Source organism: Sphaerodactylus townsendi, linkage group LG05 (assembly GCF_021028975.2).
Source record: "Sphaerodactylus townsendi isolate TG3544 linkage group LG05, MPM_Stown_v2.3, whole genome shotgun sequence".
Lineage (NCBI taxonomy): Eukaryota > Metazoa > Chordata > Lepidosauria > Squamata > Sphaerodactylidae > Sphaerodactylus > Sphaerodactylus townsendi.
This window is the reverse complement of record NC_059429.1, coordinates 45,004,063-45,148,241: the sequence shown is the minus strand read 5'-3', so window position 1 is coordinate 45,148,241 and position 144,179 is coordinate 45,004,063. Positions and strand designations below refer to the sequence as shown.

Genomic DNA, 144,179 nt, shown 5'->3' with positions numbered 1-144,179 from the left:
TCAACAGCTGTATTCCACAGTGGCAATTATAATCTGTTCAACAGTGTGCAATAGATGCGACACCTAAGAATTAACACCCAACATGTATTTGAGCTCCAGCCAGCATGAAGAAAAAGATTATCACGGCACAGTACAGATTATTTTAAATTTAACTGTTTCTGGAATGAAGTTCTTCTTTCACTGAAAGTATCATAATTCATCAATAAGATAAAACGAGCAGATAATGTAAATGAAATTTAATTGCATCACTTTGGGATGGATGGTACCTCCAAGATAAAATTACAGAATGCTCAAATACGCAAAGCATACAGCAAATCGTTGTACTGGAAATGCAAAACAGCCAGGAACATTCAGAATATTGTCACTTGCTGCCAGTCTGTAATGTTTAGAAGCGTTTGATGTTACCCTTCTAGATCTGTATGACTTCAAAATATAGGTGTGGAGCTGCACACTGGACTGCAACCACAAGTAAAGAAGTTTTCTACTTGTTCCAACTAGAACTAGAAGCTTTCTCCTTGCCATGTTTTCATTTCACTAGAAGAGATCATGGATGTGAAGAAAGCATATCTTCTGAGGTAGGAAGGCTGCATCCTAGGGCTGATGCATTGCAGGCTCAAATGTAACAATCTTACCCGCGGTCCAGCGGAAGAACGCAGGACGTAGACGAGCCCGGAGATAACATCTGGTGGAGATCGCCAGCAGCGGGGGAGAGACGGAGGAGTCCGGTGTTCTCTAGCGAAGTCTCCGCCTGGCCGGCCCCTGGCACCTTTGTGTTACTCTATCGGGCGGGTAGGGAGGGGGGGACTGGGGGGAGTTCTGGGAGAAGCGGGGAGAGTCCGAGGGAAGATCATCATGCGTGATGCATGGAGTCTCATCTGGCTACTCGCGGCGAGAGGGTTTTACGCTGCGTCTGAGCGCCTAATCCTCCACCTGGGGGCAAAGACCATTGTCCCTAAGCTCGGTGATTGGAGCCCCAGACAGTTCATGACCCACGTGGACTCATGGGGGGGATGATGGGAGTAGGGGAGTGCGATGCGACCCGGCAAGGCCGCCTTAGAGTCCGCTTGAAGCGTCCCAACGTTCTACTACGGCACTGCTGGGTCGGCGGTGCACTACTATATCTCCCTCCTTTTTTTACATTTAGAAAGGCCGGGGGGTCAAAACACTAAGCTAAGGCGATTTAAAGGGACGCTTTGTCTCCTCCGCCCGTTTGTAGTCAGAAGATTGGCCGAGCTAGCTTGTGCAACATATAGAGCACTTGGATTGGCGGGAGTAAGGGAAATCTGCAGGGTTTCTTGCGTTTACACACGCTACAGGCAATATTAGAACCACGCATTGAATCCAAACAAGATCCGATAACAAGGCACATGAAATTAAACCAATGCAGATCTGTACAATAGCACTTTTAACCATCTCTCCCGGCAAGCCAGCTCCAGAGGGCTGACCACGGCAATGGGGCAAAACATCATACTTCAGGTTAGGGATACAACTTCTTACGGCAGCTCCACGCACTTTCATGTGGATCAACTGAGAATTATCAGAAGTAGATTAAAACAACACATATTATGTACATTCTCACAACCTTGCGTGATGTAACAGCAACAAATAATCAATAAGCTGCTTACGATTGTCTAGGGTGCGGCTTGGACGAAACTCCTGCTGCTCGGGAGGCCAGGGCATCGGGCAGATGGAGGTAGAGTTGATGGACTTTCAGAGGCCACGGTGGAGCCGAGCCCCAATAGTCTTAGCATTGTAGGAGGCGAGTCGGGGACTCCCACTAGGGAAGTTCGCGAGGGAGACTTAACTCCACGCTTGAGGAGGAGGAGGCGCACTCGCCGCTCCGGCCAAGAGGGGTCCCGAAAGGCAGAGGCGGAGCGGGCGGCGGCGGGCGTAAGGCCCGGGCTCCGGGGGGTGGGAGCACTGGGAGTGGTTACAATGGTGAGGCTGACTGAGGCAGCTCAAAGAGAGTTCCGGCAGGGTTTCGAGAGGCGGGAATGTAGTTAAAAGCACGATCCTCTCCCAAGCGGAGTCCAAGTCCAGCCCCGGGGAGCAGGGATGTTTCCGGGCTCGAACACGGGGAACGTCTCCATGTGTGTGCAGTTCCAACTGGCCGAGGAGCCGACGCACGATGGCCCGAATTCGTTCCTCCCGCTCGGGTTAAAGGCGCTTGCCGGGTGATGCGGGCGCCCAGAGTGTTGGACCCCGTGGTTAGCTGCACCCGTCTCCAGCCCGACAAGGGAAGAGCCAGCCGGGAGGGTTTGGGCAGCGGGTCCCCCAGTCGGCGCATAGCAGAATATCCCATTGGACAGGCACGCCAAGCGGGCTCAGCCCAGACTCCGCTTAGGAAGTCTCCGGAGTGCTTTGCAGGCGAGGGAGCAGGCAGAGTGGGCTCGCTTGAGCTCCCGACTCCTAGAGTACCTGGCCCAGGCAGAAAGATGAGGCGCTATAGCCGTGACAGCAAACTGCTCCCAGATGTTGGTCTGGTGAAAGCTTGCCAGGGGGTAAGTGGCCGACCGCCATCGGCAGGGAGGCAGCAGAGCAGGCAAAAGGATGAGTGAGGTCGCTGAGTTGAGTGGTGATGATACATACAAAGAAGGCGGCACAGAGAGGGTTTTCGGGTGTCTCTCGGGTGGTCTTGCCAGCGCAGCAGCGCTGGGAGGAGTCTGGCTGCGGTGAGTGCAGCCGACGTCTCCCTCTATGGGTCATTACCGGATCTTTGAAGTTGGCGACTGGCGTTCCTGCTGGGATAAGCTGCATGGGGCGGGATCCTCCTAGAGAGATCGCGTTCCATCTCCGGGATGGGGTTGGTTTCCCTCCTGGGCGCCATTCCATGGGTTGGCCTGTCATGGCTAATGTCCGGAGGTCCCGCACGGGGAACCTTGTAGGAAGAGGGACTAGAAACACACCCCCCTTCCCAGGTTCAATGGGGGGCGGGAATCCCCGCCAAGCCTGGGTTCTAGAAGCCCGGATGGCCGGAGATTGGGATCGAAGTTAGTGTTTAAGATTTAATAATGGGAAGAGGAAGAAGGCTTGTTTTGGCAGCCTGTGAAGGTTGCTTTAATGTGCAACCCCTCCTGGGGGCCGGCCACACTCCTCTTTCTTTGGTTGAGTTTGACAGGGGAGGGCAGGAGGTAGAAGCTGACCCTGGGCATGGAATTGGCTTCAGAGCGCCATCAGAGGGCGCGTCCAAGGCGGGTCCAGGCTTCTCGAGGGGAGGGAACAGAAGTGAGGTCCTGGGGGGATTATGGGTATGCATGCTTAATCAGCAACACACAAAGGGGCTTTGGGAAGCACCTTTGGGGGGGATGGAGTGCATCGAGGGGAGATAAAGCAATCCAGGCAATTGGAGGCAAAAATTCCTCGCACAATAACAAAGGAGAAAGGGAAAGGGGGGGTTTCTTTGCAAAGGGAGCTGCACCTTACCCGTGACCTTGGTGGCTAATGCAGGAAGCTCGGATGGTGCTAAATTTTGTGATCCGAAGATTATCTTGATCAGTTGCGCCTCACCCGAGACCGCTCCTATATGGGGCGGCCCTGCGATGGCCAAGGGCCGGAATAGAGTCCAGAAAACCCGAGGAGGGCAACATTTTTGGGTGCCCAGAAGCCGTTTATGCCGGCAGTGCCCCAGGCCCCATTGCGCGGGCATCCTCTGCTTTCTTAGGGCCTGTCACAGTGCTACAGTGTCAGGATTCTGCGGGGCCCAGATTCTAATCCAGGGAGGGCCAAAGTCCCAGCTAATTCTCGGCCCTCCCGCCTCTCACTGGCTCTAAAAACAGCAAGAGGGAGGGAGAGGGAAACAGGCTCTTCCTGTGGAAATTAGGAGGTAAACTTCCCGGAGGCACGATTGGAATCAATGATCCGTGGCGACTTTATCCCATCCCAGACCAGAGTCGTTTTTAACTTGACTCCATGAGGGGTCTCTTCCCAGAGATTGACATGGGATGTTCAGAACGGCTAAGGCGGACTGTGAGCTACCGCTCAGCCGGAAGTCCGGGGCTGTTGAGCCGTGAGCCGAGGCCCGGATGCTTTCCGCTCAAGGGTTTGTCTCCCCCCCACCACCCCCAGATGTCGCGGGAGAAGCCTCGGTGCGGCCACTGCTTCGAGGCCACCTGCAAACTGCTCTGATGGCCGGTAACATCAGCGCCGGTGTCCACTGTGGCCCTTTGAACTTACGGCTATCCTTCTGGCGAAGCTCCAGATATGGGCGTGGAGCTCCCGATAAGGTGTCTCCACCACCGCTCGCGGCGGTGGGTGTAGCAGGCTGCGCCCATGTTGGCTGCTGGGGCTCATTATTAGTCTTTATTGGAGTGCGGCAGCGGGCAGCACATGGGGGCAAGAAGAATTCAACTGCTGGCGACAGCTGGCTCCGGGCGGGCAGCTCCCTGTGGGATGTTTTGTCCAGACCTGGAGGTGGGATGGGGTCTCCGCAGTGCGTGGAGTGTTCGACCACTCCGGGGATCGGCGAAGGCCCTGTTCAGCGGCAAGAGGCGCTTTTGGCAGCAATCTGCGCCCAATTGTCCCGGGTAGGGATGGGCACCGTGCGCCAAGTACTGGGCGAAGGGGCGACCAAGAACCTGGGAAGGCTTAAAGGAGATGGGCTGGGTGCATGGCGAAGCCCGAGATGCCACTGCAGAGGGGTGGGTTTTGCTTGCAGGGGGAGCCTTGGCGTTTGGGTCTGCTCTAGTGGTACTCTCCTCCCCTTGGTCCTGAGAGCTTGGGAGGCGCCCGAAGGCGGGGAAGTTTCCAGCATCGGGAAAGATCGCTTTCTCCAATGGAAGCCCTTCTGGCAAGCCGCGTCAAGGGCACCCGGGGTTTTAGGTGGCGCTTCTCCTCCCTGGGGAGGACCCTCCTCCGCATCGGGGTTGTAGGCCCCCCCACCGGGCCTCGCCCTACACTCTTCGCCGGGAACTGTCCGGGAGTCACGCCGAGCTAAAGCAGAAGTCATCTGAGGCCGTCATCCCCGCCGGGTGGGAGAGTGCGCTGCGGGCGGTGGGAGAGCTAGCTTGGTGGCCGCGGAGGACCCAATGTCCTGGGCAAGCCTTTAAGCATGTCGGCCAGTTCAGGATTTTTTTTGCACTGTAGGCCCGCTGGATTGCCCCCCCAGGCTGGCACTCCATGGAAGCGTTCTCCCTTTGGCGAGGCGCATGAGGAGCTCGCTTTGGGCCTCCTCGCTATCTACCTGCCTTGAGCTTCCTGGAGCCTGTTCACAAATTCAGCATAGGGCTCTTGCGGGGGTTTTGCGGATGGAGGAGAAACTCTGGGTTGGCTGGCGGCATTGGGGACTTTGATAAATGCCTTATAGGATGCACTCCAGAGGCTTAATCGCGTGGCCTCTGTGCAGGCCAATCTGATCGTTGGGATTGGCAAAAGCATCGGGCTTGCAACAGCTGGCGGCGTAGGCTACCGGCCAGAGGTGGCTGCTCTGTTGACGCATTGCTGGCGGAACTCACTCTTCCCAGACCACAAATGCGCGGGGCTCAGGAGCATCGCGAAAGGTGGTTTTCCAGTCATCTGGAACCATTAGGTGGTTCCTTACATGGCTTGAAAGTACGCCTCCTGTCGAGGGGCTAGTGATCACTCCGCCCCGTGATTGCTTTGGTGGAGCTCCGGTAAGGGGATATTATAGCTCAGGGGTTGCACTCACAACCCGCTTTAACTATGCCATCCTCCCCGTATCTGTGAAGTGGATGGGGCACAAATGCAAGAATATCGGCGCATCGTCTTCCGTCAGGTTCTTCAGATCGGCTAATACGCTTCATGAGTTTTCTTGCAGAAAACCCGCGCCATTGCGGCTCGGACGGAGGTGCAGTGGTTTCGGAAAAATGAAGCGGAGCAGTAGCGTAGCCGGAGCCAGCGGAGAGTTTGAAATGGGTGAAGGAGCGAGGGGCAGCTATAATAGCGTCCAATTTAGTGGATAGAGAAAATTCGGGGTTGGAAATTGAAGGTGAAAGATCGAAGGAGGCGGCTCTACAGCAAGGGGAGCCATAGGTCTGCGGGTGGCTGATGGCCATGCATAAAACATTGTCTCCGTCGCCAGTAGCAGCTACATCGCCAGCTGGAGGCTCTGTAAGAGGCGCCCGATGTTTCCCAGTCCTTAAGATTCAATGTCCCCCCCTCTGGGTACCATGGACACTGAGCTTCAATCTCGGAACCACTGGCAGCCCTTCTCTTTACTGGGACTCCTGCCGCGATTTCTGCTAACGCTAGTTCACAATCGTGCTTGTCATAAGCTCCTGCTTTTTGCAAGCTCCCATACTCACCGGTGTTCCGCCGGACGAGAGAGTGTCCTAGGACGCTGTTCTGGATGCTACTGATCCAGGAGGACAGGCGATACCGAACGGTGGTCCCCTGGATGGCGCTCGATCCAGCTGACTCGTGGTCAGCGGCCCTTCCCCAGGCGACGGTGAGCAGGGTGGAGGTTCGTACTCCTGGTTTCGCACCAGCTTGTAGCTTCGACTCCACTGCCGCGTGAAGAACGACGGTGACGCGGAGATAACATCTGGTGGAGACCGCCAGCGCAGCGGAGACCGGAGGTCCGTGTTCCTAGCGAAGTCTCCCGCCCGCCGGTTCCTGCACCTTTATTGTTAATGGGTCAGCGGTAGGAGGGGGGACTGGGGGAGTTCCGGGAGAGCGGGAGGTCGGGAGATCATCATGTGATGCATGATCTCATCTGGCCTACGTCTGAGAGGTGAGCTGCATCGCTGTCTGAGCCTAATCCTCACCTGGGGGCAAGACCATTGTCCCTGCGCCCGGTGATTGAGCCAGACAGTTCATGACCCGTGACTCATGGGGGGATGAGGAGTGGGGGTGCGATGCGACCGGCAAGGCCGCAGGTCCGTTGGCGTCCCAACGTTCTACTACGGCACTGCTGGGTCGGCGGTGCACTACTACAGCTCAATCCCTGTCATGTTCAGTTAAATATTACGAAATACCCCTCTGTCTGAGAAATGGGAGGGTAGTGTGTTAACTGAGCCAGTGGTCTGTCTCAATATAAGACATACTGATTGGTAAGGTCTGTGCATTGGAGGGGGTTCTCCCATGCTATTGAACTTTCATTGATGGACACTGTGAAGAGCCTAGTCCTATTACACCAGTTCTATTATTAGAGAAGCATGTAGCTGCAATAGCTCCAAGTGCTTTCTATAAATATAGCTGGCCCATAAGCTTTCCCTGTATTTGGAGACTTTTGAGAGTGCTGTGATGGTGGAGAGGGGAGTAGTGATGGCTCCAGGGGGAATCCTGGTCTTCCTCTCTTGTTTGTTAATTTGGCCATCTGTGGGGGAGGAGTAAACTAGTAGAGGAAGTGGCAACTACCAAGTTCACTTTCTCACCCACCCCACCCTCTGCTCTATCATCTCCTTGTTTGCCCCCCTCCCCACACACACACACACTGTTCTACTGGTGTTCTCATTTATCTCCCTGTGGGTTCCTGCTCTCCCTGGTCACCTGTAGCAATGTCATTTTCCCTTCATCTCCTCCCACACAAGGCTGCTGTAAATGATTAAAAATTGACAGGGGCAATGGCCATGAAAACCATGATTTTATCTCCTCTCCATTTTAAAAAAAGTTTTCATATTTTTCTGCAAACCCCAAGTTTTCAGAAATGGGGGGGGGGGTGTACATGACCCCCTCTGTGGATTTAAGTATCTACAGATGGGGCAATGTTGAGAAGTAAATATGCCGATGTGACAGCCTACTTCTTATGAACTGGCTGCAGGAATATATACCGTAGCTATGTTATTGTAGAAGAGGAGGAGGATTTTGGATTTATACCCCACCTTTCTCTCTTATAAAGAGTTTCAAAGCAGCTTACAAATTTCTCCCCTTCTTCTCCCCACAAGAGATACCTGGTGAGACTTGTGGGACTGAATGAGTTCTTAGAGAACTGTGACTTGCCCAGGGTCACCCAGAAGACTTCAGATATAGGAGCAGGGGAACAAATCCAGTTCACCTGCTGTTAATCACTACACCACACTGGCACTCTAAAACTATATGTTATACTGACTACCTACTGGTTTGTGAATCCAAGTTAAGCTATGGTGCTTACCTTTAAAACACTTCTTGACCTGCTGCTCACATACCCCAAGGACTATTTCTCCTGGTATGAAACCTTGTGGCTACCAACAATGACTGCCTATCTGTAGGCTTTTTCAGATATCTGTTCCAACATTATGAAGCAGCATTTCACAAACATTAGAAAACCATATGCACTCTGTAGCTTTGGAGGAGTTGTAAGATTTAACTTTATAGAGTGAGTTTTGACGTGAAGAATCTATTTTTAAGGGCAACAGCTTGGAATTTATAAAATGTATTACTGACAGCTATTTTAATAGGTATTTTTATGCAGCCCGAGAGACGGAGCGCTCAGCAGGCAAGGAGGAGGGAAGGAGGAGGAGGGGGAGTGATCTGGAGATTTTGCACCCCCCACATGACCTCCTTGTGCGGCTCATGGGACAGACCGCCCCAGATGTCCCCGTGGGAGCTTCACCACTGTTTTTATGTCTTAAGAAACATTGGTCTTGTTATTGTTGGGTAATTTTCTGAGACAACGAATGGTTTATTAATGTTTCTATAAATATCAATTTCCTATTGGTTGTGCCAGCACAGAAGGACTATATCAGTGTTTGCCTGAGAGGATACGTTGGTTTCTTCCTCTGAACACTGTCCCTGAAAAGCTACCATTGCTTCTTAGCAGACCTGCAAAGTGTTTTCCCCATACAGCTGAGATATAGCAGAGAATGCTGATATCTCTGCTTTATCATTCCCTCTTACCCCACTAACATATTTTGTTTAAATATTTTTCCCATCGTAGTTGATATTTTCAAGGACTTGTTTTCTTTCCTGCTCTTGAACTTGGAACATCTCTGTAAATAAACTCTTTGCTTCCTTTCACATCCCAACGGGGCCGTGTGATAGCTCAAGGGAAAGGATTACTTTTTACAAAATTCTTCTATTCTTAAATTGAAAGCAAAGAGTTTTAAATAGGCTGCAGAGAATGAATGTTGTAAGAAACGAGGAGGCCCAAGATGATTCATCATGCCAGTTTGATGTTTGATGTCATTCAAATTTTCTGAAAATATATTATTCTCTTGATGTGAAATAGTGAAATATCAACCATCTGCAGTGTCATGTTGTATTAGTTCAGTATTTTCATTGCTGTCTGAGAGAAGTAACTAAAAGCCCTCCCACCTGTTTAAACCTTACACTAATACAACAACAGCCTGATTTTAAGTGGTAAAAAAGGTTGGCCATAGCCTTTTATTAACATATTGGTTCAAGGTAAACAGAAGCGTAAGGCGTAAGGCACAGCATGGGGGGCTGATCTGTGTGCTGGGCAGCCCAAGTCCTATCCCCCAGCATCCTAAATTTTCCTCCAGCCCATCTGCTGAGGAAAATGCCACGCTTTGGAGTAGCTATGAGAGATTCCAGATGGGCAGTTGCCACTCCCTGAAGACTCCTCTTGCTGCCGGGGGGGGGGCATATAAGTCCACATCTGGGCATGTAAACCAATGGCTTGTTCTACCCCAAACCTCTTAAGGAGGTTCCTTAAAGCGGGTATCTCACCCGCTGTCCTCCACCTATAGATCAGTCCCCCATGCGCAACCTGCCAAAGAGATGTAAACCAGCTCCCACCAAACGCTTCCTAAACCTTGAGCCAATCACACAATTCACCCCGTATGCTATGAAGGCAACAAGCTGAGTACAACTATGCACTCTTTGGGCTGAAAAGGCACCCAGGATCGGATCTTGCAGAGCAAATGTCCTTGGGCAATTTTCAGCAAACGGAGGCAGGAAGAATTCCTTCAACAGCACAATGTTGAGTGCAAGCTGAGGAGGAAACTGACCAGAGAACTCAATGGCTGGGCGTGAAAAAGCCTCTTTGCTCCTCTGACGCCTGTGCTGTCTGGAACAAACGTGAGAGGCAGCTTTTTCTCAAGACACCCCCAGGACATCTTATTTTGGGTGTGCAGAGTAAAAAGAAGGTGCCTCTTTCCAAGACATCCCCCAGACATCTTCTTTGTGCTATGTGGAGCAGATCGGGCAGTGGTGCATATCATGCCTTGCAAAGAAGGGCTAGAGTATATGGTATTTTGATCCCTCGATTCTGTTAGTCTACTGGCTTTCGTGGATGAAGTGAATTGTCTAGATACTTTCCAAACTGGGTTTAAGCCTGGCAATGGGACTAAAACAGCCTTGGTCGCCCTGGTGCAGCATGACTCAGCTGATTCTCCTGGATCTTGCAGTGGCTTTTGATACTATCAGTCATGGTGTCCTTCTGCAACACTTTTCTGGACTGGGATTCAAAGGCACCATTATGTGATTGTGGTCCTTCCTGGAAAATTATCTTCAGAAGGTGGTGCAGAAGGATTAATACTCAGCTCCTTGGCCCAAGGGATTCTGTAAGGTTACATATATGCTCTTTAACGTCTACATGAAATTGCTGGGTGAGATCATCCAGAAATTTGGACCAAGTTGTCACCAGTATACAGATGACACTCAACTCTATCTTGCACTTCCAGCTGATCGCAGGGAGGCTGTAGAAACCTTAAACTGGAGCCTGTAAGCCATTTTGGAGTGGATGTAGACTAATAAACTGAAGCTTAATTCCAACAGGTCAGAAGTGGTACTGCTGAGCAAACTGTCTCTCCCAGGATTTAAGGTGTCACCCATTTTGGATGGGGTTGCATTCCCTTTGAAGGAATCAGTCCATAATCTTGGGGTGCTTTTGAAACTGGCCCTTCTGCTGAATAACAGGCGATACCTGTGGCCAGAAGTGACTTTCACCAGTTTTAAATGGTTAGCCAGCTGCGGCCTTCCTTGTGCAGAAAAGATTCGGCCATTGTAATACATGTCTTGATTACATCTAGGTTAGAATACTACAATGCACTCTACATAGGGCTGCCCTTGAGAAGTGTTCAGCAATGTCAATTGGTACAGAATACTGTCACCAGGATGTTGACTGGAGTGGGTCGTTGGGACCTTATCACTTCAATCTTGGTTCACCTGCACTGCTCCCAATTTATTTCTAGACACAGTTTAAGGTTGATGTTGACCTTTAAAATCCTACATAGATTGGGGCCGACATTGCTGAAGGTCCATCTACTCATTTATGGACCCACCCAACCACTACAGTAATATTTGGAGGTGCTGCTTTAGGTGCCCTGCCTTTGGATATTAGATTGGTGGCAACTGTGGAGATGCTTTCTCTGTTCTGGCACCAAAGCTCTGGATCTATTTTCCCCAAAGAGATTTGTTTGTTCCCTTTTGTTGCCATCTTCTGCCAGTGAGTGAAGCCATTTTTGTTTGGCATTCCCTCAGTGATCCCTTTTCCTGACAATGTTTTGTTATTTTTATTTCATTGCATGTATTTTAGCTCTCGTTTGATTTGATCTGTGTTTTTTGGGAGGTGGGTTGATGGTTTTAAATGTGATTATGTGATTTTTATGATGGGTGTTTCAGTTTGTTAGCCTCCTTGGTGGCCTGCATAAGGGCACAAAGGCGTGATATAAGTTTTATAAAATAAATAATGCCTCATGATATTCTATACTTCTCTAAAATAATTTGCCCTGCCCTGCTTCTTTGAAAATATTTAACAATAGGTTATATTTTCCTTTTCCTACTGATAGCAACAAAAGGAATCTGCTGTATGTTAGCTCTCAACTGCCTTTTTCTAAATTCCACACTGCATTGCACGTGCTCTGTAATCCAATTTACATTTGAAAAGAAATATATGAGGAGTTAATTGGCATGGGGAAAGGAGTCAGCAGGCTGATGGAGTCATTGGCAAGGGGAGAAAGCACCCACTCTTTCCATTACCTCAGCATATGTGCATCCCTGGAGCCAAGGATCATGGTGAGAGGGAGTGATAGGAAGATATTTCATTGCAGAGAAGTGTCTTCCATTCTTTATGGATATGTCTAACAGCACCCTACAAAACATTCAGCAAGACAGCATCCAGCATGCAGGCAGCTCCAATTAAGCATTATGCTAAGCATGCTACCGAAATAGAGATAAAATAGAAGATATGTTAAAGTGTAACTATCTTGGAAGTTGGTCAGTATAAAATGTATGCTCACTGATTCCTTGTGTGAAGCATGTAAACTTTCTCTGTAACATGATGCCCATTTTCTTATTCCCAGAACAGAGGACTGGGCCTAAATCCTCTATTGAAACATGTAGACCATTAGTTGCTCAGAAAAGCTTAAAATGTCCTTTGTATGGCTGCAGATTTGTCACAGAGCAACAACAGATGTGTAAAAAAGGCTGTGTGCATGGGTGTAATTGTGTATTTGCATTTCTATGTGAATCCTGGCTGATGGGAAATGCAATTCATGGTCAAAGATATGTGAGACCCCAGCATTTTTAAAATTCAAAGGCTTTCTTTCCTTTTAATATAATACTAAATCTGCTAACAATGAGACAGATCAATGAGTCAGAAGATAGTAAGACTAGATCCACATATCACTGGACATATTATAATTGCAATCATTTACCTCTTGGATTTTCCTGTCCACACAAAATCCAGGGGGTCAGTGGTCTTCAAGTTTTTCAGAGCAAGACCCATTTGACACTGTTGTAGTGTCTATCACACTGTGGGGCAAGACCACTCATCTTTTGCCTCACTTAATTGTTGCTGCCACCACTGAGTAAAATCCAGCCCCTCTCTTGCTCAAGGGTTGCCCAAAACCCAGCTCACAGGGTTGTCACTCAGCAGCATGCCAGGAGGCCAGGCATGTGGGTGAGGACTTGTGCAGACTCTCTTAAGTTAAACTTTATTTCTGCAAGGCACAAACTGAAGGTATTGCAAAGGACAGAATCTGGGTGCTCCAAGGAAAATAAACAAAAAGACAGCTGCCAATGAAAGCACTTCCAATCTATGTTATATCTGATTTTTGGCAGTTGCCGGATGCCCCCATCATTCTTTTCTACCACCCTTCATGGTGGAACATGTGCTCAACTACAGACCCAAAACTCTTTCTCCAGAGTTTCTGCCTTCTCTTGCCAAACAAAGTAACGGCTCCCCTTTTCAGACCCCATTCCATGTATGCTCTGGGGCTTTCAGCCAATCTGGGCACCAAGCCTTTGGGCACCAGCCTGCCAAATCTGGACCCTCCAATCAAGAGGTGTTAATGCATCAAAGGGGTGGATTGTTATCCCTCTCAGTTTGAAAAGGATGGTGTATCTGGCATCTTCTCCCCAGTCACAGTAGTCACCTTGTTGCCTTCCATCACTATAGCTGTCAAGGGATAGAGCCAGTGAAGCACACGTGTCCTTCTCTCACTAGCACACAATGGTTTTAAACTGCTATTGTCTGGGAGCTGCAGATGGTTAGATGGGAGAATTTGTGAAAAATTTAGGTAATAGGGGCAATTTTTGCTATTGCAAGATCAATTGTCATACATTGTTTAGTTGAAAAACACTATAATTTGTATAGTTCTCTGGGCATGTAACTGCTTCTTTAGCTTTAAAAAGTATTTTAAGACATATCACTTTCTACAAGAGTTAAACTACAATAAGTAGTCCATCCAGTTTTATCCTCCAAACAGGACTTCGGTTTCCCCATTGTAACCAATTGTTACAAATCTTGCTATGCAAAATGGAGTTGTTATTTTCACATCAGGATGTCCCCACTCACTCCATGACTGCTTAACTTGAATTTGACACAAAGCATAACAAATTATATTGCCAAGGTAATTAGGCATAATGCTACTTCAGCCTGAAGGGAAGCCAAACAAACATGTCATAATTGTCTCCCAGAGGTGAATGAAACAGGCCTAAAGGGATGTAAAGGATGTCTTGATGATGTTGCTAAGAAACAGTTCAAAGCACTTTCAAAATGGAGACATCATTAAGAAGCCATTCTTATTGAACTAGCAAAAGGAAAATGGGAGTGAGAGGTAAGCGTAATGCAGCAGAAAGATAGGCAAAGCAAATAAGAGCCAACATCAGGATCTCTGTTTTCTAAAGAATAAAAGTGTGTGTGTGTGTGTGTGTGTGTGTGAGAGAGAGAGAGAGAGAGAGAGAGAGAGAGAGAGAGAGTGAGTTAGGGACAATAGCCTCTATCCAATAACATATTCCAAAAACTTAAGAGCACTTATGTTAGTGGGAAGTATAAGAAGGTAAAGATGTTCACTGATTCTTTCCTCCCCACTTTGTAGATCTTAACTTTTCCTGCTGAGTCAGTGATCCCTTACAAGGCACTTGTGGGCGCCATAGTGCCTGCTTCATTTCTTGGAGCTCACTTTGTTCTTCTCAAAGTGTCTATTTCCCAATGCAAAGAGCCAGTCCTGGTTTTCCTTCATCTCATTAGAGGAGGAGTTGCTTTTGAAGAGACCAGGAGGTATCAGCTTTGTGTCTACATGGAACACCCATTCAGGAACAACTGTTTCCAGTATAAGAGGATGCTTGACTTCTTGAGACCCACAATAGGAGGGTGCCACTCCTCTACCTATCATTTTGTGCTTGGTTCCAATCCCGCAGCTGCCATTTTGTTTGGTGCTCAGTATCTGTACTCATAATCTTAACAAGGTTGGGGACCCCTGACCTGTGCTGTTCCTAAGAGTCCTCTGACTTCCAGGAATAAAATTTCAGGAGACTTAAATGAGCGGCAAGGGAATGGGGATGGGAATGTCCAGATATGGCTGTCCTCTCTTTTAAAGGCTGCAAATATAATGCATATTAGCCAACCTAAATCTAAATTTACCTGTTTATTAATTTACATTATTTTGGTCTACCTTTTTCACAAGGACTCATGCAGATTATGTACAGTGGATCAGTACAATCAACAAAATGGGACATTCAGTAGCATTACATTCTTATGATACCTCAGCAACTGTTTATCTTAATTCAGTTGGCAAAATTAATATCCTAGTTGACACACTAATTTCTGAGCACCTTCAGCTGAATCCATGGATTATCCCAAAGTCATTGGAACAATCACAAACTAAGAGAAAAATCCATCAATCCATGCGTCACCCTATAGTATATTATATAGGCCAAACACAGTTGTGATTCTTTGATTGGAGAGGTCTTCTATTGTAAAATTCCATTTGAATAAGCATCAGAAAAATTGCCCCTGAACAGAATGTTTCTCTCAATATTGTTTGTTGCCAGTGTTTACAGCTCCTTGTGGTTAGATGTGTCCCATGAAATGCCCAGAATCAGGGTCTGAAATCTATTTTGTTCAAAGATGAAGGCTTTAATTGGGCCAAGCCAGGGTCAAAAATGTACTGAACTAACAACTGCGGGCCTATGTCCAGTTTGGCACTGAGCTACTAATTTGATCACAGAAGCAGTGCTGGCCATTTTGTTAATCTAAATCATCACCTGAAGTGTTAGCCTTGCAGTGGGAAAGGGTAGACAGGTAGACATGTCTTTTATCTTCTAGAAAACTAACAGCAACCATGCTGCTTCTCAGATCAAACTAACAGATCAATGCTATGGCTATAAAGTGAAAAAAAATTGTGGGGAAATCCAGTCACTGATGTCCCATGTCACTTATAATTTGGGCACTGAGCTACTTGTATACCAAATTACAGCTTTCCTCCTAACGTTGATGCATGCAAACTGTTTTAGTGTACATTTGTTCAAAAGAGACATACATAGACTTATAACAGGGTTGAAAGGCCGGCATTTTTTGTGAACAAGAAATGATTCTATTGGTTTCAGTTTTAAATTATGGGAAGCAGCCTGAATCATCCAGTTTTGCCTGGGCAGGTCAGAGTTTGGGAGCTAAGCAGGGCTGGTCACAGTCAGTGCTCGAATGGGAGACCCCTGGGATTGCTGCAAAGATGGAGGCCATGGCAGTCTACCTCTGCTCACCTTTTGACAGGAAGACTCCAAGGATGGGGCTGCTATGAAAGAGTTGTGACTCAACAACAGCACATTCGTTTTCTTTTATTATGGGAAGACTATGCTGACATTATGAATTGCTTGATGTGCTGTTTCTCATTCCTTCGTCCCTGATCTAGGCCTCTGTTTACAAAGTCCACACATGCTTCTGAGTAATCTCTTCTTGTTTCAGTTTACTGTCCTGTATTCCTTTCAGAATTTAGTTTCCATGCCTTCTTTAATGATGAAATTGAATCAGGAATAAAGGGCAGCCACCATAATGACTGTTAATGTGCTCATCATCTGTTTACAAACCAGGCAGGTTTCTAACAACAATCTGATTTCTTCTTAGGCTTCTGTTTTTTATCGACAAGAAATGAAATGAAAGGATGTGCATTTGTTTTCCATTTTCTGACCTTTATTTGTCCTGAATTTTCAAAGGAGGCAATTTAGTGTGTCACAGACAATTGCTTATAATTTTGAAGACACTGACGAGACATATCATGGACTCACATGTAAAGGCAATGGGTTTAATGACTGATGCACTCCATTTATACAGTTGTGATCCTTTCAGATTAACACCTTTAAGCAAAAAGGACTGGATCCCATAGAAGGCATGGAAAGTTTTTTTCTGCCAGTAAAAAGACCGCAGAATCAGTATCCATAATAATAACAAACTGAATAAATTCAATGCTCATATCATACCCAATACTATAGAGAGATAGATACAGATTGGTAAATTATGCATCTGAAGAACCACAATGTAGATTATGGTCAAATCTATTGATTTCAGTGTGCAATCTCCTTGCCAGTTTGCATAAAAGTGGATGCAACATGGGCCATTTTTCTTGGCAACTATCTTTAACAGAATCAGGATCGTTGGTACCTTTTAATGAGCAGCTCTAAACAACTCAGCTGCAAATGACAATATTTGCTATTATAATGATCTGATATTGATCAGAAATTTTCAGAACTTGTTGTTTGTTCATAGCATGTGTAATTGCAAGACGAGAAACCCAGTAGTTTGCTTCTCCTGTTTTTCAGATCTCATTGCGCTGCTTTAATGCAAGTGTGACCAACAGAGAAGCAGTGGAGCCCTCTAGCGTCAGTTAGACTGATGCACACATCATCAGAAGGATAAATGCTTAACTTTAAAAGAACAGAGCAAAGTTCTCTGACAACAGAGAGAACAAAGTTCTCTGACAACACTTTCCAGCCAAATCATTTTTGTTGATTTTGTTGATTTAAAACTTTTCAGCTAAGTTTAAATATTTTATATTGCCTACTGTCTAAACAGACCCTTTCCTGTATAGCATTCCATATAATCAGCCTTGTATTTACAGGGAACCTTTTCATTACTTAAGCTGCTTCTACACAGAGTTATTTATCTGTTTTAGCGTTCAATATGGAGTGCTTGGGAAGGGAATACACACAATGCTGTAGCAACTGTGGTCAAGAACCCTTCCCTGTCATTCTTATGGTCTTTCCCAAACTTGCTTTTCTCCAGTCTTTTTGGGAAGAGATCAGTTCAAGCGCATTATCGTGCCATCTGGACAGACAGTACGTTTCCCAAAACCCTACCCACACCAGTGCCATTTCCCTTCAGTAGCCTCTCAAAACCACCATTTCCCTTGCTGTGACATTGGAGGGCTTTAAAAAAAAGTAATTGCTGTAGCATCACAATGTTCGAACACTATAAAATTGTAGCACAATAACATTTAAACAAACAAACAAACAAACCCCACAGGAGTGTGCAGAAAGCAGTTCTAAGAAAATGGTGGCTGATGGAGTAAACTATGCAGTAAACGGTCATGTAAAAGCTCCATTGTCAATGTTTCCGCATTTGCAGTAGCAGAGAATGAAAAACAGAGAATCCCTGTTGTGCAGATGCAGATTTAGAAACAGTTTTTCCTCTCTAGCAATGCCTCTTTTTTAAAGGAGCAAAAAAGCCTTCTCCTCCATCCTCTCACCCCACCATTTCACGCACTCATTCCAAGGTTAACTTTCTGAAGCAACACATTTATTTATTTATTTTTCAAACTTATATACCGCCCAACCCCTGAAGGGCTCTGGGCGATGAACAACATAAAAATTCAAATACAAATTAATCTCTAGATAATATAAATTAAAATGCTGAAAATTAATACATAACAATGCCCGCAAAATCCCTCTTAAACCCTCCCGAGAGGAGAAAAGAAAGGATGGGTCCTACAGATGATAATGGACCCTAATTCCATAAGAATGGAAGGGGGGGCACTTTCAGCGGCTGGACACTCCAAAAGCCCGGCGGAACAACTCCGTCTTGCAGGCCCTCCGGAAATCACCAAGATACCGCAGGGCCCGGACAGCTGGAGGAAGAGTGTTCCACCAGGCAGGGGCCAGGGCTGTAAAGGTCCTGGCCTGAGTGGAGGCATCCTTATTATGTTTGCTTAGTTCTTCAGCTAAAGAAGAAGAATCAGACAAATAAGTACCATAGAAATAGAGGAAAGTCACTGCTTTGCTTCATAGTAATAATGGCCTGAGTGGCTTGCTGCATTTTTAAAGTGCCTTTAAATTGTAGCCACCTCAAGGCAAGAGGTGTTCAGACACTCTGCATAGCAACCCTAGCCTTCTTTTATCACCTTTATCAAGTACTAACCAGAGCCAACGCTGCTTAGCTTCTGAGAACTAATGAGATTGGCCTAGCGTGGGCTACCCATGTCAAGGTGAATTAACCATCACAGACCTTTTATGCCCTTGTGGTCTGCCTCACATTCAGTGCATGTGCCCTTTTGGTTGGATTCTTGGTAATGCTCTCATTTTGGTCTCTTTATAAGTCACCCCGCTCTCAGATCAGAAAAGCTCTGGGGTTTCTGAAACCCAGCAAAGTGAGACTTTTCCTTCAGTTGGGAATCAGGGTGTGTTATGGTTCTTCAGGTTTTCCAGCTCCTCCCTTTCCAGCTCCTCCCTTTCCCTCCAGGACAGTGGTTCTCAACCTTCCTAATGCCATGACCCTTTAATACAGTTCCTCATGTTGTGGTGACCCCCAACCCTAACATTTATCCATTTTACAGATGGAGAACATTGATGCAGAGAGTCTTAGGCGACCCCTGTGAAAGGGTCGTTCGACCCCCAAAGGGGTCCCGACCCCCAGGTTGAGAACCACTGCTCCAGGACAACAAATCTTTCGGCAGGATCAAAAGGCTTTAAAAAAATTTTCGCACTGCATGTTCATTGATAATGCAACAGATCTGAGAAACTGACATCATTTATTGCATTATGAAAGACCCAAGCATGGTCACAAAAATGAAGCGGTGGGCGGGCAAAATGGCAGATTGAACTGGGAACACTTTGCAGCAGGAGACTTCCCCTGCAAACAGAAAACTGCGGCAGGGGGACCACACTGTGAAGCAAACAGCTGCACTGCAACAAGTGTATAAAAAGGCCCTCGTTGGAATGGACATTCAACCTCTCCTTGACTGTTCAGGCCTCTTCCTTGAATGTTCAGCTTTCATTTCTTTTTTTTTTAAAAAATAATTTTTTTAATCAATTTTTTATTTAGGGAGAAACAAGGGCAATCAAATTGGCAATATTTGAATCTTATTGTTCAGTTAGCAGAAAATGTATAGTTTCTGGCATTTCTGCAATGGATGGAAAAGTAATTGACAAACATTTGCCACTTAAATGTTCTTTATTGTGTTAAAATATTGAATACGTTCAGTTCTTTAAAACATCTTAGATTAGTGGTATGTATCGGTATTGATGTTCATGTTTTATTTATTTCTTACATTTTAATGCTGATTTTGTTTCTGGGAACTGAAAGCAGCTTAGAAGGGATTTCCAGAATTTCTTCCATGTTTTCCAGACTTGATTCATTTTAGTGAGGCTATTGTGTCATGTGCCATCACACCATATTTTGAGACCTGGCGATTTTGCCCAGTTTACATATATTGCCCAGTCATATATTTCTTGAGCTCATCATGACATATCTGGCCAAAGTTCTTAACCAACAAAAGATTTCCAAGTGTTTTTGTTGGTAGATTCTCCTCTGCAGGTGAATTTAGTATCAGGACTCCAGTAACTTGATTTCTGATGAGCAATAATAATCATGAAGATCAACCCATTATTTTGAGAAGGCTCTGAAGAAAGGGAGTACAAGCCAAATCTTACACCTAAGACAAATGGAATATTTTTTCTTAAGTCCTGTAGCTCCTAGTGGCCACACAGCATAACATTCTCAGACTGAATTGCTGGTGGAAGCTGGTTAAAGTCATCTCCTACTCTGAAACCACCACCACCACCACCCCACACACACTCACATACACACCAGCATCTGTTTGGATGCCAGCATAGATCCCCAGGTTTGGCCTCTGCAGAGCTGTGCAGTACCCAGACACCAGTGTGTAGTCGACCCACGTGGTCAGCGCAAGAACGAGACGAGACGCGGAGATAACATCTGGTGGAGATCGCCAGCAGCGGGAGACCGGAGGTCCGTGCTCCTGGCGAGTCTCCCGCATGCCGGTTCCTGGCACCTTTTATTGTTATTCCATCGGGGGCGTGTAGGAGGGAGGACCGGGGGGAGTTCCGGGAGAGCGGGAGGCGGGAGGTCGGGAGATCATCATGTGATGCATGATCTCACCTGGCTACGTGCGGAAAGGAGCGTAAGCGTCTGAGCCTAATCCTCACCTGGGGGCAAGACCATTGTCTCTGCGCCCGGTGATTGAGCCAGACAGTTCATGACCCGTGACTCATGGGGGGATGAGGAGTGAGGGTGCGGTGCGACCGGCAAGGCCGTAGGTCCGTTGGCGTCCCAACGTTCTACCACGGTGCTGCTGGGTCGGCAGTGCATTACTACATCTCCTCCTTTTTTACATTTTAGAAAAAGGGGGACCGAAATGTTAAGGGGCGATTTAAAGGGACGCTTGTCTCCTCCGCCGTCTGGTCAAGCTGACCAAGCTGCTTGTGTAACATTAGAACTTGGCTGCGGGGTAAGGGAAATTCGAGGGGCTTCTTACACACGTTACAGGCAATATTAGACACGCATTGAACGAAACAAGATCCGATAACGAGGCACACAATTAAACCAATGCAGAGCTGTACAATAGCACTCAACCATCCTCCCGGCAGCCAGCTCCAGAGGGCTGACCACCAATGGGGCAAAACATCATACTTCAGATTAGATACAACTTCTTGCAGCTCACGTACTTTCATGTGAATCAACTGGGAATTATCAGAAAGATTAAAACAACACATATTATGTACATTCTCACAACCTTGGTGATGCAATAACAACAAATAATCAATGGCGGCACGATTATCTAAAGTCGCTTGACGAAGTTCCTGCTGCTCGGAGGCCAGGGCATCCAGAGCAATGGAGGTGGAGTTGATGGACTTCGCAAGGGCACAGGCCAGCCGGCCAATAGTCTTGGTGTTACAGGAAACAAGTTCGGGGACTCCCACAAGGGAAGTTGCGAGGGAAACACACTCCGCCTTGGCTAGAGCCGCCGCGTCGCTCCGGCAAGGGGGGTCGAGGGGAAGGGCGGAGCGGTGGCTGTGCTTGGGCTTCCGGGGTGAAGCCTGAGGCAGAACGATGGTGAGGCGGTAGCAGAGAGTTCCGGCAGACACAGGCGGAAATGCAGCAACAACAAATAACATAACTTCTAAAATTAAGGCATGCAATAACTTCAGCAATAGTTGGTTCACAGTAAGCAATAAAACATGGCTAAACGATACATAGGCTGGATGATGTACGGAAGGAAGGCAACCCGTGGTTGCATAATTGTCCAATGCATGGCTCTTGCTGTTTGACTACCAAAGCTACAGAGCGATGGCGTTAGAGTCCATGGATTTCTCAAGAGCGTAGGGAGAGCTACTGATAGTCTTTAGCATTGCAGGTTCAGTGATTCTCACGAGCAAGGTTGTGAGAGAAGGCGTGTTCCAACAATATTCAAGCGGCTGAGAACAGCGGAGAGTTCCAAGGGTTAATCTATCAGGAATGTCCCTGGCTGCAACTCCAAGCTTCAGCCAGGGGGCGGCAGAGAGGGGGAGAGAATAGCGATTGTAGATGAGGAGCAGCAACACGCGGCATCAACCTCTGAGCCACAGCTGGCCCAGGCTGCCGTTCCCCCCAGGGGGGTGGCCCCAGCGGGGGCTGTGATCCTTGTGGAAGAATGGGTGTGCTGGCTCCAGAGAGATCCCTCCCATCTCGGCCCAGGCTGGGGGGCAATCGGGCCCTCTCGACAGGGCGGCGGGGTCGGATCCTCCAGGGAGGCCCCGCTCCATCTCCGGGATGGGGCTGGCCTGGCATGGCGAGCTGGACTCCTGTATGGAAGAGAAAAGACAAGCAACGCTTTTCCCCCAGGGGTTTTGCGTGCTGGCTGAGTTAATCCTTATAGATGACGATGGAAAGCCCGAGCCCTGAGTGGGGGGGGGGGGCAATTTTTTGATAGATAGAGAATAGAGAAGAGTACTTTGGATATGGTCTGCTGGATGAGACCTTGATTGGGTCGATAGGGGGGGGGAACTACTCCCCTTTCTTTCGTTTGTTTTGGCCAAGCTTTCGTTAGGCGCAGTTGGCCCATTCCGACAACGATCACTTGCAACATTCAAGGCGTTAAGAGATACAAGGCAGGGAATTGCCCGAAGGCTTAGGAGAAGGGAGAGGTCATATCCAGGTCGGATGTTTGTTTGTAAAACAATCCCAATCACCGTCTAAGGTGTGGGTTTTTTGCAAAGCAACTTGAACAATTCACAATTATAGTCATATCGTAATATAGCATCTATAGGAAAGATATAGAGAAGATGCAAAGAAAACAGTTCCTGGGCTTGAGGTTTGATCACAGGAGCAAATTGAGAGGGGTTTGCAAAAACCCTTTATCAGATCCTAGATCTAGAGGTGGGGTGCGTCAGCCCATTAGAAAGAGGGAGGGTGTGCAGAAAGGAAGGCAGGGGGGGGGGGGAAGGGTTTGGAAGTCAGCTCTACCTTCCCCTCCCGTAAGGGGACTTGGCCGGTTTGAGCTCGCTTCCTACCTTCACAGCGGAGGCTGTGTAAGATAGGTGTGGCTGAGAGACCCCCCTTGGCACTGTGACTAGCCAGGGAGCGCTCAGCAGAGAATGTGGGAGCATGAAAATGATTTTGGCTTCATATGTAAACTTGCGCCACGCCAATGTGGCAGTGTAGGCTCAGATGGACGAAGGAAAAGGTTCTCAAGGAGAGGTTTGAAGAAAAGTTTTGAAGGTTTAAACTAAGATGGAGGCGGCTTGAAGCAGGCCCCATCGGTATCCTGGGGAACACGCACGAGCTGTGTCCCGTTTAAGGCGGATGCTGTAATGGGCGAAGCCTTTCAAGGCATTGGCACACATAATCAGAAGGAGAAAAACTTTAATTGAAGCACAAGAGCATAGCTTAGAAGCAATGGAAAAATCCCCCCTATGAGGGGAAAACTTTAGGGGTCTCTTGAAAGGGGGCAAGACATACAGAACATACATAGGCATACAGAGCACATATAAAGTAACGAGGAGGATTGCAACTCTGATTTGAGATTTTGCTCTCTCTGAGGTGCTGACGATTTTGCTGCCACTGGAGCTTTGAGCTTAGGGCTTTGCACAGGCTCAGAGGCTATGAGATCTGGTTTGAACCTTACAGCTGGAGAGGGCCAAGGGGGCTTCTTCTTCACGAGGGACTTTTGGCTTAAGGCCATTGTGCGAGCATCTTCCCCTTTCCATGCCTCATTGTCCTGTAGATTGGCTATGGGGCATTCTGAGGAGGGTTCAAAACGGCAGTCCTCTTCCGTCAGCATTTCTTTCTGTTGCAATTCAGTGACTGTGGACTCTGCAGAGATTTTGAAATGCGTGCCATTCTGGGGCACTGGTGGAGGCATGGTGACTTTGGAAGTAGAAGGGGTTAGCAGAGCAGGAGGTATAGACGTAGGGGGGGAGCAAGCTGGCAAGACCAGCCCAATGGTCTCCGTGGGGATGGGATCACTATACTGAGCTGGGGCAGCGAAGATCTCATGGGGGAGCTCCGGGGGAGGGTTTGAGGTGCGGATCTTGGTTCCGGGCTGGGGAGATGCCCGGGCGCGGGCCTCCCCAGCGGGCATTGGGAGCGCCCGGTCTTAGACTTTCCTGGGGGTCTACGCCCTCTGGGGAGAGACCCTCCTCCGTCAGGGTTGTAGGCCCCCCCGCCGGGCAGCCTACAATTCCTCCGGAAATGTCCTGGCTTGCCGCAATTGAGACACTCGTCTCGGGGCTGTCTCACGGCAGCGGAGAGGGCGGCGGCTAGAAGGCTGGCTTGATGGGCGAAAGACCCGATATCCTGGCAAGCTTTGAGCATGTCGGCCAGCTCGGGGTTCCTTCCTAGGCCTGTGATCGCTTTGCGGCACTCAGCGGAGGCGTTCTCCTTGGCAAGGCGCTTAAGGAGTTCGCCCTGGACCTCCACGTTGTCAACCTGCCTCTTGAGGGCCTCCTGGAGCCTGTTCACAAACTCAGCATAGGGCTCTTGAGGCTTCTGCCGGGTGCTAGAAAAACTTTGGGTTGGCTGTCCGGTATTGGGGACTTTCAAAAACGCCTTGTAGGCGCATTCAGAGGCGACCGTAAGGGTGGCCACCAGCAGGACAATCTGATTGTTGGGGTTACTGAAGGCATCGAAGCCGTAAAGCTGTGCGGCGGTGTAGGCGCCGCCGGAGGCGGCTGCCCTGCTAAAGCATTGCTGGCGGAACTCGCTCTCCCAGATCACAAATTGTGCAGGGCTCAGGAGCATGCGGAAGGTGGTCTTCCAGTCGTCCGGAACCATTAAGTGATTCCTCGCGACCGCCTCTAGCATGCCTCTCACATAGGGGCTGGTGACTCCCACTTCCCGCATCGCTTTGCGGAGCTCAGTGAGGATGTTATAGTTTAAAGGGCGGTACTCGACAACCCGCCGAATGACGCCACCCTCCCCCTCAGTATCTGTGAAGTGGACGGGGCACAATGCAAGAATCTCGGCATCGTCTTCCGTTAGGGTTTCTTTCTTCTGCAGATCGTGGCTAATACGTTCTGCGAGAGTTTTGAAACCCGCGCCATTACGTGGCGCTGACGGAGGTGCAGTGGCTTCGGAAAATGAAGGCGGAGCAGGGGGAGGGGGCGGCTGAGCCGCGGGAGAGTTTGAAATGGGTGAAGGAGCAAGGGGGGCAGAAGGAGGACAGGCGTCCAATTTAGTGGATAGAGAAAATTCCGGGGTTGAAATTGAAGGTGAAAGATCGAAAGGAGGGCGGCCTACAGCAAGGGAGCCATAGGTCTGCAGGCTGATGGCGACAAAACATTGTCTCCACGTCAGTAGCAGCGACATCGGCGCGCGAGGCTCTGTGCGAAGAGTGCGCCCGATGTTTCCCAGTCCTTAAGATTCAATGTCCCCCCCTCTGGGTACCATGGACACTGAGCTTCAATCTCCTCAACCAATTTGCGCAGCTCCCTTCTCTTTACGGGGACCCTGCCGCATTTCGCTAACGCTTTCAGTTCGTCAACGTGCTTGTCATAAGCCCTGCTTTTGCAAGCTCCCATACTCACCGGTGTTCCGTCGGACGAGAGAGTGTCCTAGGACGCGTGTCTCTGGATGCGCCGATCCAGAGGACAGGCGATACCGAAACGGTGGTCCCTGGATGCGCCGATCCAGCGGACTTCGGTATCGCGGCCCTTCCCCAGGCGACGGTGAGCAGGGTGGAGGTTCGAGGATTCCCGGGTTTCGGCACCAGCTTGTAGTCGACCCACGTGGTCAGCGCAAGAACGAGACGAGACGCGGAGATAACATCTGGTGGAGATCGCCAGCAGCGGGAGACCGGAGGTCCGTGCTCCTGGCGAGTCTCCCGCATGCCGGTTCCTGGCACCTTTTATTGTTATTCCATCGGGGGCGTGTAGGAGGGAGGACCGGGGGGAGTTCCGGGAGAGCGGGAGGCGGGAGGTCGGGAGATCATCATGTGATGCATGATCTCACCTGGCTACGTGCGGAAAGGAGCGTAAGCGTCTGAGCCTAATCCTCACCTGGGGGCAAGACCATTGTCTCTGCGCCCGGTGATTGAGCCAGACAGTTCATGACCCGTGACTCATGGGGGGATGAGGAGTGAGGGTGCGGTGCGACCGGCAAGGCCGTAGGTCCGTTGGCGTCCCAACGTTCTACCACGGTGCTGCTGGGTCGGCAGTGCATTACTACACAGTGCATTTGCTGTTTTTGCGGGCATGTGTGCCTTTTACATTAGCAGAGAGGGCAGATGGGCTGGCAGGGCCCTCCACTGCTCCCAAATGCTGTTTTGCCCCCCACCATCTGGACTGGGTGGTTAGGGTAGCAATCAAGCTACAAAATTATGTAAATTGAGATTAAAATACTAAGATTTATATTTACATATTGGCAATTTTGGGTTGGGAAATTCTGGGAGCTCAGGAGAGTAGAGTCTGAGGAGGATTGGGTTTGGGGTGGGGAAAGAGTTCAGTGGGGTATAATTAGGCTTACCATAATTTCTTAGGCTCAAACCAGGAAAACCAACTGCCTGCCTGTGGATTCGCCCCTCCACTTGGGCAAGTGCCTTGGGGTGGGCAAATCCACCGGCATGGCCCTGTGCTGATCCCACCAGCAGATTTGCCCCCCCCCCACTTTGGATGGGGCCATAAAACTAATAACAGGCACATCGATTGGATTATTTTGCTAAGAGTGTGCTAAACAATTATTTGGTGCCACACTAAGTCAAAGCTTGAGAAAAATCCATAAATTCCTTTGTGCGCACATCAGATTTTAATGCTGTTGGACATTTAAAACTTTACTTCAAAAGTTATTCATGTAACATAGGTTACATGTATAAACAGGCACATTTACAGTCTGACATATGGAACGCAATGGAAGCTGTGTTAGTCTGTAGCAGTAAAAAGAGCAAAAGTCCAGTAACACCTCAAAGACTAAGGTGAATCATAGCTTAGTCCATCTCATGAATGCATTCTGAAGGTGCTATTCTGCAAATGACTAACAGCCACCATACCTCGAGAATTCTCTATGGTCTCTCCTGCTTGGTGGAATGACCTCCTGATGAGACCAGAAATGTTCAAGGAAGCACTTTTATAGAGAGGATTAGAACGACAACAAAAAGGGAAATATTTTACTGGATTATTCTACTCTTTTTAGCGCAAAACTCTCAGATTCTGTAATTTTGTTTTAAACACTTCTTGTTATATGTGTTATACTTGTCTTCAATGCATTGGTTTCCAGTTCTGTAAACTGCCTTGAGACTCATAAGAAAGGTAGACTATAAATGAAAAGAAAGGAGACAAAGATGGAAAAGGAAAAAGAAGGGGAAGACAGATTAAAAGTTAGAAAGACTGGGATGGATGGTATGGAAAAATGGCAGCTAAGGGGTCGACCAGGAAAGGAGTGTATGGGGAGAAATCGGTTGTTTTTTGCACGGTTTTAGGTCCACACTAGAAACTTTTATTTGGTATTATTCCACTTTATCTTTGCTTCTTCCAAAGAATCTTGGGAGCTGCAGTTTGGCCTTGAACCTCCAAAGGGTCTTTGCCTGGACTCAGCAGAATAAAAACAATTGATAGGAGGGGGAAACAAAGAAGATAATTAAAACTTGCTTCATAAGCTGTTGCCACAGTTATCAAAAGAGGCTGCAGGACAAAGCTCAGAGGTTTTAAGATGCAGTCATGGATTCTCTGGAAGAAGAAGGATCTGTGACATTGCAGAGAAGAACTGTAGGACACATCTGCACGGGGAAGAACTTGATAATACTGGGAACTGAAAGCAATGCCTGCAAGTAGCTGTAGCATCAATATGATCTGAGAAAAATTCCATTTATCCAACCATCACATCTTTTGAGGGGCAAATGTAGTAGGAAACTTCATAGCTAGGTATTTCCCAAAGCCATTAGGGAGTCATCACAGGTCTTGAAGAGACGTACACTTTAATAAGTGTGATCAACACCGCATTTGCCAAATTCAGAAGCCATACAAAGCAGCCACAATGAAACTCCACTTTGCCATCACGGGTATAAATGTGACATTGTCACCCCTCTCTTCTCACATGGGCTTGAAAACAAACTTCAATGGAAAATAAACTCCAGTTGCTTTTGGCATCTGACTATAGGTGCCTAGGCTACTTGGAGTTTGTTTGCTCCCACCCCAAGCTGGAATTCTACGCCAGGGATGAATCCTGGTTTAAATAGTTGTCTTCAATTTTTGCTTGAATTATACATCAATTTTGCTATTTTTAAAATTAGACACATTGGACAGCAGAGGGAGCTATATGAGGAGAAAGGATTCATGTTTGCTGAAGTCAGTTGAACATTTTAAAATAGTCATTTTAATATTAGCAAAACAATTGAATAGTACAATTTTAAAATATCTAGCACTTCAAAATAGCAGTATAAACTATAGGCAGCTATAATTTAATTAGATTAACCTTTCCCTGGTATTTTGAACAGTCACTTATAATAATCATTCCATTTGACTTCAGATGGACTACAACTCTATTTCTACATTATCTTAGTTCTGTTGGACGGTCTAGGATGGTGAGACCTGGGCCCCTTCCGCACACACAAAATAATGCTTTTTCAAACCACTTTCACAACTGTTTGCAAGTGGATTTTGCTATTCTGCACAGCTTAAAAGTGCACTGAAAGCAGTTTGAAAGTGCATTATTCTGCATGTGTGGAAGGAGCACTGGATTCCTTGAACATGATCTGAAGGAATACAGAACTGAATTTCTTGCTTTGTGTGACAGACTGCACAGTGAAATAGAGGCTTAAAAGTGCAAGTCAGTCAGTTGAACAAGATGCTATCACAGCAGAGTGGAGACAAGCCTCCTAGGAAAGGAAAATCACCCTGATTGGGTAAGCTGATCTGTGCTGTGATTGGTGGAACAACCAGCTGACTCAGAGGGAGGAAGTATCTCTCTGAGAGGATAAGCTTTGTACATTTTTTGGATTTGGATTCCTGTGAGTTAACATCAAATCCCTTAACTGCATGTGTTAAATATCTACTCTGAGGGGATTTCGGTCAGGGAGTGGATCTAACTTGAAATATACTAAGGGTCAGCATGTGCTGAAAGCAGAAAATACTTAACAAGAAAACTGGGAGTTTTATTTAGTGGTCAAGGCTGAAGGTGAAATAATAGTGAGACTTTCCACAGGCTACCATAAAAAAAGAGAAGGAAATATATCTTCTGAGTTTAGAAAAAGAATTCCTAAACCAGTTATACCTGGAATTATACTCGCAGGTAGATTCCCAGTCTGATTTATTAGTGTTCTTCTGTAGTTATCTCAGGAGAGAGATTTATATGAAGTGAGTGGCTAACAGAGTCAATGCTGTGGGTGTACTGTGTGAAAGGGTACCAGCCTGTTAGAACCCAAAGTCATCATGAATCCATTAGCTAGTAACATCTAATTGTATCATCTTAAGGTAAAGAATCTCTCACAACATCTAAGCAACTGAAGAAACCCATAAAGCTTGATTAAGAACTGTGCCTGTGCCAAAACTGATACTAGTATATAGTTAACTTTTGCCTGATGTCCACCCACTGAAATATCTCCTGATCCCATCAAGCTTGTTCAATAAATTTTACTTTTGTTTGTTCAACCTGCCTCAGTTCTCAATGTGTCTTGAAAAGGGGGATCTGCCAAAGGGAAAATAGGCTCCCTTCACAGTTCTGGAGTGCCTAAGGCTGAACAGACAAGCATAAAACACCTCACACACTACCATCAATGGAAAGTCCGGAAAACCTACCCAGCATAGTTAGGAGGTGACCTGAGTCTGCCAGAAATAGTTAGGAGGGTGAAGGGTTAGTGACAGTCTGATTGCCTTACATTGCATTCTGTAGGTTGCTTCTAACTCTAGCTGCCTTAATCACCATGTTTGAAATACGGAAGTACTTATGGGAGGCCTTTCCAAATATTTTGGCAAAGACCCATTCCCATTCCCTAGCAAGTTCTATGTTATAACAAAAGAGGAAATAGGAAGCTGCCATTGACTCTGTAGTTGCTAGAACTTAAGACAGCAACTCTGAGCAGGTCTACTCAAAATCCTAATCAGGTCTATTCAGTGGAGCTTACTCCCAAGAAATCATTCTCAGGATTGCACTTTAAACCATCTTCCTGTATAAAAGTTGTGCAGGATCTCAAAATGCTGAATATAAAATCTGGTATATAATTCCCAACAAATCAAAGCAAGGGCCTCTTCCAGCGTAGGTCACTGCAATCTCTCAGCTCAGTACTGTTGGAAACATATTAATAAAACTGCCAGGGTATCAATTTAGCCCCTCAAGCATTGTAATCTTCTGGAACTCCCTTCTACTCAAGAGGTATCAAACTATCACTAGGCAACAGCGTCAAGCAGCTCTCTGTTTGGGCTGGTTTTCAGAGGCAGCTCAGGTTAAATGTCATAGACATTTGGTTTTTATTGGATATCATTTTAATATTAAATGGCTGTTCTGCTTGTGTTTTGATTTAGTATTATCTGCTGAAGAAATGGGTAGGTTCCAAATGTTAATAAATCTTATCTGCGGCATTTTTATTCTGCCCTTTTCCCGAAGAGCTCAGATCAGTGTACATAATTCTCCCCTTCTCTGTTATATTTTTGCAACAACCCCTGAGGCTGTAGATTAGTTTGAGAGAATATGACTGGCCCAAGGTCATCTAGCAAGTTTAATGACCAAGTGGGCATTTGAACCTGGGTCTCCTCAGTCCTGCGTTCTAAACACTACACCACCCTGGCTTACTATGATTGCTGTGTTTGACAAGTAAGATTGGTAGATGGCATCCTCAAGCTTATAAGTAAAGACTTTTTCACTCTTAATGCACATTTAGATGTGTACCTAACATGGGCAGAGTGAATGTAATAAGCGGATTTGCAAAGGCATACATCCTATAAATATATATAGGAGGCAGGATTGCTGAACAGCATCTTGTTGTGCAGGCCTTTGGTTTTCCTCTGCATAATATGCAAAATGGCTCAGTGAATGGAAGCGCTCAAAACAAGACCAAAGGTTATATCTCACTTAGCTTACTTAATTTACAGATGGGGTAGCATTGGTTTGCTGCATCTATTATAACAAGCTTGGAGTTCCCTGTCTACGAGTTCCAGTGTTCCTAATACAGCATCTTTTTGTATCTCTATTGATTAGCCATTTGGGAAGCAGCTGGCCTGGCATGCTTTTTTTTGTTACCACTGCAGTCTTTTGGCAACTCTGCAACTTGCAAACAAGCATCTATTTTCTCCCCTTTGGGATCACCTGATAAAACAAGTTAGGATGTAGCTATCAAGCCCCAACACCACTCCAGCAAACGTCACTTCAAAGCATTGGGAGAACCAGACAGGGAGGTGGGAATCAATGTATCCCATATGAAAGAAGGATGAGTTACCTAGATGGCCCAGGCTAACCCAATCTTGTCAGATCTGGGAAACTAAGCAGGGATCCACCTGGTTTGTACTTGGATGGAAGACCACCAAGTAAGTGTACGGTTGCTACACAAAGCCAGGCACTGGCAAACCCCCTTTGAATTTCTCTTGACTTTAAATCCTTTGAGGTCACCATAAATTAACTGTGGCTTAATAGCACTTTCCACAACCACTATCAAAGACAGAAGCAGTTGGGCTGCATTTTAGCGAAGGCTCAGACCTGGTCTATGAGACAGGCGGTAGCACTGCTGGGTTGACAAAGACTATCCTGAAACAACTCTCTGAAATGCAAACTTATAATGCTTTAAAACAATCAATATTGTAAGAGAGATAATTTTGAATAATTGTTGACTAAGCAGGTTGTAAAATAACTGTGTTTTATGTATTTGAAATAGAAAATATCAGCCAGGATTTGATGCCTAAGATTGCCAGCTCTGGGTTGGGAAAATCCTGGAGATCAGGGTTGTGTGTGTATGTATGGTGCTTAAGAAGTGTGGAATTTGGCAAGGTGAAAGACCTTGGCAGGATAAAATGCAATAGATTAGCCATGCTGACCATGCTGGCAGGGGGAATCGTAGTCCATGAACATCTGGGGTGCCAGAGTTGGACACCCTTGGTCTATATACAAAGCAACTGTTTTCTCAAGAGCAACTGATCTCCATCATTTGGAAATCAGTTGTAATTCCAGGAGATCTCCAGGAGAATAGCAAGCCTAGCCTCAGAGCCTTTTATCTGGCTCTTCAGTGTGGTTTAAAAGGTTGCAAGAAGCTGAAATATTCCCAGTTGTATTATCACAACCTTCATTATGATTTTGTATGTAACATGTAAATGTCTATAGTTAGATATAACACAGTGTCTGGGCAAATGTGTGCGATCACTGAAAAGTTTTTGTTAGATGATGCCCGTCTCAATATGACATTTGTCCACATCAGTCAGGGTCAGTTTATGCAGCAAAATTTACTTCTGGCCATGGACTCTTCATTTTAAGAATAAAATAGCTTCCAACAGTAGGGAAGTTGGCCACTCTTGACTTAATATATTGATTTTTAAAATATATTCATCCAATAAATCTGTTATGCTGTGATTTACTTTATATTTACTACTACTGGAAAGAGAAGGACACTTTGGCAAAAAAAAAAGATTTTGGAGTGTGGATAAGTTGATTTCACGAAAGTCTTATCATTTCAGCTATCTTTTGAACAGAACAGTACTTGATTTTTTGATACCAGTTTGCCCTAACATGGATAGCCCCAGGCTAGCCTGATCCCATCAGATCTTGGAAGCTAAGCAGGCAAGTATTTCGATGGGAGACCTTCAAGGAATACCAGGGTTGTGATGCGAAGACAGCTATGGCAAACCACCTCCAAACGATTCTTGCCTTGAAAGAGATTGCTATAAGTCAGGTGTGATTTGACAGCAAAAAAAAAAAAGGGGGGGGGGGAACCACTTCTGAGAATTGTATTATTAGGCTAGCTTTCTGTACTCACATATATCTAAAGTTCCTTATCCTCCCTATTGCAGCTCTAAAAAGGATTGTTCTTTAATTGCTTTTATTGCTCAGTTGTAAACAAGTAATGTTGTAACTTCCTCCTTTCGAGAAACATCAATTTACGGGCTTTAAATTACTATAATTTAGCTTCTTAGACAGCGCAAAAAGAATGGCCAGCAGCCAGCACAATAGCAATTCATTCATGCTTGACCACTTTGTCTAACCCAAAGTGCAATCTATTCCTGGGCCTTACCCTTCAAACTCCCTCCACACACATTCGCAGCATCCTGGTTCTTTGGCAGGAAAGGTCAATCATAAATTGATTGCAGGACAATGCAAGATTTCAAGAAACAGTTCCACATTTCTCAGCAGAAATTATAGGATAGTTTCAATAAGGCAGCAAAAAAATGTCTTTGAATGTTCTTCTTCCTAACTGACAAAGCATATTTTATGTCCACCTGAACATTTTGTGTCCAGCAAGCAAAAGTTCTAGACACAGTAAAAATGTCCATTATGGAGTCTAGCAGAGAATTCTGATTTCATAGGTAGACAACGCAACAGCTACCCCCCCCCCCCCAATTCATATAGTGTAGTGGTTAGAGTGTCTGACTAGGCTCTGGAACAGCCAGGTTCTTGATACCTGTCTAGGATTTCAAAATCCAGTTGCTAGCAAGCAGCCAACTAAAATATTTTTTGGCTGGTTTTGGCTTCATAGATCATAGGTTGTGCACACCTGTGAAATATTAATAACCAGGCTAGTTGTCATTCAACAATAAACTTGGAGCCAATTTGACTAGTGGCTAATGAGGAGTAAAAACCTTTGAATGAAGAAATGTTTTGTATCTCCAGTTGCTGTCTTTCTTCTTGTTTCTCTGGCCCTAGACTCAGAAGTCACAGCATGCTTCTTGGACCTCTAAGGTAAAATAAGCATACATTTTCTAAAATATGATCACATCTTCATTAAGTACATGATTTACTTATGCTAATATCCATTCTCATTAATTTCACATGGGAGGGTTACCTTCTCACATCTGAAGAGAAACTAAGCTGAGTTTCTATAAATCAGTGTATTGAGCTGAACTAATAAATGGTATGATTTTATCTTGTGTTCTCATTTATTTATTTATTTAATTATCTGAATATGTAATTTTTATATCAATAAGGAATCCATGGTATAAAATAAGATGCTCTGTGTAGTCAGGACTATTTAATCTTTGATCCATTGTAACTCATTAAATTGTGCTTACTTATTCTTGTTATGTACAGAGTTAACTTGGAACTTTGGACTTCTACAGTCTCACAGCCATGGTTGTTCGATAACTTTACCTTCTAAGGATAATATCCCAGTAGTTCAATTTCTTTGTTTTTAAGGGGATATGTCTAATCAGATTGCTCAGTTAGATCTTGCTACTGTTCAACAACACGAAAGATGGTGTGTAGCGTAGGAGTTAGAATGTCATTCTAGGATCATTGAGACCCAGGCTCAATTCCTCTCACTCTAATGCCAAAGCTCACTTGGTGACTTTGAGCTAGGTACACATTATTAGCTTAATGTACTTAAATGAAGTAAGTAAATCATAAATGTACTTGAAGATGGGGAGGCAGATAAAAGGTAGGTAGGTTGGTGGTAGGAAGAAGATTAGAAAATAGGGAAAGGTTAAGATGTGGGATTTTCTAGGAAGAGGGAAATAGTGTGGGGAGGATAGAGTGGAAAGTAAGGTGCCCTTCGCAAGTCCTTGTGGGCATGGCATTTGCACTCAATAATGGTCATGACCCCTTCTGATCTATCCAATGACTTGTACTTAATAATCCTCAAGAGAAGAGATTAAGGGAAACCAGAGGATCCACACAGGATCCAGCACTGAAGAGGTCCCTGCTGACAATATTCTAGCAGAGCCAGAGGCCACTCTGCCTGAGTCTGCAAAGAAGATCTTGCCACCAGCCTTTGAAATAGCTACTAGGACCCAAGGGTCCAGAACCTTCTTAAGGCAACCTGACTGCAGAGAGCAGGAAAATAACGGTTATGGTTTTCAGAGTTAATAACAGCTGCCAGGGGAAGGGAAGTAGTGAAAGCTGAAGACAAGCAGATACAGATAGGTTGGCTGGTGGGTGAGAAGGAGAGAAGGAAGCAAGAAAAGGCTTTCAGGGAACGGACAGAGGTGATTGAGATGCCTCCTATAAGTCCTTGTATATCCCCCCCCTTGTATCGATCTAATGAAGCAATGGGGGAAGGAGAGAACCAATCTCCTTACTTCTATCATCTATTTTCTCTTACAAACTCAAGTTAAAAATGATCTGTTTTTCTATAGACCTTGTTGTTCATTCTGACAAAACGACAGTATCTCCTTTCTACAGCAAAGCCTGAAAAGCAGATTGATTCTTCATGGAAACAGAGCTTTTATTTCTCCAAACTCATCACTAAAAATAAAGTTGCATCTAATTGTGTTATTCCCTTATGCATATACAAAGGAAATCAGTTTCACTACAGTTTATGGATGGGCTGTCTACTGAGTCAAGGAATACAAAGAATATTTAGCATGGGTAAAAAATATTTAACATTGGTTTCAGTGACTTACATTCACTGAAAGTCACTGTAAATCATAATCAAAAGAGCAACAAAGATACAAAATCACCCTTAAGGATCTGTTCCCTTCCTATAAAAGTTCATGGGCAGCCCAATCCAGAGAGGGGTGGGTGGTAGAATGGTGGCTGGGGACGTCACTGTGGCAGCGTACCCGTGTCACCTCCAAAGGGGTTTCAAGAGGTGGAAGAAGAAAATCCCTCACCTGAAAAATCCCACTGGGAACACTGACTTACACTTTTGGGTGGTGTGAGTCAGGGCATTCCTGGGCAAAAGTCCTTTGGAAGCCGACTAAAGTTGGCTTGGTCCCTGGAATGCCACTCCCCTGCACCAGCAGAGGCCTGCCACTGCAGGGTTGAACTTCCAGGTTTCGGTGCTGAGGTAAGTCCCTCTGCACCAGCACCCGTACCACTGTGCTGTGGGCAGGCATGAACGAGGGTGTGATCAGACAAACCAGAGTCAAGGGGGAAACATGTGAAGTATACTCAACCAGTCCAGAGTCACGGCAGATAGCAAGCAAAGGCATGGTCAAAGAACTCCAGAGTCGAGGCACAGCCGGCAGGAGATCAGGTGGGCAGGCTGAGTCACAGGTCACGGAGAAGACCAGCCACATGGAGCTTACCAGGAAATTCACTTGTTGCACCCAGGCAGAGCCAAGCTCAAGGCGGGGTTTATATAGCAAGTCCTGGCTAATGAGTCTGAAATCCTGCAAGGAATCAGTCCTCCTCAGATGCAGATACCTCCATCTAGCAGAGTCTTCTGCCACACGTAGCAGCAATGCAAGCACTTCTCCTTTTACTCTGCAGTTGTAGCCTCTATTTTTGCCTCTTTCAAGCAACTAGCTTGTTCCTTTTCTGAGATTCCTGATGGCTCCCCCAGCAGCACAGCATCATGCTCTGCCTTAGCTTGCAGGGAGGGGCTTGGAGTTGACTCTGCTGCCTGCATTTCCCTGTGAGGAGCCAGCTCTGAACACAGTGTCTTCAAACTCTACATCAGACTCCTCAGTGCCCAGCACCTGGCTCATGACAACCACTTTGCATGGCATTGGTGACATGGGTGCTGGCAGTGGCACCACCCTTTTATCACTTCCACTGAGGCTTCAGTCCTCCCACCCCTGATTGCTCAGTTAGTTTGACTGAATAATAACTTATCTTGAAATGACTGTTAACCCAACAGTATTTGGCTTTTCTAGCCTCCTGTCTCCTGAGACTGCCTTTAGGTGTTAGTACCATATTGCCTAAAGAAATACAAGGCTGAGGTGTCAGAGGTCACTTTGGTGGCAGACACTTGCATTTTGGGAAGAAAGTGTTTAATGAAGCTAGATTTTTCTGTATGGGATATAGATTTTTCTATATTTGGATTAAAAGAGAGAGGAAAGATCCACAGGCAATGTTTTGATCTACTTGAATCAAATGTGATAAAAAATGTATCTACAGAATAGAAAAGCTTACCTTAGGAAACATCTGATAATGTCCACACCTGTAAAAATGGTGTCCCACGCGGTGGCAGGGCCGAGAGCGTAGGAGCGGGCGGCGGCCATTTTAAGTTAGGTGTTGCCGCTTATCCTCCCCCTTCCTTCCTCCCCGGCTGCTGTGTCAGCTGTTCGTTGGGCCGCTTGGGCGGTCAACTGCCAGGGAGAGGGCGTTTTGGACGGCAGGCTGCATGTCTTCGCAAACTCGCGGGCCGGCCTCTCGCCTCTGTGAAGCGGCCAGGGGGATTTTCGTCGGGTTGGAGCGGCGGCCATTTTGGCCTTGTTCTGCCGCTTACCCCCCCCCCCTCCAATTCAACAGGAGGAAAGGAAACTAGACAGCCTTCTTCACGAGAGCTGTTGGGCGGTGAAGAAAGGGAGCAAGGGCGGCAGCTTTACTTGCTCAGGGCCAATCTTGGCGGCGATCGTTTTACGGGCTGTTACTAGAACTCTGGCAGCCATTTGTGAGGAGGGCCCCCCCCCTTCAACAGCGGCGGCCATTTTAGCGGACTTTTAGATTAACTTTAAAACTGTTGTAGACCCCATTTTGTGAACGGGCAAGAAGGGACTTTAGACTAGCCCCGTTTTAGGGTATAGCAATTACAGCTATTCAAACAAAGTCACGGGCCAGTAATCCTGTAACATATGAAGCTTCCTTAATTTTAAACTGAAAAGTTTAGTGCCATGGGCACCAAAGCCGAATGTCATGAGAAAGAAAGGCAAGGAAAGGGGGGCCAAAACAGCACCCATCAAGGGTAAGTGGTGGAACAGGGGCAGAGCAGAGGGTTCCCACGCCAGGGGCCCTCCAGGAGTCCTGGGACAGAAATGCCACGCCCCGACAGAGGGAAATGGCTGCTTCTCTTAACATAACAGGAACGGATGCCTTCTCTTCCCAAGCGCAGGGGTGCTCTGGCACACCTGCAGCACTTCCACCATAATCCGGCCGGAAGCCATCCGGGCGGGAGAAGAGCCCGGCATGGAGGTGCTGGGGCCGGGGACCTCCAGGAGGCCCCTCCCTCGGCCTCCCTACGATTAGGACGGGGATGAATAGTCCCTCGCCAGTTCCCCTCATGCCTCCCTCATAGTCCCTCAGTGCTCATGCCTCCCTCATGGCCAAAGTGGGCTGCCCATATCCTGGAAACTCTCTGTTTTATGCCATATACTTATCCCATATTCTCCGTGATATGGGCATGAATGTTAACTCCCCGCTATGGGATGGCCAGGCCAACTCAACCCCTCCCTGGTTTTGGGCAATGGCCAGGGAGGTTTCATGGGGAACCAGCCCCCTTATTTTTTTGGCCTTCTCGGGTTCAAAGTTCTCTCGGGTAGTCAGCTTAGGGGAGCACTTGCGAGGCTCAGCAGAGCTTGGGTTCCCCTGCCACCAATTTTAGTGGGGACTCAGGTCCATCCAGAGCTTGCTGGTTACCAAAGCACCTCCCGGAGCGTGGCCTCCTTCGGGTGTCTGCCGCATCCAATAGTTCAGGGTCCAGAGTTGGCAACTGGGAGTAGTACACTCGCCTGTACCAGCGGGCAGTGGTGAAGCTGCAGCAGGCCCTGCCAGCCAGACTGCTGGGCCCAGAGCCGAACCCAGACGCAAGGGGAAAAAGGCCTCTACCGTGGTGCTAGATCTTCTCGGTGGTCCCCTAAACAAAGCTCATCCTCGTCTGGTGAGTCTACAGATGAGGATTCTGCCCAAGCGGCAGGAGATTGCTGGGAAAGAGGGGAAAAGGTGCCAGCTCTTCCCCTCTGGATTATTCAGAGGAGAGGAGAGAGGGAGCCTAGCAGTAGAAGGGACAGTGCTGGGAACTTAGGGGGGCTTCAGCCTTCACCTTTCGGCATGGGACCCTGGGGACCCCCCGGGCTCCCATTTGCTGAGAAAGTTAAGAAAACGTGCCCTGGATAGGTACTATGTGGATATCTTCACCCGGTTCTGCTGCCGGAAGAGGATCCAGAGGCCGACGGGTTCCTGTTAGGCTAAGAGGCGAAGAGAGCGCCCAGAAAGAGCAGAGCGTTCCTTCGAACCAACTGGCTGAAGGGGTTTCTGGCAGGTATGGCTCTAATAGAACCTGCTTACCCACTAAAGGGCCTGGCATCTGTCTGCTCACTGGGCCAATGTTTTGAGGCCGCGATCCCTATCAGGGGATGCGAGCTGCTATCAAGAATACGATGAGGCATTCCGCAAGAGTGCCTCCACATAGATCCTGGGCCTTGGAGTGGGGGGATCTAATACACGATCAGGCGTGGATGACAAATGTAATTAAAACTTCGTCATCTGGTGCTACTGCGCCAGCTGGGGGCTGAGGGGCCGAGGGAAAAAAAAAAAAGGTTTGGTCAGGCGGGACCCTCCCCGATTAACTTGCCGGGCCTTTAGCAAAACCTGTAAGAGGGAAAAATGTAGGTTCGAGCACAGCTGTTCCCGTTGTTTTGGGGTACACCAGAGTACAATGCCCGCAGCTGAACCGACCTCCCTTTCGGCGTGGCCGGAACCCTGGCTCCAGCAACTTTAAGAAGGACGGTGGCGGCCAGGGAGGATCATTCCCTGCCCAGAAGGCCCGCAAGTCCCCGGAGGTTCTGCCAGAGTCTCACCGTAGCCCGTCCCCGGTGCGTCAGTAAACCTTTATGCCACAATGGCTGGACCAGGTATCCGTGTCGGAAGACGCATTATACTCTAAAAGAGGGATTTCAATTTGGTTTTCAGCATCCCATTTTGGTAGGGAGCAGGAATTGGCAACTTCAGCTCCCAACTTAAAATCCGCAAAGAGGAATTGCCTGGCGTGGTAGCTGCCAAAATTTCAAAAGAATGCCTGGCAGGTAGAATCGCAGGCCCCTTCGTTGAGCCTCCGTTGCCCATCCTTAGGGTTTCCCCCATTGGGGTGCGTCCCTAAAAAAGACTCCCGAGGAGTATAGAGATGATACAACACTTGTCCTAATTCCTCAAGAGGGGATTCGGTGAACGACTTCCATCGACCCGGGCATCTGCTCTGTTCGGTATGCCACTTTGGATGAGGCAGTGAGCCTCATCTGGGAGTGCGGGAACAGCCAGCCTCGAGGTTAGCAAAATGTGACCATACAGTCGGGCTTTTCGGCTGCTGCCTATACACCCCAGGGACTTTGAACTCTTAGGTTTTTTCAATTTGAGGGACAGTGGTATGTCGATAAATGTATGCTCCATGGGATGCTCCATAGCTTGGCGGCAGCTTTGGAGAAATTTAGCACCTTCTTGGAATGGGCAATCCAGAGAATCGCATGCCATCAGCAGCAAAGAAGTTACTCATTATCTTGGACGCATTTTTTTTTTTTTTATTTGTAGGAGTGCAACCCGGCACTGATGACATTGTGCAGCCGATGTTGTGTCAGCATTTCAGGGACTTGGCGGCAGAGCTAGGAGTTCCTTTCGGCGGCCCGACAAGACTGAGAAGGGGCCTGTGATAACTTGCTTAACCTGCGCTTAGGAATTCAGTTAGGCCCACAATAGCAGGAACATCGTCCCTGCCCCTCGACAAGCTGACAGCGTTGCGCACACTGATTGAGTGAAATCTCTGCTAAAAAAGAAGTGCAGGCTGCGGGAAATACAGTCCCTGCTTGGGCACCTTTTTTTGCACTGCAGGGTTGTCTCCCCGGGAAGGGCTTTCTGTTCCCGGCCACCGCCAAGGTCCTTGGCGGGCTATTCAGTTCCCCATCATCACATCAGGGTAATACTTCTGGTCTTCGCCAAGACCTGAGGGGTATGGTTCACGTTTTCTGGAGCGTTTTAATGGAGTTTCCATTTTGGCTTAAGTTCCTTGGGAGCTGCAGGATAGTTTTCAAGTCCACACCGATGCAGCTTGGCTCCCGGGACAGGGCTTTGGTATTTATTTCAGGGGCCAGTGGTGTGCAGGGGAGTGGCCACCAGCGTCGGTCTCAGACCGAATTTTTTGAGGGACATGACTTTCCTGGAGTTGTTCCCTCTGGTGGCGGCGGTTCACATCTGGAAGAGGATGTGTTTCACGACTCCAGCCACAGTTAAAGTTCTGGTGTGACAACCAGGCTGTGGTCAGGGTGGTAAATCGGCAGTCCAGCCGGTCAGAGCGGTGATCGCGGCTAGTAAGGGAATTTGTAATGGTTTGCCTGATTAATAACATCTCCTTTAAAGCTGTTTTCTTGCCAGGTATAACTCAACAATATAGCTGGACCCGGCTTTGTCTCGGTCAAGTCAAGGTCAGCTCGCTTCATCACCTAGCTCCCCGAAGCCACCCAATGTTCCAGAGAGGTGTCCTGACCATCTGTGGCGTCTTGGAGGCAGTCAATAGCCGAAGGTGTCTTTGCAGTCACTGGCTCCAGCTACCTGTCCAGCTGGCATTATGAAGGGGCTAATTGAGCACCTTCTTTTGCTTTTGGCGGGCTTCCATCCGGGCGCAGCCTGTTCGACAAGGGTTTGCTAAGGATTTGGTGCGTCCGGTATTTGGTTGATTTGAGGGACGGTCGAATGGCTGCCAGGACTATTCAGGTCCATTTTGCGGCCATCTCCTTGTTCAGCCAGTCCTTGGGGATCACTCACCACTCCCGCTGCTTTGCCGCTAGAAGAGCAGTGGCTGGGGGGCTGCGGGCGTCCCCCAGACCGCCCGAAGATGATGTAGAGCGTCCCATCACCAAGGAGCTCCTGGGAACTTTACTTAACGCCACAGACTCAGTTTGTGACTCCTGCTTATGAGTCTACACTGTTCCAAGCCTTGTTTACCTTGGCTTTCTATGGGGGCCTTTTCGGTGTAGTGAGCTAGTGGCCCCATCCACCACATCATTGGCTCCTAAGGCTTTGCAAAGGACCGATGTGTCTATGGTCCGATGGGAACTTACTCATATGGTTGGCGGGGTCCAAGACCCTGACCAGCTGCGTCGGGGAACGAGAGTGACATTGGCCCCTCCCACCAGGGGGGCAATCTCCTGTCCGGGTGGCTCGCATAGCTTCGCGTTTTTAGCTGTCCGCCCTGAAGGGGCAGGGTCCCCTGTTTATCCACAGCCGGATGGAGCATCCGAGTGTCCAGATTTCCAATTCCACGGCTGTGTTTAGGTGCTAATGCTTACAATCTTTAGGTCTCCCTGCAGACCAGTTCGGTTCCCTCTGCTTTCGGATTGGGGCAGCTACCACTTGACCTCTCAAGAGGGACACTCTGCGACTGAAATTCGGAGGCTTTAGGTCAGCTGGAGATCTTTGGCTTATGCATTGTGGTTTGGTATGTCCGGCCTCACCTTTCTTTCCTTAACTTTGTTCTCTTTATAGTTCCGGTGGCCCGTCGTTACCCTGGATTTGGATGGTTGGCCACAGTATTGGTACTGGGCTGGGCGCTATCGCGAAGAAGGTCGGGCTGGGGACAACACCTTGGACTGGACACCTCCCTGGACATTCACTGGCCATGGCAGGCGAGGCATCGCGTGGTGGTCTTCTCTGCTCTTCGAAGTTCGCGGAACTCGGTGCTTCAAGTATGGCTTCCCAGACGCGAATAGTTCTTCAGCTGGGGGAAAATGATAATTCCGGCTTTCAAGGGAGTAGCATTGCAGAAACGCCATGAAGGAAGACTTGAAGTTGCTTCGTCGCGAGATGCGAAATCCAAGCTGCTCTATGGTCGTGCTTTGCTGGAGCGAGGAGTGACTTGGAGAGAACGCTGTGGCTCCGGCCGAGTTAAGCAAATTCAGGTCCAAGGTTTGTCGGTCCGCGAGCCCGGCTGGTACTCGAGCATGGGAGGGGATGGCCTTCCCCATGTTGATCCTGACCCATGCTCTGCCAGCATTGTTTTTGCCCGACGGAGTCCACTTTATCGGATTGGGGCCAGGACATCTGGTTGCCACGATGTCCGCCAGGCTCTCTGCTGGAGTGGCTTCATGGCCGCGCACTGAGCTTGCCCGAAATCCGTTCTGCTCTGTTGCAGTGACTTTAGCGGCACGCGACTGGAGCTGTGAAGACTTCTGGGCTGCTGGAAGCTGGGGCGGAGCTGTTGGATTGACAGCTTCGGTGGCGGTAGGGCATAAGAGCACATCCCCTATTTGGGGAAGGCAGTAAGCCTGCATGCCGGACCTTTCCCACCCTCGGGGGGCCCTCCATATGAGGAGTCCGTGGTGCGCGATAGAGCTCTCGAAAGCCAGCCTGGGGGCTGCGCTGAGAGCCTCGCTACCAACGGCAGGGAGGGTGTCACAAATTGGGTTTTGCGTCCATGTGGCAGCGCCCTAGTAACTTCCTGTTCCGTTCCCTTTCGGGGATGTGCCGGACAGGGGTTCTGGGTCCGAAGTGGCCTAGGGTCATGCTTTCTAATAGCCCCTATAACAACAGGTTATTAGCTGGCCGGTTTTGCTACCTGGGGGCCAGGATGTGCTCTGGTATGCTCGCCCAGCTTCAAAGTTTTGGTTATGTGTTAAATAAATTTTGGGCTGCGGCCGATTTCTATTCCAACAAGTTGTGTTAATGTTTTTGTGATTAAATGAGTCTCCACACATCCCCATGCAATGTAAGTGCTATTGTTCTGTAGCATTATAACAATCTGTCATTTTGTATCTTATTTCCATTTCACACTTTAATTCCTCTGAGCCAGCTTGGTGTAGTGGTTAAGAGTGGCAGACTCTAATCTGGAGAACCAGGTTTGATTCTCCTCTCCTCCACCTGAGTGGCTGTAAACTGGCAAATTGGATTTGTTTGCCCGCTCCTACACATGAAGCCTGCTAGGTGACCTTGGAGCCACAGTTCTCTCTGAACTCTCTCAGCCCCACCTACCTCACATGGTGTCTATTATGGGGAGAGGAAGGGATGGAGTTTGTGAGCCGCTTTGAGTCTCCTTACAGAAGATATAAATCCAAACTCTTCTTCTAAATTCCTTGTTTTTATTTAAAAAATAAAGTTCATTGCATAATGTAAAAGGCCTGGGCAGTTTTTGTCCAAATTGCATGGAAAGGAATGGAGTAGGGAAAGCAACAAGATGACTAAAAGAGTACTATTTTTTGTGTTGACATTACATTATTACAATAAGGATTTATTGTCATTTATCTGTTACAAATTTTAATAGAGCCATTATAAAACCAGGAAGAAGAACAATAAAAAGATTTGAAAGTCCCTAACATCCATGTCCCCAAGAGCCAATGTGCAGGCTTTCCCCACTTACCATTTGCGGTGCGCTACTCCCACTTACCATTTGCGGCGTGGGGCAGTCAGAAGGTGCCTTTCCTTCAGTGCCAAAAATGACGCGCGCTGAAGGGGCGGGAGAGCGGCAGTGTCGGGGTGGCTGCGTGGTTGCCACCCTTGCAAGTGGGGAGCGCCGCTGGACCCCGCGCTACTTTCCCGGAGTAGCATGCAGCAAATGGTAAGTGGGGAAAGCCCCGTGGAGTCATAGCAGATCAAGTATGGTAACACTAGAAAAAAGACAGTGGCAAAGTATGCAGAAACTACCCTGCATGTGGAAACCCCATCATTAATGCACATGCCTCTGTATCTCCAGCAGCAAAAAAAGGAATGTGTAAAATCCTAACCGTGTGGAAGTAGCTTTTGCGTCTGTAAAAGTAAAATCTCAGTTTAATTGTTTCCCCCTTGGATGCTTTACTGCCAGTTTTCTTTTTCCCTTATTTGTCTTCACTTGATAGTTCCCTGCTTTTTCATCCCCTGTTGATCCTTCACCAGCATGGCTCCTAAGTAGCAGAAACCAAACACAGCATGCTGAAGTCAGGGGGAAAAAATAAACTGCTGGACTTTCCCAGCTGGACAAAAATAATATGAATGAGATCTGAACAAGTGAAAAATATTGCAGTTGACTGGGCTTAAAAACAAAACAAAAAACTTTCCACCAAATCCATCAAAGTATTTCAAAAGGCCGAAATTAACAATTAATTGCTATAAAGGAAAGCAGAGTTACAAAAATGCTATTGCAGATGTTTTAAACAAGTGGTATAATTTTATTTACATTTCAGTAGCTAATTATTGCTTCTTGGAAGCGCCAAGGCTTTTAAATGGACAGTCAAACGTTAAGGATTCTCAGATGATATATAATATAGCCAGTTGTATGCTTAAAAAAAAAACTAAGAAGGACATGTGAACTTGTGTTGTTGCATTATGCTGTTTAGGGCTATTGGACCATCTAATTCAGTATGCTTACCCTGCTTGGCAGCTTCTTTCCAAGTTCTCATGCAGAGAAAAGTCTTATCTCTCACCGCTCCTTGCACAGGGCTGGAAAGGATTCTGACACGGAGTCCAGCCAAACATTACATATTCCAAACCTTTCAATTTGGGAAGGAGAAGGGATCTTACAGAATGATGAAGAGGAGACACAGGACTGAAGAAAGATGAAGGTTTTTCATCATTCTAGTCTTATATATATTTCCTCAGAAAAGATCAATAGCAGTAGTCTCCAAAGTGTGGTAAGGTGTGGGATAGGCAAAATCACACAGGCACCCCCCCCCCCAACAAATTCTACATGTTGGGCAAACAGGTTCTTCCTCAACATTTTGTTGTCCTCAGTGGCCACACTGCACAATCCAAGTGAGATCCCCTAAAACAGGGGTCTGCTACCTGTGGCTCTCCAGATGTTCATGGACTACAATTCCCTAAAACTTCTCGCCTTGTTGAGGATGGGGAAATGTGTCCTAAAAATAAAACTTTCCAGTGTCAGCAGTGGTAGCTGGTGTTTACCAAAGTGGCAGGTCAAAACTCTGCCCATGTCTCCAGCACTTTATCTCACCTCTCCTCTTAGCTAACGTCCCTGATGGGGCTTAGAACTGCTGAAAGTTAGGTAAAAACGGAAGAATGTGGGAGGGGTGAGTTAAAGGCCATGGAGAAATGAAACTCATGGGGCAGCCTGACACGGGGCCTCTCAGTAGAAAGAAGGGAGCATAGTGACCTGGACAGCAGATAGAAGTCTTAAAGTTTGTTGGCTAATTGGGATAAAGCACACCTGCTCTGAGATCATATCCCACCTGAACAGTACTAATTGGAACAGAAGGAGAGATTAATGGCTTGACTGTCATATCTCCTCCTTTGAAGCCTGGGTTAGTATTAGAGATAAAGGGAGCTAGCGAAAGGAATTCTTACCAAAATAGATAAGGGTTAGCAAGAAGAGGGTGTGGGATAATATGACCAAGTCTGTACGTTTACTTGACTCAACCCAATGAGCAAGAAGCGGGGAGGTATGTTTTTGTAACTATAAATTATGTTGCACAGGCGGCAGCGCTTCGAACCTCCTCCCTGTTGCTGACAGAGGAGAGTTCCCTCTTCTGCGCAGAATTGAAACAATAAACTCTGAACACTGAAGAAGCTTATGGATGGTTATTTGTGAGTAACCGGACAGAGCCTTAGCTCTGAGGGGGGGGGGGGGGCTGAGCCCTGTCCCTAACACTTTCATCTAAGTCCTTTCCTACACCCACCTTGCAGATTGTGAAAGCAGCTTATCAGTGGCATACCAGGCCTAAATGGCATGACCGGCTCCCCGCACCCCCACATGCCCCACTTATGGGAGCCAGAAGGGAGGGTGGGGCCCAGGGGGTGGCTCAGACGGGCGCCACAGTGGCAGACCAACTCCTGGGCCGGCTTGCCGATGCGGCCATGCCACCTGGGCCATTCACACCTGAACCTCCCCCCCCCTGCGCATGGGGGGGGGTTCAAGCAAATTTTAAAAACAAATGCAAAGGGGCTGAAGATTGTGATTGGGGGTGGGGGGCGGTGGTCAGGAAAGCCAGAGAATAAGCATAAAAATAAGTGTTCAGAAAGAATGGGGAGAGTAGATAAAGAAGGATGTTTACATTTATGCACAAGGCTTGAAAAGAAACAAGATTTACCCGGGGAGGGGAATGGATCAAAGGGGATGCAGTTTGGCTGGTAGAGGAATGATATATGATGCAGCCAGCTAACCTTTGCATAAGGTAAAGGAAGCAGCACTGAATATTCTGCCTCAGGAAACCCTTCCCCAGCCTGAATTCACCAACCCTTGGCATTTTCTGTGAACAAAAGTCCACTGATTATAAGCTCTACTGCTGCCTTGAAAGCTAACACAAAAAGAAACTGCCCTGTCAGCTAAGACAGAAGTCCATTGGTACCTTAAAGCCTGTGCGTGCGTATAAAGTGCCATCAAGTTAAAGCTGACTCACCTTAAAGCCTAAGAAGATTTACTCCAGCATGTTTTTTTGAGGTCACTGCTTCAGACTGGTAGCTACCCCTTCAGAACTGCCAGTTAAGAGACAAGCCAATTAACTTTCTCCACAGCCTACCCCTACGAAGACTCTCCTATCTTTACTGAGTAGTTGCTATACTTTTTGCCTCAGCCAAGAACACCAGTGGTTCTTGTCCCTAGTGTATGGGTACTGCTAGAGAGCTTTCCCTCCCAAAATCAACATAATATATTATGAGAAGGCCAAGCTTTTCTCAATCTTGTCAATGACCATTCTCCTCTAAAAGCCAGCTGTGGTTTGCTTTTGGGGGCAGAATTCGTGCACGCAGGTGTAGTAGGAAGTGGGTTTTGTACAGACATACAAAATGAGGAAGAAAGTTTTTTTAAACTAACTTTCTGATGTCATAGAGTGGCATGGAAACAGCTCATGTGGTGTGGTGATTAGTGGTGGACCACATCTGGGGGATCTGGGTTCAAATTCCTAGTCACCATGAAACTTATTGGAGGACCTTGGACTGATCAGACATTTTGTCTCACTGTAACTCACCTCACTGAGTTGTTACAGGAGCAAAAGGGGACAGGGGGTCATGTATACAACCTCTGACTTCTCAAGAGTATCTAAATAAGTAGGAACAACTAGCAATGGTTTAAATCAGGCTTTGTGCCTCTAACATCCATTGGGGTACTCACTTATCTGGCTTATACTGGTTGTTTATCTATCTTTGTATGCAGATAAGGATATATTGTCTAATTAAGGCCCTTTCTGCACAAGTGTATTGCCCCGTATCCATCCCACTGTTTTTTTCCCATGGAACTCCATACTTTTCCTTCGTTTTGGACTTTAACCAACCGCAGCACTTTACTTTTGTAGTTTTAAGAAAACACTTTTACTTATCCACAATGTTATTTTGCTTTTAAATGTTTCTTGAGTTATAAATCCCTTTGCAGTGTGATCATACTGATATGATCTTCCTTTCCTGCCCAAAAGCCTGGATGCTGTGACTGCCCTCCTGTGCAGTCACCCATCCTTCCCTTCTGCGCTTATTCCACCATTTTTCACATCCTTTACCCCACTCTTAATTGTTGTCATTTCATGTGTTTTAATTTTTTTCATGGGGGGCATTTTTTTTACGAGTCAGCAAAACTATGCAGCATCACTTGAGCGCATGAGGAGAAAAAACGCGAAAAAGTTATTCCAGCCTGGAAACAGTATTCAGAATCAGAGGAGGTGAGTGTGGACATACTTCAAGGAAAACGATGGCACCGAAAACAGCTTTAATTTGGGGGTAAGTGCAGTGTGTGAAAAAGGCCTAAAAGTGGGCCTATATATATACACATGTGTGTGTGTATATATATCATATCTATATATGTGTATATGTGTGTGTGTGTACACACACACACACACACACCCACACACCCACACACCCACACAACACCCACACACCCACACCCACACACACACACACTCTTTTTTTCTTTGCCATCAAGTCACATCTGAGTTATATTGACCCCTGGTGAGATTTTCAAGGCAAGAGACGTTCAGAAGTGGTCTGCCTGTCATCATGACCCTGGCATTCCTTGGAGGTCTCCCAACCCAAATACAGTGGAACCTCGGTTTTCATTGCCTTTGGTTTTCATTGGTTTCGGTTTTCATCTATTTTTTTCAGTGAAAAATTTGTCTCGGTTTTCATCGATTTGCAGTAAGGTGCAGGGGTTTGTTGAGAAAAATCACCCGGACAAAGCTGTTGCAGGCCGTGTCGTGTCTGCAACTTGTTTAATGACAATGTCTTGCCCCATTTCAGACAAATCTTAAAGAGGCGTCAGAAACAGACCTCTTTGGACAGCTTTCTGGTGCGACATTGGTCCACTGGCTCTGAAGCTGGTCCTAGTGTTATTGTTTGTTACTGTTTTCAGCATTAAACACTATGCTTATTCACCAAAAAATGTGTTTTTGGTATGTTTTTTGGAGTGCCTAGAACGGATTAATTGGATTTACATTAATTCCTACGTAAAAGTTTGCCTCGGTTTTCACCGATTCTTTTCAGATGGATTACCAACGAAAACCGAGGTTCCACTGTACTAGCCAGGACAGACCCTGCTTAACTTCTAAGATCAGACAAAATCAGGCAGCCTGCGCTATCCAGACCACAGTAGACATACAAGGGCAAATATGTGCAAGCACGTACGTTTTAAAAATAATTCAACAGAGATACAGTCGCATTATTAGGTAAAATGTTGTGTAGCTTAACGCTTCCATGCCAGGTTCTAATTTAAAGGCTCCCTCGTGGACTCGTCTGCGCAGCGAGGCGGTCTGTCCACACCAAGACAGACGGGGCTGTTCCAAAGCGCCGCGCGCTCCTGGCGAATTTGCCCGGGTAAAGCGGCGCACGGGATGCCCCAGGAGGCGAAACAGGCCCAGGACGCCCCTGCCTCCAGCTGCACCTGAGCCTCGGCGCTGGGGGAGGGAAGGCCGGCGATCACATGGGCTCCGCCGCCGGTGCCATTGGCTGGGCCTGGCCAGTAGCCGTGCTCTGCGCTGGGGGAGCTGGCTGAGAGCGAGAGGCGGCGGAGGCTCGGCTTCCTCCGCTGGTTCTGTCCAGGCCAAAGAGACGCGTTTGAGTCTGCGTTCGGAGCCGCCGGCATGGCTTCGCTGCCAGAGTGAGTCCCTTACCCGGTGGCCCGGCAAACTGAGGTGCGTACGAGCGCGGCAACGCGGCTTTGCCTATCCGCCCTGCACTGGCGCGTCACGGGGTTGCAAGATCGAGCCTGCCGCTCAGGTCCTCCGTTACTAGGAGAGGAGCGTGAAAGGTTGCTAGCTTCAGGGCCCCCATTCCTGTTTAAGAATCAGAGCTCGGCTGTGAGATATGTGGAAAACACAAGTAGGGCCTCGGATAATGTACAGAGTGCTTCTTCTGCATCATAACATAACCCGAAATTCCCGCGCAGAAGATGTTGTTTCAAAACAGACTTTAACCCAGATAGCCTCCCCCCATTCCTTGCAAGTCAAGTACGAAAATAAAATACATATTCTTATAGATCCTCATTTACTTTCTAATCTCCAATTATGTGTGTGTGTGTGGGAGTTATTTTAAAAGTATAATTTGTGCAGTTTAGGAAAAGGATTAATTAAAGATGTTCTGAGCATGTGTCTCCTGTAGATGTGCTTTTTAACACGTATGGTATATTTAGAAGATCATCCTTATCACTCTCTACATATTTAATTTTTGCTTGGCATAACTGAATGGATTTCTCATTTTTCAGAAAGCTTGAAACCTTTGGAATTCTTTAGGTGTGTTTTCAGACAAATGGTTAGTATCTCTCTTCTGCACACATCCGGTAGGTGGATTAAAGAGCAATGATCTCTGACATATTTACTTGAGAAGCAAATCCAGAGCTGATCTAACCTACTAAGTGTCCCACCATGTTCTAATAATCAATTAAAAAATGCAAATGGCTGCTAATGCGGTGTTTATTTTGTGACCGAGCAGTTTCAGGCAGATTACTTTGATAGATGAGAAATACTCAGACCCTTTGTCACATTATATGGAAATGAAACATCTTCTTCCCAGTGTGATGGTGCTGGTGGGTGGGGTGGGGAGGAACCGGAATAACCCAGCATTAGTGAAGTCCCATATGTTAGGAAGGTTAATGCCCTCAGATTAAATTCCTTTGCTAAAGTCCTTTGTTCTCCTTTTCTTATGTTGCCAGCAGCATGTTGCCTCAGAGACACCTGTAACTGTTTAGAATAGCAGCTGCTGTTGTGAATAGAAAGGGTAACTAATTTTGCAGCAGATGTTAAAAAATAGGATGGATTGGAAAGAGTTAGTATTGAACTGGGAAAAAATATGACTTTGCAAGTAGATAGAAGTATACAGCTGTATGGATATGCAGGTGTCAACAAGGGAATCCATTTAGGAATTGCACCAGAGTAAATGCAAAATCTTTCCCCTAACCCCTTGAATTAAGTGTTGCTTGGTTAATTCATGTTGCCTCCTGAAGTAATTTGTGTCTAGAGCAACAGCAGTGGATTTTTATTGGCTTATGTGTGCTGTTGGCAGCTTGGCAAAGGATTATTAAAGTGTTCTTGAACTATCTTAAAAGTCCAGTGAAGCACTCTTTCCTTTTTGCCACCCCCACCTCTCTTTGCAGATAAAGGCAATTTATTATCCCTGTAGCACTGCACCAGCTGCAGAATAGAGGATGAAGCTTCACTATGAGTTTCTGGCTAAATAATATCTACCTTCTCATCTCATCCAAGTTTGGGCGCTATGTTTAGAAATACAGTGCTTCATAGAGAGAACATTATGGTGTTCACAGGTTAATGCACACATTTAGTAACGTGCATTTAATGTGGCAAATATGGCAGGTGCCAAATTGTGTTAATGTATGTCTAAAATTCCTTTGATGCTGTTTGTTGAGAGATCTGTGAAATGGAAACAAGTATGATGTTGACTCATCAGTATAAGCATGGTAGAAAATACTGTAGAATTACAGCAGGCTTTCACAGTTCAATGTATTCTCAAAGGCTTTCACGGCCGGATTCAACTGGTTGTGGTGGGTTTTCCGGGTTTCCAGACCACGGCCACACAGCGCGGAAAACCCACCACACCCAGTTTTCACAGTTCAGTTTATTTGATTTATGTCCTGCAACTTTCCTGGCAGGAGCTGGGTACAGGGTGGTTTACAACAAACAATACAACAGACAATAGTGACTACAAAAGTTTGTCTTTCCTAGCCCTGTATGTATTTACAAACCAAGGAGGTCACTTCTCCAGGACAACAGCAAGGCTATCTGTTCATCGTCTGAATGTGAGTGAGGCAACAGTCGTTCATTTTTAACTTTGGTTAGATCTTGTCATGACACTCTTTTGCAGTCCCAGTAAGGCAGGAAGAAGGGGGGATTTCTGAGTAGGAAGCTATACTCTCCATTCATTGGGTTACCTAGAGACCTAGATTAGGGAGCAATGGGATCATTTTAGAAAAGTGATTCAGAGAGTATTGGGAAGTATGACAACATTTCATGGATATCTGACTGATGCCTGAGAGAGAAGGAAATGCTGAGTCAGTGCTTTATCAAAAGCGTGAGGCTGGATATGAGTTGACTGTACTGAGCCTTCCCCTCCCCCTATGAATGGCCTTGGGCAAGAGCAAGTGAGGAGAGAAAGTAGAATGTGTTGGGGGCAGATTGGAACTGCAAACTGTTTACACAGGGGACAAAGGGCAATTCTTGCAATTGACACCAGCATGTCTATCTTCCATTGCTCTCATTTCAGTCCCTGAGGATTTAAAAGAAACCAGTACAAGGTCTGAGAGCACAAGAATCTGTGGAGAGTGATCTTTGGATCAAATATGGTGCATATAGGTCAACTTCAAATGGAGGGATCCAGGTTTCCTGGAGCAGCAGTGGCGTAGGAGGTTAAGAGCTCGTGTATCTAATCTGGAGGAACCGGGTTTGATTCCCAGCTCTGCTGCCTGAGCTGTGGAGGCTTATCTGGGGAATTCAGATTAGCCTGTACACTCCCACACACGCCAGCTGGGTGACCTTGGGCTAGTCACAGCTTCTCGGAGCTCTCTCAGCCCCACCTACCTCACAGGGTGTTTGTTGTGAGGGGGGAAGGGCAAGGAGATTGTAAGCCCCTTTGAGTCTCCTGCAGGAGAGAAAGGGGGGGTATAAATCCAAACTCTTCTTCTTCTTGTTGGCTTTCATGTTATTGCCATTGAAACGGCAAACTCTGCAGTCTGATTGTTTGTATATGATAATAAGTCTCACTGAATTCCATGAGATCACAACTAAATGTATGGACGGTAATCTAAGGGGAAGAGCTGTCATTGTTGAAGGATTATTATTTTTAAACTGCTTGCTGTTGTTAAAATGTGGGATAATGATAATGAGAGTATTATCTTCTGACAGTTTATTGAAGGGGTCTGTAATGTAGTACCTGCCAACATCTTACCTCCGTGCCTGCCAAGTGTTTTTGGAAAGTGGGATGACGAACTGGGACTTTTGCCTCTCAAGGTTTCTGATCAGCCATTGGAAATTTGATTGCCTGTGCAGATTTTTTAAAATGCTGTTTTGGCAAGCAGCTGCTACTATAGAACTAGAATTTTCACTGTGTCATTGATAGTGATCTGCAGCAGCCATTTTGTGACTGGCCCTGCCTCCTGATGGAATTGCAGCAGCCATTTTGTGGCTGCACTCATCACTCTGTGTCAGCAGGCTCAAAAAGGCTGAGGACTCCAGTTTATTGTAACTTGATGGAAATATTTAATTAAGTATCCAGTATAATTATTTCATCAGGAAAGCTAATCTGATCTCATGTGTACAGTGCTTAACAGGCTGTCATAAGGAGGCCTAGAAGAAGAGTAATTTTTATACCCCACTTTTCTCTACTTTTAGTCTCAAAGTGGCTTACAATCACACTCCCCTCCTTTCCTGACAACAGGCATCTTGTGGGGTGTGTGGGACTGAGAGAGTTCTGGGAAAACTGTGACTGTCCCAAAGTTTACACATTACAAGAAAACATGTAGGTGGGAATATTTTGTATGGGATTTTCATAGTCACCAGAACTATACTTGCAATGTTTGGGAAGAAGATCTATAGTCTCTGCAGCAGACAGCTGTCAAAGCACTTTTGGAAAAACAGCAGAGGATGAAGAAGAAAAAAATGACAGCCCCTTTATTCACAGTAGTAATGTTTCACCTAGCTTCTGATAAGTTTGAGAAGGCTTTAAAGACCAACGTAAATGTAGTGGAAATTTTTCATTCTAAACAAACCAGAACGCTGTTGTCCTTTATGTGGAATAAAAAAAGCAAGGGCCAGGCTTTCTTCACTGTAGATAATGCTTTGCTCCCCTGACCTGGATGTCCCAGGTTAACCAGGTTTCAGAAGCTAAGCAGGCCCTGGTTAGTATTTGGACTGGAGACCACAAAAGAATACCAGTGTCACTATACAGACAGACGAAGGCAATGGCAAACCACCTCCAAACATCTCTTGCCTGGAAAACCTTACTTGGTTGCCATAAGTTGGCTGAGACTTGATGGCAGTTTATGCATTCTCACACACAACACTTCGCTGGTGATTCCTTAATTTTTTGACACTTAAAAGAATTAGGTATTGCACAGGAGTGTTAAGCTATAGCACCACAAAATGCTTATTTACAACACACAAAGTGTTAAATCATGCTTTTAGGCTTTATGAAGCTGTTTCAGATTCATAGTATGGTATGCCATCAATTCTCCAAAGATACATGATTTGCCAAAGATACATGATTTGTTTCTGTGATTCTGAGATGCTTTGTGGGTTAGGGTTCAAAACTGTTAGGAAAGATGGGGCAGTAGGAAAAGGGAACATGGATATTCTATCAGGCCTACGGTTGAGAACAGAGGTGGTTTTTATTTAGCTGATTTCCCTCCTCTTCCCTTCTTTTCCGCTCTTTTAATTTTTGAGGTTGTTTATTCCCTTGCAATCAATTAGTCTTTACCGTAGACCACAATAATTATTCAATTATCCCTTATTCCATTTCTTCCCCTCTGACATGCCCAAATGAGGTTATAAATTGAAAAACAACAACAATGCTTTAATTGTAAAAATTGGAAAGAGCTTCACCTGCCTTCAGGTAATTCAAATCTAGAAATTCATCTCCAATACCAGGCAGGTAAGGTGTCTATTATTTCTATATAGTAATGAACAGGCATTTTACTCTTGCCCAGGAATATTGAATATTGGTATTGAAATAAGGACATATGTGGCTCAAATGTATTTAGATACCAACCCCATTCTCCAATAATGACGGTGCGATTTCCCCATTGCAAATGGAAAGGCAGTCATAAAATAGCTTAGCTATTACTTGTCTTTTCTGCCTAGTGTTCTTGCATGTTGCTGCTAAAATTACTAATTTTATGGAGGAGAAACAAGATAGAAAGGAGACAAGATTATGTATGACAGAAAACTGAGCAAAGGTAAGTCCAGTCATGAATGAAGAACTTCAGTCCTGTGCAAAACAAGCAAGCAAACAGGTTTGGATTCTAGACAGCATGAGTGGAGTTGCTCTGATGAAAGACGACTTCTTCACTCTCCCCTCTGCAAAATTGCGCTCCTGCAGATCTGTGGGACCTGACGGACCAGCGTGGGGAGATGCAAGCAGAAAAACTGTTCTGTTGAAAGAATTATGGAAAGGAACAGTTCTATGGGAAGAAGAATGGAAAAACCATTATATTGCTGTGTCAACGAAATGGCACTGGGATGTAAGCCTTATCGTTTCTTTAAAAACCATGAAAATTGTAAGATGCGAGCCTGGGAGAAGTTGTTCTGTACTGTCAATTTGCCATGCCATAATCACTTTGTCGCACTTTAAATGGTTGTTCATTTCTCATGGGTGTGCTACTGTTGTGAAGATACTTTCATTTTTTCCATTACTGAAACCTCAGAATATTTTTTTATTTGGGGAAAATGTGATCCTTACTAAAGGTAAAATGTTTTGTGGCACATGGCTACTTGAACATTATAGTTCTAGTCAACAATGATTGTACTGTTTGCTTTTGGAGTATTGGGTACATGAGACTACATGTCTAGACTTAATTGGTTTTCTTTATGAAATGGCAAGCACCACAGCAAAGCAATTTGATTCTGTTCTCTCACAACTATACCCAACTGTTTTATGAGGCAAAGCCATCTTGTCTTACACAGTAGTCAGCCAGTTACTGAGGAGGACCAACAGTAGGGCATGGAGACTGAGGCCTTCCCCAGTGTTGCCCCCGGCACTTGTTCGGAGGTTTACTTACTCTAAATGTGGAGGTTCCCTTTAGTCACCATGGCATAGACCTATCCTCCATGAATCTGACTAATCACCTTTCAAAGGTGTGTATGCCTGTGACTATCCCTTTATCCTCTAGTAGCAAATTCCACATTTTATATCTACTTGTATAGTTATTTCTTTTAGTGGGTTGTTTGTTAAATTTGGTTTGCTTTTTAATTTTAAATAAATTAATTTGATTTTAAAAAGAAGTATTTCATATTTCCTGAATTTGCTGCCCCTTAGCTTCATTGGATACCATTTAAGTCTCGTATTTATGGAGGAGAAGTCGATTTATGGCTACCAATCTTGATCCTCTTTGATTTGAGATTGCAAATGCCTTAACAGTCCAGGTGCTCGGGAGCAACAGCCGCAGAAGGCCATTGCTTTCACATCCTGCATGTGAGCTCCCAAAGGCACCTGGTGGGCCACTGCGAGTAGCAGAGAGCTGGACTAGATAGACTCTGGTCTGATCCAGCTGGCTTGCTCTTATGTTCTTATATATTTTGGGAGAGGATGCTTTCTCTTTCTACTCTCTCAACCCAAAATATAAAGCTATGTAATGTTGCCCTGTAATTGTTTCTTTTCTAAACTGAAAAGTCCAAGACGTTTAAACCTTCCCCCAAAAGCAAGGTACTCCAACCCCCTGATAATATTGGTTTCCCTCTTCTGTACCCCCTCCTGCTCTGCAGTGTCCTTAGAGGTATGGTGACTAGAACTGTACATGGTATTTCAAATGAGGCAAAACCATGGGTCTATTCAGGGGTATTATAATACTGGTCTCTTTTCAATTCCTTTCTTTATGAGCACCAGTGTCGAGTTTGCCTTTTTCACTGCTGTGGCACAATGGGAGGGGAGGTTTGCTGTTATTAAAACAGAAGCATTACAGAAAAGCCATTGGCCAACATTTTTTTCTGAGGAAAGACCACTATTCGATCTAAGTATAATTCTACCAGTTTAGATGGTTTCTAGATCAGTTCCTCCCATCTCTGTGTTAGTGCCAAATAATTCAAACATTTGTAACAGACAATCTAACTTGCCAGATAAGTTAGAACAATACAATCAGACTAGTCTGCCTTGTTCTGAATCCATATTACCACACATTCTACTATTATACTCTTTCCTAGTATTCTGTCTGCTTGTGGTATTGTTACTGTTCAGGTACCCTGTTCATGTAAGTGAACTGAAGGCAAATTTTTGTGCCAAATAGTTTATCATTTATATGTTTTCATCTTGCCTTTTTAATCCAGAATATTTTACAGGAATAAGAGCTGTGGTAAGCATGCTTTCTAAAAAAAGGTACTGTACATTATGTAATAGCAACATTATTTAATAGCAACATATTGTTTGTATTTTATAAGACCCATTCTGGAAATGGAAATTCTTCTAATGGGCCACACTTACTGTTAGCCATTAATGTCTGTCTTCTAGCTTTGTATTTAATGGTGATTAGATTTTATAGTTGTAATGAATGCCTAGTGGTTGCAATGAGTGTTTTTGTTGGCTCTCTCTAACCAAGTAGGTTGCCTATCATTTTGCCAGATTGAAACTAGGTAGTTAAATGAAAGCAGGGTGTTTTTTTGTTTTTGTTTTTTGGCAATGATCTGATGTTCTGGCCACCTTTTGGCACTCGACCAGATTGGAGCAAAGTCTGTGGCAGTGTTGCTCCAAAAAGGAAGGTGGGCTGGAGTGGGGGAGGCTTGCCCTAGGTCAGTGATGGCAAACCTTTTCAAGACCGAGTGCCCAAATTGCAACCCCAAACCCACTTATTTATCGCAAAGTGCCAACATGGCAATTTAACCTGAATACTGAGGTTTTAGTCCTGCGTGCACCTGCCGCTCTGCCCTGTGTTGCTCCAGCACCTCTACCCCACCCCACCCCTCTGCCTCTGCCCCACCTGCTCGAGCAGGGGCCAGCCTGCTCTAGCCTCCAGCAAGTCCCACGCGCACCACTCTGCATCTCTCTAGCATCACCGCCTCCTCTGCCCCCTCTCAGGCATCAGCCACCCTGCAGCACAGGCACCAGGCCTGTCAGCCAAATCCTCCCTTCTCGTTGCGGGGTGTTGTGCCCAGTGGCGCAGGCCAGCCTAGAAGTATATGGGGGTGATTTTCCACACCCCCACACATGATGAACTCTGTGCACGCGTGCCCACAGAGAGGGCTCTGAATGCCACCTCTTGCACTTGTGCCATAGGTTTGCCATCACTAGAACATAAGAACATAAGAACTAGCCTGCTGGATCAGACCAGAGTCCATCTAGTCCAGCACTCTGCTACTCGCAGTGGTCCAACAGGTACCTTTGGGAGCTCACATGCAGGATGTGAAAGCAATGGCCTTCTGCTGCTCCTGCTCCTGAGCACCTGGTCTGCTAAGGCATTTGCAATCTGAGATCAAGGAAGATCAAAATTGGTAGCCATAGATCGACTTCTCCTCCATAAATCTGTCCAAGCCCTTTTTAAAGCTATCCAGGTTAGTGGCCATCACCACCTCCTGTGGCAGCATATTCCAGAAGTGTTTCCTTTTATTAGTCCTAAATCTTCCCCCCAGCATTTTCAATGAATGCCCCCTGGTTCTAGTATTGTGAGAAAGAGAGAAAAATTTCTCTCTGTCAACATTTTCTATCCCATGCATAATTTTATAGACTTCAATCATATCCCCCCTCAGACGTCTCCTCTCCAAACTAAAGAGCCCCAAATGCTGCAGCCTCTCCTCATAAGGAAGGTGCTCCAATCCTTCAATCATCCTCGTTGCCCTTCTCTGCACTTTTTCTATCTCTTCAATATCCTTTTTGAGATGTGGCGACCAGAACTGAACACAGTACTCCAAGTGCGGTCGCACTACGGCTATATATAAGGGCAGGACAATCCTTGCAGTTTTATTATCAACTCCTTTCCTAATTATCCCCAGCATAGAGTTTGCCTTTTTCACAGCTGCCATGCATTGAGTTGACATTCCCATGGAACTATCAACTAAGACGCCCAAATCCCTTTCCTGGTCTGTGACTGATAGCACTGACCCTTGTAGCATGTATGTGAAGTTTGGATTTTTTGCCCCTATGTGCATCACTTTGCATTTTGCTACATTGAATTGCATTTGCTATTTCTTAGCCCCCTCACCTAATTTATCAAGGTCCGCTTGGAGCTCTTCTCAATCCTTTGTGGTTCTCACCACTCTACATAATTTGGTATCATCTGCAAACTTGGCCACCACGCTACCCACCCCTACTTCCAGGTCATTTATGAATAGGTTAAAGAGCACTGGTCCCAAAATGGATCCTTGGGGGACACCACTCCCGACATCTCTCCATTGTGAGAACTTCCCATTTATAGCCACCCTTTGTTTCCTGTTCCTCAACCAGTTTTTAATCCATAGGAGGACTTCCCCTCTTATTCCTTCATTGCTGAGTTTTCTCAACAGTCTCTGGTGAGGAACTTTGTCAAAAGCCTTTTGGAAATCCAAGTAGACAATGTCCACTGGTTCCCCCTTATCTACATGCCTGTTTACACCCTTAAAGAACTCTAGTAAGTTTGTAAGACAGGACTTGCCTCTGCAAAAGCCATGCTGACTCTTCCTCAGCATGTCTTGCTTTTCTACATGTTTAATAATTTTATCTTTAATGATAGATTCTACTACCTACTGCCCTAGGTGCTGATGGTGTGCTCTGAGGGAGGACAGAATCACCAGGGCGGCTATAAGACAGTCCTGACATAGAGCTTTCATCACTGGGTGATGCTTCTGGGTCAAGATGGTATGTCTGCTCGGCCGCTGATCTAGGTGGCCTGACACTGCTCTACTGACAGCTGTCACCGCGTCCTAGCTTCTGTAGCTTTCCGCCAGAACTGCTTCTGTGTTCTTTTCAAACCTGGATTATGTCTCCCCATTCAGTGGAGAGGTCAAGTGCAGAGGGCTGCTCTCACTCTCATATCCATGCAACGTCCCCTTACTGTCAGACTAAGTGTCGGGGTGGGGTGCAGAGGGCTGGCCATGACATAGACTCTATGGCCGTGGTGGCGAACCTTTGGCACTCCAGATGTTATGAACTACAATTCCCATCAGCCCCTGCCAGCATGGCCAATTTTTAACTACTGATCTCAAAAAGTATGTGCTCTGCCCTTTGAAGATTTTTGAAGGACCATGAGGCCTGTAGGTACGTGGCCTGCCAAGCCTTTTTCGGAATGCCAAATTAAATTTAATGGGAAGCAAATCTGTATATTTAAGAAAGTAAAGGGCCCAGTCAGGAAAGAACAAGCACACCAACCCCTCCCTCCCCACCCCAAAAAATGTTGCCACAAGAGCAGCTATTGCCCTCTTCCTTCCATCATAATGCATTATAAAGGTTCAGCTCTGCACAGTACTTTGGCTGGGTGGGATATCACGGAAATTGTCAGTTTCTTGCTGTCAGCATGTTAGATGCTTCAGGAAAGGTGCTATTTTATTTGCCCCATATGTTTCCCACTCTAGGTTTTTGCCCTAGTTTTCCAAGATGGATGAGCTCTGCCTTTGACCCTATTTCATCCTTCAGAAGGTGCTCCTTTTAGTAGCAAAAGTGTCTGTTAGGACACTGGAAATTACATAGAGCTGCAGTCAGATTCCTCGTGTATTCTCAGAATTAATAGTTCTCTTGAGTTTCTGTCTAGATTTTTCTCAGTCAAAAGAAGAGGTCTGGTACCACTTTGACATGTGCAGGATACCTAATGCTTTCACTGACATTGCTAGAGAGGTTAGACTGTCAAACACATTGTTTGTATTACATAAGCCAGGATCCCAGGGTTATTGGGTGTATCATTAGCTGCTGGATCAGGTAGAATGTCAGTCTAGTACAGGGGTAGGGAACCTGCGGCTCTCCAGATGTTCAGGAACTACAATTCCCATCAACCTCTGTCAGCATGGCCAATTGGCCATGCTGGAAGGGGCTGATGGGAATTGTAGTTCATAACATCTGGAGTGCCAAAGGTTTGCCACCACTGCTCCATGACATTATATTTCACCCTCCCCAGTCTCAGTCCTGAAATCTCTGGGAATTTCCTAAGTCAATGTTGGCAACCCTATACATTTATTTATTTATTGAATGAATAGACTGCTCTCTCCTGCTACAATATATTTAGAGTTATTTACAACATTTAATTTCTGATAAAATCAAGATAACAATAAATTTATGGCTCAATCCAGAGGCAGGGAGGTGAATCAACTGTTAGATGCAGCACAGGGCTGCGCAGATGCATTTGCCCTCTCCTGGAGATTCATTTTCCCAGGGTGTGCCTGGGGATGCAGTAATTCCATTGAGCCTTATGGAGAGCTTTTTAGGAGGAGGGTTTTTTTTCCATTTTGCTGCAACCCTGTACTGCCTGAAAGCCCTCTGGAGGCGGGGGAGCAGCACAGCAGTGCAGCCATCCCAAGCCATGGCAGCTTGTGGATTGTGTTGTGCAGCACCCTAAAACGAAATCTAGTGAAGGGCAGAATAACTTAAAATTCAAACAACCTATAACCCATCTAACAGATTTGGTGACTGTAAACAGTGACAGTTTTATATATGTAGGGCAGAAAATTTTCTAAAGAAAAATGTAGCATTGGATAATGTTCTGGGAAACTTTCTGCTTAACATCACTTGTATCTTCCTGAGTTTTTTGCCCCTCACGCCCCCCGGGTTTTGACATCTTAACATTTTGCCTTCCTATCCATTCCTTGGAATGACTTTGCTATAGCGAGGATTGGGGTGCAGAAGGGTAGGTAGGTCTTGTTTGTAGTCAGGGTTGCTGTCATATTTACTTTCCAGTGAAAGCTCCATTGATTCCACAGTTCAGCTGCTCACAAATTATATAGTACTTATTGCTTTTTCAAACAGTTATATTTGTAGGAAACGGCAGAAAATGGCAAATCACATCAGTTGTTCTTGGCACAAGAAAAGCTTTTTCCCTTCTAGCAGAGCGAGATAACACTCAGAGCATGGTTAAATACGTCATAGTACTTTTTCAGATATATTTGTCTCTTTCAAATATGCATAAAATTTTTAAAACTCTACTGGGGATCATTTGATAAGATGAAAAACTTGTGAAAACTCTGATTTCATTTAAACCAAGCTTCAGTGAAACTTTTTATTCCCAGTGCCATTATTTTGACATTTTCCCCATTTTTAGGAACACTATTAACACTGTCTTGGTACCTTTCCCATGAAAAATTCAAGATGTTAAGCTGAATATTCTTATTTAATTAAACCGGATCTTTTTTGAAAAGACTGAGTTTGTTGATTTGAGACATTTTTCAAATATATTTTTAATTGTGTGTTTTTCTTTAAAAATACCATTATTTGTAGACTGAAAAATTGCAAAGAAAATGTAATTTTATTATTTTTTGTTTTTTAAAATTCAATTTTCTATTAAAGGTATAATTATCATGAACAAATAAAAAGAAAAGAAAAACAGAAAGAAAACAATCAGGGGGAAAAGAGAAAAGCAAAACGAAGAAAGAAAACAGTACACACACACCACGTTTCCCTATTTTAAAATAAATATGACTTCCTGCTAGGTTCCTAATCTTCTTAAATATTATAGTTTTGTTACATTTAATTACAAATCTAAAGACTATTAATCTAAAACAAATAAATTCATTACTTGAGTAATAATGTAATGCATAATTTTGAAAATGTATTTTTCAAATGCAATTCTGACAAAGCAAACTTACTGTTTACCTTGAAAGTGGAGCAAATCTGAGGCAGTGGCCTCCTTCTCTCTGATTGGGCAAGTACCAGTGTGATGCAGAGGGAAGAGGAGGATATCTCCCTGTCAGACATTCTAGAGGGCTTTTGGTTGAAATCGTTCCTGCTGTTAACATCTGCTAAGTCTAACTGAGAGAAAACTGAACTCTGAGGGAAGTAGATCAACCCAGAGAGATTGTCTGATTTTATTGGTGTCAGCTGGACTGCTGAGTTTAAGCAGTCATACACAGACACTGTATACTGGTGGGGTTTATTGAAGGGCCAGGTGAAGGCTTATAGACCTGGATAAGAAATTCTCCAAAAGAGAGGAGAGTTCTAGTATATCAGTTTGTCTAGGGTGTAGGATTTGCTTTTCAGTTTACCTCAGTAAGAGTTTATGTTTTAAGGATTTTACCTAACTTGGAAGGCTGTATGTGAGGTACTGAGTGAATGTACCTAGCCTATGTTGGTACTCTGTATGTAAATAGCCATAAGCCAGAACATCTAAGCCAGGGGTAGAGAACCTGTGGCTCTCCAGATGTTCAGGAACTACAATTCCCATCAGCCCCTACCAGCATGGCCAATTGGCCATGCTGACAGAGGCTGATGGGAATTGTAGTTCCTGAACATCTGGAGAGCCGCAGGTTCCCTACCCCTGATCTAAGCAAAGGAACTGTACATTCTGTGAAGCATCACATGAAACAACATCTCAGCTATACTGAATGAAGTAATCTTAAATGGTGTGCTAAAGAAACCCCAAATTGTAAGTCTCTGTGCCAAACTCTCTTGTGTGTAGCATAAATACATTTCTCTTGTGTCTTGTCTTGTTTGACTCAGCCATCCATGCCCAAATTTAAATATCTACCTTTTAACCATCTCCTCTGCCTGTAAAATACATCTGTGTTCTTGCTTACTTCTGACTCAGTATATTTATTTTGGTGTGCCTAGTGTGGGGAGTGTCTGGGAAGGAAAGAAAAATAAAAAAGTCAAGGGGCATCTCTTGGCCTTCTGGTGTGTGATATCAGGGCTGAGGGGAAATGGCTACTTATTTCACGCTACCATATTTTTGAGTCACCTCAGTCCCTGAAGTGGAAAGGTGGGAAAAATAGATTGAGTGGTTTTCCTGCCTTGGTGTTATAATCAGGCTGAGTGGGTGTCTGTTGCGCATTGTTTTGCTCTGGATAAATGATCATGTGGATTTCTGGGCTCCCTACCCCCACCCAAAGTCATGATTATCCTGATGGGTCTACTTTGTCTCCAGACGTTGTTTCTGCTCCTTCCTTTGAAATATGTCCTGGAAGAGACTTGTTTCAAGTACCATAGTTCTTCCTTTTTCTTGATTACATGTGTTGCTTGGTCATTTCTCCATCTAGCTGTGTGGTGAGCTGATGTTGGAATTTCTTATGGTTTTAGAATCCTTAGGCATTGCTCATTAACTATAAAACATTCTTTCTTGTTACCATGTTTACTAATCTGTTCTTTCTACTATGCCTCTACCAGAAATAATATTCTAGCCCTGATCCAAGGGGATGTTTAGTCCCTAAAGTTTGGACAGGGTTCTGAGGAGTAGATTGTATTGACAAAGAATTCTGATCCAGTAGGAGACAGGGCTCACCAGCTAGGAGTAGTCCAAATGGACACAGAGACTGTTGTTGAATAATTTATTGTGCACCTATGCACAGGGAGAGTGTCTGTGACACCAGATGGACAGACAAAAGTTTCTCTCTGAATAAACAGCAATGTCTAAGTTTTATAGTCATACACAAACAACTATGCAGTTACGCAAATGTGCTGATGAAGATAAATGGAAGCTGCTATTTTCTTTATCATCTTAGACTTTGAGTCTTTTTGGCTGATTTACTCATGAGCTTGGAAATTAAAGTGACCTGTTCAACATTAATGTAATGGTGTAGTGGTTAAGAGTGGTATACTCTAAACCAGAGAGCCAGATTTGATTCCCCACTTCTCCACATGGAGCCTGTTGGGTGACCTTGGGCTAGTCACAGGTCATTTATGTATGCACTACTTACCCTGTGGCTGAGAAGCAGTCGATTTTCTAATTTTGCTTTGCAGTGTGGGTTTCCTGTTTACACCATTCTTTGTTCCTCAGGTTTTTTTTACACATGTTACTCTTCTGCAGTGTGTCCCTAGATGACAACCAATAACCATTTTGTGTGCCTGCCATTTCTTTGTTGTTTCCATGCAACTTTCATTTGAGGCAATTGTCTGCTGCCTTTTTTCCTCTGTCTGTCATCTTTTGAATTGCCATCTTTGGTCTAGCACAGGGGTAGGGAACCTGCGGCTCTCCAGATGTTCAGGAACTACAATTCCCATCAGCCTCTGTCAGCATAGCCAATTGGCTATGCTGACAGAGGCTGATGGGAATTGTAGTTCCCCTAATTTATCTGGAAAACAGATTCCTGATCTGTAATACTTCACTAGACTAGCCTTGTTAATTTCCCTGGGTTTATCACTCCAATAATAGACCTTTCCAGTTAAAATTAAGATAGTCCTGAAATTGTGACTTGAAGAGTGGGAGGAATTACTATGATGGGAGGAGTGAAAAAACCTGAGAAAAGCTTTTTGTAGGTGACCTCCTTCATTTTCCCTGGTAAGAGAGAGAAAAAGCACTAAAAGAGCTTCTGAAAACTCCAGGGATTCTCTGATCTGACAGCAGGGTGAGTGCCAAAGATGGGGAAACATGTGCGTAACTGAGAATCAAACCCAAAATGAATGAAGGAGACCACACGTGCTTCAGAATTTCCTGTATATATGTTGTCTTGGGTTCTGTGATTGAAAATACACATTACTATGCCAATAATATTATTTATACAACATTGAATTATAATTATTAAGTAAATGCTGCATCATAATTCGTCTATAATTTTTAATTTAAAATATATATAACTAAACATTGCCCTGACAAAGGAAATTTTTCTTGGTAATTTTTTATCTTCACAATAACCCTGAGGCTGATTAGGTAGAGAAGGAATATGAGTAGCCCAAGGTTACTCAGCAAGATTCCATGGCAGAGTGCGGATTTGAACCCAAGTATCTCAGATCCTAGTCTGATACCCTTACTATACCACACTGGCACTTTTATTGGCTAAAACTAAAATTTATGGCTAAACAAATCTGGTTGGGAGCTCATTTTGTATGGAATCTTTGGCAGTCAGCTTTCTTTGTCATCTTAGGTGCTACTCGTTGAGAATGGCACTGAAGCAGCAATCAGCTAGGGCTGCAAGCACAAAATTTGGACACTTTTAGGAACTCCATTTTTGTGTACAAATGTGACACATTTAACATAGCTATACAGAATGTACATACAGACAATTAAAACAAGGCTTTCACAAGATCATTGTCTGCCTTGAGACAAGGCAACTATGAGAGATGGGACAAACTTTCGTCTAATTTTTAAATTCCAAATTGAACTATTCTGTAAGTACAAAATGATTAAAACTTGTAGGGCTAGGGAGATCTCAACTGTATTCCCTCAACTGATATTGTTTGAGATGCACAAGAAATGTCTTCCATTCCCAGAACTAGGAAGGGAGCATTCAAACAAATGGTATGATAGATCTTTCACTTCAGGATCAAAATAATACAAAACCTCTGGGGAGGGCTAGTATTTAAGCAATGTGTGTGTTTGTGTATGTGTGAGATTTATTTCTTTAAAACAAGTTTGGAGGGCAACTAGCCGTTAGTATAGCCTTAAATGTTTACCATGGAATTGTGCCATTAGAGTCAGTGAAGCCACTCTAAGTGTAAACAATTAGACAGTTGTAGCTAAACTGGTTTGGGTATTGGAGTACCATTAAAACATTTGATGTGATTGATCTGCTTGTTAAAAGAATCTTATTTTGAAACATAATCTGTGTTCCAGTGCTGCTTCATGGACATTTTGTCTATTAATTTCTAATTATTCCAATTTTTTTAATGTACAAACCTATGTTTCTTTCTCTTTGAAAGTGTACCTCCTATGGTTGCCTGTTCTTGATTGGAAGATGTATGGAGATTTGGAGATAGAGCCTAAGGAAGGACCTCAGCAAGCAGCCAGAGTTTCCAGGGGAACTGATCTCTGTAGTCTGCAGATCAGTTGTAATTCTGGGAGATCTCCAAGCCCTGCCTGAAGGTTGGCAACCCTAGTGTTTCTATATCACTCAGCCTTTTTAGGATTTCTATGGGCAATAACAAAAGACCCTCCTTTCTTACTCTTGAAGCTGGTTAATTTCTTGTGTCATTTTCTTTATCACAACAGTGAATTCTCTTAACAAGAGATAAATACTAAGGTGTGTTTTTCTATAGTCTTTAGCTGTGTCCATTTATCATTGCCAACTCAGGTCAGAACAAAGCCGGCCTGGCCTGCTGTTGTGGCTTCACTGGCCGCTTGACACACAAAGATTAGTAGACGATTTTTTCAAGATGGAGATTATCCATGCTGGCTTCCCCATTTCAAACTGCTTCCAAAGGCCAGTTGAAAAGTTAGGAGCCCTAATTTGTTCTACAGTTTTAAATGTCTGGGAGTCAAATTCAAATGCATCGGTTCTTGAATATGCTGGGATTTTCCAAGCAATTCTACTAGTAGTCTCTAAATTTTTCTTCAGGCACAAATGTATCTACTGCCCTTTATCTCATAATGTGTGGAAAGCCATTGTATTCTGAGCTGCAGGGATTTGTCAAGCACTTCTGTGCAATGATAGGATTATGTGTTCTTTATGCTCTCTGTGTGTAGATGTGTTTATCCACATAAATGAAGCATATAAGCACAGATGGCATGTCTCTAGCTGCTACTGGGTGCTGCTGGTCCTCTGAATTGTGTACAGACTGTCACAACCCAACTTTTGGGAGGGGGGGTTAACTGGAAAAAATGACATTGGACAAAGAGTTGAGAAAAGGGGTTTAAGTACTGCATCTCTAATGAGCATCCCTGTCCTTTCCCCAAGCACCACAGCATAGGAGAATCAGTCACAATTCTTCTGCCTAGCTTGTGTCTTGTCCCTTATACTAGAGCTCTGTTCAACTTGACTGTAAAAATTTTTTTCTTCTGTTTGGATGAAATTGCCATGCAAGTCAAGTAGAGGTTCATCACAGTCACCAGTGATAATTTCCACAACCCTAATTTTAACAAGATATGGCCTCTCCCTCTCTTTCTCTGTCTTCTTCCAAAAGTTATTTCATTCAAGCAAATCAAAGCTGTTTTTGAAATACAACTGTACCTCTGTGTTTTTTCTCAACAGCCTTCTTAAAACCTTGCAAACTGGTTTCCCAGCCTTTTCGACGAACAGCTGGAACAATCTGTCTGAGGGGATCTTTGTTTGGCAGCAGCAAAAAAGCTTTAGGGCCCAAAAAATTATTTGAGGGAGGAGCTGGTATATCTTGAATTTTTTGTAATGCTTGCAGACATGTTACTTTAAAGGTGAGTGACATAATCCGTATGAAACTAGCAGTACTGCATTGGCAGTAATCAGTGCAGACACTCTTTCTTTTGTTAGTTGCATGTGTTAATTAGCTAGTCCTTGTTTCCTACTGTTATCATCTAAAACATCTAGACCTTCTTGTTCTTTATTGTCCTGCAGGCCACTTAAAGAGAATTCATTTTGAGAGGAGACAGTGAAAGATCTGGAATACTTCAGCTTTGAGGGAAAACCGGATCTTAAAACAGAACTGAAAGCATTTTTAAATTGAATCAAATCACAGAGTTGTAAGAGACCACAAGAACCATCAAGTCCAAGCCCCTGTTGTACAGGAATACACAATCAAAGCACTCCTGACAGATGGCCATCCAGTCTCTGTTTAAAAACCTCCGAAGAAGGAGACTGTTACGCTCCAAGGCAGCGTATTCCACTGTTGAACAGCTCTTAATTCAGAAAGTTCTTCTTAATGTTTAGATGGAATCTCTTTGCCTGTACCTTGAATCCATTACTCCTTGTCCTATTCTCTGGAACAGCAGAAAAAAAGGAGCAGACACTCCTTTTAAACATGACATTCCTTCAAATACTTAAACATGACTTTCATGTAACCCCTTAACCTTCTCTTCTCCAGACTAAACATACCCAGCTCTCTAGGTCTATCCTTGCAGGGCATGAAATCCAAACCTTTAACCATTTTGGTTACCCTATTCTGGACCCATTCCAGCTTGTCAATATCCTTCTTGAATTTCAGTGCCCAGAACTGGACACGGGATAGACAGTGGCGGCGACGCCAACAACGGCAAGTTGCACTTGGGACGCGGCAAACATGCCTCCTCCCTCCCTCCCTCCCTCCCTCCCTCCCTCCCTCCCCTTCGCAGGTTTTGGAGGGAAGGAGGAAGGAAGGGGTGGGGAAGGAGGTGTGCTCGCCGTGTCCCAAGTGCAACTTGCCGTTGTTGGTGTTGCCGCTGCAGAGCCGCAATACGAGGACGAAAGAGTTGCATGCGGCTCCGGAGCCACGGGTTGCCGACCCCTGGTCTAGCCCAAATTTGACTAGCTTGCTTGCAAGAATATCATGGGATACTTAGTCACAGTTCTTACTAAAATCAAGATGTACCACAGCCACAGTATTTCCTTTGTTGACTAAGCTTGTCACACTATCAAAAAAAGAGAGATAGGATTAGTTTGGCATGACATTTTTGAGAAACCCATGTTGACTTTTAGTGGTCATGGCATTCCCTTCTAAGTGCTTACAGACTGTCAGTTTAAGGATCTGCTCTAGAATCTTTCCTTGTATTGATATCAGGCTGACTAGGTGGTAATTGTTTGAGTCCTGTTTTTCTCCCTTTTGTAGATAACCACATTAGCCCTCCTCTACTCTGCTAGGACTTCTCCTTTTCTCCAGGAGTTCTCAAAGATTATTGCAAATTGTTCTGAGATTACTTCTACCAGTTATTTTAATACCTTGGGATGTAGTTCATCAGGCCCTGGAGATTTAAATTTATTTAAAGTAGCCAAGTATTCCTGCACTACTTCTTTATTTATTTTGTACTGAATTCCCCCTACTGTATCTTCTGTTCCATTTCCCCCTGGTTGAGCACTTTTGGGAGAAGAACAAGGAAAAGAAAGTGTTGAGTAGTTCTTCCTTTTCTCCATCCCCTGTCAGCATTTGCTATCTTATCCATGCAGTGACCCTATCATATCCTTTTTCTTCCTTTTGCTAAGGACATAACCAAAAAAGACTTTTAAAAATTGTTTTTAATCTTTCTGGCAAGCCCGAACTCATGCTGACCTGCAGCTTTTCTGACTTTTTCTCTACACATCCTGGCCATTTGTTTGAATTCCTCTTTGGTGATTTCCCCCCTTTTCCATGTCTTGTTCATGTTCCTTTTAAATCTCAGCTCAGTTGAAAGTTCTTTAGACATCCATCCTGGTTTCGTTAGACAGCTCCCATTTTCCCCTCTCATTGGAACTGTTGGAAATTGTCCCTTTAAGATATCACTTTTAAGCAACTCCCATCCATCACACACTCCCCTTTTTTAGTATCCTTAACCATGGGAATCTCACCCAGTAATTTCCTAAATTTATGAAAATCAGCTTTCTTAAAGTTTAGAATGCGTGATTGACTATGGCTCATTCTACACAGCATATTTTTAACAAGTTGCAATCATTATAAATGAATTTATTTTCCATTTATCAAAAGGGAAAACAAGTTAATTTATAACGATTGCAACTCATTATACCTGTATATATTCGTGTATAAGTAGACCCAAGCATAAGTTGAGGCACCTAGTTTTACCACAAAAAACTGGGAAAACTTATTGACTCATGTATAAATCGAGGGTGGGAAATGCAGCAGCCAACGGCACAGAGCAGGGCGCCTCTGCCATTCCCCCTCTGCCCCAGGGAGAAGGCAGCTGCTTTTTCCCTGGGGAAGAGGGGGTTCCCTGCACAGAGCAGGGCGCCACTGCCATTCCCCCTCTACCCTAGGGAGAAAGCAGCCACCTTCTCCCTGGGGCAGAGGGGGTTCCCTTCTCGGCGCCCCCTGCCCCCCTGTGGCACTCCCTTCCCCCCGTAGCACCCCCTCACACTTACTTTAACAAATGGAGCAGGCTTGAGAAGAGAACTGCCTGTTCCCTTCCAGGCTTCAAACAACTTGGTGGGAACTACATTTCCCAGCAGGCCCTTTGCAGCCTGGAAGGGAACACAGGCAGGCCTCTTCTCAAACCTGCTCCGTTTGTTAAAGTAAGTGTGTGGCGGGGGGAAATCACTGACTCGCGTATAAGTCGAGGGGGGCATTTTTCAGCCTAAAAAAGGGCTGAAAAACTCGACATATGCGAGTATATACGGTAAATATGCTGTGCAGAATGAGCCTATGCTTGACATCCCCTTTTCACTGTATAACTAACTCCAGGAGGAGGATCCCACCAAAGGGTCTTACCACTTCTATCCCATAAACCAGGTCATCGTTGTTGGTTAGGGTCAGATTTAAAATATTCAGATCCTCTGAAGATGCCAGTCAGATGCAGGCGAAACATCAGGAGAAAATACTACTAGAACACGGCCATACAACCTGGAAAACCCACAACATCCTAGTGAATCCGGCTGTGAAAGCCTTTGACAAGAGATCTAAAATAGTTGATCCCCTTGTTGCCTCTTTCACCTTCTGGTCCAAGAAATTGTCTGCAAGGCAAGTGAGGAATTTGTTGGACCTTATAGTCTTGGCAGATTTTGACTCTTGACAAATATCATGACAATTGAAATCTTCCATTACTACTACTTCTTTCTTCTCTGAGCGTTTGGTCATCTGTTCCAGGAAGGCATCATAATTGACATGTTGGCAAACTTATACATGTAAACCAGTTGATGATGAAGGAATATAGAAATCAGGTATGGAATACATGTTTTAAGACTGAGAAGGGTTCCTATCAAAACACTGAAGCTAGGAGGCCATCATTTTCATAACACTATCGTAAGTATATCTAGTCACAGTTGGACAAATTATACTTATTTTTATTTAATTCATTTGTACCCTTCCTTTCTTCCCAATGCAGACCCAAAGCAGCTTTCATAGTTCTTTTCTCCATTTACTTGTTCCACAAAATTTGTTTATTCCATGTTTCCAGAACTTTAGCATTTGATTATAACAATGACTGAATTATTATTCTGTTCTTTATCTGAGGAGTTCAAGGAAGACATACAAAATGCTCTCCCCACTATTATTTTGCTCTCAGCACAATTCTGAGATAGGATAGGTTGAGAGAGTAGCTGGTCCAAAGCAATCAAGTTCTTAATTGCAAAGTGGGAACTGGAAGCTGGGTCTTCCGATTCTCATCTGTCATAATTGACTGTACTACACTGGTTCTCACTAATATTACCTGTGTAATAATGAGGAACAACTGACTGCTATAGGAGAGATTTTATTCTCTTCTTTGTGACCAGCTGTTTCAAGGTGGATACCACTTTCCTGTTCCAACTGGGGAAGGATTTTGCCTACTTTCCTGAAACGTGGGGTTGGTGCCACATTGGAGATGAGTGCTCAGAAGAGCTACTGATGGCTTCTGAGCTACTGAGTGAGTATCACTGACATAAAATGTTCACATTGTAGTAACAGTGTCTGAGAAGGATCTGGAAGATCTGAATCTAATTCTTTTCCCTAATCATGAAACACCAGTCACTATCTGTCAGCCTAACAATTCTCACAGGATAATAAGGGGGTAGGAAAAGCAAGATTAAAAACACAAATATGCTGTTCTATGTATTTCAACCTAGGAAGGAAGGTTGGAGCAGAAGCAGCAGGGGCATCTTTAAATATACTGGTAAATAAACCCCACTAAAATCAGCATAATTGACTCCAGTCAGGAGCATGTTGTAAACATGTTCTCAGTTTTTCCTTCGTAATTAAGAGTGATGTATAATTAGGGATTTTGTAGAAACACGTGACTTTTACATAATGTGGTCATGATCATACAGGCCATTGAATCATAAAGAAAGCAAAGGTTGGGACGTTACTGCCTTCAGGTTCTCCCATAAACCCAATTAGAAAAAGGAGTGTTGTGCATTTAGAACTAGCAGTCTTTCTGTAGCTTACTAAGCTTTTATGGGCTACAAAATGTATGCAGAATTTGAAATCCAGTTACTTCTAGAGTATCTAGGTTTTTTGTTTCCAACTGGCTTAAATGAATCTTTTCCAGTTTATTTGCTCATGTTTTTTAAGGAGGAAATCCTTGGAATCTGGCTAGTTTTTCTAGTTTTTAAAAAATCCTTGAAACCTCTAGTTTTTCTAGTTTTTATTGAAATAAAAATTGAAATTTTTATTGAAATGTCATGTTCATGTAAAACAGTTTCATGTCATTGTACTCTGTTTTTACTTTACTCTGTCAGTAATGCAGGGGCGTAATGCCCATTGGGAAAGGTGGGCAGCTGCCCAGGGCACCACCTTGTGGGGGGCATCAAAATGCAGGGTTTGTTTTGGGGTATTTTTAGTGGTTTTCTATTTTTGGCCTGCAGGGGGTGCAGTTTTTAGGCTAGCGGCACCAAATTTTCAGCGTATCATCAGGAGACTGTCCTTATGCTACCCCCCAAGTTTGGTGAGGTTTGGTTCAGGGAGTCCAAAGTTATGGACTCCCAAAGGGGGTGCCCCCATCCCCCATTGTTTCCAATGGGAGCTAATAGGAGATGGGGGCTACAGTTTTGAGGGTCCATAATTTTGGCCCCCCTGAACCAAACTGCACCAAACCTGGGGGGTATTGTTAGGGAAGTCTCCTGATGAGACCATGAAAGTTTTGAGACTGTGCCTTCAGAAATGTGCCCCCCCCCCCAGCCTGCATAAGGACAGTTTCCAGATGTTACCCTGAAATTTTGGTGCCGATATATCCAAAAATGCGCCCCCTGCAGGAACATCCCAGAAATTTGCCCAAGAATCTTTGTTCTGCATTGAGTTTTCTGTATTTCTGTCAATGGGGGTTGCAGGATTGGTGCAGTTTGGTGCAGTTTGGTTCAGGGGGGCAAAGTTATGGACCCTCAAAACTGTAGCCCCCATCTCCTATTAGCTCCCATTGGAAATAATGGGGGATGGGGCATCCCTTTTGGGAGTCCATAACTTTGGACTCCTTGAACCAAACCTCACCAAGCTTGGGGAGTAGCATAAGGACAGTTTCCTGATGATACGCTGAAATTTTGGTGCTGATATGTCTAAAAATGCACCCCCTGCAGGCACCAATATCCTGGTGCAAAAAAAATTTGGTTGTGGTGGAATGACCACCCATGGTGGGGGGGCATCCAACTCAGGTTTTGCCCAGGGCTACAGTTTGCCTCGTTATGCCCCTGCAGTAATCACAGCCTGGATTTCACTTATAAGACCAGAAGCGGGAGTAAGTGGTCTTACATTTACATATACTTTGCTCTTAAAACCTCTTAAAATTCTTGCCCATCATTAGTATCTGAGCATGAATACTTTCATGAATGGAGATTTACTGTTTATATATGCTTCTCTAATTCATGGGGTTGGATCCAGGGATCATCTTCTGTTAGTGGAAATAGGTATATATGTATGTATCCCCTACATACCCACAATTTGGACAAGAACTGTAAAAGGGCTTTATAGTACATTTGTTTAATAGAATAAGAGTTGGGTTTGCCCTCTTTGTAAAGCGAATATTTCTTACACTATTACAACAGATGGGCTTTTATCCATATAAATACAAGAAGTGAGTCTTAACAAAAAGACTCCAGGTAAATGGTGGCTGTATTTCTTAATACCTTCTGCCCTGAAGCTATTGATTTTTTATTGGATTGTTATGCTTTTTCAAAAAAAGTAGGGTAGAGGTTGTTTGTTTGGACTGATATGTAATGTTGTAAAATAAATTACTGACTTAAAAACAAACATAAGAATATATTGTAAAGCCTGCTTGCTGCTAGCCTGATCTTGTCAGAACTCAGAATCTAAGCAGGATCGGCCTGGTTAGTTCTTGGATGGGAGATCACCAAGGAATACCGGGGCAGAGGCGTACCAGGGGTAAATGGCGCCCGGAGACAAGTTGTCTCCACAACGCCCCCCAGGCTCTGCCCCTGCCCTGCCCACCTCGGATGGGGTCGAAGCACGCGAAAATGACGAGACAGCAGGACTTCCTGGTCACGTGGGGGGCCAATTTTGCGCCCCCCATGTGACCAGAAGAGTGGCACCCGGGGACAAGGGGTACCCCTTGTCCCTAGGCAGATACGCCACTGACCAGGGGTCATTATGCAGAGGAAGGCCATGGCAAACCACTTTTGTTAGTCTCTTGCCTTGAAAATCCTACTAGGTTACCATAAGTCAGTTGCAACCTGACCACACTTTGCTAAAACACCAGTAAGTCATCCATGTGACTAGAACACTTTCTTCCTGTATTCCCAGTTGGTTTCATAAAATGTTCATCAGAGTCTAGGCTTCATGTTTAATCGAACAGATGTCTAGAACTGTACATCAGAAACCTTCATGACTACAATCCAGAAACAAAAAAAAATCATCTTGCTTCCAATTTGATATAAAAAGCCTAAACTTTGTAGGGAAAATAAAGGAAGTTTTTTGCTAATAAATAATCCTAATTCTAAAGAAGTCTCAATTTAAAAATGCAGCTTGTGGGCACTGGTTGAGCTCATTGTTCTTGGAAATGTTAAAGAGTAGATTTGAAATCCAGTCATAGCTAAATGCCTTTGAGTCACTTGAATTTCATAATATTGGAGCCTACCATTAGGTCTTGTTAGCACCCACATGATCCTCTAGTGCAAGCTCCTACTGACAGAAGAAACTGGAGGAACCCTTGGTTGCCAATGGAATGAAATGTGGGATCCAGGTCAAAGGGAAGCATATGTAATTCTGCCATTTACATGCCAAAGTGTTAAATGAAGTGCTTAACCTTTCCTAATTATGTTATCAGATTAGCTGTTCCACAGGATTTGAAAACTATCTTAGGCTGATTCCCTTGCTTGGGAAGCATTGACCTAGTAATTTTACTGTGCCAATGATAACTGTGCCCTGCCCCCATATCAGCCATTTTGTGGTGGTGTCCATGAATTGTTCTGAAATTTTCTAACGTCTATAGACTCAACACAGTTGTAGATCTCTGCACTGCATAATAGCAGTATGCAGAGTAAAGGTAGACAATTGAATCTGCTTTCATATTAACCAACCATAAGTGAAAATGATGTAGGTTCTAACAGTATGTAATCAACACTGCATTAAATATTAGCTGCATCTCTTTTGTCTTGTTGCCATAGGTGTGTTTCTGCTTCAAATACAACATTGCTGATTCTGTTCTTGCGCATGTTAACTATTAGTGCACTAAGAAATTGGGTGCATTATTGGGTGATAAGGGGTAGTCTGCAGTGTATTCATAATATGGAAATGTATTGCCCAAAATATCTATCTAAGCAAGTGGCCAGATTTAAACAGAAAATAGACAAATTCAGTGGCTTTCGATATTCAGTCATTTCTTCTCTTGATGGTTACTATCCAGGAAAATTGAATATTTATAGGCAGTTTGGCTCTGAGGAAATATATCTGAAGAAATGACAAAACTCTCAGAAATGTTAGTCTAATCTAGTAATGCAGTCAGGTATCTATATACTGCAACAGTATATGCTATATTTCAGGTAATATTCTGTATCATGCTAGAGCTGCATGCAACCCTAACACTCTTCAATTAAGAAATCAGATGGATCATGTATATACTGAAGTTGGGTATGCAGCAATAGTACCATAACTGTACCTAGTTAGTTCAGTTTTCTTCAAGATAGGCTTATCATGTGCATGCCTGAGGTGGTTGAACTTCTGGCCTTGCCCTGAATGACTCACGCTTGATTAGTTGAACAGCAGAAGAGAAATGGAACTGGGTGGGGGGAGTTGCAGGCACTGGGATATAATTTCACTGTTTAAAGCATCTGTGACATTTAGGAATTTTCCCTAATGTCTATGACCGTGGTGGTGAACCTATGGCGTTCCAGATGTTCATGGACTACAATTCCCATCCTGATGGGAGTTGTAGTCCATGAACATCTGGAGTGCCATAGGTTCACCACCACTGGCCTATGATCTTTATCATAGGTAGTGGGATAATTCTTTCAGTACTGCAGAGGCTGTGATGTCACTTGATCAATCACCCGGAAATGACATTATAGACTGCCAGAATCTGCCTCCCAAAATTTCCAGGATTTGCAGGCGCTGGCCTTCAACCTTATTTTAGAATCAGTCCAATACTTGTGACAGTGAGATTCGTTCGTCTAGTTTTCACTGCTTATGCTTATGGGGAAAGGACACAAGGGTGGGGACGGCTGAGGAATTTTGTCTGCCCACCAAAAGTCTGGAACTGTCCTTGCCGTCTTCAACATCTTCTGTTTAAATGATAAGCATACAAGACCCCTTGGCTCTTCCAATAAGGTATGATTGAAACTGGTCTCATTTTGTCTTTCCACATTCTGATTGCTCTCAGAACAAACACCAATCTAGCTTTCAGTTCCAGCTGGAAATTTAACTTGTAAATCACTATGTAGACTAGCCACTAGGATTTCATGAAAACCTTCTGAAAATGGAAAAGCCTCATACAAGAATCAAAGCTGAATTCCGCTATGATGTGTTGCAATTAATTCCCAACGCTCACTAAGGTAATACATGTGTCTGAACTGGACCACTCCAGACTGCACTGGTGGAACTAGGAGAAGCAGAGGGGACATATGACCCAGGCACCATTCGCCTGCGTCATGTGGGGGACGCATTTTGCCCCCCGGCGCTGAGCCCCCTCACCCCCCCCCCCCTCCCCCCCCCATTTATAATAATGGGAGATCTCCAGCCACGACCCAGAGTGTGGCAAGGATCAGAATTGGGACAGGTTCTATTTAGTTTGGTAGAAAGTTAATAGAACTTTGTTTCTATTTCCCATAGTACTGGGAGTTGGGGCACTTAAATTGATGGGCAGTAGATTCAGGATAGGACAAATAAAATATTTATTCAACAAGTATTCAATTGTGGAATTCACTGCCAGTGGATATACTGATGACCATGCGTGTAAATGACTTTAAAAGGCAGTTCACAAGATTCATACAGGTTAGTTTCATTCATCGATATTAACTGGATTAAATGGAACATTTGCATCCAGAGGCAATAAATATATGAATACAAGGGAAGTGATTTTAGAAGGAGACCATGGCCTCTGCATCCCCTTTGTCTGACAACTGGTTGGCCACTGTAACAGACAGAATGTTGGACTAGATGGAACAGTGTTGTGATGGACCAGGGGCACCTCTTTTGCATTCAGTCATGATTCAGCCGCTTGTGTCTATGTACACACACACACATTTAGCCCCTTGTGATTATGTACACACAGACACCTGAAGTTCGGCTCAAAACAAGGTTTCCCACTCAGTAAGGATTTGTAATGTTTTTACAGTGATCTATTTCAAATGCCATCATGCAATAGGTTTCCTTTTGTTTCCTAAAGTGAAAAGTGGAAAAAGGAAATGTTGATTAAAAAGTCCTGTGCAGATTTAGAGTAAAAATTCTATGCCTTGTCTTTTAATGAAGACTAGCCATGACTCTCTCATATTACTTGCTTTGTGTCTTAATGATAGTTTGATGTAAAAAATTTAATTCATTCACTTAAAACAATTAGGAATGTGAGCCACCAATTGCTGTAGACTGTGTGATTGTTGATGGAATGCCCCCCCCCCCCAGTTCCCTTGGAGAACTGCCAGTCATGTTTGGCCAGAATGCTGTCCGTACTTTGAAGAAAATATGCCACATTCTAACTTAACAATTTCATGTTGCATTAAACAAAACCATTTCATTGCCTCTCAGATATTTAAAATGAGACATAAAGGCTACTTAGACACCAGAGGATTTCTGGTGCAGGTCTGCAAGATCAGATTACTTTTGAATCAACTCTAGAACTGTAATTTTATTTCATCTTATTTCATCTCTGTAGTTAGAATGTCAGACACAAGCAGGATAATTATTCTTTTCTAGGAAATGCAGCAATACTCTACAGAGCATGTTCTTGCTGCAGTAGTTTCCAATTTCTTTTTTTGGTATGGTGACCCACAAATTTAAAATGGTAAGCCGCTTTTTAAAAAAGCAGGACATTCACAAACCAATAACATTGCAAAAGCCTGGAATCCATTTTCATATGCTTCACCACCCACAGGTTGAGAGATGCTTCACTATGTTCAAAAGCCCGACTATTGGAATTGCTGAAAAAAATATGTATAATGAGGAGGGAAAATGCATTGCATGTTTTTTGGAGTACAAAGTGTACAGTTGGACCATGGGGGAGGCTGGTTCAATACAATTTTTATTGGTCAATTTGCAGTCATTAGCTTTAGCAATGTTACTGTATAAAACCACTTTATCATTTTGCTCTCAAGCACTGCTTTGCATGCTAGAAAACAAAGCAAGGAGAAATAGGCCGACCCAACCTTCCCTTGCTTTCCACTCTTGACTTTTTTGTTGTTTATTTTGTTGTTTGTTCTTTTCTTGTTTGCTTATGCTTTTCCTTTTGCACTTTGTTCTCCACGCACATGGTGCTTTTCATGATGTGGCTGTGATTCCCAAGTGTGCCCCTGTTGTCTATACAGGTTAACAAGGATCACTTTTCATATTGCTGAATTTTCATGTCATACAGCTCCTATGGCCCTTGAAATGTCTAATTATGCCATAGTCTTTTAGGATGAGAACCTATTTTAACTGGGTTTAAAAATTAATTGTTGAAGGGAAGAATTAAATTTTAGAAATTTAAAAGGGAATGTCTGGCACCTTGACTAGTGGCACCCAGACCTGGAAGTAAGATACGATCTGTGCTCTTCTTGGCACTGGTGGCTGCTGTCAAAATTCTTCTGCCCAATGTGCTATTAGTACCACTTATATTCCTTTACATCTAATTGTGCATAGGTCTAATCGCTCAAAGCAGTTATACATCATATTGCATAATTCTGTGAGCATATGCTCATAAATGCATTTAGGAACAGAAGTATTGAAACACTGCTTACCACCCTGTGCTCGTATGTTGGTGTGACATTTTGGTTAGAGTGTGTGACTAGGACCTGAGACACCTGGGTTAAAATCCCTGCTCTGCCATGGAAGCTCTCAGGTTAACCTGCCTTACAAGGTGGCTGTTGAAAGGATAAGGCAGAGGAGGGAAGAACAATGTGATAAGCTGTTTTGGATTCCTGCAGGGGGTGAAAAGCGGGATATTAAAATTAAGCTACAAACCAGTTAAATAGGAAAGGTGTTTTAGCAGCTAGTACTAAACTGACTGTCCATTCCAGCAAACAGCATAAATCCCTAAAGCATCAATAAATACCAAGTCCTCTAATCTCTCCCTACCAGTAGTATTCAGTGAACAAGAAAGGCATATTCTTTTTGTACCCTTGTCTGTTGCTGCTTCCTGCCTCAGTTCCCTTTTCTGCTCTGTAAAGAGTTAGGTTGCAGTTTTGTGGTTGGAGGGAGAAGAAATAAAGTAGTCATTATTTGTCCACGCCATTACTGTCATGATTTTCCTGACATTTTAGCCTCAGTGTCCTTTGTGTCCACTCCTTGGTGATACCTTCCTTCCCTCCTACCTATCTACCCTGCCATTGTAAATTTGTAAAAGGGGGGTAAAATCCCATGTATTTTAAGAACATGTGACATGGACAACATATACCCCAAACATTTCCTTCTCTCTGGACACAGTGTGTAACAGACTTCCCTCTGTGAAACACCTCTGAAGATGCCAGCCACAGATGCAGGTGAAACGTTAGGAACAAGATCCACCAGACCACGGCCACACAGCCCGGAAACCCCACCAGGACAACCTGTGTGTGTGTTTAAATTTCTGTAATAAATGCAGAGGAAGAAATGTTTGAAACTGAAAACATCAAGGATACTTGCTAAGTGCCATTCTTGGTCAGAGGAAGCAAGCTTGCAGCAAGCAACATTCGCTCTGGTGGTTCATTGTAAAAGGGGCTCTAGCAAGAGATTGCTATCCACAATAAGAATACAGGCAAGACTATGCAAGACTTTAGTAACAAGACTTTAGTAACAGCAAGACTTTAGTAACAGCATTTTTTATTATGCAAACAAAGTGACGCTCAGACTCACAGTACGCCAGCCTAGCGGCTTCAGCAAAACGAGCAGCACTTTCCACTGTTGGCTGCAATGGATCCAAGGCTCCTAGCTACGTCCGCCCCCACCATCAATGTCTGCAAAAGGTACAGATGTCAATTATTTCCTACTCTGACGCCGGGAATCTGTCTGGGTTGAAGAGTCAGCGAGTGGAGGCAAACGACGCTAGGCACAGGAAACTTTGCTGCCGGTTGTGCAACGAGCGCCTCTTCTGTTGGGTGGAGGAGGGGGGAGCCCGCCAGCAAGGGCGCGTCGCAAAGGTTGGAGGGAAGGCGGGCAGGTAGCGAGCCCAAACAGCAGCCCAGACGGCCACGCGCTTGAAGGGGCGCTCAGCAGAGCCGAAGAGGCTTTCTCACTCCAGGGTGAGAACTGGTTGGCTGCTTGTTAATAACTAGCCGACTGGGAACTGGATCTTTTCCCTTCCCGTTTCATTTCCTAACAGGAAGCGCCTGCATGTCTGCCTGCAATGATTAAGTGACTCTCCTGCTTGGATTCCCCTCTATTTATTTTTTCTGTCGCGGGGGGGGGGGGCGGGCATTTGTCCCCCTGCCCGAACTACAGCCTGGGCGCACGGGAGGAAGAAGAGTGCGGTTTGATCAGGTACAGGTGGGGCTGGGGAGGTTGATAAGCACCCCCTTCGCCTCTCAGCCATCCAGCCATCCGTCACCCTCCCCTAGTTGGTTGCCTGCATGATGCATCCCTCTCTCGCCAAGGCCGGCTCCTCGCTGCGCGCCTGGCGCAAATGCGCAACTGACAAGCCGGGCTGGTAGGGACAGGGGGAGGAGCGAGTGGCGATGGGAAACGGCACGTTGTTTTGCTCGAGCGGGGCTGTGCAGTGAGCATGCTTCCCCGCGACCGGCTTATTCCAGCCTGCCCGCGCCGGCTGTCGCTGCTGGCCCTTTGTTCGTCCGTGCCGCCACCCGGGGGATTTGATCACGACCCGGGGAGCCTCGCGCGCAATGGTGGCGCGGACCGGGCAGCAGGAAGCCACCCGCCAGCCTCGGCGCACGCCGGCCTCGGTCCGGAGCTGCTGCTGCTGCAGGAGGAGGAAGAGGAGGGGAAGCGGCGCTGAACTGCAGACGCGACTTTGAACAGGAACAGACACAACTCTGGGCTCGCCGGCTCGGCCCTGGCAGATTGAGAAAGGCAGGGAGGAGGAGAAGGCGAAGGCCCGGGAGAGGCTTGGTGGCCTCTTCCCTGGCATAGCAGTAAGTGCACCCTTAGGGGCGCCGAAGCAAAAGAAAAAAAGGGGGGGTATCTGAGAGTGTTTTGAGTTATAACGGGGATCGGTCCGTTCAGTGGCGGGGATCCGGAGGTTTTGGTGGAAAGTTCTTCTGGTTAAGCCATCAGGGAAGAACGAGCTGTCTTTATGGCCTGCTGCCCCCCCCCCCCCGGTTTAAATTTATACCCTGCCCTCTACGAGCTTCCGACTAAAAGCTATGGTGGCGTGTCTGAAAACTAGGTGTGTGTGAAAGGATGTAATATAAAGGACAGCTGCTGTAGGGGCGAGTTGTGTGTCATGGGTAAAATTCTCCTCCCCTTTAAAGATCCTCGCTCCCGAGACTGTTGTCACTGACTGCAGCAGGGTCGATGGTTTTTGTGCTGTGATCTCCCTGCAATGATCAGCACCGCTACATTCAGTCTTCTCTCGTTTGCTGCCTCTTGCAAGCTGTTAGCCTTCTGGCAAGCCTGCAAGAGGTTCACAAGCATGCAGGGAGAGTTGCTGTAGGTAAGCAGAGCTTGGGCGGTGGGGTGGATGGGTTGGAGAGGAGCAAAGCCGATCTTACCTTAAAATACCTACTGAGGAGAGCTCCCTTTGGCATCGGAGGGAAGGTTTCTGTCCAGGTATACTTTTTTTCTGCTGGATCTGTGAGCATTTGCTTAATAAGTTCTATTAATAATTTGCTTGTTTTTCTAAAGTAGATCTTTGTTGTTGAGAAGGTAGGAGTGTGTCAGTAGAACAGCTGTGGTACAGATCAGAAAAGGGTAGAGAGGAAACAAAGCTCCCTGATGGCTTGTCCAAGGCTTTCACAGCCAGATTCAACTAGTTCTGGTGGGTCTTCTGGGCCATATGGCTGTGGTCTGGTGCATCTTGTTCCTAACGTTTCGCCTGCATCTGTGGCTGGCATCTTCAGAGGTGTATCACAGAGGGAAGTCTGTTACACACAAGGTGTACCACTGTGTAACAGACTTCCCTCTGTGATACACCTCTGAAGATGCCAGCCACAGATGCAGGCAAGACATTAGGAACAAGATGCACCAGACCATGGCCACACGGCCCAGAAAACCCACCAGAACTCCCTGATGGCATTTAGTAACAGCCAATAAAATGCTCTTTTCCCTGGGGACACTTTATGTTGTCTTCTGTGGGAAGATTTCTTGGTTAGCTGTATTATTTTGGGGATGAGGGGCTGTTTAACATGTAACGCCCAGCCCAAGCACAGTATCTTTCCCAGGTAAAACTGCAACCACACTTGCCTTGTCTCTTCTCTGCTCAGTAACTGCATCAGAGTCAATTCTTACAATAACTTTCCCAATCAGAGTTTTCTTATGTTACATCTGCATCTTGTTGTTGCTTTATCTCCATTTCCCCCCCTTTCCTGATATTTCCTAGTTAATTTTCCCTCCTTGCACCAACTAAAGATGTAACATTTGCCTCCTGAGACTCCTATGTAACATTTGCCATCTGAGAATTACTCTAGTCTGTCTAAGTACATAGTTTTCAGTGGACTTAAAGCAGTGGTTTCCAACCTTTTTCACTCATGTAGCCCTTGGCAACCTATTTCCCTAAAATTGTACCCCCCCATATTAGCAGACCCATTATGTATTTTTTTCACAAACTCCCAAATACTCTGGTGCATACCCCAGGTTGGGAACCACTGATTAAAGTAACTCCAGAGGTGGGATCCAACCAGTTCTCACCACTTCTCTAGAAGTGGTTACTAATTTTTTCTGAGTGCCGAGAAGGGGTTTCTAAAGCAACCTCCTTGCCCAATAGGGACTGGAGGTGCATGTGTGCCGCGGCGCTACTGTTTGAATCCCACCACCATCGGAACCTGTTATTAAAATTTTTGGATCCCACCACTGAATAACTCTGAATATGATTGATGACAGGAAATTTATTGTGCAGTGGTTTTCCCAGGATCTCTCAGATTACTGATGAATTTTGCAGTGGTAACTGAAGTCTGTTTTTCCATTTTGGCATGTGGAATGTAATGGTGGTTAGTTGCTGAAGTTAAAAATGAGAAGGTTAGGAATTGCTCATCCAAACAATGTCAGACTGTACAGGGATGAAACTAATAGCCATTTTTGCAATCAAGTCTGATGTATGACACCTGTTTCTTTTAAATGGGTAGCCAACACACAGAAAGTTAGCAGCTAAACTGTTTTCTTATTGCTTTATTTTCACCTTAGGAAAGGTTTCATTTCCCATTTTGCAAAAATTTAGTTCACTTATTTAGGCCGCCAGATTTTCCTTGTTCAAGGAGCCCATTAAAATACCGACCCTTCTCTTCCCTTTCTGGAAAAGCTAGAAGGTGGAGTTCTTGGTTTGGGACAGAGGTGTGAGGCTCTCATCTCTGCTGAAAATGACTCAATAGTTTTGTTGTGCACATCTTTGAAGAAATCCTTTAATTATCTAAGGCTGTGGGGGCTCATGTATGTATGACAGATTGTGTATCCTGTAATTTAAAAATGTAATTAATGGTGGGGGGAATTTACTGCAGGAGTAAATAAAATGTTTGCCTCTGCTTAAGGTTGCAGTGAGCCTGAAAAGAACCCAGATTCTTAGTTTCAGTTTTTTTGTTGCTTATTTGCCAGCGCTGAAAGGCCTATGCTGCTGTTCTTTAGTAATGAATTTTTAACTACTGATCTCAAAAAGTATGTGCTCTGCCCTTTGAAGATTTTTGAAGGACCATGAGGCCTGTAGGTACGTGGCCTGCCAAGCCTTTTTCGGAATGCCAAATTAAATTTAATGGGAAGCAAATCTGTATATTTAAGAAAGTAAAGGGCCCAGTCAGGAAAGAACAAGCACACCAACCCCTCCCTCCCCACCCCAAAAAATGTTGCCACAAGAGCAGCTATTGCCCTCTTCCTTCCATCATAATGCATTATAAAGGTTCAGCTCTGCACAGTACTTTGGCTGGGTGGGATATCCGCGAAGTGTCAGTTTCTTGCTGTCAGCATGTTAGATGCTTCAGGAAAGGTGCTATTTTATTTGCCCCATATGTTTCCCACTCTAGGTTTTTGCCCTAGTTTTCCAAGATGGATGAGCTCTGCCTTTGACCCTATTTCATCCTTCAGAAGGTGCTCCTTTTAGTAGCAAAAGTGTCTGTTAGGACACTGGAAATTACATAGAGCTGCAGTCAGATTCCTCGTGTATTCTCAGAATTAATAGTTCTCTTGAGTTTCTGTCTAGATTTTTCTCAGTCAAAAGAAGAGGTCTGGTACCACTTTGACATGTGCAGGATACCTAATGCTTACACTGACATTGCTAGAGAGGTTAGACTGTCAAACACATTGTTTGTATTACATAAGCCAGGATCCCAGGGTTATTGGGTGTATCATTAGCTGCTGGATCAGGTAGAATGTCAGTCTAGTACAGGGGTAGGGAACCTGCGGCTCTCCAGATGTTCAGGAACTACAATTCCCATCAACCTCTGTCAGCATGGCCAATTGGCCATGCTGAGTGCAAACTGATAGAATTGTAGTTCAGGCTATCGGAAACATGATCCCTACCCCTGGTCTAGTATATCAAATTCAAATGGGTATATGCACATAGTTACCTTAATTTCCTTGGAGAATATTTGTATTAGAGGCTGAATGGGGAGTTATAATGGATCAGGTGTAAGCCCAGATAAGTGGCCCCTCGCTGTGTTGGAGGAAGCAACTAGTGAGCTGACAGTGACTCTAGTAGCTGCTGAATGTGCTGAGCCAAGTGGCCCCTGCAGTGCTGGCAGCTGCTGATGCTTGGCTTTGCTATCAGTGGACTTCCTATGTAGGCTATTTGGAACTTCCATGGTAAGCCTACCTCTCACCTGTGTACTTTTATTCAACATTGCCAAATAGGTATATGAACCGAAGTCGAGACATTCTTCAGATAAAACACAATGAGTAGCCCAAGTACAGGGGAGAAGAGGGTAGCTTTACAAATAGCCTGGGAAAGAGGAGTGAGAGAGAATCAAACCAACCTATGGTGACAGCTGCTGTTGAAGCAACATTATTTAAATCTGCACAGCCAATCAGATCACCAATGGCTTGTTAAAAGCCATGTTGGGCAAGAGCCTCACTTGGCCTCACCGAATTTCTGAAAATGCTTGGCGGGTGTTTGGAAAGGTGTTGGCGGGCACCAGGACACTCACAGGCACCGTGTTGGAGATCCCTGCTTCCCTTTCCTTTATTTTAGACTTATTGCCCACCCTGCAGCTGACCAAGAGGTCTTTAACCTTGCTGAGTAGCTGGCAGTCTTTGAATTTACAGAAGAGGTAGTGGCTGCAATGACAAAATGACTGTCACAGGAAGAAAAATCAGTCACAAAATGGCTGACACAGCATGTGGAAGCTCCACAAGATGGTGGGAGATCTCAAACTAAGTGCCGTCCTAAACAGAAGCACTGCTCCTAAATGGGTCCTCACTGAAGATATGAAAATAATGCCTCTTGAGCTATTCTAAAGGACCTCCTGCAACAAAGAGTTGCAGGAAAAAAGCTTGTTTACTTTGGAGAACGAATACTGCCTTCACTTTCGAAAAAAGGGCGGTGGTTTGTACCCTATATGCTTTCAGGGACATCTTTTCAAACCCAAATTTGTAAGAACCTTGCCAAACCAAGGACAGATTGCTGTGACACTCCTGAAGTTCCTTGACTTTTCCCCCTGTATTTCATTTGGGACCCTTTTGAGCTTATTCCGTATACTCAAAAAGCTGGAATTGTCAGGAAGCACATCATTTGGCATTCTGGCACCTTTGGCACCCTGTTAGGAATAATTGATTTAATCTATTTCTACCTGATCCATTGGACTTACTATGAAATTTCTTCTTAGCATCTCCCTATTGACGTGATTGTGGTAAATCTTTCTCTGGAGAACTGATATGGATGATGGATATATAGTTCCAAATAGCCTACATAGGATGGATATGGATGATGGATATATATGGATATATACAGCCCCCATCCTGAAGCTGAAGGCCCTGAAAAAAACTGGCAAAAAAGCAATTTTTCCCCTCCAATTACATATCTTCTTATTTTCTATTAGATTGAGTAAAATGCTTCTTAAAAGCATAGTTGTTCACACTCAAATTGTGTGTTGCGAAAAAGTCTGAGGACTTACAAGTTTTTCCAATGGGAAAATCAGGAAATTTTGGGGAGTACCGGTACCGAGAAAAAAAAAATTCCTACAAAATATTTTCTTTTTTTGAGTGAGTGACCTTATTTGAATGGATAGTATAAAGAAGTCTGAATTTTTCCTAGTGGAAAATTTGAGATATTTTGGTGAGTGCGAAGGGGAAAAAACTTGTTGAGAGTCTACTCTTTTGAGGCTGTGCTATACTATCTCAGAAGCTGGGTATATATCGGAAAAAAAAAAGAAAACCTATGCTTGACCATCATTGAATGTGATGAAGTGGTTGGGAACACTAACTGTTATGCCCAAGAGTGCAACATGCATAGTCAATGATTTTTTTTTTATCATTCTTAATGCAGTTGAGGTATATGGCTGGCGAACTGTCAAAGGGTTTTTTATGCACTTTAGGTAGTTATGTAGACAGATTTGTATCAGCTAATTCTGAATTGAATGTAGTTTAAGGGACAAATAATTTTAAATGGTGCTACCTCTCCCAAGCCCCAAAAACATCCAGGTTAGACATAAATCATGTGTTGTGAAGGTTCCAGATTAATGACTTTTATGATTATAATTTGTATTTGTTGGCTTGGCCTTTTAATAAGATTCTTTGGGACTAGGAAAAGCTGTGGTAATCCTAAATGAAAGTTACCTATAATTCTAGATTAAGGCTTTAGGTGTTGTCATCTTTATAAATGTATGTTTTAAAAGGCATTGAGAAGAAAAAATGAAGAGCAATTGTTCTTTCTTTCTTTCTTTCTTTCTTTCTTTCTTTCTTTCTTTCTTTCTTTCTTTCTTTCTTTCTTTCTTTCTTTCTTTCTTTTAGCTGGATTTAAGCTATAGAAAAGTAGATATTTCAGGAAGATAGTTCTTCAGCCCTCTTTCAGTATTTCAGCTCAGTAACTTGTTTCATTTCTCCCAGACTTTCAAGAGTTTGAAAAAAACTGCCTTTTGTTTGCATAACTTGTAATGATATACTGTTTCACTTGGAACCTCCAGAGATCAATTACACTCCATTTATTTATCATAAGTTCTCTGGTGTATGTTTTGCACTGTAAGCTCTGTTCCTTAAGGAATTTGTGTGTGTGTGTACATAACAAGGTGCTGTCCTTGAATATAACTAGGAACCTTATTCCTTTGCTGGTTCATGTCTTTATGAAACCATGTAGGTTGGAGGAATTTTGCCTGGTGAGAAGCGAGTAAATTGTTTTTGTTAGTTGCATAATGTCTAGTAAAGAGCTTCTATAATTCTGACAGGCTTCAGGGCTTTTGAAGAAGCATTGTTGACTCAAATGCAGTGTCTACTGTTGCATTTAATTAGAGCTACTTTTTGAAGAGGAGCCCTGATGGAGTAAGAAGATACCGAGCCTGTAGAAGTAGAACGTTACAAGAAGAACCAATGAATCTCCTTGGGTTGAGGCCTGTTCCCCATGTGAGATCTCATGCTCCTCTGGCCTCTGAATGTTGCTTTTAAGAGTAAATCACCCTAATAGCCAAACTAGAGCAGGAGGCTTACTTTTACTAACAAATCACATCTTCTTGCTTGTCTTAAGTAGCCTCCTACTCTGCTTCTGATGGACTGAAATTTTCACACTCTTTCTTATTCTGCATCAGGCCACTGCACACTTGCTTCAGGATCAGGCCCCAAGGAAGCTCCCTCTCCACTATCCATGATGGAGCAGCCAAAATGAATGCTTAACAGCATGTGACTATCTCCAGGTCTGCACACATGCACAAGCTTCTAGACCAGGGGTAGGGAACCTGCGGCTCTCCAGATGTTCAGGAACTACAATTCCCATCAGCCCCTACCAGCATGGCCAATTGGCCATGCTGACAGAAACTGATAGGGTGGACCTAATTTGGAAACATTCTGATCCATTATCAGGTGTAGAATATTCCACCACCACCACAACCCTGAATCAGAGGGAAAAATACATTCCAGATCTCCACACAACTTAATCCACCAGTTTCATTGAAATATGAAATAATATTGGGAAAATAACAGAAGTCCTCTAGTACACCATAACATAAGCGCTATGGACTAGAGGAGAAGTTTCCCAGTACCGCTTCCTGGAATCTGTTTGGTAGGGTAGGAACAACTTGAGCTGTGGCGAGTCCATCATTTGTGCCAGGCAAACTGGCCAGAAGGATACCATGACTGATAAAAAGCTGCAGAGATGTCTAGGAGACTCAAGACCATTACATTTCCCCACATGTTTATGTTTGAAGGAAAGTCTCTACAATGTGGAGCAGAAAGCAAATTAATTGATGTTGGGAAATAACTTTGTTCTTCTTTTTAAAATATACTTTAAAAGATGCTTTAAGGATTGTGATACTGATCAAAAAATGGTATCACTGTACAGATCAGTTCATAGCATCCTCCCAGTTTTTTGAAATGTTAGCTTGTGCATCATTTTAGAATCTGTATTATCCAGAGCGGTTATCTGATATAAATACTCTTTGGGACAAGTGCTAGTATAAACACAAATAAATATGGAGGCTTCATAGGAACCAATGAAAAAGTTGCTTTTTTCATAGCTTAATTTGATTTTTTTTCTGTAATCTGTCTTTTATCCAATACTTTCAACATGTTTCATGACAGGAAATTTCATATGTGAAAAAAAGCTAGGAGACAAACACAGAAACACATTTCTCCAAATTTATCAATGTAACAGCAGTATATTCACTGTATTTGTCACAGTTTAGTTGCCCTTTAAATGCTGTTGCTTATATAACACCTGTCCTGGTCTTTAATATTTATGGTACATTTTATTTTATGCACCTAAAATCACATGTGATGGTGATTGCTGAAATGTAACTAGCAAAAGCTATCCCCGTGGTCTTTTGTGTCTCTTTTAAAAAAGAATGTAAAGGAAAAAAGGTGAGATAAGTTCAACAACAAGGTCCCTCTTTGAATCTGTCAGTAAATCTTCAAGACCTTGTTCATCTGTTCCGTTTTTTCTGATCCCAACTCTAGAAGTGACCTTGGCAGCATCCTTTGCTTTGAATAGAGTTTTGCTGGAGACAGATCTGCATTTGCCTACCTCCAAGTGAAATTAATGAGTTCAGATTTTGCAACACAAGCATGTCTCTCTTTCCCCCCAAATAAAGCTTAGTAGAATAAAACATAAAAGAGTGTACTGTTTTGGTTCAGCTTCTAGGCTTGTGGTAGGTATAATGCTCCCAGCATCCTAACTATGGGTGGAAAATTGTGGTCATGCACTTGCCCCCTCCTTTTCACACAACCCCCCCCCCCTTTCTTTTCCAATTGTGGTTATAGTAAATTGTGAGTTTGCTAATCCACTTCTAACCCTGGTTGCAGATTCTGGTTTGAACTTACCTAATTCAGTGCAGACATGACAGTACTTCATGGGTTGGCTCTGAAAAAAAGGAAAAAGAGGGGGATTGTTACCTAAATCCCAGTCATTTGAGATTTGACAGTATGTTTCCTGTTTCCATCATTAAGAGATTTGGAACTTTCAGTAAAGCATATCAATCAAAATACTTTTGTATGCAGATATGTACTAGTTAGCTTGCAGTTTCTCTGCTTTGAGTTAAATTTAAGAGCATGAAAAAATGTTATCTAAACAGGATGAGAGGGAACTGAGATTATTTAAACTCTTTGTTTGGCCTCAAAGGTAATAACATAATTTTAAACTTGTTATAGCACCTGAGGAATTTTCTTAGGAATGCAAAAGCTTGAATTCTAAGTATTTTTAGTAAAATCTCTTTAAGTTTTGGATTTTTTAAGTGATTGAGAGAGGTAGTGGTGGCAATTGTGAAAGCTGACTAATCTTGCATTAAACTGTCTCAAAATTGGATGCACACAGCGTTGCCAGCATAGCACAAAGTAGCTGAACATAACTAATATGGTATGAATATATGTGCTTTAGTGTTGCTTGAAAACATAAAGAGCGGTTTTAATTGTGTGGGAGAATGCTGTGTTCATTTTGATTCATTTCGTTATTTGATGCATTCTAATTGAGTAAGAGTGACAGTCAGTCATAACAATCAGACAACAGGCTACCAGCATTAGTAATTTAGCAAACCATCTCATCTGATCTTGGCTAAGATGCAGTGGACATCTGTGATGGGAAAGCAGGGAATTCCATCTGCAACTCTTCCTGCTTGTTAACTTCTGTGAAACTTCCTTGTTATAGATAAGCAGATAAGCTTAGGGCTGGGTGCCTTGTTAATATTTATGATGGATTTAAATCCCCATTGTAGTCAGACAGCTTCTTCAAGAGGAGAAGCTCTTTCCTCCTTACCGAGATTTGGGGAAGCATTTATCCAAGAGTTGAGTCAGATGACTCTTCCTGAAAGGGCTTGCCTCTGCTTATTCTCAATTCCTAACTCCTCGTGCTGCATGAAGAAGAAACAGTGTTGTTAACAGAAACACCTTTTCCAGATGTGTGCTGCCAACCCTGACTCTATCTTGGCTAAATTTGCTTTGGCAGCCATTTTAGGAGATAGCAGTATCTTGTTTGGGAGAAGGTGATGTCAAGATGCTCCTCAGATCCTGTTAATGATTGGCACCCACCTAGATCTGTCACTGTCAGCAAGGGCCAGTCTTCCTGAGTACAAAATCTAATTACAATCCAACAATCAGGTGGGCTTGATTACTTTTACTGGCCTTATTTGAATGTCTCCTCCCAATCTGAATTAAGTGTGGTTGAAGCCTCCACCCGGCCAGCCCTTTTGTGCACACTTTTTTTTTGTTTTCTTTCTGATAATCCCCGTTCCTAACTCAGTCAAAATCAGTAAACCCACAGGTTCTCATTCTGGGTTCACAATGAACTCTCACATGTTACAGTTATTTCTGTGATTATTCCTGTTGCACTAGCCAAAGGTGTGCAGTATCATCCCTCTGCTGGCTCCAAGGTTACTCAATCCACACCACTCTTCTGGAACCAGCAAACCTTCTTGCTGTTTCCTTGGGACCTTTGGAAGCTCTGTCTGAAGTCCTGTACCCTGAATCTCTGGATCATTTAAATAGTGATTGTACCCTATCCATGCATGCTGTCCTAGCACACTAAGGCTGTTTGAGCACGGCACAATTATACCAGGTTACAATCCAAGTCTATTTTATCCCAGTTTCTCCCTTTGCATGGCTGCCTGTTTCTGTGAAGGAATCGAGTGAAGACCGGGAGGAAATACTCCAGTTTGTTTTGCATGAGCCCAGGTCTTTTGTATATACACTGCGCAAACATCCCCAGTGGCTTGTGTTCTGATTGGCTGTTGTTTTTGGGCAGCAGTGAGGGAAAATGAAGCCCCCCCCCCCCATTTTCCAGTTCTGGATAGGACCCAGTGCAGGCCTCAACACAGCAAGTGGCAGCAAAAAACAATGGAGCACACCATCACATTCCCACTCACATGCTCATATTTTTGTGGGAAACGAGAGGTCCCCCCCCCCCCGCCCCGGTGATGTGCCCACTAACATTGGGCCCAAAGTGCACATCTCCCTAGCTATGAAAACTGACATGTCGTCAGGTGGAGAGATCAAGGGGGTGGGCAGAGGAGTGGGAGATCAGGCGGCTGGGCGAGAAAAATAAACTGGTTCTGCTCTGGTAGTGTTTGCATGATAGTGGGTTCAATGCAGGGTTTTTGAAAAGAATCACCAAATTGGCGATTTTTGAAAATCCCGGGATGAGGGAAATATCGCGGAACAAACCCGCTTTAGGACCGGGAACCGTGCAAACTTCTTGGCCAAACCAGGATTGCCTAATAAATCTCCACACATGCTGGAATTCTGCTGTAGAAGTATGGCTATAAAACGCTCACTGAGGGAAATCTACAAAAACTATAAAATCCAAAAATGGGATAGCCTGCCCCCATTTTACTTTACATTAAAAACCCAATTAGCATTGCAACTACGTATTAATCAACAAGAGGCAATTGATAGTTGTTGGAATTCCTTGATTCAATCAATACACGACAGTGATTCTAGAAGATTCTGGAAAATAGTCACTGGTGGGCTTAGAGATAGCAGCATTCTTCTAGTATCTTAAAAATGCAATGGTATGAGGGGTTTTTTTTAAACAATGGGGGAGTGCCAGGAACCTTATTCCACCCTGGCTCCTGTCCTACCTCCTGACAACCCCTGCCCCCCCGTGACCTCTCTTGAGATTGGAAAACTTATAAGCCAACTTGAACAAGGAAACGCTGCCGGTCCTGACACTCTTCTACCAGAGTTATTCATAGTGTTTAGGGAATGGTGGTCCCCTATATTGGCACAATTGTTTAACACAGTTAGCCAAACAGGTATAATTCCCGCTGTGTGGAGCTACTCAATTATCATTCCTATCTATAAGAAGGGTGACCCTGCCAGTCCTTCTAATTATAGACCAATCAGCCTTCTCTCGGTCTTGGGCAAACTTTATGCCAAATGCCTCCTTGGAAAATTAACTGATTGGATTGTTGATAAAAATGTCATAGGGAAGGAACAAATTGGATTTCAAAGGGGAAAGTCAACCCTTGACCACTGTCTGGTATTAAGTTGTTTGATAACCAAATATAAGAGGAAAAAGAGCCCTTTGTATGCAGCCTTTATCGATCTCCGTGGCGCATTTGATTCTGTTAATAGAGAGATCCTATGGAAGAAACTCAGTAGACAGGGTGTAGCGCCAAGGTTGCTCGAATTGATTAAGATCTTGCACACAAACACCTATTGCCAAGTGAGATGTAACATAGAGGAAGTGTTAACCCCCAAAATCCAAGTTATTAATGGGGTGAAACAAGGTTGCGTATTGGCTCCTACACTCTTCAAGCTCTTTATTAATGATCTAGCTTCCACATTAAATGAGACCCAAGTACATAGTCCAACTCTGGGCTCAACTTCTATATCCCTGCTTCTGTTTGCCGATGACACAGTTGTACTTTCATACTCCAGAGTCAGACTAAGGAGAGCTTTAGAGTGTTGTATTGAATAGTGTTTGCTCAACGATTTGCACCTTAACCTAGACAAATCAAAAATTGTGGTCTTTACCCACAAATGGAAAGCCACCAATTGGCGGATAGCCCACTGTAGCTTCAAGCAGGTGCAGTCATATAAATACCTAGGGCTTACCTATTATTGTAGGGCTTCCTGGACACTGCATAGGAACCGGGCTGTCTCCGCTGCCAAATTAAATACCTCAGCCGTTATACGCTTCCTCTATGGGAAAGGCCGAGGATACATTCCCGCAGTGTTGAGAGCATTTAATGCCAAAGTGAGTCAACAAATCCTTTATGGGATCCCCATCTGGATAGGGGCATGGAGCAGAGAGGTGGAAAGGGTCCAGTTGCACTTTCTGTATAAAATCCTCGGCGTGCCCCATTCTATCCCCTATGCGGCCTTGTTCTTAGAAACAGGCCAGCACTGGCTGGAAACTCTGGCCTGGTGCCGTACATTCAAGTTTTGGGCCAGGATTTGTTTTAATTGGGATGAACTGGACTATACATCCCAGGGACTCACCATTCTCCACACAACTCTGTGGTGGGTTAAAATCGAAGCCAAACTCAATGAGCTGGGTATCCCCTTGGAGGACCTGCTAATGTTAACGAAGCAGGAGGTTTATGGAGTTATCAAAAAGAGACTTTTTGACAGAGAGTTTCGACAGATGCTAGAGGAAGCTAATAAAACCTGTTCCCCGATCTCCCTGGGAATACCCTTGGATAGGTTAACCGTAGCCCGGTATCTTTATCTCCTGGTTGAGGCCCGGTGGCGTAGAGCAATCACCTTAGCTAGGTGTAATGCCCTGCCTTCTTCCCTTAGTCTTGAACGCCACCTTGGAATTCCACATAAAGACAGGAAATGCCCGTGTCGTATAAGTTCTGTGGAAACAGTATCTCATATGCCCGTGGTGGCGAACCTTTGGCACTCCAGATGTTATGGACTACAATTCCCATCAGCCCCTTCCAGCATGGCCAATTGGCACATAATTCCTTTCTTGCAAGGGAACGAAGGTATTACAGATAACCAGAAGGTTATATATCTTTTAAATAGCCACAGCTACGAGTTGTTGGAAGCCGTGGCTAAATTTTTTAATGCTGTTATTTTAACTCGCCAGAAGTTGTAAAGGCTGTTGTTACCTTGTGGTGTTGATGTTCATGTTGATGTTGAATTATTTATATACCATTAAAGGTATTCGATTCGAAATATTCAGTACACTTTCCAGCAAGTCTTTGTATGCATATTTCTGCACATCAGTACCTTGCAAACAACTACTTTTTGATGTATCAGTGTTTGAAAGTAGGTGGAAGCAGCGGCCACACACTAGAGGCAGTTATCAAAATGATGTCTGGATTTTCTTCACTACAGAATGATCCTGGCTAGTAGTACTAAAGCTTTTCTGAGCTGGTTGAGCAATTGTGTTTGGTCAGCAGGAGAATGAGCTTTACTCGGTGATTGTAGTTCTGGGCCAAACAGTTGAATGTGACTTGCAAATTGCCGATCTGCTGAAATCATTGTTGAATATAACATTCCTGCCTGACTCCTATACTTTGGCAGCTTTTCCTTCTACTTTATGCAAAATTGTTTTAGTTGCATCATTCCTGCAAAATACTGACATGACTAGGCAGTTAGATAATCATCTGGGTCAATTTTCTCTTGTTCTGGTAATTTTAGGTGGAGTAAGCTGGAACAGGAATACAGTAACCTTTTTTTGGCCAAAGTGCTATAAAAATGCATCATCTATCTGTGAAGATGTTGGTGAGGTGATAAAGCTGAGAAGGCAAGCAAGGACTGAAAACAAGGGCAGTGGCTGGTGGTGGGAAACAGAACTGGAACACAGAAGTAGTACAGAATCGCAGTGTTTTCTGATGAAATACAGATTTTCAAAAGGTGCAGAATGTTTACTCTGTAGGGAGTTTTACAGGTTGATTACTGTATCCATCACAGATGTGTGTGTCTGAACCCAAATCTGTTCCTTTTATTTTAGGGGGGTAATAAACCTTGTTGCAGAGTGAACCCTCTTAAGCAATCCCTTCCCCCCATTGAATAGACTTTTGGGGTGTGGTGACAATTAGTTGTGTGTAGAATCCCAGAAAAGAGATTATACCTGCAAGACCCTGTGTAAAAAGGGGTGCTCAGAGCACCTCTGGTGAATAGATTTATAGAAACTTGTAACTGGCATTAGCCAGTAGTTGACTTTTTGTAAACTCTGAATCCAATTAGGTTTGATCTGAATTAGGCAAGTCCTGAACTTGCAAATTGGCATGAAAGTGAAGTCCAGGTTATTTTTAATAATCTTAGTTTTTACCTAAACATTTGTGTTGACCTTTTATTTGATATTTTTGTGGAAACATTCAGAAGGGAGGCTTTCCTCGCTTCCTGGCATTGTTGGGACTGTGAGGGCTATATCTTTTTTCCAGAACAACCTACAGCCACTGAGAGTCTCTGTTTTGAAAGCAGACTTTTCTTCCTTTCTTGAGGCTAATAGTTCAGCTTCTAAAACTTTCTGGGCGTTTCTCCTTTCTGTATGTTCCTTTAATTGTAGGCTGGTAGAAGGTATCCTTTGAAGAGGTAGGGTGGGTGCCTCATATATGCAAAATAGCTTGAGAGACCTTTTGTGCCGTGTAATGCTTGGATAACAATATATTGCTATATTTTTTCTGCCATGCACAGTTATTCAGAATTTATTTGGTAATATGGGATTTTGTAATAAGGTGTACCATATTGGGAGTCAGTTTTGACTGCAAGGCTGTGTGTGTATACACACACAAACACAGAGAGAATGTGTGTATGCAAGTGCACAACTGACTATATGAGGGGTAAATATTAAAATAATAGATATATTTGTTTTATTGTTTGTTTCTTTTGAGAAGTATTTTTGTTTGGTGTTCTCATCTTCCTGACCTTTTATTTTTCATGACACTTGAAAACTGAAACAGCAAATGATGACTCAGATAGAGAGACCTTTGACATCACCTCAAACACCTTCCTTGTGGAGGCAATTCGCACATTCAGATTCAAACTGCCAAATGATGAGACTCTGTTCTTGATTAAGCACTATAATATGATCAACACAGAGTAAGATAGGAAGTAGGTATCCAGTTTGCATGTTGTTTCCTCCCTTTTCCCCACTTACAAAGAAAATTATGGACATACTTTGGATAGCCATCCCGATACACTTTTCTTTTGTGGAAGAAAAAAGTGCCTGGAACAGAATCCTGCTTCTAGTCTCTGTCTGGATGGACTCTTGAAGATCTTGTAACCTGCTACAGATGGGGCCTGCTGGGACTTTACAAGAATATTCCTGAGCAGGTTTACTCAGAGCCATACTCAGGTCTATCTAGTGGGGCTTATTTACTGTAAGGATTTTAGGATTTTACTTTAAGAATAGGCAACATATGCTCACTCTAAGCTCATTTTCTAAAATTTGCATATGTGTGATGTCAGACATTATTTTAGAAGAGGAGTTTTCTCTTGTGTATGAAAGGAGGAACATCTCTTATAGGATGATACTTGCCTCCTTTTATTAAAATGTTTTTTAAAAACAAACTACCCAGTTGTTCTGGACAACCTTTCAGTTGCAAAGTTTTTAATATCAGCTAGATTTAATTGTCTAATTGAACAAACATTGCAACCTTATTTTTTCCTTTAAAGTCTAACACAAAAGTTCAGCTGAACTTGAAATTATGCTTTTTAATATGTTCAGCTATTGAATTGAGGTTTGATGGTTCTCTCATGAGTTCTTCAGTGAGTAGTATACCTATCTTTTTAGAGCATGGGTCGTAACAGCTTTTTGGGAGCTTGTCATATTCTACTTGTCATATTCTACAATGCTTGTCATAATCTACAATGTTAACATCTTGGCTAAATAAATAACAACAGCAAACTAATTAAGCAGGTGCATTCGGCTTAATTTCTGATAGAAGCTGACAAAACCAGATTTGTTGGGGATAATTCCCACAGATGGCTGTTCTTATCACAATACTTTTTTTTTAAGGTAAGAAACACAGTATCCTAAACAGCTATCCTAAACAGCAATGCATTTCTCTAAATTCACGGTTTTAGAAGAGTGCAGCTCTGCCTAGGATTGCACCAATAAGACGTCATGTTATCCACTTAACTCAAAAATGTATGGCTGGAAGGCGCCATCCCCCCCTTTCCCAAATGCCTTCCCTTCCCTCCGACCTTCCGGCGCGTCGCCCAGGCCTGGGGACACACTCCCCTGCCCTGCAACTCCAGAGCTGTCACGCAGGGCAGGGCGGCGTGTCCCCTGGCCTTGGCGACGTGCCGGAAGGTCGGAGGGAAGGTAAGGCGTTCGGGCAACGGCGCGGCCTCTACGCAGGCTGCGCCGTCTTCCCTGCCCCTACTGGGACTGTTTGTGCAAATGGTCCCCGGGGGGGGGGGTGCGTCGGCGTCATGTACGCCAACGCACCCCCCCTGATTGGGGCCGTGCGGAAACGGCCTTAGTCTTTTGCTTCAGTATAATGACATCAGAAAAATGAGTTCTTCAGAAAGAATAATGGTTGGGTCTCTGTTGCTATGGTTGTGGTTGGCTTGTAAATGTGTGGATGAGGTTGCAGTGGGAGACAACAGTCTGTCTGTCCCAGGCCTCCAGTTAATATAGCACAATGGACTATAAAGCACTAATTCCACTCCCTTTTTTGGATACAGTTTACCGTATATACTCGCGTATAAGCCGAGTTTTTCAGCCCTGTTTTAAGGCTGAAAAATGCCCCATTGGCTTATACACGAGTCACTGCTTACCAGCCGGCTCTTCAGGCCTCTGCTGAGGCTGGGGGTGTGGCCTGGACGACCTCCCTGCAGCTGCACAAGCCGCTTGTTGCTGCCCTCCTCCGAGGGTGAAGGGGAACCCTGGCTGGCTGGGCTTCCTCAAACCCCAGGAGGCAGAGGGAGCTCCTTATTTGGGCAGTGACTCCCCCTGATGTCATTGCCCAAATAAGGAGCTCCCTCCACCTCCTGGTTGCCTGGGCTTCCTCAAACCCAGCAGGGAGGTGGAGGGAGCTCCTTATTTGGGCAATGACATCAGGGGGAGTCACTGCCCAAATAAGGAGCTTTGCCTCCCGGCTACCCACCTTTGGCTTATACGCGAGTCAATAAGTTTTCCCAGGTTTTGGTAGTAAAATTAGGTGCCTCGGCTTATACACGGGTCTGCTCATACACAAGTATATACGGTACATTCTTTTTTTTCAAGGTGTATGCTAACCATGCCATCTGCCTGTGTGATCCAGCTAACAATTGTCATTGTTGTTGTTATTATTCCCCTAGTTTAGTTCAATAAGAAAACTTAGCCCCACCAGTTTAATCTGTCTGGCTTTTTGGAGTGGGGCAGGGTACATAAGCCCCCAAAAATCACAGGTGGTAAATCCCTTGTTGTAGAGTGCCAAGCCTCTAGTATGGAACGATTTCACTGCTTGGATAGTTCTCATTTTCATAGAGTAGGATAAAACATAAGCAATATTTAATGTTTATCCAGCCTTTAATTCAGGTGTAGAAAGGACTGTGTGTTTAGTTTGTTTTCTCCTCACCTACTGAGGGGAATTCTAGATTTTATTTGAACCTTACTCTTGGGGAAAACCATCTTTGTGTTATTATTGTGCTGTAACCTTGCCATTAGAAAGAAAAAAAACTTGCTGTTTTTGAATATTCTGTGACCAAGGTCCTGTGCGAGTTGTTTTTTCCTCCTGCTCTGCTAATATTGTGAATTAAAGAACTGGAGAAAACTAGTATTGTCAATACATTCCATCTCTCCTTCCAGTTTGTGAAACAAATATTCTTTGCAGACCTCCCATGTGTTACATGCAGATAGGAACCAGTTTGTCTGTGGAACAGATGTTTGGGAAACAGTCAAATTTTATTTATTTATTTATTATTTGAATTTATAAACCGCCCAATCCCCAAAGCCATATACTACTCTGCTATACTTAGGGAAGTTGTCTCAGGGACTGATGTGGGATGAGATGACTTTCTGGCATTTTCCCAGAAGCAGGATGTGCACGACACCTCTAAGCTGCACAGAACTAATCCTCATCAAGCTCGTTGCAGCCAGCCCAAACTGCAGGTTGAAGGCTGTCAATTTTAGCATGGGTGATATGGTCCAGAACAGCATTTGTAGCACCAAATGTCTGTTTTAGCCAGCGAGATCACTGGTGTTCTTGTTGCAAAAGAAAAATGCTTGGCACAGGTGATGGTGCCCTTAAGAAATGCTGTCCAAGATGCTAAAGGCCCAAAACCTCAGTGCTGTGCCTATACCTGTGACCTTTATGTGCCTGTGCTGCAAAAAAGCTGAAAGACAATTTTGTTTGAGAGGGTTTTTAATGGTGCTTAAGCTGCAGGGATTTCCTTGGGGAAGGCAGTAAATGGGGTTTTATGGTATTTATCTGCTTTTAATTTTTTGGAACTGTAAGCTACTGTGAGCCAGTAGGAAAAAGCAGGGATCTAAACATTTTAATAAATAACTACACAGGCTATAAAAAAATTTTTCAAGCAAGCCTTTATTGGTATAGACAACAGTACAACAATAGTAAAAAAAATGATTAAAAATATACAGTACAGGAAATAAATGTTGAGGGAAATCTACCGGCATTTAGTAATTTCCAGGATAAAGTCTGCCACTTTCATACAGAGAGAAGGATCAGGATTGTCCAGCAAGTAGTGTAATCTAAATATATCGGGGAGATCGGGTAAATGTAAAGGAGTAAGATTCACATACTTGGATCTGATCTTTTTGAATCTGAAACAGTGTAGTAATTGGTGGGCCAGAGATTCAACTGAGCCATCATTACACGGGCACAATCTTTTAGCCTTTTCTTGCTTGTTAAATCTGCCATGTAACAAGGCAGAAGGCATAACATTAAACCTGGCGAGCATTATGGCTCTCCTTTGAGCTGGGTTTATTAAACAATACAGGTAGTATGCCAAGTGGCCCTGTTCAAATGGGAGAGAAAAATACAGGGGGGAGCACGTTTTCTTGGCTGCGGTGATTAGGGTAGAGAACTCTCTGTCCAATAGTTGACCTTTTAATTTTCTATAGGCTTCTGAAATCTGAATAGGACAAAGGGCAAAGTGAATCCACTGACAGTCAGCAGACGGTGGACCAGGGAATTACAGTCTGAGAGAAAATGGATTTGCAGCCAGAATCTAAAAGCCCTCAGCCAAACGGCTGATTCCAAGCAGTTTTGACCTAACTCCAGACAAAGGGCTGCATAGGGCACGCAATTTGGGAGTCCAGTAATCTTGTGAAAAAATTTGGATTGAAGGGAATTCAAGGAGTGGTTAATAGTTTGAATCCAAATTGGGACTCCGTAAAGCAATCTCGAGGCGACTTTGGCATTGAAAAATTTGAGGGCAGGAGGGAGGGATAAAGGAATGGCCAGCACAGCTGTAGAAGAAAATGTAGTAATGCTTGTCCCATATCGCTTGGATGTAGCAAGGAGAGAGGCCTCTGGGTTGCCCATGAAAGGTTATAGGAGAATGAAAGGCCGAGGTACTTATAGCACTTAACCTGTTCAATTTGGGTGCTTTTCATTGCCCATGTGAGCTTCTTAAAGCGCCTAGAGAAGACCAAAACCTTGGTTTTTTCATAATTAATTGTCAGTCTGTTGGATTCACAGTAATCCACACAGCACTTCATTAAACGTCTGAGGCAAACTCTGGATTGAGAGAGAAGGACAGCATCATCTGCACAGAGCAGAATTGATACATGGGATGTACCCAGTTTTGGGGCATGGCTGCTCACTGCTGAGAGAGCAGAGGGGAGGTCACTTAAAAAGTGGCTATTAAAATGTTATAAAAAGGAATGTTTGCAGTGAGTGAGCTTTCCACTGTAATATCTGAACATTTTACAAATTGGTTTAAACACCTTTCTCCCCGCCCCCCCCCAAACCCCCTAAAGATGTTGGGGACGGGGGAGGAAAAGGTAGCAGGAAAGAAGGAAGACCCACTGTGATGTGGATTGACTTCCCAAAAGAAGCCACAGCCCTCAGTCCGCAAGACCTGATCATTATAGGACATTCAAAGGACATTAGTTGATTAGGTCACCATAAGTCAAAAGTAACTTGATGGACTTAACACACATGCACAAAGATGTTGGGTTGATTGTAGATGGATTATTCAAAAGTAGTTCATAGCAAAATTGAACAAAGAAAAAAAATTAGTGAAGATTTCAGTCAAATGTTGAAAGCTACTAGGAAGGGTTTTCAAAAACAATCTCATGCTTCCTGGACTTTGACAGGTTTTGACTTTGACTGGGCTCTGCTTGCCATTGGCTAGCACCTTCCATCCAAGTAGCCTTGTACAAAAATAGAAGCCCATTTTCTATCAATGTTAGTATTAACCTTTATTGAGTGATGACATGTGTTCAACAAGAAGCTGATTGTCCTCTTTTTATGTATTGTATCTATTGATTTCCATTAGTGCTGGAAGAATTTATTGCACTTTTTTATCTGAACTGGCCCTTAGGAAAAGAAATTCTGTGTTATGGCAGACAGTGTACATCTTAATTTAAGGTAAAGTAGATAAATTTGGCCTTCAAATGCCTAACTTAAAAAAAATCTTTAACATTTAGACAAGAGAAAATGTTACTTTCATGTTATAGTCAAACCGTAATTGCTTCTTGAATCACACTGTACTTAATCAAACTCCAGACACATTTCCCCCTTCTGGAAAATATATCTGTTGACAATGAAGAACTTAATTCAGATTGTTTCCTTCCCTGTTGTACTGTAAACTGGGAAAAAATGCACAGCAGGCCATTATTTACATGCTAAAATGATACTAGTGGCAATGGGAAACAAAGGAGCAACTTGGGAAGGGGGTCACGGTTGCAATTTAGAGGCTTCAGAGTAGGAAGCTTCAGTATTTTTTCATACCTGGTCCTGGATCAAGATTTTATGTTTCAAGAAACGTTCCTGTGGATCCAAAACAGTTGCTTCTGAGGGGTGCTAATTACTGTGCTAATCCAGATATATGAAATCTTGGACAGAAAATATGAAATCTTTATCAAGGACCTTACCAGTGCTGGCAGGGCCTGATGGGAATTGTAGTCCATAACATCTGGAGTGCCAAAGGTTCGCCACCACGGCCTTAGGCAAGTGTTCTTTAAGACCAACATAGGTACAGAAATTCTGCAAATGTCTGATGTACGTTTGTTAAGTGTTTGTTCTTGAATTCACATTATTAGGATACATTGCTAGGAAATTTTGTTCATCGTCACAATAGGGCTAGAAACTGACCGTGAAAAGAAAGAAAGGCAGAATTTTCAGGATCCTAATCAGAGGATGCAGGGAAGCTTTTTGTTGCTATTAATAGTTTCCAAACTGAGTGTTACGCATCTCTACCTTAAGTGTCATAATACACCCATTTTTAGCTTCTGCCTTCTGCCTTCTATCTCCACTTTCCCTTTTCATTACTTGGTTCATCTGTATTCTCTAGCAGAATGTGGTCTCCATTTCCTGATGACTGGTTTAAGTATTTATTTATAGAACTTTATTGACACTAATTGCTAAAAATAGATTTAAGGGGACTAGCAAAATTTATAAAATAAATCACCCCAAACATTCACGCCCTTACCCTGAGCAAAGCTAGGCTCCAGATTCCATTGCAAGGATTCAGGCAGTTTCAATAGCTGGCTCTTCTTCCCATGCTTGAAAGAAGGCGCTTATATGGTGAAGAAATGCCATGCCGCAGATTTTAACCTGGGCTCCTACTAGGAGCAAGATATTACTGATGGCTAGTGAAGAAAATTATTGCTAGTACATGGGATAAATATTAGCAGGAACTCTAGGGCTTGAACCCAGGAGCTACCATAATGTTTGTGTGCGCCTAGGCCTTAGACTTCCCCTCAAGGGTGTGGAAAGGTGGGAAACTCTGATCATTCCTGAACTTTTCCCTAACTGTCCACTGATCTTGCTAAGAGCTGTAATGAGCAGCACTTCTAAAAATCCAACTGCAGGAAAATGTAAGTCTCATATTAGATTCAGATTTCTCATTCAGTTTTACCCTCTCAAATACACATATCTAACTAATCAAGTTGATATTGTCTTTAATATGTTCATATATATTTTAAAAAATTATAACCTTAAACGCATGGCATAAGACACCTGGGAAGTCCTGTTACTGGCAGTCCCACAAACTAGTGAACACCTTATTTGTTGCATGTTGAAAAATGCTTAGTTATATACATCCTGTTTCCCTCTGTTTTGGAGTATGAAAGTGGATTATGCTAATGAAGGCTTTTGTGATTTTAAAAATAAAATTAGTGTGCAGTTATGCTGTTAATAAGGGCAAATAAATTTCTAGAGCTCTGTTATGTTAGCAGAGGGTTGTAGCAGGAACCAGGTCTATGTAATGTTCAGATGTGGGTTGGAGTTTGCTGAAGAATTTATATGTCATAAATTTGCTTTTCAAGGCCAGAAAAACAAACTGCTTGGCAGATACATCATCTGTAAAAGTCCAGAGCCAAGGCAGATTTGCTGATTAGAAACCGAAAAGAATGTAAATCTAAGGTATCTGTCTGTCCTGGGATTTTTATTCCCTTACCATAGCTCATATGAATGCTCTTCAAGTTTATATAATATAATCCCTAGATGAACTTTTAGGTCAGAATACAGATTTTTGAAGTTCTGCGAATTTAACTATTAGTGTGCACTTCTGTCTTGATGTGTTCCTTCTGTGTTTGTTAAATCTCATATGCATCTAATCCAAATGACGAAATGATGTAATTGTGCCAAATGAGGAATAATGTGGAAATTATTTGGATTTTAGAATAAACAAGTGGAGACCCACAAGACACTTGTGGGAGCAACTATCCTGTTCCCTCCACCTTTGCTTCCTCTGTACTCCCCATATTCCCCTCAGGTTCTCACTCTTTCTCCCTCCTGCCACCTCTTTTCCTGCCTTTTTCCTCCATGCCTGTCACTTTCCCTCTCTTTCTTCTCTCACCCCATCATTCCCTTTTTCTCATCATTCTCATCATCCTCCCAGCCACCCACTTGGCTTCCCCCAACTCCCACCGTGGTAGCAGCAGCACTTCCAGAGTACAACAGATCTCCTAACTATCTTAGTATTGCCTGTTCAGGTTGGGAAATATTTGAAGATTTGGGAGTGGAGCTGTGAGAGGGTGAGGACTGGGGAGGGAGGCAACCTCAGCTGGTTATAATGCCATAGAGTTCATCCTCCAAAGCAATCATTTTCTCTAGGGGAACTGATTCCTCTCAACTGGAGATCAGTTGTAATTCCAGGTGGTCTCCAACCCTCCGCTGGTGGTTGGTAACACTTTGGAAAGTGGAGTGAATGGCAGTATATCTTCCTGAAGTCCCTCCCCTCATCAAACACAACCCTCGCCAGGTTCTACCCCTCAAATCTCCAGAAATTTCTCAACCTGGAATTAATAACCATATCTCCTTCCTACCTAGTACGGTAGCCAACTGGCCCTCTATCTTAAGCTTTCCATCTTCTGCCCCTCTTGTAGCCTCTACCTTGGATAACTGCAGTCTTTCTCCGCAGTGGGGACCAAAGCACCTTATATTAGTCCCTACTTCTCCTTTTTATCTGCGCATCAACCTTGTGAGGTAGGTTAGCTTGACAGAATTTGACTGCTCTAAAATTACCCAGTAAGCTTCCACAGGAAGATGGAGATTTGAACCTGGTTCTCAGAAACCCTGCTCTGAAGCTCTAGCTCAGGGGTAGGGAACCTGCGGCTCTCCAGATGTTCAGGAACTACAATTCCCATCAGCCCCTACCAGCATGGCCAATTGGCGACAAACAACAAAACCCTTGTTGCGTCACTCAAATTGATATCATCCAGAGGTTGCTGCTAGACCTAGGTTTGCCAACCTCCAGGTAGAACCTGGTAGAACCTGGAGGTCCCCCAGAATTACAACTGAATGGCAGATGACAGATATCTGCTCCCTCTGAAGAAAATTACTGTTTTGGAAGGTAGACTCTGGGGCATTTTACCCTGTTGGGACCTCTTCCCTCCCCAGACTCTTCCCTCCTCAGATTCAATCGCAAAATATCCAAGAATTTCCCAACCTGGAGCTGGCAACCTTTGGCCTGGCAACCTTTGGGCGCCCTTCTTCAAAGGTCAAAATAGGCCTGGGAAGGGCTCTGTCCCCTTCCCCTGCCTCTTCTTGTGGATACAAGTTGAAGCATGGAATCTGTGATTGCCTTGCAGCAGCTACTAAAGGAATCTGTTGCTTAAAGCTAAAAGGACATATCATTTTTAGACTTTTTAAACTCCTTAATCTTTTTTTTAAAGATTTCAGATTTTTTTGCAAACCTAGGGCCCTTTTCTGGTCTGAAAGATCCATCTTGCTCATTCACAGTTCCAGTCATCTGATTTAAGTATTCTCAGATTTGGCCAACTTCAGTGTTATAATATAATTTTTTTTTTAAAAAAAGGGAACTCTTGTGGGAGGGTGAAATTAGTAAGCAAACAAGTCACTGCTATTTTTCCAAACTGAAGATAAGGTTATGCTATAAATTCTCTGCAGGCATCAGTGAAGCTCACAGTGTGGCTGCTGTTTGAGCAATATACTTGAGATAAAATCTACTTTGTAGATATTAGCCAACCTTCTTAAATGCAGAGACCAGACCTGTGCATTATTTCTCCTGTTTCCTCAGAAGATACATAATCTCTCTTTCTCAGTACAAATTTGATACAGGCCCAAATCTGATATACAGTGGAACCTCGGTTTTCATTGCCTTCGGTTTTCATCAATTTCAGTTTTCATCGATTTTTTCAGTGAAAAATTTGTCTTGGTTTTCATCGATTTGCAGTAAGGTGCAGGGGTTTGTGGAGAAAAATCACCCGGACAAAGCTGTTGCAGGCCGTGTCTGCAACTTGTTAATGACAATGTCTTGCCTCACTTCAGACAAATCTTAAAGAGGCATCAGAAACAGACCTCTTTGGACAGCTTTCTGGTGCGACATTGGTCCACTGGCTCTGAAGCTGGTCCTAGTGTTATTGTTTGTTACTGTTTTCAGCATGAAACATTATGCTTATTCACCAAAAATGTGTTTTTGGTATGTTTTTTGTAGTGCCTAGAAAGGATTAATTTAAAGTGACCAGATTTTTCTTACTAAAAAGTGGGGCACGCGTGCACGCACCCACACACTGCCTTTTGCGCGGCGCTCCCCGGTCAGGAGGGAAGCGCCCCAGAAGGCACTGCGGCAGCCGCAGAGCCTTCTGGGGCGCTTCCCTGTTTCCTGACTGGGGAGCGCCGCCGCAAAAGGCAGTGTGCTGCTGCGGGCCATTGTCCCTAACTGGGACAATGGCATAAGCCCGGTGGGACGCAGGACACTCTACGCAAAAGCGTGAGTGTCCCGCAAAAATCGGGACGGCTGGTCACCGTAGATTAATTGGATTTACATTGATTCCTAAGGAAAAGTTTGCCTCGGTTTTCATCGGTTTCGGTTTTCATTGATTCTTTTTGGATGGATTACCAACGAAAACCGAGGTTCCACTGTATAGCCAAATATAATCTCTTCTGAGTTTCTTGCCTTGGATGAGGCATATCTAAGTCTATCCTTAGACTTAGTGGGAGAATAGAATGTAAGAATAGATCTTTCCTGAATAAATGTTTTGTTTGTTTTCAGTCCATGGAAATTTCACTCTTAAAAATCACCAAGTGTAAGATTTGTAAAAGGATCAAGCTTGAGTGAAGTCCAAGGTTGCTTCAGAGGTGCTAGTTGTGCATCTCCCACTACATAAAGGTGTCACAGTTTTGCTGTTCCTCGCTACAGTAAGACTTCATGGTTCTTGCAATGAATTTTGTTTCCTTTATCTCCATGGTAAAGGCTTAGCAGTTATTCCCATGATCTGTAATTCTAAAATGAAGCAGATTAAAGAGATTTTTGAGGCTTGTCTTCAGGGTGAACCTCCCCTAAGGCCAAAGGACATCCTGAAACAGCAGTTCTGTGGCATATGTTCGTCATATAGTGACAGCTCTCTGTGTGGCTGAAGAGGAGAAGGAAGAGATCAATAAAAGGGGCATCCCAACTATGAAAGTAATTTAAGCCTGGGTGTCAAGGAAACAGCAAAGGGCTGGATTCACTCCTGGTTTATTATTAATATCTGATGATCAAAAGCAAGTTGTTAAAACCTTTTATAAATGGTTTTAAAATTCTTTCCAGAATTAGCCTATCTCTTGTACTGCATTATCTCCTGCAGCTGACACTAATGAATGTGAATATCCATACCTTTCACCAAATGCCTTTAAGAAAAGCTGAGTTATAATCTGACTTCTCTTCCTGTCTTAAGTTTTTCATGCCTCATTATTTTAGGTGATTTCATCATTCACAGAGATCTGTCTTTTTTGTTCTCACTTCCCCCTGTCTCTTTTTCCTACTCACTCAGCTTCAAATTTCAGGACAGATAATAACTCTTTCCTTTTTTTTTTGCTTTGTGGATTTATTCTCCTACTGGTGTCCCCACTGGTTTCTATTATTGTTATTATTATGGTAGATTTCACGGCTGCCAGATCATTAGCTGGTTGTTGGCCATTACAATTTGAGCCTCATCCAGCTACTTAGTTTCTGTTCTTTTCCAAAATTGACTTCATTTTTCTGAACTTATGTTTCTGAATTTGAAACTTAGCTTTCAAATAGGAGCAGCAGTGGCGCAGTGGTTAAGATCAGGTGTATTCTAATCTGAAGGAACCGGGTTTGATTCCCCGCTCTGCTGCTTGAGCTGTGGAGACTTATCTGGGGAATTCAGATTAGCCTGTGCACTCCCACACACGCCAGCTGGGTGACCTTGGGCTAGTCACAGCTTTTTGGAGCTCTCTCAGCCCCACCCACCTCACAGGGTGTTTGTAGTGAGGGGGGAAGGGCAAGGAGATTGTAAGCCCCTTTGAGTCTCCTGCAGGAGAGAAAGGGGGGGATATAAATCCAAACTCTTCTTCTTCTTCTTATGTCATTCCTCAGGTTTTTTTAAAACTACTGTTCTGAGATAGAGAAAAAACTAGAAAATTTTCAGTTCAAATGGTGACTGTCTCCAGATAGAAAATAAACTGTTACACTTAGAGAACTTATAGGCATAATTGTGCTTGTTTTCTGTGATTATAGTAGATTAAAACAGGTTACACAGGGTGGTTTCTTTTTTCTCTGACGCAGGCAGCTATGGAATCAGACAGGATTGCACCTGAGGCATATAAAGTGGGCTTTGTGATCAAGATTATAGGATTAAAAATGCCTGCGTATTCTCTGTGTTCCAGCTTTTTTAATAACGATTGTTAAAGTAAGGTAGAGGAGCAGGTGCCAGAAGGTTACTCAGCACTACTAAGGATATAATGATATTGCTGTCAGTAACTGCTGATGGAGTCATGGAAAATCTGTTAAATGGATGTGTTCTAATGAATTGCCAGCCAAAAGTGGAGGACCAGATAAAACTTTTACATATGTCCAACCCCAGAAGTATCAACTTACTCATCTTAAACAATAAGAGATATTCTCTTATCCTCAGGCTGTTACTCAGCTGAGCATCATTCAGGGGTTTGAAGGGCCTGATGCCAAACCCTTGAGTGACCATGGTGGATTATCCTCCCTACAAGTCCTGTCCATCACTGCTCAGTTGGGCATTGAGCTGGACCTGGGGGATCAGGCCATCCTTCTGGTTCTTTCCCTCTTCCGGTCTGCCCTTTACCAAGCCTGGCATTGGTTGGCTCCTTAAAGATATGGGATAGGGTGGCAATCTTTCCTCTCCCTGGAGCAGGCTCTAGTTAGGCAGGACAACAGCACCACCCTCGATCAAGTGATGTTGGAAGCTGTCCTAACTTGAAGGAACAATCCCTTTTTAATATATGAAAACATTTCATAAGCTTTTAGTTCCTTTCAAAAAACAAAGCTATGATGCAACTTTGAAATCAAAGTTAAAACTGCATTTCCCTGATAATGCTTTTCTAATCTTGCATCCCTTTCTTGCAAGACTATAAGATTTCCCTTTAATGTGAATATTCCTTGGATATATCTTTGTGTCAGAAGGAGTTAACGTGTGTTTTCATTTTCTCAAAAGAAAAGGATAAATCTTTAAAATAAACACGCAGAAAACCACAGAATTAGTTCCACAATGGTTGCTGCTCTGCTAGCCTTAGGTTGCATGGTAAAGATTTGCAGAAACAAGTTTCAGTGGGAAGTTATGTACTAGGGAGAAATGCTATGAAGGGAAGTAAACATGCTGTCTCAGAGCTGATTACTTGCTTGATAACGAATCTGGCATCCATGGTGCCCAGCAGAGTAGGAAGCTTAAAATGGAATTCAAACAGGTGCATTTGATCATCATGCCTGGCAGAAAGACCACTTTTGGGCCTTTGGCATATTACTGAATCATCACAAATGTGGTGAATAGCATGTGTATACTGTGTAGTGAAACCAGTGGAGGAATTCTAAAGACATATACTGTAAACTCTGCAGACATTTGAAGAAAAAACTAGTTTGTTGAAGGGCAATGGAAGTAATCTCAAAATGCAATTAAGCAAGATACTTCCTTGTTATACTGCTTGAACTTCTCTATGTTGTATTTTCAGTTACAAAGCAAACATTTAGAATTTTTTTTTTTAAAAAACCTTGCCAATCCAAGCTCTGTTTGGAAAACATTTAGAAAAAGAAGCAGACTACTTTTTCTTAAGTAATATGCTATATTTTTGACTGAGAAGAAGCCTCATGTTGAGTGAGAGAACCTTGAAGAATTTAATGTTGTATCTGACAGAACCTCTTCACAAATGAAATTAGACAATGTTTTAAAGCTTGCTAGAGGCAGCTTTTTATGTTATGCTGTAGTTTAAAGTGCAGATATGCTTGAGAAGTGATGATGTAGAGATTAGTTTATGAGAAAATTTTGGGAATTCAGTTTATTTGGAAATGTTGGGAAGTACCATTAAGTTACAATCAAAAATGGTCACTTTGTAGAGTTTCAAGTCAAAGATGTTCAGAGGTGGTGTGCCATTTCCTGCCTCTGTATTGTCACAGTGGACTTCCTTGGTGGTCTCCCATCCAAACACTAACCAGGATCAACTTTGCTTAGTTTCCGAGATTTGGTCACTCAGGGCTAGCTTAGGTAAACCAGGTCAGGGCCCAGTTTATTTACTCAGCTTAAAAGTCTTATCCAAAGGAGAAAGCAGGGCTGATTTAGAGAGGGAGTGGGAGAAAGTTGTGGGTGTGGTATACCTTCTCAGGAGTTTGAACCACCTTCGTTGCCCTTCTTGATGTACCAGATCTGGCTCACCTTGACAGTCTAATTTTCAGGATAACCTGTAGCATTAATTGTCATTTTCTGTATTTCTGGACTTTCTCTTTTTTCCTGCTGTAGCAAGGAATCCTCCTACACAGGAACAAATGTCCCTGGTGAGAAGTGACCCAGAAGATACAATGCCCTATGAAATGTGCTTTTATACCTCTGTCATCTTTAACTAGTGACTTTAAAAAAAATCTCCACAGCTAACTCTTGGGGAGCTCTTTGAAGCATCAGTAAAATTTTATAATCTCAATCCCTAACAAAATGGTTATTTATCTATCATTTGATCTGGTGCCTAACCAGTTATACAAATACCATTCACAAATTGTTTATTTCTTAGCAGAAGCCTGAAGACTTCCTAAATGGTACTGAATCAAGGTCTGAATGTCTTCAGTGTTTAAATTATTTTTGTGCTATTGACAGTTTTGCTTTGCCATGAGCCTTGCAGAAGTTACCCTTACTTTGATCTGTGCTAGTTGAATACAAAACATGGTCAAGATTTGCAAAAGATGGTCAAGACAAATCCTTCCTGCATTATTGGCTGCATTGGCTTTGTGCAATCTACTGTTGCTAGTCTGCAACACTTTAGAGGAGACCCTCACCATTTGAGGGGGATCCATTTCTGGACTCACTGTGAATGGTAAAATCCAAAACATATTGAAAGGCATGCCCATAACAAAACAGTCACAGTTCCTACGAATTTGTCATTATGTAATGATTATGATGATGGAATGGAGGGTGTAAAAACAGATTACCAGTAAAATGCTAAGAAACATTTTATTCCTGCTCATCACCTCTCTCCACTTCTGACACGTTCTGCATCACTAGCTTTTTTTTCAGACCGTGATTGTGTAGGTGGTGTCATGCTACATCACATGGTCATGCTGCGGATAGAAAATAAGTGAAATGGTGAGTTTCAAATCCACAGCTGTGGTGATCTACTTCAGATGTCCCCAACTTTTTCCAGCTTATGAACACCTTTGGAACAGGGTGGCTTCTGCAGAAGGTGAAGTCAAATACAAGAAATGGCACCAAATGTCAGGGAGTGAGGTTATGTATAACTCTAGTCGTAACTTTTCAGCATTTCAGGTAGAATCTGTGTTTAACAGGATGTCTTTTAAATTGGCGTATTGTTTAAAAACATTTTCCTGCATGTACACATTTTACGTAAGCGCAGTGAAGATCTTGTACTTCTGAGGGCAGCTGTTGTTGAAACAACTTTGAAAAATTCCATCAGCCCATTAGAGCCCTGCTGGATAAAAAGTCACACCAGGCCCCAAACACCTTCTAAAGCAGTGGTTCTCAACCGTCCTAATGCCGCGACCCTTTAATACAGTTCCTCATGTTGTGGTGACCCCCAACCCTAACATTTATCCATTTTACAGATGGAGAACACTGATGCAGAGAGTCTTAGGCGACCCCTTTGAAAGGGTCGTTCGACCCCCAAAGGGATCCTGACCCACAGGTTGAGAACCACTGTTCTAAAGCATTTGGTGTCCACCAGGGAGGAAGGGAGGGTAGGTAGGTACTGGCAGGTGTTGTGGCACCCATGGTCACCATGTTTGGGACCCCAGGTATGCTGTATTTACAGCCAAACATGACCAGATTTTATAGGACAGAGAACATTTCTGGTGTGAAATAAAATCTCTGTGTGAATTAACTCCTTATGAACTGTTATTTTACTAATTTAAAGTATTACCTTACGACTTCGTATGTCAAACTGTTGCAATTGAGAAATTGGAGTTTTGTGTGTTCATTTTTTATTGCATTCTAATGCAATTTAATACAAACAAGTATTAAAATGTGTAGAACAGAAATCCCACAAACTGTCTCCCATAATTCTCCAGTCAGAAGCACAATGCCTAAACTTATAGACCTATCGAGATCTATTCTTTTGGTCATGAGGGCTATTCTCATTTAGTGTCTTCCTTTTCTACAGATATGTCATGGTAAGCAAAAGTTTCAGTGTAAGAAGCTGCTGATGTTGTACTGAAGTTTGATAAGTTAAAAGAAAAAAAACCCTGAAAGAGGGCCCCAGGAAATGCAGTAGACATAACTATCCTCAGTTCTGTTCTCCTGGGAGCAACCTCGGACATCCTGATTGGGTGATTCCCAACTCATTCTCAGGGAGGCAGGACAAAGTTTGTTGTCACTTCCTGTAGAAGGGTTGGGCACCCCTCTAGCTCCAGTATTGTTCCTGCCTCAAGCAGGGAGAGCAGGTCTTGGATTCTTCTCCAAGCCCATTTAGGCTTTGTTCACTTTTCTTGTGTCTTTTCATAGTCTCTCCTCCTTCATGAGTTAGCCATTGTCTGTGAACGTCCGTATACGTCTTTGTCGATTCTTTTCCACACCCCCCCTTGTTGTTAGTGTTTTTCCCGCCAAAAGGAGTAGCGGTAGATCAGACCTCCTTCAAAATGGCCTCTTTGCGCTCCTTCTCCCCGCCGCCTGAGACCTTTGGCAGGTCAGCGGCTGAGGGAACCCAGGCGGCCACCCGAGCAGGGGCGCAACGCTCCAACCATGCCCTCGCCTCTTCGTAGGCTCCTCCACCCCGAAACGGGAAGTCGGCGGCAAAATCGGCGGCAAAGGAGCTGCGGGGGAAAGCCATGGCCAAGAGCAAGGGCGCAAACGTTGTTCCCGCCAAGCGTCGCCAGCGCCAGGAGAACGTCGGCTCTCCGGCTTCCCCCAGGAGCACCAGCGTCCTCGACTGGGACGTGGATGGTGAAGCTCCGCGTCAATCTCTGTGTCCCCCACGGACCTCCACGAACTAAGGCAGCAGAGAGCGCTCCGACTCTTCTGCAGAGAAAGGGGGCGGAGAGAGCTCGGGCAATGAAGAAGACGCCCGCAGCCATAACGCTGACGCCAACGGATGAGCCAGGCACAGTTTCACTCAGGCAAGATCGTGAAGAGGGAGGGGGGACCTTCAAATCCTTTCCTGACGGATCTTAATTCTTGGGCCAATTCCTCCCCCGCAGAGCTAATGAAAGTATTTAGGAAAACCATTTGCGAGGAGATTTCACTCCATGAAAAAGAGAAAAAGAACAGCAGGGGGTGACGTAGGTCCCACCGCAGGGATAGACATAGTAGAAAATGTAGATCCAGCTCCTCTTCCAGGTCTAACAGCCCCTTACCTTCCACCTCCACTCGCAGAGACCCCTTAAACATTTCAGGGAGGGGGAGGAGGAGGATAGCAAAGGTGAAATAGGGGAATTCTCAGACCATTTCTCTGATTGAGAGGAGACCAGTCCTGATACTAATGAACAGTTCCAGCGTTTCTTTAAGCAGGAGCACTTGGCGCTCATGATGGCAAAGGCCATTTCAGCCCTAGAATTACGTAGCCGATGCAGAAGACCCCTCCAACCCATCCGGTTCCAAAAAAACCAGTAAAAGATTGCCTCAAGGGGAAGAGAGAGATTTCCCCACAAACTGAGGAATCCCCTCGAGCCCTACCTCTTCTGGAGTACTCCGAGAGGAGAATTAGGAGGGAATGGCTTCACCTAGATACAAACAAAAGCTTTCCGTCCCTACTAAAGAAACTATATGTTTTGCCTGATCATGTCCATACCACGATCCAAACCCCTCTAGTAGATGCCCCAGTAGTGACCATCCAATCGGGGGGACTGGTTACTAAAGATGGTCAGGGTACCCTTAAGGATGCCTCAGACAGAAAGGGGGACATCATCCTAAAAAGAATGCATGACCGCCTGGCCCTGACCACCAGAGCATTGGCTTCGTCTGCCACCATGGCCAGAGCCGCCATCGTCTGGACCCTCAGAATCCTAGATATTATCCCAGCAGAATACTGGGGTATTCGGGAAGGCATGGAAAGGATGCTGATGGCAGTCTCTTACTGGGCAGACTCCACCTTTGACACTATGGTATTAGTTTCACAAGTACTCGCACTAGGGGTGGTAGTTAGGAGATAGGCTTGGCTGCGGGCATGGCAGGCAGACTTCCAGTCTAAGCAAGTTGTGGCTACCTATGACTACCATGATTCAAGGCTATTTGGAAAAGAGCTAGATGTGGTGCTAGTTGAATCCAAGGGCAACAAGAAATCCATGCCTAGGTATGTCAGGGCAGAGCAGGGTTCCTCACTTAAACCTTACACCACATTTAGGTCACAGAGAACACTGACACGTGCTCCCAGGGACGGCAGATGATGGCCTTCATCTAATTCTTTCTGCAGACGTAACAACGCCAGCAGTAACACCAACAACAATACTTCTTCCTTTTGTACCTCCAATTTCAGACAGGGAAGAGGAGGAAAGTCCTTCCAATCTGACAGATCTGCCAGACCATGACTACCACGGCATCCCGTTCGGCACTTGTCTACAATTTTTCCGACAGGCTTGGACAGGAAATCACGTTGACCGGTGGACTTCAGAGGTGGTCTCCACAGGCTACCTTATAGAATTCTCCCAAGTACCAAAACCTCAATTTCAAGCTTTTCAAATTCGACACAACCCACAAAAGAAGCTCCAGACATAACAAGTCATCCTTCATCTCCTTCAGATCTGGGCCATAGAGCCAGTCCCATCCTCGGAACGTGGCTGCGGAGTTTACTCCCATTTCTTTACCGTGCCAAAGAGGAACGGAGACTGGAGAGCCATCCTAAATCTGCGGCATGTGAACAGACACATCTGTCTTTGACACTTCAAATTGGAGACTCTCAGGTCCATCGTGGAGAATCTCCGGCTGGGGGACCATCTGACGTCTCTGGATCTCACCGAAGCCTACCTTCATATCCTGATCAACCCGTGGCACAGATGTTTCCTGAGATTCGCAGTAGGAAAAGAACACTTTCAATACAGAGCTCTACCCTTCGGGCTCGCCACAGCTCCTCGAGTGTTCACAAAAGTGCTATTGGCCCCCATCATGGCCCTTCGACAGCAGGGTATTCACGTCCACCCCTACTTGGACTACATGTTATGGTTGTTACTTCCGTTTATTATCACATGTTGTGCAGTTTATTCTCTCTACTACTATGTTAGTCCAATACTAGAGTCAGAGAGGTGCCCAACCCTTCTACAGGAAGTGACAACAAACTTCGTCCTGCCTCCCTGAGAATGAGTTGGGAATCACCCAATCAGGGTGCCCTCGTCGCTCACCAGGAGAAGGCCCCTTCAGGGTAAGTATACCAATGGACCGGTAAAAACTGTCAGTAAGCACATATTAAATCGAAACACTCCCAAAATTCTGAACCACTCTGACAACCACTATGTCAGACTACACAGAGAAGCCATTGAAATCCATAAGCACATGGACAATTTCAACAGAAAGGAAGAAACCATGAAAATGAACAAAATTTGGCTACCAGTAGTGAAAAACACTAGAATCAAGACAGTGACTAATGAACACCACCCAGACAAAGGATGTATCCAGGCAGTAAGCAGCCAAAGGGATCAAAAGGCAATGCAGATACCCTCACTAATTTATTATGCTATCTTCATGGTTATTCACATGCTAAACTGGTGGATCCCACCCAACATATGCAAATCAAGCTTGCTAATTGCACCCTTTACACATGTTAACAGGCAAATGGTTCTTTCTCCCACCCTGGACGTTCCACAGGTATATATACTCCATTTGCTTTACTACCATCAGATCCTCTAGATGCCAGCCACAGATGCAGGTGAAACATCAGGAAAAAATGCTATTAGAACACGGCCATACAGGCTTGGAACCACACAACACCCCAGTGATTCTGGCTGTGAAAGCCTTCAACAATACATACTCCCAAAATAGATTCCAAGAATTTTCAAAAATATCTAGGATTTGCCTTTTTTAAAAAAAGGTAATGGGGGGCACCTAGATCTGGCCATTTAGACATCCAAACTATGGCAGATATGGACCAAAAACAGCAGTGTAAAAACGGTGTAAATGGGTTTAAAACGGTGTAAATGGGTTTACACCATTTTCACGCTGCTGTTTTTGGCCCATGAGAAATCCGCCTCTGATTTCACCTTTCAAAACCTAATGCTTATATAATCAAAATGTATCTGGTCATTTATTTACAAAACCACAGGAGGAGGAAGAATTCCTGGTACAGGCTAATTTGCTTAGCTGTTTCCATCCAAAAATCTGATGTTCGGGGGAAAGGTGAATACAAGCATTATGAGGTAAACTTTGAAAGCTTGAACGACATACGATTTTAATACTTGTGGAAATTTTCCAGTATAATGGCAAACCTACAGCTCATATCCAATCCCTTGTCCAATCTGCTCAAAAGAGCGCCCAAGCAATACTGAGATTCTACCGTACCCAGGGGGGAGGATACATTCCAGCTGCTGTTAAATTGTTTACAGCAAAATCCATTCCACAATTAACATATGGAGCCCAATAGGCAACATATCCAACTTTACACCTCTGGAAAAAGTTACAACAACATTCCTTAGATCTCTATTCAATACACCAAAATGCACGTCCAACACTGTATTGAGACATGAAGCAGGAATAGCTAAAGTGGAAACTATAGTCTGGAAGAGAGCCATCAAATATTGGATTAAAGTCCACCTACACCCCCAGGGCCTATTACCAGCATTTCTGTCAACATCACCATACCCAATCTGGTCGGAGAAGATTATCCTGAAGCTTAAACAGATTGGGCTAGACCAGGGGTAGGGGAACCTCATGCTCGAGAGTCGCGATGACTGCTCTTTTCTGCCCTTGCATCTGATGGCTCCACTCGAGCCGAAAGCTTTTCGCTGGCCCCATCTCTTGTCCAGCCTCTGCAGGCAGCAGGGCAGGCGCACTAATCTGCCCACAGCCGTCACGTCGCCGCAGGTTTCCTCTCGCCGTCTCATTGGAGCTGGGCTGGCGCTTCCCCGGCAGCCGGGCAAGGCCGAAGCCGCTGGTTCTTCATCCTCTGCCCGCCCTGCAGGCAGCATGGCGGACATATCCATGCGCTTCTCAGAATGAGCGGAGTAAAAGGTAAAAAAACCCAATATATACAGTGTTATCTTTATTTTAAATGTCAAAAATTATTTGCGGCTCCAAGTGTTTTCTTTTCCCGTGGAAAACGGGTCCAAATGGCTCTTTGAGTGTTAAAGGTTCCCTACCCCTGGGCTAGACCCTATGCTGATGCTTGAATGGGACTTGCCCTTAGCTCTTAAGATGGTATATCAACGATTGGACGACATTGACTACCAAAATGATAATGCCTCATTTCCTGCTCTATATAGACCATTGAAATCTGGTAGTGGTACAGTAATGGCCCCCTACATTCAACATATTACTATAGCCGAATACCGATGGGGCCTTTTCGTTAGAGCATCGCTTTGACGCCATTCTCACCTATCTATGCTTATATAGCAGATTTGGGAAAACCCCTTGGCATTTGAGGAAATGTGTTTGTAACTCTGGGGACGTTGATTCTATGATACATATCTTGTTACACTGCATGCTGCATAAGGCAGAAAGAGAGCTCTTTATTTTACCTCTGCTTGTGCAACACAGCTTGATAATTGCAAAGGATCCTGACCAAGAGATTAGGAAAATGCTGTTGGAAGACAAGGATGCAACCATCTCCCAGCAGGTAGCAAAGTTCTGTGCATTGGCGTATAAAAAACGCAAGGGCCTACTTAATCAGGGATGAGCTGAAAGCCAAACATTCATGTAAATGGTTAGCTGTAATAATTGTTGTAATTTGCTGTTGTGAATGTGTGCTGTTGTTTTGTTTTGTCTTTGCTGGCCTTTGGCCGTATTAAACTATCTATTAATACTTGTGGAATTAGTAAGTATAACAAGGGGGTATGGTTCACTGATCATTCTTCAAACTAAAGCATTTAATTATGACTAATGACTGAAAGAGAAGGCAAAGTAATAATAGATAATGTATACCATATCAAGTATACATTTTGTATGATTGTAATAAAATTATACTCTTATTTATTTTTGTCATTGACAGTGTAACATTTGTTATATTGCCATACAGAGATAAACAAAAAGATAATTAATTTTCATAAGAGTCTGAACTTTTAAGAAGTTATGTTACTTATATTCCAATAGTAAGCAAACTTCTGCCAGTATTCTACAAATGCAACTTTAAAAATTCCTTATTGAAATTTAGTTACACTACCTTTTGAAAGCTCTTCATATACTTAGCTTCCTATAATTTTCTAAAGTTTTTGTTGTTAGCACTTTGTAGTAGCTATTAAATTACACCTTCCTTTGTTTTTTATCATAGCACCTTAGAAATGTTTACAACCATTACCTGTAGTATGCATGGAAGCACACTTCTGGATTTTAGCTTTCAGCCTTGCACAATAATCCATTATCATCCTATATGCACTAATCCTGTGTTGTTTTCATTGGCATGTGGTATACATTGGTGTATTGGGCAGGGCACCGCAACTAGAAAGTGGAGTTTGGGGGTCACCCTGGAGACCTATGGAATTGGCCAATTGAAGTGACCTTTAAATATATTATTAGGAAGTACATAGAGGGGACTTTTGTTGCTGTTTGTGTAGGACAGCTGTTGCCTTGCACATAGGGCAAGTTGCAGTGAGACTTAAATTTTTGTTTTTAAATTTAAAAATTCCAACTTTCTGTCCAATTGCGCATGAAAAGTGCTGCAGTCTGGTGAACCAAATTTGAAGCAGGATCATAACATTTATCTCTGACTGCCATTCTTTTGAACTTTTTGTGCTGCATTTTATGGTTGTCTCCCCCTCCTGCAGCAGCCATTTTGTCATTGTCATTTGACACCCTGTGTCAAAATTCGAAAGGTACCTGCAGGCTCAAAATGATTGGGGACCTCTGCTATACAGTGTGACTCTTTTCTCTTTTCTATGCCCTTGTGTGGGGGATAAACTTGGCACCTGTTTAATCTGAGAGCTTTGTGGCGATTTGAGTGATTTTCCACTTGACAGACTCTGAGCTGCATCTGTCCACTATTACATTCCTTTCAAGAGACTTTACCTTCCATGCTGTTGGTTTGGATGTGGCTGCTTGTTGCCTTAAATTGTCCTCCTTTAAGGTCAAACCTATGGCATATATGCATTAATATTTCACTTGATCTTTGCCTCTCAAATGAAACTAGTCTCATCTCATAATGATGATGAAACACACAGTTCTGTATTAAGTATGCTTAATCGGTTGTACCATTATGGTCACACAAAGTACTCTGGAAAGTTTTTTTCATAGAGGAAGGACATTGGAAGTAAACAGACTTCTCAGAACAAAAATGTCAAAGTGATGAAATTCTTCAGAAGTGTTGTAAGGTTTAGGAGCTTGTCAGCTAATTATTAGCTTATGTCTGGTCATTCCAGGTCAAGTCAGCATCACTAACTTTAAGTGGTGGGAGTGTTTAGTCAGTTAAACAATAGCTGGCATTGCCCAATTCCCTGTCTCCCATTTTCATTTATGAAAACCAAAGTTCTGCGTTGGTTCTGTCTTTCTGGTGTACATCCTGCTGCTGCTTTCTGGAAGGGGAAAAGGCAGTGGTGGGATTCAAATAATTTAACAACCAGTTCTGGTGATGGGATTCAAATAATTTAACAACTGGTTGTTTACAAGTACCATTTTAACAACTGGTTCTGCCGAAGTGTTGTGAACCTGCTGAATCCCACCACTGGGTAAAGGGTAAATTTATTTATTCCATTTTCCAAGGGACTCTAGATTATAGCTTGGAGTCCTCACCATAAATCTATTAGGGCAGGCTCAGTTTAGGTTGCGACATGGCTGAGTGGGGAGGGGGTATGTGTTTGACTTTTCAATATCGAGCCTGACTTTTCATTATCGAATCCCACGCACTATAGTGGGCACTACATGCCTACAGTTTTGCTGCTCATCAGTGTTAATGTAGAGCAAGACCCTTGTGGTGACAGGCCTTTGTATTGAGCCCTTTCTCCATGTTGCTGATTATACACATTCACTGCTTTTCTGGGTGACTTATTATAGCTAGGGGTTCCTGGGTTCAAAGTAACATTGCTGCTGCCTCATTCTTATGCCTGATTCTTACTAGCACATGTTCCCTCCTGCCGCTAATAGACTGCACTTTGGAACCTGTGTGAGTTACTAATCAGTGATAAATGGGTAGTAAACTATGGAGACTGGTGTCTTTTGAACCTGTCACTCATCTGTTGCTTTCCAAATTCTCCCCTCCCCCTGCTAAAGTCTAGGAGAAGAGTTTAATCTTCACTTCTATGATTGCTGATGTCCATATTACCCATTTTCCCCAACATCCTCTCCAGTTTCTGTTCTTTCTGTTGCGTTCGCCCACGCACACACACTCACCCCTACAACTCAGACCTGCAAACTGCCAATTGCAGTGATGAAATCTTTCAGTTTGCCCTTTGATCATTATCCCATACTGCCCTGTACTTCTAGTTCTTGGGAAGAGGTTTTTTTTAACCTCTGGTACCTGAAATTTAATTAGAAATGCTGGGATCTTTATAATGTGTCAGTCTTGTTCTCTCTCTGTGTATGGGAGGGATTACAGAATGCTTTTGGAATGAATATTTTGGAGCCATATATACTGAAAATTTCCTGTCTGATTTGGTCAGTCACATAAGGATTAATGAATTATCTGTGGAGCAGGAGCCAGGAGAGATCTAGTATTTCTGCTCTGCATGGATTGTGTATGTTTGCCACGTGGGGACTGTTCTGGAAATATTTCAGCCAATGATGGCAGGATTGCAGTATGTATACATACATGTTGCTTCAGATACTCCAGGGTACAAAAAGATGGAGCTAATGCTGGGTCTGGTTGAATTTTAAAGTTATTTTTTCATTTTTACTGCATTTAATATCCCAGCGTTCCTTTGTTCATGGAGTTCTCTGGAAGCGTTTTGTTCAGTCATTGATCAGCCCTAGACCTGTTTTAGGCGCTCTCTAATCATATCCTGGTTGCTTGGTAATCCTACTACTACTAATGAAAATAGTAAATTTTTTTAAAAAATGTGTTGCTGTTAAAAGTCAAAATTACTGGCTTGGAAACACCAAGTCTTATTTCAGGCCTCTCCTTTTGGAACCTTGAGTCACTGACTTCAAATTCCTGAGCTTGACAATATTTTTCGGCTGAGATGTGACTTTCTTTCTGAAGGATTTCTTTGAATCGCTGGCTGCGGTTTAATATCTGTGTTTAAAGAAAAAATTAAAGTCTTTGCTGTGAGTTGTAGTTTGGAACTGAAGGAAGAGATGAAAGGTTTTCTTCGTGAAGGAGATTAGTAATCTCCCTGTGATCATTATAAAGAACATTTTGAAATTGACACTAAGTGGAGCTTATCTAACACCTGAAGGAAATCTGTTTTTTTACAAGTAATTAACTAATAGGGATAGTTGTCTCAAAGATGTCATTCCAAGTATGTGTAATTCCCTTATTATATAAGCTTTCTTTCTTTCTTTCTTTCTTTCTTTCTTTCTTTCTTTCTTTCTTTCTTTCTTTCTTTCTTTCTTTCTTTCTTTCTTTCTTTCTTTCTTTCTTTCTTTCTTTCTTTCAAAACTGGATCAAATGATTTACTTTTCCACAAAACCCTGCTGGTGCATAGAATAGAAAGCCGTAGTTGGCAACTAAATTAACAGACCATTTCTATGTATTTTTTTTAAAACGCCATAACTTATTTCAAAGGTTCAGAATGTACTATGGTAAACCACTATGCAATATGCTGATGTGGAAGTGAGTCTTTATTCTCCCAGAGAGGTCTACACTGAACTAGTTGATTTACATTAGTGGTAACTTGTGTGTTGGAATGAACCATCCAACACCAAACAGCTGTGGGGCAATGTTCACATCACCTTGTCTAAAATCTTTTGCAGTGGACGCATTTTACATGTTGAGCCAGTGAGAGGGACTGAGAAATGATAAGCATACATGTGTGATTCAGCCTTCAATAGAACATATACATAGTTTTAGTGATAAACATAGTTTTAAAGGGAAAAATGAACTCATACATTTAATGTTTAACTTTTGTTATTTGTTGTGTTAATTTTCTCTTATTTTTATGGAAGGAGTTATGTACACTGAACTTTAAAAAAATCTAGCAGGCAGGTAAGTATTGAATGCTGGATGGATATGAGGTAGAACTGTATTACTCTTGTGATGGTACAGTTACTAGCTAATAGATACTGGTGAATATCACACTAAGAAAACCTGTTAGCTGATATATTTATACATGTAATAACACTTCAGAACAACAAAATATTGTGGGGAATGATATGCTAGATAAGGGCAAATAATCCACTGTAATTATTTGCTCATTTATGTTCAGTAAAATAATATCTGGAAGGTTTATTTACATAGAACATTACCTTACCTCCAGTTTACTAACAAATTCTAGAGCTTGTCGTTTCAGAATAATTTTAATAGTTGTGAACTTTGATCTGCCACAGGGAGTCTGGGTAGGGGGTATACTAAGAAGATTTTTTTCTAGCATCTAATTAAAGGAAATGTAATTGGGTAGGCAGATGATTTATATACTAATAATTATACTTACCGATTTAACCTAGACCTGCAATTTAGTTTCTTAGTATTATCTTTATTGTTTGTGGATGTGTTAATTGCCCCTGGTTCTTGTTCTTGCTTTCACTGCATGTAATTTCTTTGGATTTTCAAAACCTTGTTTAAAAGGGGGGGAAGTGCATTTTCTTTTTCCTTCAGTAGTACAGGTGCTTGCTGATTACTTGTGTAGGGTTTAAAAAAAAATTTTTTAATGGTGCATCTCTCCCTGTTCATAAACCGCCTGTTTACTCTAAGCGCTATTGACAGATGTGCTCCTACTGACAATGCAAATGGTTCATGTGGCCAGCTGTAGTTTTCTGCCTTATCTTCTTCCAAGGGATTATGGCCAAGATCCAAGCTTCTACTCAAGCTCACAAAAAGACTTGCAGAAACACAGATTTCTTTCTTTCTAAAACTGATTCCCACAACTTATCACAAAGAGTTTTTGAACCTTCCCCTCCTTCAGTTTCTAAATCGGTTGGGTATATGGGCATGAAGAGATTGCTCTGCAGAAAAACACATCTTCATGTTATTTTTTCTAACAATTAAAACAAATCAGTATTTTTTTTAAAAAATGATGTTTATACAGTGATTTTTCCAAGTGCTCACAGCACTCAGAGCAACCTAGCAGGGTAGGCTTGTGGTTTTGTATTGCAGATAGTGAGGGGAAGGCCTTGAGGGTGGTTGAGAGGGTTTTGAACAGAACTAGAGTTTGTAGCTATGTTGCAATTGGAACCAAGATCTCCTTGTGCCATAATCAAGTTATATCCCCTGAGCTCCCTTCCCTCCTCAAACTCCACCTTCCCAAGCACTATGCCTAAATCTTCAGGTATACCCTAACTTGGAGTTGGCAATGCTATTTTCTTCCCTCCCAACAGCCAACCTACCTTTATTTGACCTTCTGTCTTGAGCTCCTCCTCCCTCCCCCGCACCCCCCGCAGCATCTACTAAGAAAAGTGTGGACCAGTTGTCTGGTGCTGTCTGCTGGACCAGGCTCACTTGCATGATATTGAGCCCTTAAGGATGTGGGGTGGTACCTCACTTTTTCCTGTCTTTCCCTCATACTATTTCTTCCTCTACTCTTGGCAACCCTCATATCTCCCTGGAGAAAATGATTATTTTGGAGAGTGGATTCTATGGCATTATATTCACCTGAGGCCTCTCCCTTCCTCAAACTCTGACCTCCTTAGACTCCACAAAATCTCCAGGAATTTTCCAACCAGGAGCTTGCACCCCATGCCAGACCAGGCCCCAAGGTGTTTTTTTCCACCTTGTTTTTATTGACAGAACCAAGCCTTGGATCACTGTGCTTGCCGAGCAACAGCAACTGAGGGAATCTGTTGCTTAAAGCTACAAGTGCTCCTTTTATAATCTGGAATTTTTTAAACCCTCCACATTATTTTATTTTTTAGATTTCAGATTTTTCTGCAAACCTGGGGCCCTTCTCCATCTGGGTGTTTTCCAGTAATGAATCAGGGGGGCAGGAACAAAATACGTTTCTTCCTGGATCTGCTGGAACATGCCCACTTCTCCAGTTCTTTCCTGCCTTTTTGTGAGATCTATTTTATTCTATATCTAGCCTTTCCTTTCTGAACCTGTTTACCTCCTTTTTACTTTTGTGATTGTATTGTCCTCATCTTTTTCTTTCCCCTTTAGTTTCTCTTCCATTTCCTGGACATTGAGAGATGAACACAGTTCTCTGCTAGGGAGGCTGTGCTAAATGAGACCACGTTGTTATTCACAAGATACAGTCTGGTGTTTTTTGCTTGGAGCCTTCTTGAAGAGCACAGAGAAGTGCCCTGCCAAGAGGAGCATTTTCTCTCCACTGATGAGGACAACATTCCTGCCGCAGCTGGAGCAAGTAAGCAGGCAGGATGGGCAGGCATGTCCCCTGATAGGGCTGCCCAGACCCAAGCCTCCACCACAGAAAACTGCCATCAGGCAATTCCCCCTTTTCTAAAACTGGCATGAAAAGGAAGCACCTAAACAAAATGGCGACCATGACTGTGGGATCGAGTTCCTTGGCAACAGAGGAATGGGCATAACACGGAGTTGAATTGCAGAGCCATGAAGGTCTGTCTTCAGCTCTGGAGGAGGGCTCAGAGATTAGTTCAGCCAAAGTCAGCACCAGTATAGTACACAAGGCGGGATCTAGTTTTCTAAATGCAGAAATTACCACCTTTATTAAGTGTACCCTCAGATACAAAAAAGCAGCCCTAAGTGAAGAAATGGCTGAACTTTTAACGCTCCATTTCAGGGATAATGGGGTTTCAGGTTCCATCTCATTTTTTCAAAGTAAAGGACTATCAAAACCTGTTAGCCTAGTCTGTTGCAGCATTAAATCTTACGACCACTGAAGGGGTTGCGGGGTGGGGGGTAGGGAGAAGCACTAAGTCTAATACCAAATCCAAACATAAGGGCAATGAGGAATTTTTTCCTTGTACTACCCATCAGAGAAGATTTTCCCTTTTCCTGACTTGTTTGAAACTCAAAAAATGCGAGTGAGAGAAGCCCATTGCTAGCAGGCAATTCCCTGGGTTAATTCAAAAATATATCGAAAACTGGACCAGTTTTCAAGATCTAACCATGAAGCCATGGCCATGGCTATCAAAACGTCCGCTATGGTTTCAGTCATTTCCAGAGACATCATTGTATGGTCCAGAAAACTCGTAGATCTTTTACTGGAGGATAACCAGAGAATGGTCGAGGGAGTTAACAGGATATTAAAAGCCTTCTTCTTTTTGGCCGACGCTACCCTGGGTGATCTAACTTCTCTGCCAGAGCGATGGCTTCAGTGGTCGTGATGAGAAGACTCCTGTGGCTTAGAGTGTGGCAAGCTGATTGGAAATTTAAATCCATGGTGGCAGAGTACTTCTTTTAGGGTAACAAGGTGTTTGGGGATGAGTTAAATGATATACTGGTGGAGACCAAGGATAAAACCAAGACCATCCCCCAGATAGTGAAGAGATTTGACAAAAGGACAAAATTTAATCATTCCTCTTGCTCTCAACATTATCTACCATGGTTAAAGCAGGAGTTCAAGCACCCTGCTTGGAGCCAGTGATGACAGCAATTCAAGAAAACTTTCCCCTCCTGTAGAGTTCACAGCAGCAATCCAAAAGGACAACAGATCTTTCAAGGCATAATGCCATTCCTGCCCCAGTAGGCAGCAGGCTAACCCTGTTTCAGCATACCTGGGCTCAGACCAAAATAGACTCTTGGACATTGGAGATCATCTCATCGGGGTATGTCATAGTTCTCTCATTCCCCCCGGAAAGCTTTGTCCTTTCTCCTCTCCTCAAATGACCCAATCAAAAAAGCAAGAAAGCTAGAGGCCATTAGTAGAAATAAATGCTATAGAGTTTGTGCCTACTTCTCAGAGAGGCACAGGTGTATATTCCATTCTTTTTACCAAGCCCAAAAGAAACTGGGAATGAAGAGCAATTCTATAATTAAATTTGGTAAATAATTTTGTGAACCTACGTCACTTCTGAATGGAAATGTTAAGGTCAAATAGTGGTGTTGCTTCAACCAGGTGAATAACTTCTTCCTTCACATCCCCACCTTCAAAGGGCACCAACAATACCTCTTGTTTGGCATAGGAAACAATCATTTTCAATTTCAAGCCCTTTCCTTTGAGCAATGCCTGGTACCCAGAATGTTCTCCAAGGTCCTGGTCAACTTCATAGTGATTCTCAGAGAAAGGGACCTTTGTCTGCATCCCTATTTGTATGACATAGTGATCAAGGTGGACTCACGATGACAAACTCATAGTGATTCCCAGCAGACAATTCTTTCACTGGAGCAATATGGCTTCTTGCTCAATCACAAGAAGAGCTCTTTGATTCCAGCCCAGAAGTTAGAACACCTGGGTCTCCTGTTAGACATTTCAGTATACAAACTCTTTGTCACTGTGGAAAAGAAGAAAAAACTAAAGAGCAAGATCCTAGCTTTAGTGAACAACAGGAAGAGCCTATCATTGGTCAGCCTGATGGGTCTCCTCATCGCCTGTTCAGAAGCAGTTCAGTGAGGACACTTCCACTCCAGACCTCTTCAGCAGCTCATTTGACCTTTTCAGCATCAAATTACCAACAAAATTCACATGTCCCTGATGGTGTCCCATCCAGTCAAGGTCAGTCTTCTCTGATGGACCAAATGGTCCAAACTGGATCTGGGAAAATAATTTTGGATCAGTTCCACCAAACAAATCTTTACGGATGCCAGCCTCCGAGGCTGGGGGCAACCCTGGAGGAGTCTCCAGTACAGCTCATCTGGTTGAACCAGGCTTCCAATCAATCTTCTGGAGCTATGGGTTATCCATCTCGCTTGCCGACACTTCCAAACCCAGTTGGAAGGCTTCCATGTCTTAATAAGGATGGACGATGTTGCAGCCAAAACTTACCTAAACAGGCAGGGAGGGCCCCAATCTTCTACTCTCCATAGGGAAGCAGTCAAGATCCTTTCTTGGGTGGAGAAACATCTGTTGTCCATATGTGCGGAGCATATTCAAGGGAAAAAGCAACATCCAAGCAGATTGGCTAATTCAACAACAGATCCACCCTGGGGATTGGTCGTTGAAGGTGATCTTCCTTCAGTTATCCCAACATATGGGAACACCAGCCTTGGACCTATTTGCATCCAACTTGAACAACCAAGTACCAGGTTCTTTTCAAGATTTCATAATTGAGATGCCAAAGCAACAGATGCATTGTCTACCAGATGGTCTCCAGGGCTTCTGTACACCTTCCCTCCTCTCCTGGTGATTCTCAGACTCATACGGAGTAGTTGAGAGGAGAAGGCAGAATTAATCTTAGTAGTTCCTTGGTGGCCTTGATGTTCATGGTTTCCCAGCATTCATCAAATATCAGCACACAAACAGTTCAAGCCGCCCAGATCAGAGACCTTCATCAGGGCCCTGCTCTGCACCCAGAATCAGAATGGTGGAGCTTGACCACGTAGATATTGAACAAAGGGATCTAACTTCTAGAGAGTATAGTTGAGAGATTGCCAAGACAATCCTTGACTTCACAAAGACATCAACAAGGACAATATATAACACCTCCTGGAAGGCCTTTGTTAGGTGGTGCTGGAGAAAAAAAATTGACCCCATTACTCCTGCCATAAAAGATGTTTTAGGCTTCCTCCAGATGGGGTTCTTTCTGGTCTTTGGTCTTCCACACTTCATAGACATGTTGTAATGATAGCTTCTGTGATTCACAATAGAGGGTTGGAACCCTTCCCACCAACCTCATGTTACACGATTTCTCAAAGGGGCAGCCCTCAAAGACAAACCCTCCACACATCACTTCCCTGTTTGGAAACTACATGGTGTATTACATGCCTTAAACAGACATCTGTTTGAGCCCATTATGGACATTTCCGTCAATCACCTCAAAATGAAGACCATCTTTCTGGTAGTATTATGTCAGCTGGATTGGTGTCGGAGCTGAGCACTCTGTTAGTCAAACCATACTTGTGCATGTTTCACAAGAACAAGGTGGTACTTAGAACTGAACCCACCTTTGTGACCAAGATAAATTCAGCTTTCCACAGACAACAGGAAATTTTTCTTCCCACCTTTTGTCTGGATCCATGGGACCCCAAAGAGGTATACTGGCACAAGCTCAATATTTGACAGTTGCTAAAGCCTTCCTGATCAGGACTTAGGACTTTAAAAGATTGGAGTCCCTTTTATCTCCGTTGCCAACCACAACTGGGGATCCAAGTTATCATCCCAAACTATTAGCAAATATCTTTGTGAGTGCATTGCAGACACTCACAAGGCTCAGAATATGGACACTCCAACAGGAATCATGGTTCATTCGGTATGCAATACATCCACCAATTCTGCCTTTTAGCAACAACCTTTGTGTTGAAGAAATCTGCAAAGCTGCAGTGTGGTCTTCAATTTCCATGTTTGTTAGACACTACAAACTAAATGCTTTCAGCTTTGCGGATACAAGATTTGGTCATAAAGTTCATCAAATTCTGAATGAGAAAAATGATTCCCACACTGCTAGAGGAGGTCACCCAGATGTCCTCAAGCTCAAATGGAGAACAACTGTTGGTACTTACCCGTGACGGGTCCTTCTCCTTTGTGCAGAAGAGGACATCTGCCCTCCTGTGTCATCATTTTTCCTCTCATGTTTGCCAGGCAACTGTGATTCTTCAATTATTATTCCTGTTGGGCTTACAAGTTGAGGTTATTAACTGTTCAAAGGTTGCCTGTGGTTCTTCTCCAAGTTTGTATTTTGTGTCTTATGATCTCTTGTTTCCCCTCGTTCTCTCTGAATGCTGTTTACAGGGAGAGTGGGCTGTTTTCTTTTTACTGCGTGAGACTGCTTTTTGGAGTTTCCAGAACTGGAGGAGAAGTGGGCGTGTTCCAGCAGACCTGGGAAGCAAAGTCTTTTGTTCCTGCTTCCCTAATTGGTTACTGGAAAACACCCAGATGTCCTCCTCTGCTGAAAGAAGGACCCTCTCACGGGTAACTACGAATGGTCATTTTCAGATTTGTGGAAAGATCTGTCTTGCCTGTTCACAGCTCCCATCGCTGAATTTAAGTATCCAAAGATTTGGCTGACTTCTAGCATATAAGATTATTTGCGTGACCAAACAGAACAAAATGTTTTATTTAATGTAAGACTGAAAACAATAAAATCACTGCATAACCAGGCATTGATGTCGTCAATCGTAGAATTTAGTTCTTTTGGGTTAAAAAGGCCATAGTGGGGGTGGGGACTGTCAGGAGGTCTATGAAACTCAGGATTCCATTTGAAGGACTTGATTAGGCCTGTTGGTCTTACTCCAAAGTTTGTTTAATTTGTCTCTTTAAAACATTTCTATCTTGTACTTACAATTGAGGTTTTCAAAGTAGCCTATAAACTGTTATGAAACATAATAAATTAATAATAAACCTGATGGCATTTTATAAGAGCAGCACTTTCCAACAACCCCAACGAGCCAAAAGCAAAGAGCTGTTGGGAAAAAAACCTGGGAAAATCACCAGTAAGATCCAAGAATAGCACCACTATATAGCTGTACAAATCCATAGCAGCATAAATTTTAAAAACAAAACTTTTGTGAAATCATACAGAATTTCAGAGAAAAAAAGATCTTGCATATCATCCAAAGGTTTGAGGAAATAAAAGTCTTGATCTGGAGTCCAAAACCCATAAGAGAGGCCAGAAAGTAAATAAAAGGAAGGAGTAAATTTCACAGATGAGGCACCACCAAGGCAAAAGTTCTGGCATTAGTGGTTATTCCTGCCCTTTCCCCCAGCGGGGGCATGTAGTTGAAGACCAGTATTGGAGAGCTTCACAAACAGGAAGTTTCATGTCGGAAAAGAGAATGACAATCCCAATCGTTTCAGGCTTCTGAATACGCTTACTGACTCTACAATAGATGGATAGGTTTAATACTGCTGTAACTTAATCTTAGCAATTGTAGTTAAAGGGCATGGATGCTTTTAATAGTTCCCTACATCAGCCCTTGCACACTACAATCCTCTTTTCATATGTCTGTTAATCAGGTTTAAATGTTTGCATATTCCCTGTGGATCCCTGGAAGGTATAAAAAGGTAGAGAACTTTTTTTTAAAATTGAAAGAAAGTACAATTAATTATTTATAATTGAAACACCGAAGGTTTTAGCGACAGGCCATATTCTGTTCTGGTTCTTATAACAGAGATTTTCATTAAGCAGTGCTTTGTCCAAAAGTCAACTTTAAAAACAATAAGACACGTACCCACGCTTTAATCTAATTTTGGCTCATTGACAAAATGTTTTATTCTACTTTGATCAAGAGTTGTAGTTTTATGCATGACCCAGGCCAAGAATAGAAAAGTGGTTATAAAATTTTAAAACATGTATTCCAGCCTCCACAGGGTATTAAAAAAACCTGCAGAATTAATATGCTGGAATAACTGGCTTGGTAAGCACTTTAAAACCATGACTAGAGGATTTTGCTTTCTAACTGCTCAAAGATTACACTCTCTAAATCTGGAGTCTGTAAAATGCAGTTAGGTGCTTATTGAATCAGTAAAATTGAGGGACAGAATGGCCTCTGTTTGGAATAGTCAATTATGAAGCTCGTGTACAACTTGGCAGAATTGTAGTGGGCTGCTTCCCTTTGCACTGTGTTCCTTGTAGAGGACTTTTTTCAGGTATGCTGTGAAATAAATTGATTGTTTTCGCAATGGAAGGAAATAATCAGCAAGATTTACCATGTTTCTGTTGCAGTCTCGGTAGTGTTTATCTTATTAAATGGACTGTAGAATGCATTGGGGTGGGATGCAGAAATGTTTGATCGCAAGTGACGGCAAATTAGCCAAGATGTTGAAATTCAGGGAAGACTAGTAAGGACTCAAACTAGGTGACTGGGCAGCAGAATGGTAGATGAGGTTTTGCATGAATTACTCTGCAGTGGTAAACTTGAGGACAACAGCCCTTTCCCATTAAGCTCACACGGAGACGGTCTGAATTGCCAGTAATTATCCTGGAAACTGTTGGACTATATGGATGTTCATTCTGATCCAGCAAGGCAATTCCTCGGATGTTAATTTTTCTGTGAACATCAGCATTGTTAAAAGAAAACCTTATCATTTGTATATAAAACCCTTATAGCACCATTGGTTGAATCACAGGTAAGGAGATTACAGGGAACTGTTAAATGTTCTTAGCTGTTGAAAACCGTTTTGAATGCAGGACAAAGCACTTTGTGACAAATTCCCTACTCCAGAATCTCATTGTTCCATGTCGTGGATTCCTTTCAGTTGCATGGAAAACTAGTTGCAGGGCAAGTCTCAAGGCAGCTGTGCTTGAAATTGGCAATTGTGCAAATCTGATTATGTTATAGTTGAATGGTTTTTATGAATATTCATGTAGTAGCAAGGCAACCTTTCAGCCTAATATTTTCATATAGCTAATGCCTTGTTTATGCCAAGCCTCTATAGATTTGACATATGAAATAGACATCCTGAGAATCTTCGTTTTAAGTTTCTAAATACAGCTGGACATGTGTGGACACTGGTAAAGGTTTAAGTGATGGAGATAATCTGAATAGGGCTTGCAGTGACCAAGCAGTTGAGATTTTAGTATCTTGCATTTCCCTTCTGTAATCACTACCATGCCTGGCTGAAATTACCAACTCTTGACGGACAAAAATTTGGTACTTGGGTAAAGTCTGTAGAAGACAGACCCCAGAAAAAAAGGAGCAGCACCAACCGAAAAAAACATGCAATGCCTCTGTAAATGATGCCATCAAGTCTACCAAGGTCATCTTTATATGTCTCACAAGTGCAAAGCGGTGACTCAGCATGCATGCAGGACAGATAATTTATCCACGACATCTCAGCCAAAGATGACCCACTGCCATGTATTCGACATATTTCTATGTAACATATTGTTTACATTTAGAAGGCAGCGTAGAAAAGCATCAGCCAGTTTGCAGATGGGAAATGCCAATGTCTAGTGTAAGTATAGTGAATCTGTAGTAGAGATCATAGAACACAAGCAGAGCCATCTAAACTACTATGAGACATAAGCATGTAGCAAGCAAGCTTGCATTCATTCCAGTTTGGCGGCTCCTTAAATCTTCTGTGTTCTCAGTGTTGTTGGCTGCTTTCTCTCTTCTGATATTTAAGCTAACCCTGAGATGAACTGGTACCCCTACAGAAAGGGGGACATGTTTGGCTTAGTTGTCTTGGTCAAAACTTCTATGTTTGCATAGTGATATTGGGTAGGTGATAGGGGCTTGAAGAAGCCAGTACAGCTTTTCTTTGCATTCATTCTCATCTGCTCCAGAACCTCCCTCTAAGTAGGTGAGCAAAGCAGCCTCCCAGCGTCTTGTTTGCTGTCTCTGGTAGCCTGTTCAGTGGTAGGGAGGAGATATGTGATCAACTGATTAAATTTTGTATGTGAGTGCTGGTGCTGTGCCTCTGGTGCTTCTAGGTATGACACAGGCACATGAAATTCTTTTTAATGGGTATTATTCATTCAGGATACAGCCCTTCTTTTCAGGCAGTAAAAGATTGCCCAACCAGTCAGGGCTGGTCAATAGCTGTCTAGTTACTTGGCAACCATATTCCTTAGCTGAGATTTTCTTGGCTATTGGACCTTTGTCTCCGTGCCCCTTTTGCCACTGACTAGTCCATTGAAAGCACTGCCATGAAATCCTATATCTTGGAATCAATATAATTTGTACTAGTTAAACTAGATGTGATTAAAATGTAAATTTATGTGACAGGAACAATTCTGAGCACACAGCTAAAACTTTCACTATTTCCAGCTCCTCTTTCTGACTGTCATGGTGAGAAAACTATTTTAGATATAGTCCAGTGCTATACATGTATACCAAGAAGTACTTTAAGGAAGTAGGTAAAAAAAAATTCTGGCATTCCTGTTTGATCAGGTTTATGGGGTTTTTTTTATGTCAACTTCGTTATAGTTGTGTTGGCCAATAACAAATTATTGTTTCTTTCTTCTCTTACAGGAATGTTTACCCTTGCAGAAGTTGCATCTCTTAATGACATTCAGCCAACATACCGAATCCTGAAACCATGGTGGGATGTATTTATGGACTATCTAGCTGTTGTTATGCTAATGGTCGCCATCTTTGCTGGAACCATGCAGCTGACCAAAGATCAGGTGGTCTGTTTGCCTGTGTTGCACTCTGCTGTAAATTCAAAAGTGCAGCCCAGCTCCCTCGGAAGTGTCAAAGCAGCAAACCTTGTACCAGAGTCTGAAGCATCTATTGTTGAAGAGAAAGAAACATGGGTAGCAGGGACAGTTTCCTTTGAAGGGGCAACTGGTGTTACACCTGACATACCTCTGAGCAGAACTACCTATTCACCATTGCACTCCACGGCCACAAGCCAGGAAGCAAAGAAGGAGCAAAAAGACCCTCTGGGCCGAAAAACAAATTTGGATTATCAGCAATATGTTTTCATTAACCAGATGTGTTATCATTTGGCTCTTCCTTGGTATTCAAAGTATTTCCCCTACTTAGCTCTTATACATACTATTATTTTAATGGTTAGCAGTAATTTTTGGTTTAAATATCCAAAAACTTGCTCAAAGATCGAACATTTTGTTTCTATCTTAGGGAAGTGCTTTGAGTCTCCTTGGACCACAAAAGCATTATCTGAAACAGCATGTGAGGATTCTGAGGAGAATAAACAAAGACTCACTGGGGCCCAGTCTCTGCCGAAGCATGTCTCAACCAGTAGTGATGAGGGAAGCCCAAGTGCCAGTACCCCTATGATAAGCAAGTCTGGCTTCAAATTCTCAGCAGAAAAGCCGGTTGTTGAGGTCCCAAGCATGACCATTTTGGATAAAAAAGATGGCGAGCAAGCCAAAGCCCTTTTTGAGAAAGTACGTAAATTCCGGGCCCACGTAGAGGACAGTGATTTGATTTATAAACTCTACGTTGTACAGACTGTTATAAAAACGGTGAAATTCATATTTATTCTCTGCTACACAGCAAACTTTGTCAATGAAATCAGTTTTGAGCACCTCTGTAGGCCCAAAGTGGAACATCTAACAGGCTATCAGGAGTTTGAATGCACACACAATATGGCTTACATGCTGAAGAAGTTGCTCATTAGTTACATTTCTCTCATTTGTGTCTATGGTTTTGTGTGTCTGTACACCCTGTTTTGGTTGTTCCGGTTACCCCTAAAGGAATATTCTTTTGAGAAAGTTAGGGAAGAGAGTAGCTTCAGTGATATTCCAGATGTTAAGAATGATTTTGCATTTCTCTTGCACATGGTTGACCAATATGATCAACTGTACTCCAAGCGGTTTGGTGTCTTCTTATCAGAGGTGAGTGAAAATAAACTGAGGGAAATAAGCTTGAACCATGAGTGGACTTTTGAAAAGCTGCGGCAGCATGTCTCCCGTAATGCCCAGGACAAGCAAGAACTGCATCTCTTCATGCTGTCGGGGGTCCCAGACGCAGTGTTTGATCTGACGGATCTAGATGTGTTGAAACTTGAACTGATTCCTGAAGCAAAAATCCCAGCTAAAATCTCCCAGATGACTAACCTTCAAGAGCTGCATCTCTGTCACTGCCCTGCAAAGGTGGAACAAACAGCCTTCAGTTTTCTCCGTGACCACCTGAGGTGCCTGCATGTGAAGTTCACAGATGTGGCAGAAATCCCAGCTTGGGTGTACCTACTTAAAAATCTTCGGGAGTTGTACCTGGTAGGCAACTTGAACTCTGAAAATAACAAAATGATAGGACTTGAATCTCTCAGAGAACTAAGACATCTTAAAATCCTCTATGTGAAAAGCAATTTGACCAAAATCCCCTCTAACATCACTGATGTAGCACCACATCTGACCAAGCTCGTCATTCACAATGATGGCACCAAGCTCTTTGTACTGAACAGCCTTAAGAAAATGATGAATGTAGCTGAACTAGAACTGCAGAACTGTGAACTTGAGAGAATTCCACATGCCATTTTCAGTCTCACTAATTTACAGGAACTAGATTTAAAGTCAAACAGCATACGCACAATTGAAGAAGTCATCAGCTTCCAACATTTAAAAAGATTGACTTGTCTGAAGTTGTGGCACAACAAAATAGTCAACATTCCTCCCTCTATTACTCATGTTAAAAACTTGGAGTCACTCTATCTCTCCAACAATAAACTTGAGGCTTTACCAGCTGCAGTGTTCAGTTTACAGAAACTCAGATGCTTGGATGTAAGCTACAATTCCATTGCAGTGATTCCTGTGGAAATAGGTTTGCTTCAGAACCTACAGCATTTGCATATCACAGGCAACAAAGTGGATATTTTGCCAAAACAGTTATTTAAATGCTCCAAACTGAGGACTTTGAGTCTGGGGCAGAACTGTATCACCTCAATCCCAGAAAAAATTGGTCAGCTGCTACAGCTTACTCACCTGGAGCTGAAAGGGAACTGTTTAGACAGACTCCCAGCAACACTGGGGCAGTGTCGGCTTCTCAGGAAAGGTGGACTCATTGTGGAAGATCACCTCTTTGACACTTTGCCTTCAGAAGTAAAAGAAGCGTTGAACCAAGACACAAGCATTCCCTTTGCTAATGGGATTTAAACAGAGACAGAACTCACAAAGAGAATAGCATAGATGATGCTAGTTATCAAATCCCTGTGTTAAGAAATCTGGAACTCTTTTTTGTAAAGGACTGTTAGAAGGTAGAAGCAGTTTGGTGTCCGTAGTATTTTAAAACATCATTTCCAACATTTTTGGAGGGGAAGGAGGGTGGGGTGGGAGAACCTTAAATGATTTTGATTCTTTCTCTTTTAAGTTGTTTGTAACTTGGATGCTGCCGCTTTTGAATGTTTACAAATTTACTCGCCTGCTTAATGTATATGATTAAACTGGTGACCTTTTCTTACTATAAATAACTTCAAGGTCTTGATCCATTTCCTATTCGAAGGAACTTTTCGTTCTATTTTTCAGAGCAAGGTGTTAATTGGCATCGGCAAAGGAGAGTTATAGGCACATCCAGTAGTTATTTATCCATTATGAGCCTCAATTGCACTGCTGTTTGAATGGAGATATAGGTCTCACCATGCAGATGGAACTGTATATCCCTGTCTAGTTGTTCTAGACCTCCAGTCAGAGGCATATTGCATGCAGCGCTGTCTTCAGGATCATGGCTAATGGTTTGGCTTAGGTGTGCAGCAAGAAGATGTTTATTTGGCTGGTTCTCATATTTCTATTGTTTATGATAGCCTTCACTTTCAAATAATTAAAGGAGTCCTAAGTTTTGCAGGCTACTTCCTGTTCAACCTACTTGAAGTGCATATTTCCAGCTGCTGTGAGCAGCTATCACACTATGCTGTTCTAAGAGGATATTTTAAAATGTAAAACAATGTTTAAAAAGGAGCTTCTAAATTAATTAGCAAATGCAATAAATGGAAATTGTGCTTTTTAACCATACCATTGTACAATTTAGTGCAATACAATATGAAATTCTCATGTTCCTGAAAGCTTGCAGTGGTGGGCTTCTCACCTTCAAGGGGAGAAATGCACATAGCAAATGACCCACTGGTATGATGGTGCTGTTCCATTCCCTGTGTAAGTGATACCTGGAGCAAAGTTTCCTACTGAGATTGTAATGGAGGGTTCACATAATGAAGAAGCACTGCCAGTGTTTATGGATTTACTGAATATAACCAGCTCTTTGAATCATGTCTGGAGGCTCACAGTCCGCAAATACTATTCAAGAGTTTCCTTAAAGCGTTACCAAAATTTAAGGCACTCCATTTAAATTTAAGGGGCTGATTTTGCCTGGAGCAAAGGAATTGGAAGTATTAATTTCCTTCCAAAAAACCCAATAACCAACTGGATATTTGATTTACTTTGCTGATCTGTTCAGAAAATTTATAGGCCACTTTCCCAAAGCCCTACTTAAGACAGCTAACAAAGTAACGAAAACCCAATGAAACCACAAAAAAAATCAATTAAAACCAACAGTAAAATTGCTCATAAAATCATGATGGAGCATTCAAAAAGATAATATCTTGTTGTAGGAGTCAAAAGCAGTAACAATAAGTATGAAGGCTACAAAACAATCTGTTCAAAAGAGTGACCTAAAACTTAAATTGAAAACCTGAGCAACAAGTATCCTTGCCATCCTATTTAGAACCAGTTAAATGTATGTAGACATCTACCAAAAGCAGCCTGTGGTAAGAACATTGCAGTAGTCAAAGGTGGGTGACATCATCAGAGATTGTGCAGAAACTCATAACGAAGCCTGCCTGCCTCTAGGCCAGTGATGGCAAACCTTTTAGAAACCGGGTGCCCAAACTGCAACCCAAAACCCACTTATTTATCACGAAGTGCCAACACTACAATTTAACCTGAATACTGAGGTTTTAGTTTAGAAAAAAACAACTCATACATTAACATATTTTGTCTTAAAAGAAAAACACAATAACAGAGCTTTCAAAGATACAAACAATGTTTTATTGAAATGTAAAAGTTTGCATTTGGCATGCTTTTGAACAAATAATTTGATTTTTGCTGTTTGCATGCTGATAATTTGTCTAACCTTGGCTCATACTTTGTAAGTTTGAGAGCAACACATGCAGCACTAAGGTCATCTGTTAGGCTGTTTCTTGTGTCAGATTTGGAGGGGGAGGGTGAAGGGGAGATGATGGCATGCGTGCCCACAGAGAGGGCTCTGAGTGCCGCTTTGGGCACGTGTGCCATAGGTTCGCCATCACGGCTCATGCCTTATTTGTGAGACTATTCTATTAGACTGTTTAATAATGTGACATGATGAGAGCTAAGCAAAAAAGCAACCGTAAAAATTGATGACTCCAAAATTTGACAGTGGGCTAAATACCGTGTTTCCCTGAAAATAAGACAGTGTCTTATATTAATTTTGCCCCCAAATATGTGCTGTGTCTTATTTTCAGGGGATGACTTATTTTTCCTGGTGTTCTGTTCGCCGGGCATGCTTCCAAACAAAAACTTTGCTATGTCTAACTTTAGGGGAAGGCCTTAAATTTAGCACTTCAGCAAAACCTTTACTATGTCTTATTTTCAGGGGATGTCTTTTTTGGGGGGAAACGGGGTATTAACTGTTTCTGACTCCCCATGGCTGTTTTCCCCCTCATGGCAAACAAATACATTGAATGACTTGGGTAGCCCATTTTTGGAGAGTAGGTAAATAGACGCAACCTACTACCTTCCTATTAGTGTGATTCTTTAACAATGGCCTATTCTGCTCCTACAACCACTTCCTGTGTCATATAGATAGACAACAGTTGGTGTTTATTCAGTAGAAGAACCAATTCAAATTACTTATTCATCTTATGCTCCATGGAAGGTAGGATGGAAAAAGAAATACTGAAAATGTTGTATGAATATTCTGACCCTCATGTCTAGTGCATGATTATGAAGACTGTAAGCTTCCTTACATTGATAATTCCATAATGATAATTTGGATTGTTTCTGGAAGTGGTTGATTGCTAGATATTTTATTTCACTACTGGAGCACTTACTTGGTCTGCCTTTCTTTGGAGTTATTTAGTCCAACATCTGAAGCACATCAGGACACATTAGTTTAGATCTGACCTAGAACTTCAGGTGGTGGACAGAATTTCTGTCCAAGGGAGCCCAGCTTCTCCATCTTTTCTGTTCCACTACAGCTCCAAATGACTGACAAAATGCTCCCAGAGAATGAGGGATCCCCAGCAAAAAAATCAGAAAGAGATAAAGGGGAAGGGGAAAATCCTCTTCTATCAATGAACATTTTAAGCAGAAACAAAGCCAATTTGTTTAGTTTCTTTTTCATCAAAAAAGCAATTAGTTATTGGAATGTAAACAAAGTGGATTTAGGTGGACTAGTCTACAATGATGTATAGTGTATCCAGTTGGGTTAAGAAGCAGCATAACTGATGTACTTCATATAAAGAAGTTTGCAGAAATGGTGTCATCTGAGTTCATAACTAATTTTTTTCTGTTCCCTTTTTCAAACTATATGATCTACAGTAGCAGCTTAAAAACCCACAATAGGGCTCACAATTCATTTGTGAGACCCATTTTTCATGTGGCCCATGCATCCTGATCGAAAGAAAGATGTCTAAATATGCATAGCAGGGTTGTTATGAGTTACTCTCAATCTCTCTCCAATATTTTGATGGGTTTTGTATATCAGGAGAGATTTTAACCCACTTGGTGTCTGAATAGTTGATGGCAAAATATACTGAAGAATGGAAACAAGGTAAGTGTTTGAACAGCCCAACTTCATTTTTGGTGGGATTTTAATGTTATACTTTTCAAGATTTTTCCAAGACTCCCACTTTTTGAAGGTAACATTCTAAATAACCCAGTCAGTATCGATGCTTTGGACATGTCTGGCAAGGCAGGATATAAACATTTTAATAAACTGTCTGAACACAAGAGTTGGCAGATCCCACCTGACCACCCACAGCAGATGGGGAATAAGGTTACCAGATCCAAGTTGAGAATCACCTGGAGATTTGGGGATTGAGCCTGAAGACCACATGGACCTCTGTGGGGTATGATGCTATAAAGTCTACCTGCCAAAACATCCATTTTCTCTCTTTTTAAAAATAGATAATTTTATTGCTATATCTGAAAGATTACAATTGCAATTAATAACTTAACAAAACTCAAAATATAACATCTTATGGTATCAAAGCCATTTAGATTAATTTGTTATATACATAGACTTCCTACCAAACATTGGGAGACATATCTTTCACAATTTGTCCCACTTACCTAGGCTTAACAAAAGAGATTACTTTCCCAAGTACAGATGTTTATTTTATAGTCCAATCATAATAATATTTTTCTGGCTTATCTGAAGTTTCTTCTTCTTTACTCCTTGAAGCTTACCAACAATAATTTATTCTTATATATATTTTCAAGATAGTTTGCTAACTGTGTCCATTCATCCTTAAACTCTATTAATATCCTCCCATGAATAATTTTCTTTAATTTTACCATTTTAGCAAACTCAACTATTTTAATATGCCATTTCCTGATAGTTGGTGAGGTGGAATCCAACACCTACAGGCAGGAAAACCACTCATTGACTGTATTGTCAGATTTTTCCTGCCTTTTTCCCTTTTGGGAGTAATATGCTTCAGAAATGGTAGCGTTTGGCATAAGAAAAGCACTTTCCCTCAGCCATGTAACTGACCCAGAAAGTGAAGGATGCCCATTGATTTAAACCTTCCTTTACAGGGCACACAAAATAAATACTGAGGCAGATTTTCAGCTTAAACAGAATAAAAGGTTTATTAACAGAGAGGAGATGGGAAAGGGAGATGAAATAATTTGAAGAGAAGGGGTGGTTGAGGCAAGTCAGCCAGGACAAATATGTATACACAAGAGCTTTGCCCAGAGATTCAATATTTTGTTTTTTAGCACAGACTTAGTAATACTTATTCAGCTTCAGTTCTCATTTACAGTTCAGCTTAGATGTTATATAGTTGTTTCCTAGATGGTACAGTCCTTTAAACTCAAGATGTTCTGACTAATGGTTTGTTCACAGGCTTGGCACCTGTACACAGTACCCTCACACAGCCCTCGATTAGAAAAACCGTCAACTAAAACATAAACCACTCTACTGAGGAAACACAAAGCAAAACCCAATCCCCCACACTAACTGGTACCCAGGAATTCTTCCCTCACTTGAAAATATGCCTCACTGGTTTATATGTATGGCCCTTCAGCTTGGCCCCTCAATAAACTCCTCCACCAGTTCTCTCAGTCTGTGTACATTAATGCTTTCCCCCAGCTTGCAGGCTGATATTAGTAGAATCAGTCACACACTTTGACTGAACTACTCACTTCATAGATGTTTTGTTTTAAAACACAATTAAGGTAGATTGCTGTTAACAACAGGAACTCTAAAGTCCAAAAGCCTCTCAAATTGTTCTGTCAGGGAGTTAATCTCCCTTTCTGCATCATCTAGCCCCTAGACCAATCAGAGTGCAGGATGCCACAGCCAATCAGGTGGCTTCTATTCCTTTCCGACAGACCTGCACTTATAAATCAACCTTTAAGTCAATCACACTCGATAATTCACATGGTTTCCATTTTTGTTCTCAAAACATTCATTTTCTCCAGGGGAACTATTATCTGTATTCTGGAGATGAACTGTAATTCTGGGGGATCCCCAGGTCCCATCTGGAGTTTGGCATCCTAGCCCTACAGAAGTAGACTGAAGATTGATTTAGTCCATTGTTTTCTACAACAACCATCTTATGTGTCTAAGAAACTTTCCTCAGGGAAGATAAACGAAGCAGTGCTGTAGAGGCATTGCCTGTATGGACAATATGCATGCCTTGTATGATCTAGCTTTGGGATGATAGACAGGAATGGTGATTTGTTCCTATTCCTGAATAGCATCATTATTACCATGCCACTCTGATATTTCATTCCAAACTGAACCGGTTGCCCATCCCTGCCGAAACTATGGAGGTTTTATAAGAAATTTGAGACTTTGGCTTAATTGTCACTGAGGGTGATAAGCATTGTCTCTGGGTTGTATCACTTCAGACAGTAGATGGAAATCCATATAACAAATACCTCACTATGCCATGAAGCTCACTAAATGAAACAAACACTGTGTGCCTAACCTACATCTCACTGTGATGATAAAATGTGCTGGGGGAAAGGCTTAGACTCCTAGGCTTGGATTCTGTCAGGCATGAGCAGAGAAGCATTTTATTTATTTATTTATTTGTTTATTCTTTCGATTTATAAACCGCCCCATCCCCTAGGGGCTCTGAGCATGAGATGAAGTTAACTTTTCCACTTTACTGAGAGGGGTGATGGCAAAAGTCATCCATTTCTACTGACAGAAGTGCACTTCACAGCAAAAAACAGGATTAAAAAACTTTGTTCAAACCTCTTTCTACAAAGTGAAGCAATTGCCTTGTTTAAACAGAAGAAATGGCTGCCATCTTGTTTTGCCCTTGGTGAAATTACACTGTCCTAGTGCTGGAACCAGGACAAGAGCATTTGCCCTGTTATGATTACACAAAGTAGGCTGTGTTGCCGGAATCCAAAATATTTGCTTGTACCGGTACATTACATTGTGGTCATCAGCAATTCTTAGCCAGGTTTCTGACTCCTTGAAAAGAAAATATCTTAGAGCTTAACTGGATAAGAAAGATACTCTGGTTTAAATTAATATTTTGTTTAAGGGGTGGGGTGGGGAATCTCCATCATATAAGTATCAATTGTATTATCCTTACCCCTCAAACTCGAGCTAATGGTCAAAACAGACAGTGCTTTACACGAACAGAATGTTCTTAGCAAAAGAGGACGTGCAGAAGATTTTAGTACAGGATTCTTTGTTCTGTCGCTCTTGGTGTGCTTCAGCAGTTTGTTTCTCTCTAATCTGTTTAATTGAAAGTTTTAGCACCATTTTTATCTAAAGGCAACCTGATTGCTACAGAGCACAAGGCAACATTTTAAAAGCATTAATATGGGGAGTGACCCTGTTTTTGCTTTTGCCTAAAATCACATTAGGTTTCTCCTGTGCCTCACAGAACAACATACATTCAAGGCTCAAAGCCATGGCCCTATATTCATTAAGCCAACAAGGCACAACCAGTTTAGGAAAGCCAGCATAGTATAGGAAAGCCAGCATAGTGTAGTGGTTAAGAGAGGCAGAGTCTAATCTCGAGAACTGGGTTTGATCTCTCCACATAAAGCCAGCTAGGTGACTTTGGCTCAGTCACAGTTCTCTCAGAGCTTGCTGAGCCCCATCTTCTTCACAGGCGGGATCCCCACTTCCGATTAATCCCGGGATACTCACCCAAAATATCCAGGTTTCATGAAGAACTCTCCACAGCTGAACCACCGAACACAGATTCATCATGGTTCTGGCACTTCCCTCCCTTATCCCGTGTTTTTCCCTAACCTGCTTGAATGTGAACCTTTTTTTAAAAAAAGTCTCCAATCCAGATTGGTGGGGAGGTTCGGGGGTCTAATGTGGTTTCAAACTTCCTGCCATAGAGAGTAACGCAAATGCCTTCCAGCCAATCACAGCTCAGCGGGCTATGCACGATGTGCGCACAGTCTTTTTTTTGTTTCACACCGGCTGAGTCTATCATTTAAACGTGTGCATGAGAGATCATTACTCATTTAAATGTGTGTACGAGAGATCATTACTTGCTTAAATGTGTGCATGGAAGAACCGTACTCGCTTCAACGTTAGCACGGTTTTTTCACACACAAAAACCAAGTTCCTGCCCCAACATGACACAACAGCCAATCAGGGCGAGGAAGGAAGAGCCGCTGAGCAGATTGCGCATTTGATCGCGAGGTAGTGGGGATTGCTGCACT

General features: G+C 43.6%; 1 protein-coding gene across 5 annotated transcripts; it reads left to right on the top strand.

Annotated features, from left to right (window-relative positions):
* Positions 1 to 49,421: 49,421 nt before the first annotated feature.
* On the top strand, positions 49,422 to 136,741 carry LRRC8D (leucine rich repeat containing 8 VRAC subunit D). 5 transcript variants are annotated; one of them, XM_048497337.1, is made up of 2 exons: positions 49,422 to 49,566; positions 133,840 to 136,741. In XM_048497337.1, exon 2 carries the CDS (start codon positions 133,842 to 133,844, stop codon positions 136,425 to 136,427), a length of 2,586 nt encoding a protein of 861 aa, XP_048353294.1. In that variant the 5' UTR covers positions 49,422 to 49,566; positions 133,840 to 133,841; the 3' UTR covers positions 136,428 to 136,741. The 5 variants fall into 5 exon arrangements, with proteins under 5 accessions (XP_048353294.1, XP_048353292.1, XP_048353297.1 ...); XM_048497335.1 differs by lacking the exon at positions 49,422 to 49,566 and adding an exon at positions 80,465 to 80,484; XM_048497340.1 differs by lacking the exon at positions 49,422 to 49,566 and adding an exon at positions 80,675 to 80,760.
* The last annotated feature ends 7,438 nt before the right edge of the window (positions 136,742 to 144,179 follow it).